The 138,977-nt window shown below is 38.5% G+C and overlaps 8 protein-coding genes across 10 annotated transcripts in view; 2 read left to right on the forward strand and 6 right to left on the reverse strand.

Annotated features, from left to right (window-relative positions):
• The first annotated feature begins 31,259 nt into the window (after positions 1-31,259).
• Positions 31,260-33,550, forward strand: sp9 (sp9 transcription factor). Its single transcript, XM_060877335.1, has 2 exons — positions 31,260-31,419; positions 31,788-33,550. The coding sequence occupies exons 1-2, from the start codon at positions 31,399-31,401 to the stop codon at positions 33,084-33,086; spliced, it is 1,320 nt and encodes a 439-aa protein (XP_060733318.1). The 5' UTR covers positions 31,260-31,398; the 3' UTR covers positions 33,087-33,550.
• A 3,191-nt stretch (positions 33,551-36,741) lies between these two features.
• On the reverse strand, positions 36,742-41,727 carry cir1 (corepressor interacting with RBPJ, CIR1). The gene is made up of 10 exons (XM_060876548.1): positions 41,570-41,727; positions 40,713-40,807; positions 40,485-40,558; positions 40,368-40,381; positions 39,814-39,866; positions 39,674-39,722; positions 39,437-39,560; positions 38,463-38,569; positions 37,976-38,061; positions 36,742-37,767 (listed from the first exon to the last, which is right to left on the reverse strand). The coding sequence occupies exons 1-10, from the start codon at positions 41,639-41,641 to the stop codon at positions 36,924-36,926; spliced, it is 1,518 nt and encodes a 505-aa protein (XP_060732531.1). The 5' UTR covers positions 41,642-41,727; the 3' UTR covers positions 36,742-36,923.
• An 809-nt stretch (positions 41,728-42,536) lies between these two features.
• scrn3 (secernin 3) lies at positions 42,537-49,605 on the forward strand. The gene is made up of 8 exons (XM_060876550.1): positions 42,537-42,823; positions 43,028-43,195; positions 44,224-44,405; positions 44,689-44,888; positions 45,416-45,628; positions 46,106-46,268; positions 47,723-47,903; positions 48,617-49,605. The coding sequence occupies exons 2-8, from the start codon at positions 43,037-43,039 to the stop codon at positions 48,776-48,778; spliced, it is 1,260 nt and encodes a 419-aa protein (XP_060732533.1). The 5' UTR covers positions 42,537-42,823; positions 43,028-43,036; the 3' UTR covers positions 48,779-49,605.
• Positions 49,169-62,137, reverse strand: gpr155a (G protein-coupled receptor 155a). Its single transcript, XM_060876549.1, has 16 exons — positions 61,898-62,137; positions 61,326-61,806; positions 60,206-60,605; positions 58,580-58,748; positions 58,119-58,274; positions 57,302-57,385; positions 56,170-56,290; positions 55,968-56,052; positions 55,444-55,534; positions 54,954-55,155; positions 54,708-54,800; positions 53,120-53,250; positions 51,915-52,010; positions 51,761-51,825; positions 51,529-51,666; positions 49,169-50,797 (listed from the first exon to the last, which is right to left on the reverse strand). Exons 2-16 carry the CDS (start codon positions 61,753-61,755, stop codon positions 50,584-50,586), a joined length of 2,475 nt encoding a protein of 824 aa, XP_060732532.1. The 5' UTR covers positions 61,756-61,806; positions 61,898-62,137; the 3' UTR covers positions 49,169-50,583.
• A 970-nt stretch (positions 62,138-63,107) lies between these two features.
• Positions 63,108-69,511, reverse strand: wipf1a (WAS/WASL interacting protein family, member 1a). 2 transcript variants are annotated; one of them, XM_060876551.1, is made up of 8 exons: positions 69,345-69,511; positions 67,483-67,568; positions 67,195-67,324; positions 66,957-67,088; positions 65,764-66,855; positions 65,511-65,678; positions 63,929-64,024; positions 63,108-63,774 (listed from the first exon to the last, which is right to left on the reverse strand). In XM_060876551.1, the coding sequence occupies exons 2-8, from the start codon at positions 67,531-67,533 to the stop codon at positions 63,722-63,724; spliced, it is 1,722 nt and encodes a 573-aa protein (XP_060732534.1). In that variant the 5' UTR covers positions 67,534-67,568; positions 69,345-69,511; the 3' UTR covers positions 63,108-63,721. The 2 variants fall into 2 exon arrangements, with proteins under 2 accessions (XP_060732534.1, XP_060732535.1); XM_060876552.1 differs by having other exon boundaries at positions 65,764-66,852; positions 69,345-69,509.
• Positions 69,512-70,539: 1,028 nt separating this feature from the next.
• LOC132850228 (acetylcholine receptor subunit alpha-like) lies at positions 70,540-79,132 on the reverse strand. Its single transcript, XM_060876553.1, has 9 exons — positions 78,720-79,132; positions 77,309-77,451; positions 77,091-77,135; positions 76,482-76,591; positions 75,752-75,947; positions 74,912-75,149; positions 73,069-73,292; positions 70,846-71,085; positions 70,540-70,719 (listed from the first exon to the last, which is right to left on the reverse strand). The coding sequence occupies exons 1-9, from the start codon at positions 78,778-78,780 to the stop codon at positions 70,591-70,593; spliced, it is 1,386 nt and encodes a 461-aa protein (XP_060732536.1). The 5' UTR covers positions 78,781-79,132; the 3' UTR covers positions 70,540-70,590.
• Positions 79,133-83,027: 3,895 nt separating this feature from the next.
• On the reverse strand, positions 83,028-120,016 carry chn1 (chimerin 1). Its single transcript, XM_060876555.1, has 13 exons — positions 119,648-120,016; positions 115,755-115,793; positions 114,896-114,951; positions 108,841-108,872; positions 108,644-108,757; positions 104,812-105,100; positions 92,074-92,151; positions 89,977-90,061; positions 86,342-86,515; positions 85,839-85,916; positions 84,927-85,064; positions 84,421-84,526; positions 83,028-84,276 (listed from the first exon to the last, which is right to left on the reverse strand). The coding sequence occupies exons 1-13, from the start codon at positions 119,664-119,666 to the stop codon at positions 84,105-84,107; spliced, it is 1,380 nt and encodes a 459-aa protein (XP_060732538.1). The 5' UTR covers positions 119,667-120,016; the 3' UTR covers positions 83,028-84,104.
• Positions 120,017-126,043: 6,027 nt separating this feature from the next.
• Positions 126,044-138,977, reverse strand: part of atf2 (activating transcription factor 2) — a 24,720-nt gene continuing 11,786 nt past the window's right edge. For both annotated transcript variants that reach the window (XM_060876556.1, XM_060876557.1), the window contains exons 9-12: positions 137,422-137,595; positions 136,706-136,912; positions 132,776-132,881; positions 126,044-128,137 (exon numbers count right to left, since the gene is read on the reverse strand). In XM_060876556.1, the coding sequence (XP_060732539.1) occupies positions 127,929-128,137; positions 132,776-132,881; positions 136,706-136,912; positions 137,422-137,595 (696 nt within the window). In that variant the 3' untranslated portion in view covers positions 126,044-127,928. The remainder of the gene's footprint in view (positions 128,138-132,775; positions 132,882-136,705; positions 136,913-137,421; positions 137,596-138,977) is intronic.

Genomic DNA, 138,977 nt, shown 5'->3' on the forward strand with positions numbered 1-138,977 from the left:
TTGTTCAAACCAGATGAAACAACTTTTAGATTTTTAATAACAATCCAAATATTTAATAGTTCCACATGTGTGTGTGAGAGTGTATGTGTGTGTCTGTGTGTGTATGTGTGTGAGTGTTTGTGTGTGTGTTTATGTGCGTGTGTGTGTGTTTATGTGCGTTTGTGTGTGTGTCCGTGCTTGTGTTTGTGTGTGAGTGTTTGTTTGTGTGTGTGTTCGTGTGTGTGTGAGTGTTTGTGTGTGTTTGTGTGTGTGTGCTTGTGTGCGTGTGAATGTTTGTGTGTCTGTGTGTGTGTGAGTGTGCGTGTGTGAGTGTTTGTGTGTGTGTGCTTGTGTGTGTGTGTGTGTGTGTGAGTGTTTGTGTGTGTGTGCTCATCAACTAGGCTAATTTCAGCATTTTTTTGCCCATGACACAGGTGGCCTCAAGCTCTGCTTTGATCTGCTTAAATGACACGGAGCAGGAGCAAAGGAGCGAGGGAGGAAAAGAAGTAGAAAGACAGGGCAGGAGGGAGGGAAAAGACTGGAGTACAGGTGCTGCTACCTGAACCTGTGTCCTGCCCCTTTGAGTGGCTTTATTGAGAGGAGCAGCTTAATTCCCTAAAGCTCAAGCAGGTAAAGCTCCCACAGGGGCAGTGAGGACAAAGAAAGGCAATGCTGAAGCCTCTAAAGCCTCCATTCTCACACTGAATGCTGACTAGATAGGCTAAATCCCCATCTACACCCTCATAACTCCCTTACATTCCATCTCACAGCTGGACAGAATCAAAATCTCCTCAGCTACAGGAGACTTTATCCACATGGACTCATACTTACAAATTTACAAACGTACAAAGTTTACATGTGTGAATTGTTGTAAATTGAACTGAATATGATTGTGTTGGTGTTATAATTTTAAAGACTTCTTGTCACTCATCTGATGGACTTACTCAAGGCTAGAGACGATTAGGAATACACATTTATTCAGCCAGACTTACAATAATGATACATTCAAAACTAATCTATGACAAGTCACATAACTATATCAATGACAGATATTCTTAATATTTCCCCGCTGTTATCCTTCTGTGGAATCCTTAAATGTTATGCAGTGAACCTAATATCTGTATGATTGATTATCTGAGAACGGTTTCCAAGGAGCTAGTAAGAACTTTCCTCTTTTCAAAAACTCCTGATGTGTTCTGTACTTGAACAAAATGTCTCCAGATTTTATCTTTATTTATTAATTTGTTTTTCTAAATATACTGAGCCATTAACCAGGATCAGCACTAATATTGATGTATTATACTGGAATTGTGTGATTTGTGTGGTGTTTATGTTAATTTGAGTTTGTTGAGCTCAGAATTTAAACTAGATGCTCAGCCATATCGCTGTAAACAGTGACAGTGCTGCAACATGTTAAATCATCACTGCAGCTGATGATCAGCTTGGTGTGACATGACTTTATGACACGTTTCCACTACATCTTCCACTACTGCTGTTCCTTGTTCCCTTCCCTGCCAACATCTTATCTTCTCTAGATGCTATTATTTTGGCATGTATGTGTGCTGGCCACCAACTCATCAGCAAAACTATTCCCTGTTATCTCTTTTTCCCATTTTGCTCTTAAATGAACTCATCTATCCACTGTGTAAAACTGACTCTTGTTTTGCTTTTGCTATATCTCTCTCTCTCTCTTTTTCTCAAATATCAAAATCCTTTCTTGGTTGTGCCAGGTGTATGAGGTGAGTGCTTAAGCCCCCCTGGGTGAGCAGAGGGATGGAGAGATGAGAGGAAGAGGGGATGAGCTGAAGGAGGAGTATAAGCAGGTCTGTAGAGGGCACAGTGGGACTCCTTTCATCCTCCCAGCAGTGAGTGGCTGCAAGGACACAAGAGCAGACTCTTGCTGCACCCTGTGAACACACATACACATGCATGTGCACGCGCGCACACACACACACACACACACACACACACACACACTAACACACACAGACACACAGACACTGTCACACACACTCACACACAAATATTGCAGACATGCCAGCTCTGCCCTGAAAAATGGTTTCTGTTTCTCTCTCTCTCTCCTGTCTCTCTTTATGGCTCATTCAGTCTGCCAGTGTGTCTCTGTTCAGCCATCTCTCTCTCTCTCTCTCTCTCTCTCTCTCTCTCTCTCTCTCTCTCTCACTCGCTCCCACAAGCCTGCATCCTGCATATTTCCTTTACAGTCCAGCAGCTGATCAAGTACCAGAAAGGAGGCTAAAAGAAACTGATGAAGCTCAGAAATACACCTCATTATCTGTGTTATCTGCATAACACACACAGACACACACATGCACAGCTTTTAATCATAAAAGTTCCAGCGCTGCAAGGGATTTTTAAAAAGAGAGCGACCAAAAGACCTTGAAATTAAAGATCAGAAAATACACATGCAACGCACACCTCCACAACACACATTCCTCAAAAGTATATGAGCACATACTCACTTCATAAGAGAAATCCAAAGAAAAAAAAGAGAGAGAAAATGTCTTACAAACGATATACAAAAGCCAAAGTTAATTTCTGGATGCACATAAAGAAAAGAAGAAAACTAAGTTCGCTGTGAGGCTCACTGACCCTGTAACTGACACCTACACAGAACAGAGAGCCCAGATCAGCACTCCTTTATACCCAGTATAAACAACAATCAGTTAAACATCAAAATTAATCTAAATGTTAAGTGGTTGAAAATCAGAGTTGGAATTACAATGGATTCAGATTGTGTTGAAAGAATATAAACTGGACTTTGAAGCCATAGAGTAACACGAATGAAGCAACAGAGTAAAACGATTAGCCTTAAAGCTATTGATTGAGTAACATTACTGCTCATAGCTTTACTTTCATCTTAGTCTCTATCAAAGTTTAAACTTGTCCAGAATTGTTGGAGAACAAAGTAATTCCAAGCTCAATAAAGTATATAAATCCTTCATGGAAGGATTCATTCACAGATATAAGGGTAAGGCACCGTGTTTAAAGAATAAAAAAACAGTGTTAAAAGTTTAAAAGTGTTAAAAGCTCCCGCTGGTGGAATATCTCCTTACAAATCAGAGACAAAACAGATTCTGAAGTTTACAATCTCACCATTGATAAAAAGCAGACAGAGAAATGCTTGGTTGTCTTGAAGGATGAGACTGTGTGCTACTGCACAACTCATTTAAAACCACAGGCCCAAATCTCAATATCTAATCAACTTCATGACTCGGCTGGAAAAATTACAAATCTGAGTCATTTGGGGAAGAGCACGTGGCATCACTCGCTTCAAAATATGTAACAACATGTCACTGCCTGAAAGACAGTTTATGACAGTCCCCTTTCCTACTAAACCCCCAACTTCCATCCCACCCCAACAGTCCCTTCAGTTTTTATTGCCCTTGTTACTGTTACTGATTTTTTAGCTGTTATTATTAATATTCATCCTATTGTTATTATTCTGATCCCTGTTCTTAGTATTTTTGTTGTTAATTAATATTAATATTTTGCTCATTGTTGTCTTGACATCATTGTGTGTTTTATATATAGGAGCCACTCTGAATGGAACTGAACAAGTGCATGGCCGTTCACACACACACACACACACACACACACACACACACACACACACACACACACACACACACACAAATGTATGGTTTAAAATCACACACTGAAGCTTTCCCTGTAAAATGTTGTCCTCTAAATGACCGGAGCCACATTATCATAGCCAGAGTGTGTCTTGTTCACAATTTGTGACAAAAATGAACTGAAAAAAAAGAAATAAAACAATAACCCTCTTAAGAATACCTCTCCCAAAATAATTCTGTACCCAGGGCAACCGTGCTGTCACTCAGCAGAAGTGACTGCAGGAAAGAAAAGAGTCGGGGGTGGCAGGAGGGGGGGTGAGGCAGAGAGAGCAGGAGAGAGGAGGGGAATCATCAAGATGTGACAATTGTGACAAGAGCAGGGAAAGTGTTGCAGCACGCATTTCTCCGTCTCTCGCCCGGCCCCGGTGCTGACAGCTTAATGTGAACCACATGCAATATTTATTCTCATCCACTGTCAGACTGTCGAGTCGTCCGACGGAGTATAAAGAATGTCACTTATTAGAATAAAGGCAGAGGAATGAACGGTAATCAAGGACATGTGTACATCAGGCCTTCCGTCGCCCTCCCAGCCCCTGCTCCAGCGCACAGCTCTCGGTCTGATAACAAGCTTTCAGGAGCGCTATGTGGCGGTGCTAAATTCATTTATTTATCTCATTAGGGCTGGCAGGCTGCAGGACTCAGGCTGTGACATGTGTATTTTATTATAACCCTTATCACCAAGCTAATAAACAAAGCTGCTCACCACAGCGCTGGCGATTGCACGCTATCATTAACCTGACTAAAAACACATGGAATCTCCATATCAAAAACAAGAGGACGGGAATTACGTGATTTTCAGGAAGAGCTCTGCGTTCGGTCATTGACATTTTCCTTTCGGAAAAATGAAAGATTCACCAACAAAAAATGTTTACCCAAAAAACACAAGATATTAAAACATGTCTTTTGCCACTTTTTTAAATCTGATTTAAAGCATTACCTGCTACATTTGTAAAGCTTCATCGGTTTGTTTTCAGAGAATTCTGAATAAAATGTGTCGCCAATACACCTTACAGATAACACCTTACGATGAGAAGTCTACATTTACAGATGAAACAAAAAGAAGTTGATGTGATCTTGTTGACAGGTAGACTCATTAAGAGTTAAAGATTTGAAAGAGATTCTTAACAAAGATCACTGGTGAGGACAAGCATTTAATGGGTTGTATTTGATCCCACTGAATGCCTTTAACCTTTGATCTCTATCTTTGGTGGTAGTGCAGGTAACACACACGAACAACACACTGCATTTATCAGTGTCTCTATCCCACAGACAGAGCATTTCTCAGAACAACAAGAGGGCCTCCAGCACCGTCGCTCATCAAATGAGTCCTGTTTCCAGTATCTTGGGTAAGACAGCAGGTCTGACGCTCTTGGTTAAGATCTCATTACTGATAATGCTGGTACAAATGCTTTCAGATGGACAAAATAAACACACACACAAAAACCTTTGCTTGTTTTTTTTTTTTAAATAGATACCTACTGACAATAGGAAGTCTTTAGGAACAGACATTTATAGAGAGAGAGAGAGAGAGAGAGAGAGAGAGAGAGAGAGAGAGAGAGAGAGAGAGAGAGAGAGAGAGACTTCATTAGCAGCATCTGCTTCTGTTTAAACTCTACAATCTCACTCGGCTCTTTCTCACTCATTACTAAACCTTTAGCTACAGGCTTCCAATAGCTGCTCCAGGAACAGGAACTCTTCTTGTGGAAAAGTCATTTTTTTTGTATTGTTTTAATCAAAATGCCACAGTTCCCTAGAGGTGGAGGCTGAGAGAGACATTCCCTTGCAGAACATTATGGAAACTCAAGCTTTATACATCATTTCAGAATCTCTTTGAAACATCCAAACATTGATCAAATGCCAGCAGCTCCAAAAACATGAATGGAGCCGGTGGTTTTACACTCCATAAAGTGTCACTTTGACTGAACTGTGCCATAATAAATGTAGTTCACTTTATATATTTTTTTTCAGTGTAGTGGTATCCCTTTATTCATCCATCCATCCATTTATCCATCCATCCATCCGTCCATCCATCTCCTACAGTATAACTGATCTATCCTAGTCAGGGTTGCAGTAGATCTGGAGCTTATCCCTGGAACATTGCATGTGAGGTGGGAAAACACCCTGGAACACACACTCAGTCACACCTAGAGGCAGTTTAACTGTAGGACCTAGAAGAAACCCCCACAGACATGTGGTGAACATGCGCAGAATCTCCACACAGATAGTAACCTGAGCTCAGGGTCAAACTCTATGAGGTGTTAGCACTGCCCACTGCACCACGTCACCAGCAGCAGGTCAGCAAACACATTTTCTTTAATGAGGGTCAGATCCTTTTAAAATTAATGGTTCAACATTATATTTAATCAATCACTGTGATCTGATGCCATCAGTGTGTCACTTATACTGTCACTCAGAATTTCAAACTATAAAGTCTAAATAAATAAAGGAAGAAGAAAATCCCTGATTTGTTAAAAATAAGCTGTCTCTCTTTCAGTGTTCATTTACATAAGAATGCTAAGTTTTCTATAGCTACCGACTTCTGTGGTAACACCGGCAATCTCTGTGAACAAACCAATAAAATGTTTTGGCTTAAAAGGTCAAGTGCGGTTGAACATGATTCATTTATTTTCAGCAAGTAAACAAATTTTCTGAACTGAAATGCAGAGCTATCACTTTCTGTTGCTGTCTGAATGGTGACTTATGGAGAGACTTTTCAAAACACACACGTTTGTCCGCTAATGACATAAATGAATTGTTAATGCTACACACACACTGGAAATTTAAGTCAAGAATTTCTTTCTGCTGAGATAATTTTTTTTATTTATAAATTTATAAATAAATAATTTATTATATATATATATATATATATATATATATATATATATATATATATATATATATATATATATATATATAAATCTATCTCAGCAGAAAGAAATTCTTGAGTTAAATTTCCAGTTAAAAATAACAAAAAAATTCTTTGTGGAAAAGTGATGTCCAGCCAAAATGTCCACACCAGCTCAAAATTCCCCACTAAGATAAAAGCATACGTACACACACACACTCACACACTCACACACACACTCACACACACACACACACACACACACACACACACACACACACACACACACACATATAGGAAAAGCACCATACTAAGATGCTTGCTAAGTGGCATTAGCACTCTGGCATTCTGCTAGACTCACTCAGTGCTTTCATGCTTCCTTTCTCTTAAAGGTCAAAACACCTACTCAAGAGGCTACAATTGACTTTAAAGCTTCTAAAATGATTCTTAAAATTTACAATAAGGTCTCTGTTATATTGCATCCATTCTCACTGAATATGATCAATCAAATGGAAATGTCATTACTATAGAAAAATACAAGTTATGCAAATGCTTAAGGTGAATAAATAACTAAATAAATATATTAGAGTGGTTAAGGGAGAGGTGGCTGTGGTGTAATTAACTGGAGAGTGGTGGATTGTGGAAGCCAAAATCAGAGCAGGTCATTTGTATAAGGCCATGCAGTGGGACAAGAGCTCATGGCAGTGTGCACTAGACGCTATTCCCTATCACGCAATGTAAAGGCATGACAAACATGGCCTTAATCATCTTTTACAAGCAGATATGTGCAGGGGCAGCAAGTGGCTGGAGGGGAGAGGGAGAGAGAGAGAGAGAGAGAGAGAGAGAGAGAGAGAGAGAGAGAGAGAGAGAGAGAGAAATTTAAAGACTACCTCTGAAACATCACTTGTCCTGCCAGGCTTTGATCTCCCCACCACAATTACACTAACATCCAAACGAGCATCCAGTCGCCACACCAACAGACTTCAAACATGCACATGTACACATTCTCACACACATGCCCTTTACTGTACTACCACCCCACACACACACACACACACACATGCAAGCAGAGTGTCTCCAGCAGAGAGAATGAGAATGAAAGGCAGCTGTATTGGTTCTGTGATCCCTGCTTTAATGAATTTCTGTATATATACACATACTGTATGTGTGCGTGCGTGTGTGTGTGTCTGTGTGTGTGTGTGTAATTCCTCATTGGAGCAGGGGACCAGTGGGATGTGTTGTGTTGAATTGATGCACTATTGAATGTTTAGAGCTGCAAAACGAGTGGTGAAGGTCTCAATGGCAAACCACTGACTTCGTGTCTGGCCTCACGCTCTGGATCATAAGAAACTGAGATTAGGGAGCATCTTTAACAGGAGAGCATCTTAATCAAAGTAATCATAATATTCATACTCCTTTCTTTACAATGCACATTCAACAAATGAGCAATGTAACAACAAAGCCTGTTGTAAATCATTTTATTTAGACTGTTTTTACCAGATTTATTTTACAACATTTTCCAATAACAATTATTCAGTTATTCACAACTCAATTATAAAAAGGATTAAAGTGTTAAAACTGAGAATATATATATATATATATATATATATATATATATATATATATATATATATATATATATATATATATATAAACCCTCAAGCAAGCTATTGACCAAGAGTCTGAGGAAGGCAAAGACTTCCTCTATCATTTTACTACATGATGCAGGATTCTCTCAGGCATCCAGGAGGTCACATGCCAGATTTATATTGTTATGTCTTCTTCTTTGAGTTGAAGTAGAAAATATGTCACAGCCTACTTTGTGCCCAGTGCAGGACATGTGTAATAATCACACTGATAGTGGTATTAAAGAAGGTCTGTGCTCAACACATAGGAAAAAAATATTAAGGCTTTTTTTCTCAGTCTCAGTCACAAATTTGAGTTGTAACCCAAAGCTAGATACAGTTTTAGACACGACAATAATGTTTCAGGTAAATTCCGAATCCACAGGTTATGATGCTGTGTCACTGTCAGTCCTGTTCACATTAAAGCCTTGAATTGTAATTTATCTTGTTGTTTGCTCTGCATGCTCTTTCGTTATGTCATCATGTCTATTGTGAGAGAGAAAGAGAGAGGCTCAGGCAGTGCTGGCGACGGCCAAATGGCAGCATGGCGTCTGTGAGGCAGACTGCCTCCATTAGTGAGCTTAAGAGCTGCATTTATTGTCCAATTAGAGACAGGCTGATCTACCTGTAATCACCTCGTACAGGTGTGAGCCTTACTCTGCTGCTTCGGCCACGGGAAGCCACTCATTGGCTGTCAGAGCTCAGTGCTTTGATCTCAGCATTGTTCCAGCAAGATTGCCTAAGGCCACTCCGGCTCCGAGACACACTCATGTGCCCTAAATGCTAAAGGAAGAGATTTATTGCCCGTCATACAACTTGAAGCACACAGACTCACAAATATGCACATGCACGCTACATGGAGGAGAAGACTTTTCATTGGTGACTGATCATCTAGCGGTCATGAATCACCTGATTTATGTTGTGCTGGATGACAGAGACAGAGAGGCTCTGAGGAGTGGTGAGAGGAGTCATGCGGAAACAACTTCCTTCGTTTGACATTGCTAACAAGCTGCTCACTTGTAAACAGAAAGAGCAGGGATAGTCACGTCACAATTACAGAGCGGTCTGATAGCACGGGTTTGCTAATAGGAACTTATTCATTTTTCATCATTGTAAAACATTACAAAGAAAAAAATTTAAAACAGTTAAAAAATATATGATATAATAGTAAGTCATCTTGGGAATATTGAAACAGAAAGGCTTCTTATTTTCAGTGCATTGCACACAGAAAACAGAATGAGCTTTGTGTGAGCTGTGAGCTAAGACTGTCTGTTTGACTGTCTAAAGGAAATAATATGATCTCAAATTCAAATATTGAGATAATATTTGTGCCTCCATTCACAGCTATGTATGTTTAAATCACAAGGAATATTTAAGTAAAAATGCATTACTTTATTCTATTTAAATTATATTGAAATACATTTTTGATAAACCCCTGAATATCAGTCGAGATATTGGTGGACATTTGGGACAAAGAGTTCTGAACTCAGTAGCCTCAATGTCTCATAAACTGTATATGTATATTTTGTGTGTGTGTGTGTGTGTGTGTGTGTGTGTGTGTGTGTGTGTGTGTGTGTGTGTGTGTGTGTGTGTGTGTTGGTGACATCGGAATAAACCGGACCATTTACACTAGAAGAACGCCATAAAACCAGGAGACACTGTGGCGGCACATTATTCTGTATGAAGTCATTATTAAAGGAAGTGAAGTCGTTTCCTGCTGGTGATGAGACACAGATGAGCCAATCGCAGGCAGGTATATAGTTATAAGCATCTGATAGACCTGATGCCAGTGGAGTGAAACTCTGGTCAAATCCAACCTTAAACTGTGAACTAAAATGGAAAATGATATGTTTATCTTCAGGTTTCAGGTTCATGTATAATGCTTCTTAAATCGAATCTGTAGCATTTTAATTTGTGTGGTATTTTCTGCTGAATGTGTCCTATACCTGTGAAGAAAAAGAAGACACACTAAGACAACGATGTATCTGTAATGGTAAAATAATTTGCAACAACAAAAAAAAGTGGAAGAATTTCTCACCCATAAAACGTCAAGAATGAGAACCAGTCACGCAGAAACTGTGTAAGAATTTGAAGAGATGCCTTTCTGAGCTGTCAGAAAACTTCAGAAAGGCATTTCCTTTGAGTAATTGGCATTTACCATGTGATTTGAGTTTCCATGTTGACTTCCAGTCTACAAATATTTATTTTGTATGGTCTTTGATATCATAAGAAAATTAGATATTTTAATGAGGAATAGAAAACATGTGGCTACAGAACTATAAAGTACAGAATATTGGGTAGGGATGGCTCAGTGCGGTGAGATGGACTCACTCATAAGGCAACTAAACAAGGGAAACTATAATATGTGGTACAGCTTCAGGCTTTTCGTAGCTCTACTGTAATATAGTGACATTAAGCTAATGAGAACAGTGAGCGAATACATGTATGTACCACCTTATTTTTCAAATGTAAAACTATTTCTGTACATCCATAACTTCATAAATGTCAAATTTATTCATGTTTTAAATAAATGACCTACAGAGGTAAAAACATGAATTAATAACTACATTTCATTTCATAATGATGTGGTATAATGATAGAATGTGAGCAGCAGTACTGATTTTTTATGAGGTGAGATGCCGGGCTCGGGCAGTTTGTGTAAGTAAATCTGTTATGTGTGTTGAGCTACAAACGTTTAGATCTATTACAGACATAGAGAAGAGCTGTTTTCAAAACTGAGGATTTTTCAAACCCTCAACCAAACAGTTCACCCCCCCCCCCACACCCCACCCCCCCTTTGAGGGTCATGCTGGGAGAAAAATCGAAGCCATGCCAAAAGAAAATGTTGTGTCGGCTCTGCAGGAGTGCCTATAAACTCTTCAGATCAGTATCAACACAGATGTCATTAGTTTGCTCAGAAATAATACAGAAAATATTCCTAAAAGCACACCATGCACTTGAGTCTGTGATTTGCAGCACAGAGGCTTTGCTGCAAACTGGAGAATTTGCTTCAAGCAACAATGATATGACAGGACACAGGACCGTGAATAGATATAAGTGAAGATTAAAGGCCTACCTCTGTTTCTGTTCTGCTGGGGACAGTGACGAACAAGTTCCTTTTCATCTGAAGGCCGGTGCTTGATTCTGCACATTATATCCTGTTTGGGATTAGAGGTGAATGAAGAAGCAGCCATTAAAGAAGATGAAACAGAATATAAAAACAGCAGGATCCTGGGTAATTATTTCCTAAATGCACGGCATGCTGATGCAGCGCTGAACAATGCTGCTCACTTGGCTGTATACAACACAGAGGGGCCAGGACCATAACAGGAATGACACACACACACACACACACACACACACACACACACACACACACACACACACACAACAAAATACCAAAATACACGTGTATGCAAACAGCTAATGCATGTGTCTGTGTACATATTTATGCAAGCCCAAGGTGAGAGAGAGAGAGAGAGAGAGAGAGGCAGACACACTTATGCATTATTATGCATACAAAATCAGTTCTATGTTCTATTATAGTTCTACACCTTCAACACGTGTACTAACTCTCTTTAAATGTTAACCTGGTTTGAATAAGAGGCTTTGAATAAAAGGATTAAGGAGAACTGGAAGTTATTGTTAAGGCTTCAGTTCCCCTCTGGTTCTCTGCAGTGTACTGTCAGACAGACTATATGCTACAGTAAGGTATTAATTAGCAGTCCTGTAGAAGCAGGTCTCAGACCTACACAGTGCTGCTCAGAGCTGTTGTGGGTTAAGGCTACAGGCATGAGCTGTGAAAGGATCTGGAAGCAGGAATGGGTGGGAAATAGGGGAGGGAGCCAGTTATAAAATTTGCAATAAAGAAATTGAGCCTATTATTGTTGATGCAGCTCTGCAGAAATTAGCGGAACACATTCTTTTTGTTCCTGTCAACTTAACCTCCCCCTTCGTAAAAAAAAGAGCCCTCCTCCAGCCCCTGAAACAGCCCTCTCCCTCCCTTCTTCCCCTCCTCCATCCTCCCCTTCTTCCCTCAGCCCTTCCCTGCACTTCACAATCCCTTGCTCCTTTTGAAATGAAGAGGAAAGGAAGGCTGCTGCTGCCTCAATTACACAAAGGCTCAGTGATCCCCGGCTGGCTGCATTCACTCTCCCCTCAGCCCTCTCTGCAGGAATTCTAAAAGACTTTTAGCCACGTGGGCCGAACATGGGCCACCCTCTCTCTCTCTCTCTCTCTCTCTCTCTCTCTCTCTCTCTCTCACTCTCTCTCTCTCTCTCTCTCTCACTCACTCTCTTTCCTTGCTCTTTCCGTCTCTCCCTTTTTCACTGCAAACCAAATCCCACTCTGTCTTTTCTATTGCTCTCTCTCTCTCTCTCTCTCTCTCTCTCTCTCTCTCTCTCTCTCTCTCTCTCTCTCTCTCTCTCAGAAAAATTAATCATGTGTGAAATGGAAACAGCAAACTGGCGGTGACACAGGCTGAACCCGTGCCAGGTTGCGCTCATCAGCTAGCCGACACGGTGCAGCACTGCTCCTCTAGGCAGGTGTTAATAAAAGACACACATCTTCTCACACGCATACAGTGATGAACAAACACATAAACCTGCTCACATGCAACTAGGAAGTTGGGAATTCTAAAGGGATTTAAGATGTTTTATTGTTTGGAATGGACTAAGCCTTCACCTCTCAGTGGACAGGAGGTCTAAAACAAGCATTTTCTTGTGGGTTTTCTTTATTTTATTTCTCTCTCTATTTTATCTCTAATGGACTGCCGTGACCAACACAAATAGCCTCTAATTTGACTTTGAATACAGAAGCTTTGTATGGTGCAGTAATTGGACATATTAAAATAAATAGCTGTGAATGCATTATCAGCACATTCAGGTCAATAATTAACGAATCTGCTCATGCCTCATCGCACACAATCAGCTCTGACACTGGGCATGTCATACTTTTCAATCAACCTAACCGAAGCTTTGGTTGATGTAAAACTGTATACACACATAGATCATGCACTAATACATTAATTATAGTTGTGCACATCTGTCCAGTAGGAAAAGTTGCTGAAACATGGCGAAAAAAGTTGCATACACTGAGATCATCATTTATGAACACTCACAAGATTAGTAACTATTGATGGAGCTTCTTAACATTATAGAAAGCTGTGCAAAGCCTATAGAAGAAGTAATGCATAGAGTTTGAAGATTATATAGAGGAAACAGTATGAAAGATGTTCTCTGTTGCAAGCTTTTTCATTTCTTCCTAGATGCCAGTCAGCTGAATGTACTAAATCTCTCTTTCACTCTTTAAGAAATTAATCACTCCTACTCCCCCTTTCCTCCTGAACTGCCTTTGATAGGCTCTTTTCTTCAGCATCTAAAAGAGGCCCTTCCATAGATTTCTATTGGCACCAAGCACATACAACATTCGGCAAGAAGTAATGTAGATCATTTTTATTCATTGCCTCAAATTGTCTGCAATTATGTGCGTCAGTGGCCACCTGCTTGTCCTGAATGGCGTCGGGTCTGGCGGAGTTTGTGTGTGTGTGTGTCTGTGTGTGTGCATGTGTGCGAGTGCTTATGTGTGTGCGTGTGTGTGTGAGGAAGATTACACTAACAGGGGCCATGCAGGGCCCCCAGTCGCAGGTGAAATGGCCTTCTTGTTAGGATAATGAGCGGTCAGGGTTTGCGTGTGCCCGGCCTCAAATGGGGTGGCTGAAAAGCAGGATTAGCTCTCCCAGCCCCCACTCGCACACGCTCACCACTACTGTCTACAAACGGGGTCACAGCAGACGCTGCCCTCAACATGGCCAACACACGACCTAACACTGGCTGGGGTTTTTATCTCTGAATTTAAAGATGTGAGGGACAAACTGGCTGAACACAACACAAACAGACTAAGACGCAGACACACACCTGGAGGAGATTGTACCGCTTCATTACACACACAATGTCTGTGCTACCGTCACAATGACACATACAATTGGGTATAAAAAATACAGCATGCTATAGAGTGCGAGAAATGAAGAATGAAAGAAAGAAAAAAGAATACATCCCAATGGTACATGAGCTGATCTCTGCTGAAGAACATACTAAACATTTACTGTATTAATATCTACCGTGGGATTGTAGGTCAGCCATTGAACAGCCCTTTCCCACAATGCCATGCTGTGTGCTGTGTGGGAGCTGCACTGAGCATATGTAGTGCTATGATTTGAGTATTACTTCAGATGAAAAGCTGCTGGTGGAAACACTTTCATTAGTGCAGCGTGGTGACCCGGGTTCAGCTTCTGATTAAGTATCTCTCTATTAATGAATTCTGCAGCAGGAAACCCCCTGACCCTCCAGTACTTTCGCTTGCTACAGAAACAGAGAGAAATGGGCCAGAGGGAGGAGGAGTGCAGGGAAATGAGGAGAGAAGGAAATATAAACGTCTGTCAGATTAGAATAGTGCATGTTAGCGAAGGTATTTCAGAATGTTATACTTCTAGGTCTCAAAAAATTCCAATCTGTCGTCTCCACACAATCTTTTTAAAGTAACATTTCTAAATATTTTTTTCAATTTTGCTGCAACATTTCAGTTGCAGGAACTTAACACTTATGTTCACTGGATGTCATTTTTAGTATATCTGGAAATGCTGTGTTAGTAGTGTTTGCTGAATGATCTGCTGTATGACTTGCTTCAGTTATTCAGTGTTGTTGAAATGTTATAGTCTAACCTTCTTACAACCTGTTAAATATTTTCTGAACATTGTAATAACCATTCTAATTTGGGCAGTGTCTCTTTAATCAGATTTATTTATTGAAAAAAAATAACAACTAGGTTAAAGTACTTGGGTGTGAACCTCTATGTCAAAACCAATATGTGCCAATAAGTGAATTTCATCACTATTTATTTACTCTTAATGTTTACGTAATATGAACTATTTATAGCATTAATTCTGCCTCTAGCTGTTCTAAAAACAATCCAGTTAACCAGTTTCCTAACTACCTGGAAGAATAAAGCTTTTACAAATGGAGGAATGTAGCTATGGAGCTACAAAAGGAGTTATGTAGCTTTACGCTTTACATATATACTTCTAAGCTGAGTTCTTTGTAAAGCGTGAAGCTATATATGCTAATATTTACATTTCTGTCCTTTACAGAAATAGAGTTACTTTTGGACAAGTTCTTCACCTAGGTACAGACTGTTGACTCATTGGTGACTACATGGGATCGTCTAACAAACTTTAAGTATGTTAAATATTATAATAGATCTTACAAGGATGTTGAAGGAAAATCGCAGAACAGGGCCAATTAATTGGGAACATGATTGTTTACAATGCTTTATAAATGTTTTGCTCAGAAAATTATAATACATCGAGATTATCACAGATTTTGTAAGCTGCAACTATCTTTTTGTGCCTTGCATAAATATAAAACATGATAAATATAATTATATATAAAACAATTACAAGCTAAGATAAGGTCCCTGGTTAAATATGCTCATGATCCATATGATGTTTTCCACAAAGATCTGGAGGATTCATGAGCATAGTGTTTTAAACTGGGATGTTTAGATGCGTTATATAGATGTTTTAAAGTACACATTTATAGAAATAGAAGTGAATAAAAATAGAAGTGAAATGATGTCTAATCACACCCTCCGGTGTCACTCACATGAGAAAGGGTTCCCTTTTGAGTCTATTTCCTTTCAAGGTTTCTTCCTCTTGTCACCTCAGGGAATTTTTCCTTGCCACTTTCTCCCCTGATAAATTTAAACTCATCATTAGGGATAAAATTACTTACTAAATGATCTACCTGGATTTCTGTGAAGCTGCTTTGTGTTAAGCTCCATTTTTAAAAGTGCTATACAAATAAAATAGATACAGATATGATTAATCATAAGGACTTGCAATGTAATTCATACGCAACCTGTAATGTAAAACACAAAGTCACTTAATTGTACCACTTTTATCACCTCTATCTGAATTTTGTACAATAGATTAACTGAGTAAATGGTAAAGTGTCCTAATCAGGGGAGTGATTAGATAATAGAGCTCTTAAACACTTAAGATCTAATTCTCTAGAGCTGTGTGCAAAAGCTACATGTGTTTGCATGTGCAAATAACAAACAGCATGGAAAGAGAGTCTTGTAGGGACTAATGAGTAATGATGGGAATTCTGGTTTCTTTCAGTGAGTCAGATCATTTGTCTCATCTCAGAAATAAGAGCTGACAATTTCTGCTCTCAGATGGCTCACTGTATTTTTTTTCTTAACCAGAAAATTGTTTGTAATATTTTGATCACTGATTGTTCATCTTATAAAAGAAATTGCATTATGAAACCAATAAAAACAAACAGCTCAGATTTACAAAATAGGTTTCCATTGAGGAATTTTGATTAGACTAAGCTCTGCAAGAGTAACAGAGACAGAGACAAAATACAGAGACAGAATATGTGTCGGTCCAGCTTAAAGAGTCAGTGTGTTCTCGAACACTGCATTATGACTAATGAATTAGACAATAGACAAAATTTTGCCTTTGATCTCTTTTCACCTGTAAATCCGCATCAAATGTAGACTTAAGACATCGGCTATCAAATCAACATATCTAATATTGTGCTAATTTTATATATTATTAATAAAGTTAAGATAGACTTTAGAGTAAAATAAAAAAATAATAATGTCAACTAGTAAATTTGCTAATGAAGAGGAACCAGCTTTAATAACACATTATGTTTCACTTATTGCAGATGTTCAGATGAACATTTCAGAGATGAAAGAAATGAGCCAGTATGTATGGCATGTGCTTTTTCCTTCATCACATCTGTTCCTTCCTTTCCTTCTGGCAGTTTAACTGTGACTTCAGGAGAACTTGTTACATACTATATATCAATCATTCATCACAGGAGCCATGATAATGTTAGCAAACAAGTTTCAACAATGTTTCATTGATGATTCATGCTATGGCTATATACCAAACATGACAGAGAATCAGAATAGAGTTGACTTAAACATGTTGAGCCTAAGCTATTTGCAAAAATATATTTGAAATGCATCAAAAACAAAAAAAGGCATAGTGAAATGTGTTGGATGTTGCACTGCATTAAAAAATATAATTTGTTCAAACAAATAATTCAGGATTCCCCCCACAAAAAAGGACTAATCTCTATGGCCCGCTCTTGCCACACACATGCCAACATAATAATCATAATAAAAATAAATAAATAAATAAATAAATAATAATAATAATAATAAGAAGAAGAAGAAGAAGAAGAAGAAGATTATTATTATTATTATTATTATTATTATTATTATTATTATACCATAAAAAATATAACATTTCTATTTGAATTAAAATGATAATTCATGAAACCACAAGCAGCACCCAAGTAGTAAGTCACAGCTTGGAATAAAATTTCTGCACTGCTCAGCTATTTCACATTTCTCAAATCCAAAAACGGACACAAAACATGTAACCTCTTCTCACTTGTGATATCATGAAAAGGATATCACATCTCTGAAAATCATTCAAAAAATGCATACAGTATACAAAACACATACAGCCCACAGCACTGAATTTCATGTCAAAGTGCCCTGTTCCTCATTTATGTCATCCAAGTCTGAGCTGTCTGGAAGGAGCTGTCATCAGGCTCTTGGTTGTCCTGCTGAAATGACGTTATCCAATTATTCGGTGCCTAATCAGCCTGTTTTGGTTGCTCTCGTCTCTCTGAGGTACTCCACAGTATAAACAGTTCACTTACTGCACACAGAAAGGGGCTAATCAAGGGAATTATTGTTTTGCTGCTCCAATTTGCCAGCTACGAGTTCGGCACTGATTGGGATGAAAATGCGCTATTGTGTGCCCTGTTCATGCTTGAACTTCAAGTGAAAATAATGCTATGTGAATCACTCCTGGATGATAAGAGACATATGAATTAAAAAGAATAACACAGAATTCAAGTTGCATTGTACTAATTTTTTTTTTTTTTTTTTTTTTTTTTTTTAACAGTTGAGATATTTGCAAGTAATAATTGAAGCAAAGCTTAAGACGAATGGGACATGTGCAAAGGGAGGAACAACTGAACTGAAACTAGTAGCAACATATTTAAGATTTCATAACGGATACAAACAGGAAATAAACATGAGGCAGGAAGCACATGTCTGAGAACATATCTGTGACACAAACATTCTTGCTCATCCAAGTATAAGCAGGGGGTCCTTTACAGGGATGTAGACAATGATGGAAATACGCCTAGAGCATTAGATCCGATATACAACCAGAACTCCAGCATCTATCCTCTGCAAGTGTGAGAAGAAATGTGTGTGTGGAGTAACTGGAAATAGTTATTATAGTAGATTTTATTACCTGATGTGAGAAATGCTTGAAAAATAAATTTTCATTTTATTTCTACTAATGACGAGACAAACTTTCTCTTTCTTTCCTGGAAAGTACAGTAGATCAGTGATCAGATTGTACCTTCTACCTTTCTAAATGCAGACTTCCTCAATGCATCATAACCAATCACTCCCATGAACAGAAATCCATGAAAGGTGGACTAGAATTCAGTGACTCATTGGAAACATTTACATTTATGGCAAATGCCCTTATCCAGAGCAACTTACTTTTTATTTCAAATGTATATAACTTAGCAATTGAGGGTTCTATTTGCTCAAGGGCACAGCAGTGGCAGCTTGGTGGACCTGGGATTTAAACTTACAACCTTCCAATCAGTACTCCAACACCTTAACCACTAAGCTACCACAATGCAACCATGGAAAAGCATGGACAAGTGTATCAAAGTGCTCTGGTCATACTCAGCTCAGGAAAAACACCTTCTCCAGTCATCTTACCTGTGTGCTCTGCTATAGCTTTAGATACCAAGCAATTTCCACTTTGATTGTCTAGACTGACAAGACATCCACTTAATACATGAATGTGTTCCAGATTTGTAATATCCCCTGTCCAAAACAATCAGGATTAGAATAATAAATAATGAAAATGTATACTCAGAAAAAAAAGTCATAGAGACTTTTAGAGGATTTGTCCTGCACCAAACCAATAAAATAATCTAAGTGGAAGTTTTTAAAGCACCTCTGACATCTGGGACACAAAGATGTGTATGTGTGTGTGTGTGTGTGTGTGTGTGTGTGTGTGTGTGTGTGTGTGTGTGTGTGTGTGTGTGTGAGAGAGAGAGAGAGAGAAACGATGGGATTTAAACATGGATAATATTATGCTCAGACACTGGGAGCTCTATACAAAATGCCACAAGAGGTAGCTGCTGAAAGATTGGGATTGGTAAGAAGTTTCATTGGTACGCACTGTACTACTGGTATTGTTACACAAGAAATAATTATGGCTGGTGTGAATCCAAGTGATAAGTCTGTGAACGTTTTTCATTTAGACCTGCTCATTGGTCTGATGCTGCATCATTTTCTACCAGAGAACTGGACTTACAATACAGGTGGATGGAATCTTGGAGAATTCAGGGATACTGAGGGTTATCTAGAAAGCCTGTGAAAAGCTGTCAGCCTTAGGATGTTTTCACACTTGCACCTTTTTCTGGACGCTAGGCCATTTCGTACCATTTGGCTGTGTTTGGTCAAGTGTGAAAGCTGTTTTTGAATATAGGTGCAGTCCTGGGAACTGAGATTGAAAACTGTGGTCTAGGTTTTGCTTCAAGTGAGCTCAGGTGTGGAACAGACCATGTCTGAATGAGATCTGCTTTCAGGGCCAGGAAGCAAATACCACGGTGGGGAAGTCATGCCTTCTCAATATTTGGAGTAAAGATGGTATTTATACACAATACTCACAAACTCTTAAACCCTTGGAAAATAACACACAGCAGAAGTGACCAGTGAAATATATCTGTGTGAAAGCAAACATGCAGTGGTGATGACCTAATGCTACCAAGTTAAGAATTAATTCTGAGTTTGGACTAAACTTATAGTGTTATAAGGATCTGTTGTGCTGGGAATATATGAAGAATCATTTATGAGTTACCTAATAAAGTTGAATATAATTAACTTTTAAATGTTTTCCTGGTTTCTTTATATATATATATAAATTATTTTAATTAATGTTGATTTAATTCATATATTATTTAGTTGTTCTCTCAGCCAGTGATCTTGTTGGAAGCTTAATAAAACTTCTGGTTGCCACCTTTTTAAAAAAAAAAAAAATATATATATATATATATATATATATATATATATATATATATATATATATATACACCTGTAGAATCTAAGAAATTGTACATGTCTCAAAGTACATTATTGACAAAGACCACTTTACAGATCTAGAATTATCTGGATAGAATACACTTATTAAAATAATATGTGACAAGTCATTCGGATAAGAGGTAGAAAATGAGTGATTGAGTGTGTGAGTGACAGATCATGATGAAACTGCTTGCATCTTCAGCAGCTGACCTGATTTAGTTGAAGCAGCTGTCCTCTAGCTCAATCCATGATGCTCACACAGCACTGTGAACGAATCAAATAGCCATGTCTCCTGATCCAGATTTTTTAATTTCTGTCTTCCAAAGCTCTACCTCATAGCAAACACGTGTGTAACAAATGTTAGCTTTGTTGGTAGGCTGTATGTGACTGTAAGTTGGCTGTAAGTTTTTGGGGAACAATGCGTGGTGTTTGGCTTACTTCCTTTGACAGAGTCTGTGAAAGTTGAGTCAGCTGCTAAGCCATGTACAGTATGTACAGCTATAGATATCTGTTGAAGGTGCTCCGGCTGCCTCCATTAAATGTGCTTAGTGTCCAAACGTCTTCTGTTTTCCTTTATATAAAATTGAAGATCTATTACAATACAAAGACCACAAATATGTATGAATATTGTTTTGTACTATGAAACATGTTCATTTCAAACATGCTTTTTACTAAATTAAGTGCTACAACTGCTCAAAATTTTTAAACTTCAACCATTCTAAGTCATGCACTTTTATCATATATCTTACCAGACATCAGTTACAACATGATAGGACCTTGTATTGTCTTAGGACATACAGAGATAGTAGGCAAAGAGGACACAGGAGCAAAGGGAAAATCCTTTAACAGCAGGACTGAATAGACCTCTGAAAGACCGCTCTTATGAGGCTGCGGCGCCACGGCAAGCCACAAGATAGACTGTAAAAGCAAGTAGGGGAGGTAGGGGGAGCTTCAGAAGTCAAGTCTATCTGGCACTTAACATTTTACTGCTGTGTATTAGTTACTGTATGTTTGGAAATCCCATTAGCAGGTGTGTCTTTTTTGTTTGACCTAACAAAGGCCTTTATTTTTAAAAGAGTCAGCCCGACTGGATCATTTCTAAATGAAAATAGTGCTGCTGGCAAGTGAGTGCAAGTACATACACCCACCTACACACCTTGCTCATGCATTCATGTAGCCTTTTATGCATGTGTGTAAACACACCCAAACACACATTCACAAAGTGATCTTAGGTATGCACATTTTTCTAGATGCAGCAACGTGGACAGACGGTGATACAGATATAATGACTTAAAATAATCTTCTTGATAATTAGATAAATAGATCATTACTGTACTAAGACCTGATCTGCATGAACAGATTATTTAATGGCTTTTAATTCATAATTAATTTGCTTATACTATACTGTATATAGTGTATTGAATGAGAAAATATTAATTATTAAATCTTTCACATTCAATATTTTAAATATCACTCAAATTTTGAGACAAATAATAAAAATAAAACATGCTATTTTGTGGAGAAAAAAACGATAAACAACAAATTTATGACTGATGCATGTTCCTATCTTCTGTTTATGATGGCTAGAAGATCATGTGATCAACATCATTCACTCAAATTACAGTGTTCAGTGGCAGTCGACTTCCTTTGCAAGTATTCACACGTAAAAAAGGAAGAGAACATCTATATCACTAGCATTCCTTGGCTCGTTTTTAAGAGGTTCTACACAAATCCATGGCTGCAATTGCCTTGGCATTCACAGCCATAAAAGCTACTTTATGAGTCTGTCAGAAGAAGCAATTCAGCTGTGTCTTCAGAGCAGGAAAATAATCAGAAAATACACAACTATAGTGGACTGGCTTTGCTTGCACTGTAGTTACAGAAGTATTTAATACTAAAGCTAAAATGAATCAATATCATGCCACTTTGAAAACTCCTGATATAAAGAGAAAATTTATATTGAACTGTGTGTACATCATCCAGCATAATGCTAATCAATAACAAATCTTAACATGTATAACTTAATATTCATAACTTATAACTTATATTGCTGACAGGCAAAAAGAAAGTCATATAAAAATACAAATTAATCTACAAAGATTTCCAAGGTCAATTTCTGAAAAGTGTAATGTAATTAACATGATATTATAAGGGGGATACAGTGGGAATTGGTTATACATTGATAGGGAACATAACCTTTCAAACTATGCAGGCAAAGAATAGCTAGATCAAGACAGGCCTAGATTTCATTAGCTTTGAGAGACAATAATGGTTTTCATTCCTCTTTCATTCAAGCCCACTCTTTCTGTCATTTCTCCCAACCCCATGAGTCTGAGTGGAGTCTGATTGAAAGGAACCATCATATGCACATCACTGTTGCCCCACATCATTCAGAGAACAAACCGTTTTAGAACCTTAACTATAGCAGCAGCACTGATTGCTCAGGCACCGGCAATTTCCTAACCAACCACCACCTGAACAATGATGTGTTCAGCCCTCTTCTCCCCAGCCTTTCAGACAAGGAATCATTTCACAGTTTGGAACGAGATCTCCATAGCAACTCCTCTTTGAGGGGTTTAGAATCACCATCCAGTAATTCTATGATCATCAGCCACAGCCATTCCCAACCGTTCTTTTCAGAGCGGCCACAGAGGAGAAGAGTAAGGGGTGGGGGGGTGGGTAATGTTTGAGGGGGAGGAAGTGCTGAAATTCTACAGTCTATTTCAGGCAATTCATGTACACAGTCTCCATTAGAATTCAAAATATTTCGACCTTCAATCAAGCAGCGTTATGTGAAGCCGCTTCGATCTCCAGTCAAGATGAGCAAATGTTTTAGTCTAATCACCCAGGATGAGTGGAGGCAGACAGAGCCTACTCGATCGGAGGCGAATCAAAATGCTCTTTTTAAACACTGACTGTCTCAACACAAAGCACAAACATGCAGCGTTGGATTCAGACCCCCTCCTCTGTTTCTGTCTGTCTGCAAATGGATCCTAAAATACAGTAGATTTGCTCAGTGACTATAATCACATTTCACATTATGACTGCAGAGAGGGTAAATGCATCATTGTGTACTGTAAATTGGACAGATTTTCTATGCAGTTGTACATCTAACTGACTGTCCAAGGCCTCAGACTGCTCCCTGGCTGACAAAACTCTAAAAGTAACATCTATGTATACATATATACAGTACACAACTGATAGAATAACAATCCTACAGCATACAGTTCCCTCTGAAACTATCTGTTAATTTAACAACTTCTTCATAAAGCATTGGTTTATTATTGCACTCTGGTTGTTTCTTTTGTGCTACTTGACACATTATGCAAGACATGATTCTCTCTACAGTCTCTGGCACCTTGAAGTGTTTCAGAATGAAGCCAAGTGACAATTCACTTAGGTAGTCAAGTTGATGAGCACTCGATGAGACTAAAGTGAAAACTGGGATTACAGCTCGACAACACTTTACATGACACAGCAAAACAGCACTTGTTAACCTTCATTGTAAACCACAATAAATAGTCTTCCCACAATAAAAAGGCAACCAGAGTATTGTTGCAAGCTACACAAAGAAATCTATGGAAACAGACTGTAATCATGCCAGGGATAAAAAAAAATTTATGATAATATTTCAACAGCCACAACACAGAAAAAATGTCGAATCCACCTCTGACCGCTTAGCCGTGCTACACAGTGTAATTCAAGACATTGTGGTTATTCCTCCAACCAATGAGAGACAAGCAGCTCAATACAGCACAGTTTTTTATTTCCATTTCTTGAGTAAACAAGGCAGGATTTGTCTGATTGTCCTGATTGTCCAACAGAATTTCTGCAGCTTTATCTGGGATATGGTGCTGTAAAATAACAACCTTGCTTTGTAAGGCTATGCTATTTTGCAGCCACTATTCCACATGCTTTTTGCTCTGAATAGCCTCAAACAGGTGCTGGTGTCACTAGCTATTAGTGAGTAGGAGGTTTTGGAGGAGCCAAGTATAACAGCAGTGGTTCAATTGATCAACCACATCCAGGCCATGTTGAAATGTGCTGTGCTGGGGCATTTTAGCTGCTGCAGATATTGAGCAAGAATAACAAGATGGGATAAAAAGAAATTGTAAATGTGTACCAGACTGAGGCTATTGGGAATGGAGGAGAGGGTTTAGTCCACTCAGACCAACAGAAAAGCAGGGGAATGGGACAAAGCTGCACTTCTCATCACTGGAATAAAAACAAACAAATTAAGTGACTAGAAGAGAAGAGAATAGAAGAGATTAGCAAAGTAGGATGTAATCGAAGAGAACAAAACTGAATAGAATACTAGAAAAGAACAAAACAAAATAAAATGGAAATGATTAAAATAGAAAAAACAACATAGAATTTAATAGAATAGAAATAACAGAAATTAATAGAACAGCACTTTTCCGCTCCATTGTATTTCATATTTTTGTACTATTCCATTTTTTTGTTCTGTTCTGTTTTTTTGTGAACAGCAGAAAAGAAGAAAACAAAAACAGAAGATAGTAGAGTAGAGTAGAACAGAATAAATGATATGTAAGACCTTCTTTATCAGTATTGTGTACATATGTATCATCATACTGTATCAAATCATCAACACATGCACACAAACACACACACAGGTTCAGTCATTGTTGGGGCATCTATGCAGGAAACTTTCCCCTTCTGCAAGCTCTTAGGACAGAAGCATGCTGAGACATCAGCTTTCAGCATCCTGTCTAATAGTTTTTGGAAGCTTCCACTGAAAGTAAATCCACTGCTTACACAGATTTTTCAGTCATTACATGGTCAAAAAGAAAAACATAATATCTGTAAGAGACTTGCAGGACTGTTGAGAAACCCAAAATTGTGTGACTTCAAACAGCTGAACGTGAAGCTGCAGATCTAGTTCAACTGCTGCCTGGCTTCAATCAGACTGCTGCTCCGCTGGCTGTCTGTGAAAACATGGTCATACAGCCACCTAAAATAACCTGGAGTACTTTACAAAGACATACTGTTTGCTGAGCAACCTCAGTCTTTATTTCTTGTTCTATTAAAAATGATTTGATTATTAATTTATCAGCAATTCTCACTGGTATTAGACCCAGGTGACAAATGTGCTCATACAAGACTATAGATTGCACTGTGCTCTTTAGCATGATAAAGAGAGCTCAAACTCAAAATCAATTAAGGAAAGAATTTTCTGGTTTATGTGACACTGGTTTTACAAACGCATAAAAGCAAAGCCCTATTGTGGCAGGAATTAATGCAATGCCAAAACACACAATTCACATGAGTGTATTTCTTGTTCTTTTGTAACACATGCCACACATTTTGGCAAACATCTGAAGCAAGAAAAAGCGTGCTCCCACTACCATGTAATCAGACAAAATAAAAGAAGTTTTCTGGATGTGGAAACATGTACCATCTGACATCGGATAAAACATTTCTATAATTACAAACAATGATAGAAATGGTTAATGGTTAGGTGGTGGTACAACCACTTATTCTCAGTGGAATCCACTTTAGGAAAACAATGGCAGGTCAAGACAGAGATCTGTAAATTCATGAGGAAAAAAATATCAGTTATATGTCCTTAAAGTGTTTATAATAGAACAAAGGTGGTTTATTTAGATTTCTATTCACTGTATAGCTTCATGATAAGGTAACAAAAACAAGTATTCTGTGGTCACACACAAAACAAGCAAATGGGGAGGGGGGGGGAATCAAATATACCTCTTCTGTGATTTGTTTTTTTTGGGGGGGGTTTGGAGAATCATTCAGCACGTCTGCCTCTACCAGTTCTAGTGCATGTATATTCCTCTAGGGAAAACAATCCCTTCTTGCCTGATCTCTGTGTTACAAACAGCACCATAATGATGGTGTTCACCTGTAGGCAAGGAAAAACATGAAACAAATGCCCATCCATATTCTCCTACAACATATGGAAATGTCAAAAAGGTAGGGAGCCTCATCAAAGTCTGAGAAGACTTCAGGAGCCGCAGATGCCATCTGTCACACAGAGCCAGGAAACTGTTGGAAAATGGCTTCGGACCTGCCGTGACACCCTCATTACTGTGTCCAGCATTAATCCTGGGTAGAAAAGCCCAGAGAACAATGGGAATAAATGCTCGGTATTGTAACCCTGCCTGTTCTGCCTCACTCTCTGAACATTGTACAGCCACTAATCAGAGCTCTTCTCATGTAATGGGAAAGTCAATAGCCGCATACAATCAGTAAACAAATTCTGCTATTTTTAAAAAAAGAGCCCTGGTCTCCATTTTAGAGCTGGCAATTTAAATTATTCTACCGTGTAACACCTTAATTGTGTAAGACAAAGAAGATGTCGAGAGTACAAAGGATCTGGGAGTGGAGCAGGAGCTTCATGTAATTTCTGTGCTGCCATGCACAGATGACATGTGATAAGCATTCTGCTTTGCCAAGAGCTGTTTTGCTGATGCCAAATGACAGTTTGCAGTTAGTGGCCATAATAAGACACAGGCAAACTATTTGTCTTTAACTTACTGCAAATGTCACTGCCTTAATGAAGATAAAAGAAATGCAGTTAGGAGCATATCAAGCACATGCCATATATAATTGTGTTCTTAGATCACTTTATCGGCAGCTAAACAATCGCTTTCGTTTTCAACATTCAAACTGAAATGCTTGGCTTTCAAAGATATTGATCTTTTCAAGTCACACTGTTGATCTGTTTCATTTGAGAATAGAATGTGCTATTGTGTGCTTGCAGACATTAAAATTTTTGTCTGAGGTGTGTTAAATATTGAGCATTTTTGTAAATGTATAAAGAAGTGCTTGTATTACTATATTACTTAGTACACTAGACGTTTTGGACGATAGAAAATAGAAGGAAGCCAATCAGCAGGAATTCAAATTTGTCAAATATCATGTGACACTAAGCTGTGATTCTCAGCAGACTTGTGAAAACTCTTGTTGAGTCACATTGACCAAGTATAAAACACCAGTACTGAAATCAGTAATCTGTTCTCCATGAAGTCAGACGAGGAGCGAGTGTGAAACAGGTAGAATCTCATCCCGACCAGACCTAACAAATACTCATCAACATGACTCATCACTAAACTATAGCGTGACAGAGAGCCTTTACATGTCTCACACACCCTTTAACATGAACTCACAGATTACAAAGATACAAAATGTCAAAATACACAAAATGTCAAGTTACAAATAAACTAGCTCCTTAAAGTTTTTACAAACACTAATGGCATGTAAGCATGCACTTGAAATAATTTTGCCAGGATATGATGGGTATTCAAGATAATACACAAAAAATATTCAACATCTGTTATATTTTGTGTCATTCTTAAAAGAAGTCTTTCTGAATAAATCTTTAAAGATCCTGTCTTATGTAGGAACTTACATAGTAGTGTTCTCTAACATCACAGGTTCCAAGCTGGAACTCTTAATCATCTAATAGACACTTGAAGAGCATTTTTTTCTTAAGCATGTAAAGCATCCAGTGACCAGCATTTGAACAGTATAAATACTTTGGAAATACTGTGTGCAGTCTGGGCTGTGTACGTTATTTTAGGACTAGTTAGTGCGGTACTTTAGACCTTCAAGTAGAGAACCCACTGGAGAGGAGTTAAGGCGCATAATGGACAAATAAAATATATACTCTAACACTGCTTAAAACTTCATGAACTCTAAACAAGCGTATTCTTTATATAAACGGGGTAAAAATCAACACACCTACACGTGTTCACTGGAGATAAACAGTGCGCAAATCCACATTGCAACGCGTAAATCTTGCATTACACCATTTTGTGCAAAAATCTTGCTTACAACACATGTTCAGATACGTGTATTTAATTACTTTAACAATTTTACTTTTACTAGTACCATTTGATGACATAAGGCATTGCGCAGTACTTGAAATAAACTTAGGATAAATGCGCAAATGGTGCATATTTTAACAGAATGTGTCAAATGTTACCCGTTGTGTTAATGCACTAGCAAAGGTGTGAAGCAACAGTTTCTGTTGTTTGTAAACACTAAAGATTTCCCACATTTCCAAACTAGTGATGTAGTGTACACAGATGACGAAATGTATCATCATAGCAATCAGGCGTTTCATTAGAGCTGCGCATCGCAGTGAGGCTACTGTGCGCCAACGCTGACTCAAAACGAACAAGCTCAAATACTTTACGGATTTGATTATTCACAATATAAAATGTTTCTTTTTTAATCGCCATGAAATTAAAAGAATCAGTGCAGATTCGTCACCAATAGGCTATGTAAAAGTGATTGTTCTGGTTCATGTTGTATTTCTCTTGTGCGTTAGGAGCAGGAACAAGCAGGTGGGTGTGAGGTGATGCACTAAAGAACCTGTGGATAACAAGGATTTAAGTTTGCACAGATTAGTTAATTATCCACAAATGCGCTTTTCCTCTTAAGGGTGTGGACACATCACTGCCAGCGGCAAGAGACAAAAAAACCCACCATAGTCTGTGTGAAAACCCCCACCAGCCCGCATCTACACGCACGCAGTAAGCGGAGCTAAAATGATCCAGATCTAGCGCGAGAACGGGACCTTTTGTAAGAGGCCACCTTAACAAACAGGTCCGGATTAATCATTTATCTTTGGCTGCTTAAAGCAGTGACGGATGTGTACCGTCACTCAACCTCACCACAATAGATGTACAACGTTTTGTTCTTGCCAAATAAATCACCCGCATTGTTTAAGGTACATTGATCAGTGTAATGACTTGTAATAGGCTTCTAATTGGCACAGAAATCTGCTCGCCAGGTAGAACAGCTGACGGCTCCGGTGTTTTAAATCATACACCAAACAGTCTTTATAAAAGAAGTATTTAAATATTTAGGTATGAAAAAACACATCTAATAACACACACGACATAATATATATGATATACAAATTCAAAGAAATGCATCAGTGAAAAAAAAAAAAATGCTGTGCATGTTCGCATATTATAATACATTAAATTAGTAGTATTTCATTATTGCCATTTTTATTTAATTTGTAAATAAATAATATAAATATCCCTGGTAACAAAATAGCCTCTGCTTAAATCATATAAAAAGTCTAATTAATCTACAGTATGCTCTGATTGTCCTGTTTAATTAATTACGTGTATACATTTAGATGCAGATAAAATAGATCACTTTCGGATCATAATTAAATAGCATCGCCTTTGTCGAATACAATAATTGCTATATACAATTTACATTCGTTTAGAAAATCTATATAAATATGACTGAATTTATTACAGACAAATAAAACAAATCAACTTTGATATGGAATGCAGGAGAGAAAGTTGTATATGCACAAGACAGGGAGACTTTTCTTACCTGAATCTAAATGTCTTTATTTTTTTTTTTTAACAGAAATTTAATGGTGTTAATTGTTTGCCTGTCAATTTACTATAATTGCAGAAATGAAGTCATTTCCGAGGCTCCGTCATGCGAATTTGAATAAACTTTTTAGATTCCCCTCTCCATAGGAGGGATTTAAAGCGAAGCGCTTTGGAGCAAATTGCAGCCGGGCTGCCTGGCATCGCTCAGCCTTTATAATGGAGCATTATTTGGCAATTTTGAATACTGTAATGCACAGCTTTCGGCGAGGCCATTTTCAAGAAAATTGCTTTAACTTTTAAAAGGATGATGATTCACTCTAAAGCAGGCCATTGTTAAATTATGCCATTATCCTTAAATGTTTTAACAAGTAAAAAAAAAAAAAAACACATTAGTCTGATGCATTGATATTCATATAAAAGACAAAAAAAGAAGCATCGTTGAAACGTAAAAAAAATTATAAGGATGAGGTGAAAATATTCACGTATTAACTTATGTTTGTTTTGAAACAAGGACCATTCCTGAGACATGTGCGTAATAGATATTCTTCTATTTGACGATTATCAATCATTTTAAATCTTTGCTCTTAATTCGTTATAGAAATTCATCTTTTTACTGCCTAAAATTGTAGAAAGCATCAGTGGAAATTATGCTGCGGAAAATAATACTGTGGAAATAAGTCCGCATCCTGAAGGACACGCGCGCGCTGCTTTTCCAAAGGCATTTAAACGGAGCGCTGCTGTGGGCGCACGCGCGCATTTACCCGTACAACCACACACACACAGACACAGACACACACACACACACACACACACACACACACACACACACACACACAACCCATGATCTTTCACACCTGTTGTGAGATTAGTAATTCCCCTCTGATTTGCTTCTCCAGGCTTGTCTTGAGGTGACTGCAAATTACAAAAAAGTGCGATCAGTATTCAAATATTTCAACCCATCTTAAATACTGATCTTTTTTAAAAGAAAAATGTGTATAAACTTAAACTAGGACTACTTATATAGCATTACTATGTAGCCTACGATGCAAGCAAACGTTTGAACGATTTTACGTTTAAGGAGATTCAGTTAAAATTTAAGAAAACAAGAGGTTTGTGCAAATTGTATTATTATTATTATTTTTTAAAATAAATCCATGTAAATCCATGTGTTGTTACTATAAATCTTTACCTGTGACGTAGCCTGTAGGCTGCAGGCTGTCGCAGGCGAATGTCACGAACGGCATTAAAACATAACCAAGACATGCACAAAAAAAACAACAAAATAATAATAAATAATAAATCAATAGCTTACCATAGAGGACCGCAGGCTTATTATACGCCAATATGAGCTCTACTCTATTATAAGTCGAGTGACTGTGCCTTGATGGCCATATAGCCTACATATAAAAAAAAAACCTTTAAAATACCAGATCGCTTGACGCCTGACAGTGGGATCGGTACCTCGGTTATTGATTGACATGCTACTTTAGTATTTCTGTCATGGACACGTCTCTTATTGGCTGAACTCGTCTCGTCGTTTAAGTATCCGCTGCGCAGATTGGTCGAATGTCCCAGGCAGCTGTACTTCAAAGAAGGCGCTCTCTACAACTAGGTAGAGTGTGAAGCCTCAGCCAAGGGACGAGCGACCCGAGTGGAGACCTCAGCAAAACGCGTCTTGTCCGAGTCAAACTGGAGCATAATAACACCGTAGTCCTGAAAAGTTCAGCATAGAAAAATCATTGGTTATGGCTACTTCTATACTTGGGGTAAGTCGGCAGTTTTCTCTGGAAGCTTGTTTATGACCTTTTTTATTGTTACTTTTATTTTCGTTACGCAACACCAAGTTCCCTGTAACTTTATAATGTTTTTGTTGCGTTTCGAATATTAGACAAAACAGACAATTTTTATGAACTGATAAGCTTTTATTTGCAGGTTAAATTAAATATTTAAAAAAAATGTTGATATGCATTTTGAGTTTTTAAAATGTGCATTTTATGTAAGTTAAGTTCTGCAAGTGTCCATGTCAAGCTTTTCACACTTCGGATTTCTTATAACCTTTTCAAAGCAATTATGACTTTTCTTATATATAAATATTATTGCATAGTTAGGAACAAACTTTGCTTGTATTTTCCAGGAAGAGCCGCGGTTCGGAACTACCCCTCTGGCTATGTTGGCTGCGACCTGTAATAAAATTGGCAACACAAGTCCCCTGACCACTTTACCCGACTCCAGCGCGTTTTCCAAAGGGGGATTTCATCCGTGGAAAAGATCTTCGTCCAGTTGCAACTTGGGTTCCAGTTTGCCGGGTTTCAGCGTGGCGACGAGCCGCAGCACCTCTGGACTAACAACCACAACAGGCACGAGCAATAGCGCGTTTTGCCTGGCGTCCACCTCGCCAACTTCATCCGCTTTCTCCACCGAGTACAGCAGCTTGTTTTCCAACTCTGCGAGCGTTACCTCGCAAGAATCCGGACAGTCTGCGTTCATTTCCAAAGTGCACACGTCTGCTGAGACGTTGTACCCTCGAGTGGGCATGGCGCACCCGTACGAGTCGTGGTACAAGTCCGGCTTCCACTCCACGATCTCAGGCGAGGTAGCAAACGGCGCATCCTCGTGGTGGGATGTGCACACAAACCCGGGCTCGTGGCTCGAGGTTCAAAATCCAGCTGGCACACTGCAGGGCTCTCTGCATTCGGGCACGCCGCAGGCCATCCACTCCCAGCTCGGCGGCTACAACCCCGATTTCTCGAGCCTCACACACTCGGCTTTTAGTTCGACTGGCATCAGCCCAACGGCGTCCCACCTACTGTCCACCAGCCAGCACCTGTTGACGCAGGACGGTTTCAAAACCGTCATCCCCACTTACACGGACACTTCAGCGGCTAATGCTATGATATCAGGTGCCAGTTCAGGAATAGGGAGCTCATCTAGATCCTCCAGGAGATACTCGGGCAGGGCGACGTGCGATTGCCCGAACTGCCAGGAGGCGGAAAGGCTCGGGCCTGCCGGTGCCAGTCTCCGCAGAAAAGGACTCCACAGCTGCCACATCCCAGGCTGTGGCAAAGTCTACGGCAAAACATCTCACCTCAAAGCGCACCTCAGATGGCACACTGGAGAAAGGCCATTCGTTTGCAACTGGCTTTTTTGCGGGAAACGCTTCACCAGATCTGATGAGCTTCAGAGGCATCTTCGCACCCACACAGGAGAGAAAAGATTTGCGTGCCCGGTGTGCAACAAGCGATTCATGAGAAGCGACCACCTGAGCAAGCACATCAAAACGCATACGGCTGGAGGAGGGGGCAAAAAAGGCAGCGACAGTGACACCGACACAAGTAACCTGGAGACCCCCAGGTCCGAGTCCCCGGAACTGATTTTGGAGGGTGTAAACCCGAGGGTCACGGTCAAAGAGCAGTCTCCTCATCACGAGTCCTGAGCGACCTGATCCTGTCTACATACAAATGACATTAAAATGCTATCGATACAAAAACTTCTCTCCAAATAAACCCTGGTAGGTTATAAGGACAAAGACACGGGTCAGGAGTTTGATGAACTGTTCTGGTGACACTTTAGGCTTTTTGGACTTAAGGAAAAACAAGTCTTTTATTAGGGCCCATTAATTGGGGAAATGATTATTTAAAAATAGTAAATAAATACATTGATTAGGCCTATTTCACGTTTCAGGTCGATTAATAAAATGTGTTCTGAAAGGCGATATCAAGTTTTGATCAGTGCGCAGGAGAAAGTGACTCCAACTGAACACGGCTGGAAACGAGTTGAGCTAATTGTGTAGATATATTGACAAAATGACATGATATTTTTCCCTGTAAATGTTCCTTATTACTGTTTCGTGGTGGATCCTGAAATTCAGGGAGTTTTCTTTACTTTCGACGCACTTTGTGGATGTCAGTATGTATGTAACACAACTATTTAAAATTCAGTTACTCCTTTCTTTACCTTGCTAAAAAATATATAAATGTTTAATTGTAAAGTCTCGCGTATAAGGCTTTCATTTTGTAATTAAAGGTATTTAAAATCAAAAGCAATTTTGTTGTTGTTTTGATGCACTTGCTTAAGATATTATTATTATTATTATTATTATTATTATTATTATTATTATTATTATTGAGTGAGAAAGAAATACTAAAATGTCTTCAACTGTTACTCGGTTATCTACTGAACGTTATTTGGTGTTTTCAGTAAGAACATGAAATAACGTGTGTACGTCTGTAAACACCATATCCATAACGCACAAATCTTATATTCGCCAGCGCAAATCGACACAGTTTTCCCAGTGGAATAAATCAATAGTTAATGCCCTGGAACAGGAATTTTACGCCCAAATGAAAATCTTGTTAAATAGTATTAATTATGACTTGGAGCACATCGCAGCCCCATGTGTCTTGTATCCGCGATTAGGGATTCGTGTCTTATCAAATATCTAATTAATCTCCGAGACATCATTTGTTCAGCCGCTCTTTATCAGCGCTTTTCCGAGGGGGTTCGGTGACAATAGGGCTCTGAATATTTATTTTAATCGGTCGAATTAACTGCTTACATTTGCATGTCAAACGGAAAACGTCCATTTAAGGGGAGGTTTTGGTGTAAAGCAGCTTTTAGCCTTTATAAGCGCAGCACTTGATTGGTGTTATGGGAACAGTTTTTCCCCTTTTCTGTAGGCCACTTTTAAGAAGGAAAAAAATGGGAAAAGCCAAATGCAAATGGTGATTTTAAAACGCTCTTTTTGCGGTGCAGTCAAATGGTCGCTTGGTGTTATTTGAATATCAGTGGCCGCGTACTGAAAAGGTTCAAGGATGCTCTCTGACTCCTTTGTGTTTATCCAGTGCAGCGTCCGATCTGAAAGAAAGAAGCTGCGGTATAATTAGGCTGCGTCTCAGCCTGGGAACTCGTGAGGGCTCCACGTCTCAGCCAGGAAAAGCGCCTTGTGGGGAGGAAGTTAAATTGACCAGAAGGCAATAGACGAAAATTATTTTCATTTCCTATTGTAGGCTACGCTTAGTAGCTGGACTTGGAAGCAATACTGAATAAAATACACTAAAATAGATCATTCCATTATAAGATAATTTGATATTTTGCAGGGCAAAAACAGGCTAAAATTTATTGAACATCTAATTGTAATTCTATAGTTTCTGTAATAGAGTGTTGCGCTCTATTAGGAACAACAACAAAACTGTGGTCTTGTAAATTATACGAGAAGGGTTTGTTTTATTATAACAAACAGCAGGTGTCTGAATTAAAATTTCGGCCTTTTAAAATGTAATGTCAAACAGCCTATTGCGATTTTATTGCGCACAATCCAAAATATGTGCTGCGGAAATGAGCACTGTTTGGGCGTGAAGGCATTCATAAGCACACTTTACAATTATATGGTCTCATTAAGATTTACAAACGGGAGAGTTTTAGCCGGACGAGAATGAATCATTGAGAGGTGGCGGCTCGCCCGCGGTCCTGGACAGAGAGCGCCGTCACTCAGCGCTTTGTTCCGCTTTAACGGAATGCGCTCTTGCTGAGAAAGAGGCAAAAAGTCAAGCTTTGTTTGCGCACCACAATAAAGACAGATCAAAGAGCCGCGGTCTGTGCGGGATACAAGGATGAGCACCATATCACTGATCAAGGAGCTCACACCGCTGTCCTCACCAAGCCAGGGCCAAAAGCAGCTGTCCATCAAAAGCCAGTATCTTTACAAAATAACATTAATAAAATAATAATAATAATAATAATAATAATAATAATAATAATAATAATAATCACCTTCTAGGTTAAATAGCATCCTGTTTTTCATGAGATTCCTGCACTGGTTCATCCATGCATAAATTGTGCCAAACATAATTCTTTCTGAACAATTGAGAAACAATAAACCTATAACTGTCAGAAAAATTTCTGGGTTTATTTCAATGCAGGTAAATATTCTTGAAAAGTTCACCGGGTCATAGGAAGCATTGCTGATTTGAACGGAACATGTTTTAGTGCTTTCAGGAAAGGTATTTGCACTTGAGGGCTCGAAATGCTGTTTTAAGGAGCTCTAGTGTGGGCTTTCTGATTAAAGTGGAAGAACAATTGTGAATATTGGCCAACTGTATATAACAACTTTAGATGATAAAGGTAAAAATGATTATATGGTAAAACGCTGAAAATGTACCCTTGTAGAGAGCATTTTTCTGAACAACACTGACGACAAGTGCACATCATCATATTGAGAAGCTCTCAGCTTTCTCAGCACTCCACATTTGCTCCACAGTCCACAGGAAAGCAGAGCTGATTTAAAGCGCTGCTCATGTCATTCTGCAACATGAAGGTCAGAAAGTCCAAAACACCTGGAGCTTATGTCAACACAGCACAGTGGAGCAGCTTATTAAATATTTAAGATATTAGTTTGTTCTCTTTTTATATATTTGTTTAAGTTTTTAAAATAAAATTACAAGAGGGTTTTTTTTTTTTTTTAAATATGTTTAAGTGTAGTTTAAGGCTACTTGCTGAAACTTCCCAAAGGAAAATATCTAAAATAAAATTCCTAGTAATATCATGGTTGGTTAATTAACATAAAATGAAAACTAATCAATACACAAAAACATGTGAATGATACCAGTATGTAGCAGGCATGGACTAGGCTACTTGAGAATATTATGGTCATTCATGCAATTTTGCTGGAAATATTTCATAGACTATTATAACTAATGGATAATATTCAATATAGTGAAAGAGCTGCTATTATAAGTAAAGCGGCTCTCTATGAAACTCCTGGGGTTAAATCAATGATTTTAAAGGATAACGTCAATGAATAATAGCTGTAGGAAATTCCCATGCTTCCTTGTAAAAGAACTGCCTAGGCTGAGGGAGAATACACCTTGAGGTTACTGCAAAACAATTCGTGTCTGAACAGACAGACGGATTTTTCCTCATGCTCAAACAATAATAGCAAAACATTGCGAAGTTGCTAAAATACTTAACAAGTATTCACCAGATATTCACAGAATGTGTTCGAGTTATCGACGTTAGTCCTAAAGTATTTTGGCGCCCTCTTCTGGTTAGAAAAAAAGTGTAGTAACAATGAAATGAAAGAAAAGGCTCCATCAGACTGGCATGCATTTTTTACTACAGCAAATACAAACTCTGTAAAGTAAAGACTGATGTTAAAGATTTAAAGTAGTAAAACCATTACAGGTCATTGTATACCCAATACAATTTCATATTAAAAACAAATCCTAATTTACACCAACAGGAAAACATAACTTCAGGGTCTCTGCTTCCTCTTTTATCGTTTCCCATCCCATCGGCTTGGACTTCCATTTCTTTCTTTCCCAACCTTCACGGTTTCTCTACTCCTGTTCACGACTCTTTCCCTACTCCCAGCCCTCACTCTTATTCTTTCCCTACTCCTACTCCTACGCTGCACTCTCTCCTTGCTCCTGTTTCTTCCCTTTCCGCATCGAGTTTGTTCAAAGCTCTCACTCCTCTCTCTCCTCTTTGCCTCCTTCTCTTGTTGTCTATCCCGGCTGTGACTCCTTCCTTTTTCATTCCGTCCTTGCTCATAACTCACACTTCGCTGTCTGGCAATCCTTTCCTTATCAGTTATCCTTTCAGGATCCCAAATCTTCTCTGTCCTTTTCCTTTCTTTACTCAAACTCCTATTTCTCTCACCATCTCTGGTTCTGCTGGTTCCATATTCGCCCTTTTCTCCTTCACCTCTTCTTCTCTCCCGGTCCCTACTCCTCCATTCTCTCTCTTTGTTCTCATTCTGCAGACTTTCTTTTCTTTGCGGTGACCTTCTAGATTTTTCCTGTCGTCTGTTCTGCTCATCTGACTGTGTGTATGCATGTTTGTCTTGGCTATGCTTATGATCAGAACTTTGAAAGTGGTTTCTATTGTAAGGCTCCTGCCTTCCTTCACTCTCAGAACTGTTCTCACTTGAGTCCCTCCTTCTTTTCTTTTTTCCCTTCTTCTCTTTTTTAGATTTGTGTTTTTCAGGTTCAGACTCAGAGCTGGTACTACTGTCCGAGGTGCTGCTGGATGTCATCTTCTGTTTGCGTTTCTTCTTCTTTTTCTCCTTTTTACTCTTCTTCTTTTTGTCCTTTTTCTTTTCTAGCCGATCGAGTTTTCTAAAAATAAAATAACGAAAAATAACTCAAATTGAAAGAAAATTATACAGCTGAATGCAAACTCATTGTCCATATCATGGAAGCAAAAAAGGTTGTAAGCAGGTCTATTATGCTGAACACTCATTCACAGGTACAAGAGGAAGAACAATTTTGTACTTCAGATACATTTCCACAAAGCATAATTGGTTCTATAAATATTTACACGCACCTGAGGAGCTTCTGTTTCTGCTTTGTAGATAAAGATTTCAGAAACTCTACTTCAGGATCATCTTCTTCCTCACTGGCCACAAATCCCTGTAGTAAAAATACAGTAATTAATTATATTAACATTTACACCACCAAGCTTAAGCATGCTAAACACACAGACACACACTTCCAAACTTTCACTTCACGAGTGTACATCAAGAAGCTGCAGCAAAAAATGTGAATGTAAAGGCCAATAAAAATGAGCAGCACAATGTATAAGCTGGAAAATAAGAAATGTTCCTGCTCTCCTGATTTCATATAATTTCAGTAGTTAGTCTCATCAAGCCTGCTCTCTTGACTAAACTTGCTGTGACTAGAATCACAGTGGCGCTGTCTGATAATTGGCCGTTTTGCTGCAATCACACTCTCGCTTCTCCTTGTTCGGGACCGGGCATGGATATCATCGGTCTTATTTGAGCCCGAGGGGGCCGGGGGTACCTGGAGATTACCTGTGCTGGATCACAAACAGTGGCGTTCCTTCCAAGGACACATTTCTTCAGCGCAAACCCACTGTTCCGCATCTCTGCCATTAACTCGGAGGGGTGCATCGACGGGCCTGTTTGCACAAAACACAACATCACGGTACCATTGATGTGGGTGTGCATCCCCCTCAGAGGGGAGCTCAGCAGCAGCTTTGTTAACAGAAAGGGACACCAAATCAACTCACTCGTCCCCTGACTGGGCAAATCACACTGTATTATTCTGCCAAAGCAGTGGTTAGAGCAAATCAGAATACACAATAATTGCATTTTTTCTGGCAGCTCAGGAGGAGGGCCAGTCTGAGAACTGTCACACCGGACCCAGGAGGAGTAAACACATTACTGTACTGCTATACGCTCTGATTACAGTCCTCAGCACACACAACCACTGCTTCCTGCACTGAGAGACATTTAAGAGACTCTGAATTGTGACTGCCCCGAGTAAAAGACTACTGATGATCCTTGACGCAAATTTTGCTTTGACATAAAACAAAATGCTGTGATGTAAACTTTTAACTTATAGTATGCACATACGTGCCTTGCCAAAAATAGTCTAAAGATATAAGTATAGTTGCACAAATTAAACAAAACCCCATACAATGGTCAGTATGCCATAAATGCTTCTCAGCATGGTTAATAGCACAGAAACTCCATCAACATTATATAATGTATTAAACTGTCATCTTCAGGCCCAAAGAATTTTAGCTAATTGAATTTCACTCAAGAATTTAAATTAAAATAATGTAAAAAGTAAAATCAGCAGCAGATTCACAGCAGTTTTTTCAGTTAAGGATGTTTATGTAAAAACATACCGAATTTCTAATAATGTAAAGTATTATATAAAATGCTATATATTACAAATGATTTTTATTGTATTACATTTATGTTGAAAACAAAAATAATAATAAATAAATAAATAAAGAAAGAAAGAAAGAAAGAATTACCTGCTTCATCATTTGCTACAGAGCCAGAGCTGGCGTTGATTCCTGACAGCCCATAGAGAGGACACTCCCTGTCGGTGTTCACATGGCCCCACTTATGACACTTGATACACCGTACATTCCGCACCTACAGAATAAAGATGTATTTACAATGCCTTTATGAATCTAAATGATAATAAAGTACAGTCGTGTACATGTCAAAATAGAGAAGATCTCAAAAATAAAATAAAAAAATCTAACCTGGATCCCAAAAGGCTGATCTCTGATGTTCATGTCATCTTTAGCATACCTAAAGAGTAGGAGGAAGGAGCACAGATGAATGTCACTATTCCTAATATTAGGATAATTCTTGCTCATTTGAACAGAGTAATACTACTTACTTTTCACGAGGAGCAACCTTCTGCCACTCAAACTTATACTCATCTTCACCTTCCTGTGAAGACGATATCAAACATTATAGCGAGATGATATGGATTTGTCATATAGATGATGTGAGAAATCATCTAACAATCAACACATATGATATATTACTCAACTGCTAATACATTTATAACACTAATCAACTAAACATAGTTATGAACGTTATCAGGTTCTTAATTGTGCAGATGCAATTTTGATGACATGGTGTATAGTATAAAAGTGCCTCCTAGTACAGTTTAAATCAGATTTATATGAATGTGCTCATTGCAATACATCAGTTCTTGTTCACACAATTTGTAAATCATAAAAGGAAATAATTTGTTTTGAATGTTTCACGTCACAAAATCTAACTACAAAAATAAAACGTATTATGCGTCATCCATTAAATAACACACTGCTGTTTTTTGTGTCTGTGCTTGCTTTACTATAAGAGCACAACCCCACTGTGTTTAAAGACGTACATAAAGCACAACATCTAAAACATTTGAACAGTTGTTATTAAATGAGTACGTACCTCTTTGGTTTCCTCTTCAAAGATCAGAAATCAATGAAAACAAGGATACAAAAAACAAGGAATAAGATACAAATCTTCATAAAAGCTTCAGCATTTCAATGATCAAGACTGTATTACCTTTGGAGGCACCAGGAGGAGCTTCATACATAAAATTCAGGCCATTTTTCACTCTGTCATCACCCATCAGCAGTCTAAAACAAACATCAGGCTGTATAGATTAAAAACATTACTACAGAAGACAAACACTGCCACCTTCAGGCAACATCAGGTATTTAGGTACATGGGATAATAATTACACAACGGCTTACAATTAGTAGGAAGTTTCAGCTAAATCTATTGACTAACCTGTTGTTGTATGTTTCCTGCTCTTTCACATAAGCCTGCATTAGCTCCTCCTGTTTCTTCTTGTCGAAGGTTATTTTCTGCTCTGCCATCCATACCTAAAAAATATATTACTTTCATTATTGCATAGCAAAGAGGAAAAAAATACCTTACACAAAAGTTCACACAACGGCTAGCCAACACTACACACACACTGAAATCCTCACATCTGGACAGTTTCAGTGAGTCTGTGTCTTCTTTTGGCTCAGATGTCTGTTCATGACTGACAGAAAGGCAGTGGAAGGTCAAGTGCTGTTGATCCTGTTGGGCCCCTGAGAAAGGCCCCTAACCTTCTCTTGTTCCAGAGGCCCTGCATAATTGTTAGATCCTGTGCTATGACTCATAAAAAAGGCATTTCTGCTGGATGGTTTTCCCACCATTCTGTTGTAGGTGGGAATCCCAAATGATCCTGAAATTCTCAAACCCATCATGGACCACAACCATACCAATCAGACAAGTCAGCGAAATCAGTTTTCAACCCCTGCTGATGTTTGTTGTGGTCATTAACTAAAGCTCTTGAGCTTTATCTGCATGATTATATGCACCACACTGCTGTCACATAAATGGTTTTCTGGATAACTGCAAACATAGCTACATAACTTCAGCTCAGGAGAGAAGAAACGTAAAACTATTCGGTGTATAATGAAGCCAAACTGTCCAGTCAGTCGAACAAAACTAAATGTCAGCATGATTAAATGAGAATTCTGTTAAACACATTGGTAACACGCCAATAAGCTCGTCAAGCTAGCGTTAGTAGCATCTGTAGCTAACTAGCTAATTTAGCTAGCTAACTTGTTTGTTTATAAATTGACTTTAGTTACCTTCTTTATGTTGGATTTTGACGCTGGGTGAAAATCCTTCTTGCACATAAAATTAGCAAAAGACTTCCCCATGGTTAAACGAGGATAAAAAAAACACAGAAAGTACTGTTCAAACTACCCGACAACAAGGCCTGTTTACAAATGAAGTATCGTTTGCTGAAGATTCGGCTCTTTGATTTGGCTCCTTTAAATGAACCTTGAGATCCGACTCACACGTACCAGCTGTTTATTTAAAGATGTAGATAACGCTGTTACCGTTGCAGTGTATGTATCTGGAGATACTGTATGCAATTAGATGCAATCAGTTATCCGGTAAATGGAACAGCAGCATTCATATAATGCAAGGACAACAACATTCACATAATGCAAGGATATTTACTGAATGTCTCGGCTCATTGGTGCTTTATTGAATCCGAATCAGAAGTAGCTTTATTGATTACGTATACATGGAATTTGTATTAGTGTCATACGCTTCCAGAACACACAGACAAAAAAAAAAACCAAGATGAAAATTTAAAAGAAAATAAAAAAATAAAAATACACATATGTAAATACAAATAGACAATCAATAAATAGTATGTACAGTCGTGCTATAGATGGTAGAATGGAATATAATAAAATAGAATAGAATGAGATGCAGGGATGTACTAGTATGGCGGTGGTAACAAATAAATATAAGATTATTGCACATTGTTATTGTGGGGAACATTTGGCTGGTTGTCTGGGGTAAGAAACTGTTCTTGTGCCTGATGTGCTGGGATTTGGGGCTCTGTGGTGCTGGAGAGATGATAAAAGCTCAAAAAGTGCATGACTTGGATGTGAGGGATTCAGAGTGATTTTCTGAGCCATCCTCACTCTGGACATATGCGTTAATTAGAATACAGAGTAACATTCATTGAATCATAGTTAGGAAGGAAACGACTCTGAGTCAAATAAACCGACTCACTGAAAAGAACCGGAATTTCTATTTTACTTCCAGGATACGTGTGCGGTAACTTATAGTAATTCGTGAATCGTTTCGCAAATCCCTATTCCAAACACAGAAGCAGATCGAAATCTGTTTATATGCTGGTAGGAAATCCAAATGATTCAGAATCGGATTATTAGCTAACGTCGACTTTCGGGATTACTGAGTGATTGTGTTAGAAAATGTAGTAGTCATTATATAAACGATTCTTCCAAAAGAGCAACGTTTACTCCCTCTTCCACAGTAACTAATTTCTGCACCGTATATTGACACATTATTTGATCCAGGTGAGTGTTTATTTACACGTTATTGACACTTTTCCATCTCATTCTCCGATTTCGTGTCTTGTATAGACATAACTCAGATATTTAGCTAAGATTAATTAAGAGTATACAAGAGCATTGAAGAACTTGAATGAGTGAATAATTCCATGCATGAATATTACTTCACGCGAATAAAACGTCAACTTGAGTCTTGTTGATTTATATCAGACGCGCAGAATGATGACGCCATCCTCCTGCGACACGTTCGTGGCTTTACCTCCATCCTCAGAGGGACAGCGCGTCATCTTTGGCAAGAACTCGGACAGACCCTGTGATGAGGTGCAAGAAGTGGTGTACTTCCCCTCCAAAGACTACGGTCCAGGGGAAAACGTCCAGGTGCCACAATTAATCATTTATTTGATTTCCTAATCACTAATTAATTAATGAATGAATTAACTAAAATACTATTTAATTAATTATAATGATCCATTATTACCAAAGTCCACTATTAAAGATGCCCTGCCACACGTATTTCATTACTTTTGTGGTAATATCTGACGTTTACCATGGACTCTGTAACATTTTTTGTGGAAAAAATGCCTTGGTTACCTTGTTTCAAGCCATTCTAGTGTGGTATAGAAAGCCTGCAGGAAGACCAGTTCTCATGAATATTCAAATGAGCTATGCTGCTTGGCTCCGATTGGCTAACCGCTAGGATATGAGAGCATGACTATTCATTCACCCAGCGCAATAAGTAGCCTAGGCTAGAGGAAATTTGTTTACAGTCACCTTGAATTGCGGCAGAATGGCTTCTTCACAAGCCCGTTGACGTTCAGCCATCCTTGCTGTATAGGAAACTCACTGAGCTACACGAATTCTGGGGGCGCGGTCTCAAGTGGGAGAACTCATGAATAATAATGAGCTCGATCATTTCTACGTCACTCTGAGCAGCTTTTCTAACTGACCTGATTTCTCCGCTTATTTCTTTTATGTGGATAGAACTGACAGGGGAGGTAGCAGTTCGTTTTCACATTCCCGACACAACACAAACACATATGGACCTAACACATATCAAAAAATCCAAGTAAAAACGGTCTTGTGTGGAAGGGCTCCTTTAACTACCATAATAAACATTTAATGCATACATTATTAAGGAAAATATCTCTTTTCAATCGCATAAAGCATAAAGAATGGCATAAAGATAACAATCTTTCATTGATCATTTCACTTTTATTCCATTATAGACCCAAGCAATCACATTGACATCAAAATAAACAATAGTGCAGCATAAAAATATTGTTGAAATTGGTTTAGTGTTACAAGCTTAAAGGCATTATAGGTGATGGGACATTATTGCAAATGAAGGCAGGTTTTTACTGATAAAATTTTGTTTCTCTGTCATCTTTTTATTTACAACTGGACAGTGCACATACATCGATATAGAGCAGGCGGCCCATACTCATGCTGTAGTGTTAAGCAGACCAGCATGGCTCTGGGGAGCTGAAATGGGAGCCAATGAACACCAGGTCTGCATCGGAAATGAGGCTGTGTGGGGGCGAGAAAGCGCTGACACTGAGGAAGCTTTACTGGGCATGGATCTGGTGAGGTAATCATCAGATGTGACATATAAGTGTTTTTATGAGTGTAATATCAAACATACCTGGAGGATTTAAAAGAATACACAGAATAAACAGAACCATAACATAATAATCAGCTGAAGAGTACAGGCATTGGTATACAATCTCAGATGTTTGTATTTATATTCAAATCAAATATTAGACATCCTTTCTGCTTTTTGGCAGTGATCATTTCTTTAAGGTAACCTTTTTTCATTAATTTAACACATGATTCAGTCCACAGCTGATATATGTGGTCTGTTCTGGTTTTAGATTGGCTCTGGAGAGAGCGGACAGTGCGGAGAAGGCTCTGAATGTGATAGTGGAGCTTCTGGAGAAATACGGACAGGGTGGCAACTGTATGGAAGATGAATGCACATTCACATACCATAACAGCTTCCTCATATGTGACCGGAATGAGGCCTGGGTGCTGGAAACCTCCGGGAAATACTGGGCTGCAGAGAGAGTAGAGAGTAAATAAAAATATATTTGTTTATTATTTTAAATGACCAGGTTAGCAGACTTTTCTTTAATATCCAAATTTAAAACTCAGGTATTTTATGCTCTAACAAACCTGACTGAACTCATAAATCAGAAAACAGTAATCTGATGTTCAAATAGGTGGTGTAGTGAGGTTTACTAACAGGCCAAGATTTGTGTTGTTTCTCCTTCAATGTTTTAATTAGTCTCCAAAAATAATCTAATCTACAGCTTACTATATCAAGACAAGGGTTACACTGTATGGCCAAAGGTTTGTGGATGTCCAAACATGACACTCAAATATATAGTTTTTCCCCAGATTATTGGCACAAAGATGTAAGCATAACCTTGTACAAGATGTCCTTGTATTCTGTAACATAAACAGTTTCCTATCACTGGATATAAGGGACTCAAATCTGTTCCGGCATTACAGGCTTGATGGTTTGGTCAAACAGTGTAGAAATGCTACAGAATCTCCTGGCATATTCTAAAAATCTATGTATTGTTTTTTTTTTTCCAGGTGGATATCGTAATATTTCTAATCAGTACTCCATCACTACAAAAATCGACAAGGAGCACCCGAACATGCGGGAGTACGCACAAGAGCAAGGCTGGTGGGACGGCAAAAAGGCATTCAACTTTGCAGAGGTTTACTCCTTTATGAATACAGCACGCATAGAGGCTGCTGGCGGGCGCTTCTGTGAGGGACGCAAACTGCTGGAGAAAAGCAATGGTGATTGATAGGTTAAGTAAGGAATAAAACATGATGGGGTGTAATATTACAGGAAATTGATTAATAATAGACTGGGATCTTATGGTACAGAAATATGTCATTGTTAAAAAAAAATTTAAGAATCAAATGAGCACATTAATATAAACCAGTGATTTACAATACAATAAGCCAGCCTTACAGCCAGGACTACTTCCAGAGCTGCTGTAATAAAAATTGATCAGCACTTACTATCCAATCATCAGCACACATAAGTAATATAAATAATAAATGAATGAATGCACAAGATCTGGATGCCAGCTTCATATCCCGGCTTTAAAGACAAACTAAATGTGATTTACTCTTTTACATTTCAGGACTTTATAAATATTATCAAAAGAAAGAATTGTATATGTGTACTATAGCATAATAGGATTTTATCTACACAGAGTGGATGGGAGTGAATTTTATGTTAATAACTGTAATGTGCCACACTTACAGGCCATATCACAGCTGAAGCCATGATGAATATACTGAGAGATAAAGAGAGTGGTATTAATATGGAAGGCATGTTCATGACAACAGGAAGTATGGTATCTGTGCTGCCTAAGGACCAGTCGCTGCCTGGGGTTCACTATTTCACTGCAACTCCTGACCCAGAAAGGTACACTTATAGCACTGCTGCCTTTATTTGTATTTTGATTTATATGGATTTGTCCTTTTAACCAAACAATGATTTCTGGAATTGATTCAAATAGTAATATTCAATAGCGGCCTTCATGTTTCATGTGATATTTTAAGTTAAAACAACAGATTAGTTATAAGGACAACACTAGGAGCTGGAGACGTCTTTGTCGGTGCTGTTAGTGTTGATTTTTACTTAAATTTACTTACTTAAAAAAAATAGTCTTTAACCAAGTGGCTTTCAAGTGAGTAAGAACACTTCGAAAACATCTAGAAGTATTTTATTTATGAAATATAGTGCATTCAGTTCACTTTTTGCAATTTTGTTATATAGCAGGCCGATTCTACAATTGCTCAAATTTATTTTTTTCTCATTAATCTGCACTCAGTACCCCATAATAAGTGGAAACTAATTCTAAAAATGTGTGCAAATGTATGAACATGGAAAAACTGAAATATCACATGTACATAAGTATTCAGACCCTTAGCAACAATGCTTGATATTTAGCTCAGGTGCCTCCCATTTCTCTTGATCATTACTGAGATGTTTCTACAGCTTGATTGGAGTCTACCTGTAGTAAATTAAATTGATTTAGACATGATTTGGAAAGGCTTGCACCTTTTTATTGAAGGCCTCACAGGGAACACTATTATCCACCTCCACGTTTATGCATTTGTCCAATTAACCAATCATGTGGCAGCAGCACAATGCATAAAATCATGCACATACAGCTCAAGAGCTTCTATTGCTGGAGCCACTTTTATTCAACCATATATATCTGACGCAGTACATAGTGAAATGAAACAAATGTTCCTTCAGGACCACGGTGCTACGTAGAACAACACAGAGCTACAAAAGACAAGACAGAGCTACATAGAACAACACAGAGCTAAGGACTGAAAGTAAACATCTAACATCACATCACATCAAACATCAGAGTGGGGAGTGACATTAACCATGGCATGCTTTTGGTTGCCAGATCTGCTGACTCTTTTCACACACATCTGTAGAGTTTTTGCAGAATATTGTGAAAAACATTAAATGAGTGACATTTCTCTGGGTGGAAACACCTTGTTGATATGAGAGTTCAGATAAAAAAAATGTCAGATTGGGTGGAAGCTGTGTGGAAGGATATAACAACTCAGATATTCACTATGCAGAAAAGCATTTAAGTATTCCCAAAACATCAAACCTTGAGCTGGAGGAGGTACAAAATACAACAACAGACTCAACAAAACAGGACAGTTGAAGACTGGAAAAAGATCAGATGTATCGCTGCTCCATGATTGGATGATTATATAACATCATAAATGTGCAGTGTGCGTCCGTGTTCCTATTAGTGAATGGTGAATGTATACATAAAGATTCTGTACAAACACTTTTTTTAATAACATGACAAACGAATCCAATTTGTTGTTTTTTTTCTTGTTCAGGTCCATTTTCAAACCGTTTATCTTTGTAGCAGACATAAAACCACTGAATCATACATGTTCTCCGTGTTTTGGAGAGGACGATCCAGTGAAGAAGAAACCTCGTTTTCAGACCAAACCCAACCGTAAACACCCCCTATTCATAAAGCATGAGGTGGTGGCTGCTATAATAGACAGCACAAGGGTAAGTTATTACACATAAAAACTTTTCACTATCTGCTATAAACAACTGAGGAAAAATAAGCAAACATATGACAGCACTCCATAAATGCAATTAAGATCAGTTAATGATTGTGTTATAATATTTCTTTGAAAACCATATGGCAGTTGTAGCACACAATGAAACATCCTGCTGTTATACAAATGAACACAAATATGTGAAACAAATAAATGAATAGTACAGTGATACCTCGAGATACAAGTGCATTGACATGCAAATTTTTTGATATACGAGCTGTGATTCGACCAAATTTTTGCCTTGAGATAGGAACAAATTTTTGAGCATCCGAGCCAAAGCCGCCGAACAAAGACCCACAACAACAACGTGTGCTCTGTTTCCCCCGCCTCAGCTTCCCACATCTCACTCGGTTAGTGTAATTGAGATACGAGCAAGGTCACGGAACGAATTAAACTCGTATCTCGAGGTATTACTGTATCTAATTTCAGTAAAGATACAAAACATACATAGGACTATTTTGTGAGTGTAATATTCCCACATTTAAACTGTTGCTTAATGGTTTTTAGTTTGATTTGAAAGATATGATAGCCATTAAATGTAAGAAACCAGAACAAAAGCAAAGAAAATCCAGTTTACTCCGATTCATTGCACCCTGCCCTTACCGGTTGCTTTCTGCATTACTACACAACCAAAGCCTTCTCTCTTCCTTGTTTAAACAGGAGAAAGGTCAGAGGATCATGCAGAACATGCAAGAGCTGGAGAAGCAAAAACTGGCAGAAATGGAGCAATACTTAACAGCAGGTGTGGAGGACTCGACTCTGTTGGTTCATCTCTTCTCAAATACAGTTGAGGAAGAGCTGAGTGTTTACAACAAAGCCTGAAACAGCCCGGAGAGACTCTTAGATCTTATTATAGAAATAAAGCAATTAACTGTTGATGAACAGAAATATAGTTAACTGCACGTAATTCAAATGCACTTAGATTGCACTTTGTTCAGTATATAGCCATTCCTTTGTGTAAAATTGCTCTGGCAATAGCAATATAGCATGATGAGAATTAAATACAGGTATAAATATCTTAAAAAGTGATAGCAGTTTTTCCGTCAGACCTACAGATCAACAACTTACACATACTATATGAGTAATTTTAACAAAAAATTTGTATAGGTAATTTTGCTTTATAGATAAATAGATGAGGTTTAAGTGGTGGTTATGTTGTGGGTTTTTTTTACCCCCGCTATAAATTGCATACATAATTTATACAAAAAAAAGTGCACTTTGAAAAAATGGTTTATTTGATACCCAAATGAAATAGTAAGGCTGTGCAATGTAAGAATAAACAACTGTACCTCTAATAAATAAAGTACCAAAAATAGTCTGTTAACATCAGATACTGCCAGGTTTCAATTAATGCTTAGGTTTTGAGGTGGCTTATATTAAACGGTACACACAAAAAAATACAACAGCCCCATTTCCTCAGGCTTCAGAGGAAACACATCAATTGATCATTACATCCTTAACAGGACATGTACTGCTATGGCACACTCGTACAATGTGTTACATGTATTAGTGATGTTGAATGTCTTTTGAACACTGTAATGGGACAATGTAACTTGACAATGGCAATATAATTGGAATCCTAACCTATGAATCATAAAGAATAATGAATGGTACAAATAAACTTTTCCCCCTGAGTGTTTTTACAGAAACATGTTTTTGTATTGATCTTTGTGGAAGAACTCTAGTGTACTTTATTAGGAGAACCTCCATAGTTATCTAATCAACCAGTCATGTGGCAGCAGAGCAATGCAACACATGCATTGACCTTTATGGTCAAGAGCTTCAGTTAATGTTCACACCAAAAATTGTGGTTGTTAATGCAAGAAAGGCTGTTTTGAGTATTACAGAAACAACTGATGGAATGTTCACACACAACCATCTCGAGTTCACAGAATGGTTCAAAATGCAGAGGTGGACAGGCTACAACAGCAGAGCACCACGTTACGTACTGGACACACTGGAGTGTTTAAGATATTGACAGGAGGTGTCACCTGGTCTTTTTCAAGTCTTGCTAGTAATTTCCTGTCAGCTCAGGCACTTCTGGTCATTCTCTTTTAAATCACTCTCAAACGTTTCAGCCTGTAGCATACAGTATGGATTTGCTTGCCCAACTTTCAAGGATGTTCTGTATGAGATCATCAGTTTCTGAAATATTCACACCAGCCTATCTAGCACAGACAGCCATGTCACAGCAAAGATCACACTTTTTCTCCATTCTGATGTGTGAAAATTAAATGAAGAACTGCATGTTCACAATCTTATGGATGTGCAGTTGTACTGGTGTTCCTATTAAAGTGGTCAGCAATCATATGCTACTAAACATACTTACATTTTCCAAGAAAAATGTCTGTTATGACATTAGAATATCTGTTAGAAGACTTGTAGCAGGACATGCTATATAACATAACATGCTTTATAACATAACATTTCTTTAAGCTGAGGGTCTTACATTTGAACTATTCAGTGCACTGTACCGTAGTACAACTTGACACATTATGTAAATATAGTTCACTTGTCAAAGCAGCACAGAGTTAATTGCTTCCCTTTTCTTCCTGTAAACAAGTCAGTTTACACCAAGTGTAATACACACCAAGCCATAAATCACACTACACAACGTTCATCTTGCTTCAGTGATGGACCACACAGACGTCTGTGAAACAGTAATGCAGGTTGTCATCTTGGAAATCGTAATCATGAGTGATATGGTGAATGACTCCACCTTCCAGCAGGCGGGTGCCATAGAGCAGCGCCTCCCCCTGGTCACTGGCCAATCCAACAGTCTGCAGCCACAGCACCATTTCACTGCCAAGAAATGTGTGCGCTACACTGTGCTCCCCACACCTGCACAGCAACACACACACACATTAAAATAGAATGATTCAAAACAATCTGCTATTCACTGCAAAATGCAGAACAGAAACTCAAAATGAGGAAACAGAATTTGCACCATAGATACAAAATAATAACATGAAAATCCAATGTGTCAGAAAAAAAAACAAAGGTGATTCCTTTGTTACGTGAGGAATAAAAACACTTTGGTGCATGTCAATGCTTTTCTGCTGACTTATCACCCTGAAGACAATTCACTTCTTTCTTGTTTCATTCCTCTTATACAACAGCAATTTGCCAAAGGGCACAGTTCTTGATTTGAGTAAACATCAGATTTTGCAAAATGTTATGGTTATATTTAAGGTCATTTAAATGCCATTTACAAGACAAGTTCTGCTATCACTTGTATAGTATCACGTGTATTTGCACCTTTAAAAATATCCATTCAACCTTATTTGCTTGATCTTTAGGGAAAAAAAACTACACAACTTTTGTTACAATCTCACAGAAACTAACTTCAACAGAGAGACTGTGTATGAAAGTAAATAACATCAGTTTACAGAAAACTGTCTAATCAGATCAACAAGTAGAAATTTTTTGTTGTTATGCAACATTTTATAAGCTGTTATGTTATAGAAAATAAAGCTATAAACAGTCTGACCAATCAGATTTGAGAATTTAACAGTACTAGTAAGAAAGTTGAACAACTTTTGGGAGTTAGCGGTCTCCCAATGAATACCTACCTCTTTTTCTGGACAATATCCTGGGCACATTGTTCTTTATGGTACTTGAGAAACTGACTACAGGTGAGCTTGATCTCCTCAGATACACTAGAAGAACCTTCTGCTTCCTGTCCCTGTGTCTGCATTAGACGTGCTAATCTAAATACATAAAACATAGTACACATAACTAACATAAGCAACACTGAACGTTAAGTGCTATTAAAAGATATCTCACCAATGTGGATATACATACCTCTTTTTAAATGGTATAAGGATTAAATGTTTGTCAAGACCAAAAATGGCAAATGATATAAAACCCTATGGGTGAGAGAGGCTGATTAGGTTAACAGTCAAGTCACTATGGATAGCTAAAATGTTGATGAAAGGCTGAAAGCAGAGATCCTTACCTGGCCAAAGTTGATCACAGCACAGAAGAACTGCAGCTCTAAGTAGAGTCTGCCTGGAACTGGACTGAAGAGCCACCAGAGGTAGCTGGAGATATTCTAACACACACACACAGAGACACCCACACAGAGACAGACACACAGAGACAGACACACAGAGACAGACACACACAGAGACAGACACACACAGAGACAGACACACACAGAGACAGACACACACAGAGACAGACACACACAGAGACAGACACACACAGAGACAGACACACACAGACAGACACACACAGACAGACACACAGACAGACACTGTACTCACATGTGTATTTACATATAAATAAATGGACATGCTACTGATTTAGCATTCAGGATAATCAATAATGAATCAATAATGAATCAGAATAGCCCAAATTTTACACTAGGGCCTGTTATTTCATGTGAGTAATGTCTAATGTTTATTGTACAATACACTTCATAGCACTTGGAACTTTCCAAAAAGAAACAGACTGTTTTCTTCAACATTCCGCTACATTTTTTCCCTACAAAATAAATCAAACAAATCAGCAAGAAACCCCTGAGGTCCCGGTACTTAAATTGAAAATTAAATGAATGTGAAAGTAATTATGAAATTATATCAAAGGTAATGAAATAATTGAAGTTTGGGTTAAAGACTGAAACTTCACCTTTCTCCTAATTAACTTCCTCTAATTTCCCATCTCACTCTTTTTAAATCCACTACATCCAAGTCTCCACCTGACTGTCTATTGCAAAGCAAAAGCTCTACAATAACACAGTTAACCACCATTTAGCTGAATATGTAATTCTCACTCATTTTCTACCGCTTATCCGAACTACCTCGGGTCAAGGCAGGATACACCCTGGACGGAGTGCCAACCCATCGCAGGGCACACACACACACACTCTCATTCACTCACACAATTACACACTACGGACAATTTTCCAGAGATGCCAATCAACCTACCATGCATGTCTTTGGACCGGGGGAGGAAACCGGAGTACCCGGAGGAAACCCCCGAGGCAGGGGGAGAACATGCAAACTCCACACACACAAGGCGGTGGCGGGAATCGAACCCACAACCCTGGAGGTGTGAGGCGATCGTGCTAACTAGTAAGCCACCGTGCCCCCGAAGATGTAATTAATTCTTGCAAAATAATCATTACGTAAGTGCAGCAGAGAGGTCATATATACTTACAGCCAGGAGGCTAACTGTGAGTAGCAGACAGAGGAGAACATGTCTGGCTACCTGTCTGTCAGCAGTCTGCTGCTTCTGTTCCTCTTTTACCAGTAAACAATGAGAGGAGTCACAGCAGCTCCCACAATGACCTGTGAACAGAGTCACATCCATGATGAGGAACAATATCTAGACATGCTTAGTGTCACATTTGTGACATGATATTTTCCAGTGTAAACAGTACAGTATAGTTCTTTTAGAGGACACAACTGATCTGCTTGTTAGCACCATGATCATCATACATAAATACATCTGTAACAACCAAATACAATAGATAACTTTAGTATGTCTGAAATCATTGTTTCTTCAACAGCCTTTTTTATTTTAAGTATATTTTAAAAGTTTTTCTGGCATATAATTTAGAAACAAGAAGTACTGGTGGGGGAAGCCTACTCATCGACGAGGATGTTTGTGTTGGCTTTTCTTTGTTTCTCTCTTAAAGGTCAAGAGCTTGTTATGTTAAAAATACACACAAAAAAAGCCCAACATCCACCATACTAAGACTTTCCCATGGTGGAAAACCTAAAGGATCAGATCCACTTCTGACTTTAAAAATAAATGTTGACACTGGAGACTTCTGAAAGTGTTAAATGTCTTCAATATTCTAAATAGATAATATATGATTTCAATGTTAAAAGATACAAACACACATTTTGGACTACTGTATGTTGATTGGCCTTTTGTCAGATTTCTAGTCAATCCATGGGTGGAAACAAATGTAGGATTAGTTAAAAAAAAAAAGAATAAAAAAAAAATAAAATAAACAAATTCAATCTTATTTAAGCCAATCTTTTAATCATTAAAATAACTTTTTCCCCACTAATCTAATCTAACAGACCTTTAAAGAACACATTTTATTAATATGTTTTATTCTCTTTACTATTAGACTCAGTTCAAAGCATCCTCCCTAGCACGAATGAGCTGTAACTGTAGAGATAATAATATATTAAAATAAGTGCATTAACAACTTCCAAGATGGCGGCGTAGCAGTAGCATGCAGCGGCCACTGTGGATCAAATCGAAGTTCATAGCTCTGTGTTGTTCTATGTAGCTCTGTTTTGTTCTGTGTAGCACTATGAACCTGGAGAAACCTTGTTTCATTTCACCATGTATTGCATCAGCTATATATGGTTGAAATAACAATAAAACTTCCTGGCTTGACTTAAATCGGTAAACATATAAAATATGAAATGGGCTATATTTGTAAGGCTATATGTAAGGCTTTACACAGACACCCGCTGAATGTGCCACTGGGAATAGCCTTATACTGAGGTGAGGAAAAATGGTGTATCGACAAAGCTTTGGAATTTCTCTTCATTGCACTCTTTTGCCTGTTTAGGCAGATATATAAACGTATCTAATTTGACTAAGCTTATCTTAGCTCAGCCAGAGCCAGTGACACAGCTGGAGTTGCATGATGGAACAAACAGCTCCCAAATTCAAAAACATTGCAAAATAAAATAGAAATAACTAACTCTATTAATCAAGTGAAACACACACCACAAAGTCATTTCAAGCCCTGGTAGGAAAACAAGCAGTGATCATTTACCTGGCTGTATAGGTGTTTCCATCACAGTGCTGTTGCAAATATTATTAGATATTGCTTGAATTGAAGAAAGGTTGCACTCACAATTCTGACACCCTGGAAGAAAAAAAAACAACAAATATATAAAGAAGTACTTTTGCAGCGAAACCAGAACGTACATGTAAATTACCAAATGTAAAATATCACCACTTCATCTGCAGTGATTTAGTGATTCAGACTGTTACATGTTAGTAATGGTAAGTGTATTACCTCTCCTAATACCATCCTCTATGTTGATCTGCTGAACATTGCTCTGTATTTGTGCATTGGTGTCAGTCCTGAGGTCCTCTTCAGTGGCATTTAGTGGGCCATGCTCAAGAGTTTGATATTCCTGTGCACCTCTGCTAAGCAGCATGAGGGAGATTCCGGCTACAGCTATACCTACACCCAACACGACCACTGTACATACAACCTACATGCACAAAATGAGAGACAGAGGATTGGGAATTAAAGCTTTTAAAAATGTATTTTTTAATTTGTAAATCAGTTCAAATTTTGTGGGGAGCTTGTAAGAACTTAATGAAATGAATTTTATTTCACTACACTTCAGACAATGAGGAGTCACAGCAGCTCTTGAGATCTGGAATTAGTTTAAGGTAGTTTAAAGAGTATGTTCCAAATTGTGCTAGTGCAAACCTAATACTCTTCTGCCTGTGGAACATTTTTACATCATGGCATTATCTGAGGTGAACTCCTTTACCTGTGCTGGGCCGAAAAAGAAGGCAGAGTCAATAGTGTCTGACATCTTCTCTCCCACCATGAGAAGGATACTTATTGCTACGCCTGGCAGTCTGTAAATGAGAGACATAAAACACTTTATACTGTACATAAGCAGGTTTGCTGCACTTGGAATGGAGCACACAAAACCCAATCATTAAACAAAACACACTGCACCATAGTAAATTACTGGGTTCTTTAATAAAAAGTCTGAACAGGATTGTATGTGCATACATGTGTGTGTGGTGTCTGTGAGTTGTAGTTGCTAAAGCAGTCACTAACAGAAGCACTGTTGCTGTGGTGATTTGTGTTCAGATTAATGTCATGTCTATTTCTAACTGATCGAACAATAGTAAACATAATACAGTTATATACATACATACATAATGCGTTTTAATGATAAACAAGATGTGCTCTTTATGTGTCAATAACAGTCAAACTTGTGTGAACCCTAGTAGTAGCAACTGAAAAGTAAAAAAAACAAACAAAAAAAAACATAAAACTCACCCCCAACCAATTAGCATCAAAACACCAGGCTGTACATTTAGCTCCTCGTCCCTCCTCAGCAGGAAGAGAGAGAGAGCTATCAGACCTTAGAAAACAGAGAAAATTACACACTATTACACACAATGTGAAAATTTTAGACAATGTTATGATAGTGCTTCCTTAAATGAGTATAATGAATATGTGTGCATGATTTTTGTCTCACCTGGCCAAAGGTAAGTGCTGTAGAGTGAGCCGTAGAGTAGAGTAAAGGTCAAAACCTGACCAACAAAGCTATCCTGAACCACCACAAATTTCCAAGCAACCATACCTACACATACCCCCAGCTGCACGTGATCCAAAAACAAACACAAAACCATATAAATATAAGCACTTATGTAAGGGAATAAAACATGATGAAACATGCTGTTACAGGAAAGAACATCCTGGTGCCTCTTATCCCACTAGAATATCATTATGATGCTGACACTCCTTCAGTAAATGCTAAATATACATCTCAACGCAAAACGTCATCATAGTAATGACGGCAAGTGATTTTTAATCAATTTATTGTGAAATATAGAATAATATCTGGAGTTGGGGGTTTGATTTCCACCTCTGTCTTGAGTGAGGTGGACAGTGAGGTGGAGTTACTGCTGACAGTAACAGTATAAAGATTATAAAGTTTATAACAGTAAGAGTATAAAGTTGCAAAAACGACCGGGAGACGTGTCAAAACAAATACGCCAAAATATTGATCAAATATTATATTATGATATTAGATTTTATAAATATTATGGTCTGAAATGGTCACATGACTGCATCACATGACTACAATCGCTTCTTCAGCATTTTCAAATTTATCCACTTTGAACAGCATTTTTAAAAAGCTCCGGTTTCATCACAAAATGCCGTCTCACTGTGAACGGAAGGACAAAACGAAGAGAAAAGTATGCGGTTTTAAACAAAAACAACATCATTGTGGACATAGCCCGTTTATTAGAGAATCAACCAAAATACTTTGGCAAAACAGGTTTGTCAGGTTTTCATTTGAAGGAGATATAAATGTGTAATTTAAAAATGTTGACCTTAAACATGTTTAGAACAAAGTGTAAAAACTAACACTAAAAATTACGCAAAAAAGTGATTTATTTTTTGAATATCTCTGTTCTGACAATTCAGGACAACAAAAACAAAAGCGCTGTAATATGCTTTTAAACCTTAAATCTTTCATAGGCCACCCTTTGAAACAATTTCTATAACATTCTATTTCACCTCATTGTGTCAACTCTACAACTATTTGCAAATAGAGTAGAAGGTCGGATTAAGTAGGTCAGCGTGATTATTTATTGCCTCACCTGAGCCATGAACAGATTGATGGTAAAGATATGAGGACGTCTGCAAAACTTTTTACTCATTACACTGACAGCAATACACCACACCTGCAACACACGCGCACACACACACAGGTTACTCTAATCATCATCTGTACGCATTTATTACACATTGCAAATATTTCAGTTTCTATTTTTTTTTTTTTCTCAGGTCTCATTATATCCTGTTTCAAAAGGATGCAAAACATCACACCAACCCATCAACACGGATGGTCTCGAAACTTGGTTTAAAAGTTTTCTGGTTGTGTGCAGAGTTAAAGACTTTAGAACATAGAATAAAGAGGAAGGAAATGCAGGCCCCCTGTGGTTGAGCACACAAAACCCCCCGGATTAGAAACTCTCTTCACTGCTGCACAGCAAAGCTAGTTTAAATGATCCAAAATTCACAGTCCAAAAGAAACAGTGGGCATTTATATAGATTTATCCATGATTACCTCTAATAATACTATTAGACATGGTTTAACATGACATGGTTTGATGAAGTAGAATAGACAATGTTATTTATTCATTCATTCATTCATTCATCTTCTACCGCTTATCCGAACTACCTCGGGTCACGGGGAGCCTGTGCCTATCTCAGGCGAATGTTATTTATATATCCTATAATTATCATAATTGGTTCATAACATGATTTAATATAATCCTAAACTATTACCCTGTGCTACAGGGCTCAAGACCAAAGCAAGTCAATTTGGCTTGAAAAGAGTTAAAGGAACTAGAAGTAGCAACAAAGAAAGGAAAGGAACAAAAGAAGGAACAGTATGCACTTTGTACTACTCACTAGAGCGACAAGGCTGACGATGCTGATGTTAAAGCTAATGTTCTGTAGCGCTGATTCTAGTAGTTTTGGGTCCATCCAGGGAATAGTCAGCAGCCACGCAGACACGTACATTATAGGAGCAGAGAGGAATGTGCAGATCACCATCCCTGATGTCATCTAAAAAAAATGAGTCCTGAGCATTCAAAAGATGACTGGATACCACCAAAGCACACACAACTAAAGTTATTACTATTATAGACTTGGTATAAGTCAATGTGAAAAAATGGCACCATGACCTAAAGTTCCCCAACCTAATGTATGTCTCCTACCTTCCTAGCCATAAATGCATTACCTGGTCATTTAGTACAGACCAGAGCTTTTATATTTATCTCCACTTTATCCTAAAAGCAGACAGTAATATGAAAAAAGCATGACTCAGCTACACACTTTTGGTCTTGTAAAGCACCAAATGCACCACTTACCACCTGCAGCTCCATGCTGTAGTGACTGGCATAAATGGCCACACTGGGTGCAGTGGGGAAAACGCCATAGAGGAAAGCATAGTTAGACAGACTGCTCTGGTTTTGAGAGCTAATATTCCCTCTGTCCAAAACCTCCACCATACCTCTACAAATCAGCGGCATCACCAGTCTAAGGGCCACACACACACACAATGAAATATCACATTCTTTGTTACATGAAAATCATATATTTCTACAAAACTAATCTGTACACATCCCATATAAAATCTGTATAAATCTATATAAAATCCTTAAAACCACAATCCTCATGGTTATCTGTTGAAAAGTTCAAATACTACAGTGGTCAAGTGATAAGTAAATGTGTATAAATGTGTAATTCTTAATTATTCTGCATAATGTATAACATCTATAACTTATAATCTATAACTTACTTAATACTGTAGACTATTTTAATGTAGATTTACGACATACACTATAATCCTACTTCATTCTCTACACCCAATGTGTGACTACTGTGCAAAACTACTGTAGAATTAAATTAATTAATTAGAAGCATCACAGAGAATTTGTTGATAATGTTTCAATAATTTAAAAAAATATATGAAAAGCTCATCTGACTGTACAAATAATGGGTCAACAGACGTATTACTGACATGAATTTCTCAAATGAAAACATTTAAATAATGCTTGAACTATATAAACATACACTTGGTTTGAAGATTATAATAAATAAAATTGGTTTTGGTTGAAAAATACTCAACAAATCAACCGCTTTAATGTTATTTCTTCATAGGAACTGAGCAATTCAGTACCCTGCAATTTATTAGTCATTGGTTTTGCTGAGCTCTAAATATTAACCTCAGCCTGAATCACAGATCAGTGGGAGTATTACACAGATCCGTAAATTATGCTATGTGGACAGGAACAGGTTTGTATTTCTCATGCAAGCCTCAACTCGCTTAAACCCACTGTTTAGAAATCTCCAAATAAAAAGATTAATAATAATAATTGTAAAGGTGTGTTCACACATACAGCAGCTCACAGCAACAAAGCAACCAGAGGCCATTAATGTCTAATAACAGCTTGTAAGTTACTGAATGTGGGCATGTCCAGCAATATGACTTTTGATAATGTAAATATGGAGCAACATAGTGGAGCAATTTCCAATGAGAATGAAGACAGTAGAGCACATGTGATCTGTAGGAAACACTAGACACTGCTTCTCCTTCTTCTCATATGATGTGATGCACACACACAATGTTGAATGTCATTTACAAATTCTGTCTCTCCAGAATGTTTTATTTTAGCAAAAAGAAAACTGAATTGAAATGCTAGTTGGGCCACTTAATGATAAACACTATTACTATGGCAACTGGTAGTAGGAACTTTGTAGTACAGTGACTGGTGACTCAGCAATAAAATCTCTGTAGGTGTGAACGTAGCATGAGGAATCAAGACACAAACAGGTAATCCATGACAATTAATTATCCTGAGGGTTACACTTATTTGTTTTTGTTTTGTTTTTTTAAAGAGGTTGGAATTGTTATGGGTCCTAGCCAAAACCAAATGACATGTTGGGCATAAAATGTATCAATACCACTAGGCCTAAACACTATATACACTCACAATTTGGCAGTGATGAGCAGTATGAGGGCCACCACAGTAGACCTGGTTAGTTTCTTCAGCTGCCCCACCATGGTCAGACCCAGATAAAACAGCGCTGCTCCTCCAAAAGAGTTGGCCAAACCATCCACAAACTCCTGCATGAAATCTGGGATCTTTGGGCCGATAGCAAAGTGTGCTACAATCCCGATTATCACCATGAAGACAATGGGATTCTTGAGAACGTGAATAAAGACCACACCAACCACATGAAGCTTACTCTGCTGCTGACGCTGGTCGCGTTTCCATTTCTGGACCTCACAAAACGCAAACCCGATAGGATTGAGCACCATGAGTGAGACTGGTGCCACCAGGTAGATATACTGGACATACTCAGGATGGGTGTTTCTGTATAGAGCTTCAACTGTGGAGGAAGTGTTTACACATCAATTAGATTGAGAAGGAAGTAAGAAAACTGAAAATATCATGACATACACATAATGAACTGTAGTTGCATTTTTTTTTTAATCTAAGTGAAAATTACCTTTAAACTGAAGGAATTTTTTAAAAAGTACAGAAACCACATGGCCTTTAAGTCACTGAATACAGACCAATCCAACAAATCAACCAGAAACCAACCACAGGGATTAGCTGGATCTGTATGTTGTAAACACTAACACTCCGGTCAAAACAGCTGTGGAAATCTATGAGTAATAAGGATTTAGTAATATACAGTATAACCTTGGATATAATGTTGGTCTGAAATGCTGATTCAGATTTGATATCTTTTTTTTAGATTTGTGAAAATGTGTGATGTTGATCTTTCATACGAACACAATGCCCACATCATGTCTTTGTGTTTTTACTTTTGTAGGCTTTATGTCTTTTGCATAACTTGGCAAGAACGTGGAAAGCTGGTTTGATTGTTAAAAGGAGTTAAGTCTATTATCAAGATAATATACGAAATAGAAAATTTAAGATTGTGCATACAAAATGAATGAGTCTCACACACGTGAAACATCACGTTTAACCATCAGGTTTTATAAATATGTTTAACTTGTATGAAAGGACCATTTACTTTGCTTTTTAAAATAAAAACCCAACAAAATATGTAGTTCTGATTGGAAAATAAAAAGTGACCTACCTATAGGGTATCCCAAGGCAAAGTCATTACTCTGGGTGGCAAATATGGAGAAAAGTCCAGCTTTGGAGTACCGGCTGTCTTTACTGGCAACCAGTAAGGTCAGTACACAAACAACAAAAAACACAGTCACTTTGGCCACTAAGATGCTCCAAAGAAACGGCCAGATGACATCACCTAAGTCCAGCAGCACCATGTTCTTAAACAGCAGTGCTGGAAGGGCAAATTTAGATACAAAGTTCCCCAGACCTTTGGCCTGGGTGGAGGTGATGATATTGGCCCGTCCAGCAACATAGCCACATAGTATGATACCAAAGCACTCAAGGAGAGCAGGCAAGAGTTTATCGATAGACATGGCAGGATGAGGGACAGATGAGACGTCTTCACCATGTACGTGGTTGGACATGGAGACAGAGTTTGAAAGGACATCCATCCTGTTGGTGATCCAAAGCCTTCAGATGTGGAGCTTAAAGTTTCAGCCAGTCTAAAAATGTAAAACCAGTGTAAAACAAATGTAAAGCCAATTATCCAACAAGACTTTATGTCATTGTTTAAGGACGTTTAGACTTTGTTACCTGGCTGTAGTGAAGTGTTGAACCTTACAAGGTCTCCTGGTCCTGGAACAGCACTGTAGCCCCACATGGAGAGCACAAGGAGATCAAGATACTTTCTGTCCTGTTTAAACCAGTTTCGCCCACGTTGAAAAACCGTTCAAATCCACGTGTTTTTAATGTCAAGAATATTTCCATGTCAGAAGGAAACTTGATACATTTATTATAGGACCGCGCAACTCAGATTGTCAACATATATCCATTTCAGACTGCGCTTGATTATTAGATAGTCATTGGACAAACGTTTTAGCCAATCACAGTTGACGGAAGGCGGGGCTAAGAATAGATACAGAGGAACCTTATTTTGTAGAGGGCTTCAGTAAAAGTCCGTATGATTTTGAACAGAGAAGTTCTTAAAGAGAGTTTTAGTGTAGTTATTAAAATACTGTAATAATGTATACATTGAAATGGTATTTAAAAATAAATAAATAAGTAAATAAATAAAATCTCACTATTTCTAGAACAAAATTGGCTACTAATTAGACTTATGGGCAGAGAGGCACTGAAAAAGGAGGTAATGCCCATTTTCTGTACCAGACACTAGATTATTTTTTGAAATGTTACCGATTTATTAATTAGTAACTAATATTGTTGTTAGAATAGTGACAGCTAGCTAACATCTGCTATTCTTCATCAAAATCTAATCCAATTCCATGCAATTTTATTTGCATAGAGGTTTATGCAATAGACAGTTACACAAAGAGAGCAAGAAATTGGAAAAATAGAGAGTACCCAGGCTCAAAAAATGAACTCTTCTGAGTGATACTGGAATATAATTCTTATACAACCTTATACTCTTATCTGTATACTATTCTGGTACTTTCCCACACCTGCCAGATCATCTGGCCTCATATTGCTATGCAGGTATGGTGATGAGTTCATCTGAATCTGGCAGCCGCAACTCAACCTCGATGAAATTTTTGTGTCATGCAAAAGATCACGAGCAGAGTTTAGAGCAGGGCCACTTCCAGCCTAAATTAAACACTGCGCACAAATTGGTTTCCAAATTTGTGCCCAGGTTCTAATGCTGTGCAAACCAAATGCCATAATTGCCTTGTATTCACTTGGCACAGAATGTTCTGCTATGTATGGTTGTTCTTGATATCACCTAATCCACAGAGTAACCAGACATATGCTTCATTTTAGTTTAATTCACTGCACCACTCAGCCAATGTGTCTTATAAAAAGTGTTTTATTTTAGCCTTCTCAGCAAAAACAATAGAACATAAAACATTATTTCAGCACATTGCACTTCAATGCCTATTAATGTATACACATTACATAATAATGTTTAATATATTTATTTGTGTGTGTGTGTGTGTGTGTGTGCATGTGTGAGTGTGTGTGTCTGTCTATGCATGTGTGTGTGTGTCTGTGTGTCTGTGTGTGCGTGTGTCTGTGTGTGTGTGTGTGTGTGTGTGTGTGTGTGTGCATGTGTGAGTGTGTGTGTGTGTGTGCATGTGTGAGTGTGTGTGTCTGTCTATGCGTGTGTGTGTGTGTCTGTGTGTCTGTGTGTGTGTGTGTCTGTGTGTGTGTGTGTGTGTGTGTGCATGTGTGAGTGTGTGTGTGTCTGTGTATGCGTGTGTGTCTGTGTGTCTGTGTGTGTGTGTGTGTGTGTGTGTGTGTGTGCATGTGTGTGTGTGTGAAGGAGAGAGAGAGAGAGGGAGAGAGAGTCACACTCTTACATGCATGTGGATTTAAAAAAAACTCAGCCACTTTCTGAAAAGTACTTTGAGGCTGTGCTTAAGAAATGAATAGTAATACAGCAGCGGCATGATTGATTTTTGTTTATCTGGGTATTGGAGGCAATGGAGGAGCTCCTCTTTCCCTTGGTAATGATCCTGCAGAAAATACATAGTAATAGATTTTAAATATATGTAAAGATTTTAATGGAATGACCACATTTATTGTTATTTATTGTTATTTATTATTATTACTATAATAATAACAGAGAAAACAAAATGTGGCAAAAACTGTTAAATCAAACATTCTTACCAGACTTGCTGGGGTATGTCTTAGTGCTGGGAATGTAAGGATCAGGTGGGGGCAGCTCAGAAATTGCATGGAAGGAAAACCTCATCTCCCATTCATCTAAAAAAAAAAAAAAAAAAAAAAAGAACCTTGTGGGTTTAATATCAGGACCAAATTTCTCCAAATCATTATACAACCTTTTATCAGCTATTCTGACAAACATTTAACAGTTGAGAGCATCTTAACCAGCTGTATTACAGTCTGGTACAGGGATTGCTCTGTCATGGACTGTAAAGCATTACAGAGGGTGCTGATAACCGCCCAGCTCATTATAAAGACCCCACTTCCTGCCATTAAGGATCACCAAGGACACCTTTCATTCATCCCATAAACTGTTTACACTCCTACCCTCTGGGAAGAGGTTCAGGTACTTGCACTTCAAGACCAGCAGGTTAAGGAACAGCTTTTACCCCAGCGGTCTCCTTACTGAACTCTTCAACTAACTATCCCCCCACTTACTATTTTGTTGCATATATATTTATTTAAAAAAAAAATTTAACAATGTTTTAGACTCATGGTATCTTAAGTATGTAACCTAGTGAACCAGAGTTAATGTATTCAATGATAGAGACTTAAGCACTTCTGTATGTCGCTCTGGATAAGGGCGTCTGCCAAATGTTGGAATTGTAAATGTAAATGTACAATTGCCCATTCAAATTGTTGAACCCCTCAGAACTGCTGCAATATATCACTATATCTAATCTAATCTAATCTATCTAATCTAAAACCCATGTGTCAACAGTGCTAACAACAAAGCGATGGCAAGGCTGAAGCTTTTACATTTAGCAAAACCCACATCTAATAATCACAATGACACCAGATCAGTTAATTAAGTAATTTTTGCTCTTTACAAAAATAAAACATGCAGCCAAACTGCTCTTTGCAGATAAAACAGTTGACCCCAAATATAATCTCAACAGAGATTATTAATCCACTCGTTTGGGGTTGTTTTGCTTTTTAAAGTGTAATATTTTTTTTTGTATGTTTTTTGTTCAAAAAAAAAAGAAGGAAGCATTAAGTCATTTATAAGATTGAAGCCAAACTTTGTCTATAATTAAATGTTATGATGCTGTATTTTGCTACAATCAATCCAATGGACAAGTTAAAAATAAAGACATGTAGTACTGTGTTTCTTTTAGCCACTTGACTGCTAAGAAAATAGTTTATGAACCCAGATATGAGGTATATCTTAATTATTGTTTTTCCAGACCGATTTTAGGTGTGTCGTGCTTTTTATAACCACAAAAAAGAGTTGTAAAGGGAAAATGTGCATTTTAAGTCAGAATGTGGTTAAATACTGTATGTGGGGACATAATAAAGAGTAATCCTGACCACACAGTATTTACCTAATGGTGCCTAGCACTTTAAAAGGAGCTTAATGAGTCTGCAGACAACTGACTCAGACTTAGCATACTTATGGTTCATCTTTTAGGCCATTTCTAACTTAAAAAAAAATCATGTGGCTTAATAAATGGGACCTACTATGCTATTTAGTGGTTAAACTTCTATACCTTTAAACTTCCTAAAAGGGTGAAAAAATCCATACTTGTGCTGTTTTGAGGTGAGCTCTGGTAGCCGTTGCCCATGGAAGCCACAGGCTTATCCGGTGGAGGAAGAGGTCTGCCAGCTCCTCTAGTACCACTAGGGTGATTAGGAGGAGGTACAGGTGGAGGACCTCCTCTGCTGTCCCCTGGAGGTGGAGGTGGAAGAGGATCTATAACAAGAGATCCAAATTGTCATATCTTGTCAAACATTAGAAGAAAAAAAAAATTTGTACATAAATTTGACCAAGGTCATACTAGATCGTATAGATGGGGATCTTCCTGCTTGTGGGGGTCTTGAACTGGGTGGAGGTGGTGGTGGGGCAGACCCCCCAGTTCGTGGGACAGGTGGTGGGTTACTGAAAGAATTTCTTTTAGGAGCTGTACTGGTTGGCTCCTTTGCTGGTGTAGGGGGTAGTGGTGGCAGATCTCCTCTTCCTGAAGGGAGTGGTGGTGGGGCACCACCCACAGATCTTTGTCCTGGTTTATTTCCTGAGGGGGGTGGTGGTGGTAGTGAAGACCCGTCACCAGAAAATGACTTTCTACTTCCTCCTACAGATGGTGGTGGAGGGGGGAAATCATCTGACATAGAAGCAGGTGTAGGAAATGGAGGATGGCTACTAGGGGGAACTGGAGGTAATGATTGCCTATGCCCACCTGTGGATGGTGGAGGAGGGGGGAAATCATCAGAGCTGCCTGCGGAATAGTGTGGCCGGTTACTAGAGGGAACAGGAGGTGGTGGTAATGATGACCTGTTTCCTCCTGCAGGTGGCGGTGGAGGGGGAAAATCATCTGACCTTGCTGTGGAAAACTGTGGCCGGGCACCTGCGGGAACAGGAGGTGGTGGTAGTGATGACCTGTTTCCTCCTCCCATTGGTGGCGGAGGGGGAAAATCATCTGAGCTGGTTGTGGAAAAATGAGGCCGGGCACCTGAGGGAACAGGAGGTGGAGGTAACGTGGACCTGTTTCCTCCAACCGTTGGTGGTGGAGGGGGAAAATCATTTGAGGATCCAGAAGAAAATGCGTTAAAAGATGGACGGGCGCTAGATGGAACAGGTGGCGGTGGGAAAGATGTTTGATTGCCAGGGGGAGCCGGATTTACAGGAATGCTGGGGCGCCGACCTGGTTGTACTGGTGGTGTTGAAGGGGAGCTTGGGAATCGGCCTCCTGGTAAAGATGGAGGACCACCAGTATGTGAACTACGTGGAGAGGCAGATGAAGGGGAAGGCACAGGTGGAGTACTGCCCCTGCTCATGTTTGTTCGCCCAGGACTGTCAGGAAAACGAGGAGGAGCTCCTCCACTTGGTGCTGGCAATCTCCCACCAGTGGGTGGCATAGGTGGCCTGGCTGCTTGGAGACATAAATGTGAAGAACTTAAACACTAGACAGATACATATTATATACAACACATTAATAGTATTCATTTTTTTAAAAGTTGTAATGCTAATTACCAGGGCCACCTCCTGCAGATTTTAGTCTTGGCATCCCACCCTGAAACAGTCCCCCAAGTCCACCTGGTGCTCCACCTCCTAAACCACCACCACCACCACCACCACCACCACCTCCACCTCCACCTTTGGGCTCTGTAAAACAGTTTTATTATTGTTTGCTTTTAATATACTTGTAATATATACATTATTTATAGTTAAAGTATAGTAGCAGAAATGTGATGAAATTTGAGGTACTTACTATCGATTACTGGACCACTGCGGTCATTGGTGACAGTTTTTTTTAGGCGGGCGCCTTTGGAGATATCTGTGAGTAAAGCATTTCTTCCGTGTTGCTCAGATCTGGACAGGTTTGGTTTTTCAGTATTTGCCTGTTTTTTTTTTTTAAACAATAGATAAACCATTAAATCAGTTAATAATAAAGCCCCCACTAGGTGGCAGTCTACAATAGAAAATGCTTGATGCTATTCTTCCTGAGAGAGATTAATAAATTGTTTGTAGTAAGATAGAAAACTGTGATGTTTCGTACCGAAGCAAAGGTTGGAGGCGGGGGAGCTGGTGGGGGTGGAGGAACAGGCATATTCTGTCCGGTCTGCTCACTCACTCAAGCTGTAGCTGAACACACAAACACACACACACACACACACACACACACACACACACACACACACACACACAATACACCAACACAGGAAAAAAAGTTGTTAATACCAGATTGGACAAGTGTCTTTTAACACCACTACCCCTATTCACACTTACTAAATAACCAACTCATTTTACTCTCCATCACACGCTCAAAGACAGATTGTACATTCCTCTGTTTCCTGTAAATGACACATGCTCACAAAGTGTGAATTCAAGCATTCAGCTAAGTAACTATAAAAATGTATTTAAAACAAGATCACATTCATGATTCATTAGAAAGTTTTTGAGAGTTAGGCTGGTTACGCATAATCCAACATACTTTTTGAATAAATAGGCCTGTTCCACAACAGACTTAAAATAGGGGCAATATCCTGGTTGTATTCCATGCTCGTGTGTGGGACAGCTACTTTATACCATGTGATACAAACTCTGGTTTCTGTGATATTGTTGCATCAATACTGACATAAGCTATGGTCATTTGATTTTTATTGAACATGGAAAGATGTGCACATTCTCTCTTTTCTACAATGGAAACTGACTGAAGCCAGCTGACAGTAGCTTAAGGCCTGCAGAACCTGCAAATGTCACCTCAATCAACCTCAATCAAAGTGGTAACCCTCTTTCACATTTTAGATTTATATTTTGATTGATGATGGTATATAATGTATAACTAAATAGTGATGCATTAATTCTTAATTTATTTATATTTTATAGTTATAATACAATCTTAGCAGAATTACGACCCTGTGTCAGCCCAATCTGTACACTTTGCTGAACAGAGTTGACAGCAACTTCCTGACACATAAGCTACTTATGAGAAACTCTAATACAGGCCTCTTCATTTCCTTTGCAGTTAGAGTTTCAGCCACAGACCAAATTTGTGAATTTGAGAATGTAATAAACAATAGCATTTCAATACGGCTCTAAAAATGAGACTGAACGAAGAGACCTATATGTATTTTGATATTTTTGGACACCTTTTAAAAATATATTTAGATTCAGTTGTTTATTCTGACGTGAACATTATTGCACTAAAAGTTACTTAACTGTAAGAAGAAAGACAGGAACTTGCTGGTTTGGAAAAGGTAAAAAAAAAAGTGGAACCAAAACAGTCACAAGACAAATGGGATATGTTTCTAACAAAGAAAAAGAACACAAACCCTTAAAAGGCTTTTATTCTTGAAAACATAATGATAAAAAATAGTTTACCATTGGATTGAAACATGACTAAAAATGTTATGTGATTTACTGTGTGAGTTTGAAATGTACAGGTGTTCAATGTGAATGCAAAAAAAATAGGTCAAGACCAATGTCTTTTTTGCAACTTTCTCATTAAAGCTGTCAGAATATCACAGGCTTTAAGTAATATACACATGATACCTTGAAGAAACAGTAAAATATAATAGCAATATAATTCTGCTGACAATTTAATCCACCTCTAAACTAAAGCTTTTTGTGTAGAATTTATGAGTGAAATATACATGTAGATTTGTGAAATTCTACACAGTTTCTACAATTTCAACTCACTTATACTTCTTCAAAATGCTTTAGTTTTCTAGGAAAAGTAATTTACATTGTGAGCAATTTTTACAATGGAAAAGAGATGAACAGACGATATGGTTAACCTGTAACAACCACCCTTCTTCTTCAGTAGCTTTGTGAAAATTCATGTTTCCTCCTCTGAGTTTCCTCTGCAGCAGAGTCCAACAAACAATGCAAGAACCTTCACATGAAAAAAACACCAACCTTTGACAGCAGGGATGCCTCACTAGATTCCAAAGCTTCCCTTTCCTTCCTGCTCTTCCTAGAGTTTCCCCTCAATCTATTTGAGGAGAAGATGGGCTTAACCGTGGTTGAAGTCAGAAGTCAGAGAGAAGTATCACTGTTGTGCACACTGTTCTATTGCACTTCCTGTCTCTGATGCAGCCGACCAATCAGTAATTGTTTTTAGCTTCTAAGTGTGTGTGCGCGTGTGTGTGTGTGTGTGTGTCTTTCACACAAAGAGTGGGGCATGCAAACGATCTCTACCACAGCAGACATGTTTCCTTATCTCTTCATTCTGTATGAACTTTCTCAATTGTGTGAACTTTAAAGTAGCAGGTGAACTCAGTACACTGACAGAAAGAAGAACAAAGAGAGAAATACTGTATAGCAACAGATATGAAGATGCCAAAAATATAAACCTTGCTAAAAAATGCCTAAGCACCTGGATTTATAGGGGGAAAATCATTTCATTGCATTATGCTGCTATCTTCAGCAACACTCTAGTATTGATTTGAAACTGATGAGGTTTTATTAAATTTGGTGCAGAAAATGTGTACTATGTGTAAAATGGGTATGCAAGGTCAGATTTTGTGAATATTAGCTTTCCAGGTGCCAAGGAATAAATATAATTTATGTGAGAGATGCTTTGCTTTTCAATCCAAACTGAAGGAAAGGAAAGTGAATTGAACAAGATGTCTTCCGCTTTCAGTAAGGCCTTTTGTAATGAGTAAGTCTGCCCCTGTTTACTTCATAATGAGGAAAAAGTAAAATGACTCAGATGCCGTATGAGGAAGGAGCACTAGCAAGTTTTAAATTAGGACATATGTGAAGAGGAATTGAGATACGATCATTTAAATATTGCAAAGAGCTTCTGATTAAAGTCTACACTGAACCAGAAAGAAAGAAAGAAAGAAAGAAAGAAAGAAAGAAAGAAAGAAAGAACTGAAATAAAAAAAACCTTGCAAAACGAAGAACATTTAAGACCAAAGTATATATACTTTTATTCATACCAAAATAGTAGTTTTTTCTAGCTATTACCAACAGTGAACAGAAATCAGCCTATTGCTTTTGTGAGTTTAATGTGCATGACAAGCTTGTAATAAAATAAAATTATATATATATATATATATATATATATATATATATATATATATATATATATAATCATTAGGCCACATAGTTTCATTTTGCCTTAAATTAAAATGATTCATGTAATATCATAACCATGTTACAAAAGACTGAGCTCAATGAGTCTCCCGGCAAAGACAGCCAATGTTCCGATTACACATACTGCCATGAACACACAGAGCAAAATGTGGTCCAGAACCATTGCAACAAACTTCCACTCATCACAGGCCTAGTGAGAGAGAGAGAGAGAGAGAGAGAGAGAGAGAGAGAGAGAGAGAGAGAGAGAGAGAGAGTGTTAAAGAATTATAATGAATCACAATAACATTGAACACTTTATCACATTTTATGGTCTTACATTGTTGGACTCCTCATCTGACTTCATGGTCTCTGCGATGTACTTCACTCCTTCTATAGCATTGCGGACATCTGGGTTTTTAGTTATGGGCGACTGGAAAGGCACCGCAGTGGGCATGGGCTTCCCTGAGATATCCGAGATATCCAGGTCAGGGCTGAAAATGTTTTTAGTATGTTTTTCTGCACTGGGCCTCTTCATAGCGGAGAAGAACATATAATTGGGGATGGTCTCAATAAAAATCTAGAGTCGGCAGAAGAACAACAAGTAAAACAAATGTAAATTAAGCAAGGAGTGAATAATACATTTGGTTTAATACATTGTGTTTTAATATATCATGAGGAGATGCCACCTACATGTGGTCTTTGAGGACAACAACCTTCTACACAATTGTTGGACTGTATATTTATAATCACACCCTTCAGTGTCACCCAAATTAAGATGGGTTCTGTTTTGAGTCTGGTTCCTCAAAAGGTTTCTTCCTTCAGTGTGGCTATAGTTTCCATCATATATATCTATTTTTTTTTCATTCATGTCATAGACACACACACATATACATACAATTTAAAAATATTAACTTAAAATACTATTCATCCCTAATGAGCAAGCCAGTGGTGACGGCGGCAAGGAAAAACTCCATGAGATGATATGAGGAAGAAATCTTGAGCGAAACCAGACTCAGAAGGAAACCCATCCTCATTTGGGTGACACTGGACAGTAAATAATGTAAATGTAAATAATGTCATTTCTACAACAGTTTATAATAGTTTGCAACCGAGAGCTCCTTAGGAACTAATGTGTCATTGTGCAAACTGACCCATTTCAGTTCAGACCTGATTGCTGATGAACCATCATGACTAGTTCTACCCTCTTCTTTAAAAGCCTCCCTGTGTTCTGTATTCAAAGGCATTTCATTTGTATTTTACACAGATGGATATTTTATTAAACTCCTAATGTTTTTTTTATCTCACCCACCATGCAATTGCTAACTTACTAGTTAAGAGCTTTTTTCTCTCTGCAGATCAACCTTTCTCCACATTTCTCTTTATTTGACTGAGAGGGTGACAGCACAGGCTCATGCAAATTGTCTAATATGTCAGGAAATATATTTATTGCTTGATAGTTTGTTGTTTTTTTTTATACAAGAATGACATACTGTACATTTTGAAACACTAGATGGTAGCACTGGGTAACAACAGCTCTATAAGATAAACATGAACAAACCTAAAATTGAACCAATAATCATTGTAGCATTGTAATTATTATCTAATATTTATTGAATACATTTTCTTTTTCTTTTTAATATCTTAAAAATAAATTGCAGAGGAAAAGAGTGACCCTAGAAGATCTAAGCAATTTTAATCCCTCTAAATTATGTTCATATTCGATAATTGCTGTTGTGCCAATGTGATATTATGAAACATTTACATTTTTTATAGGTTTAAAAGACAAATTTGTCATTTTTGTTTCTATATAACTTTCTGTATTCTGTGTTCATAGGCATTACATTTGTATTCTACATGGAAAGACACTTTAATAATCGTAAAAAGTTTTTTGTTTCTTTTTTCATTTTTTTTTAATTCAACCTTGTGTGTGTGTCTGTGTGTGTGTGTGTGTGTGTGTGTGTGTGTGTGTGTGTGTGTGTGTGTGTGTGAATGTTAATGTAAATTTAATTTAATGTTGTTATCTAAGCTTTACCTTTTTCAAAGCTATTTAATGTATTCTTGAGCATTATGGTTATGTTTTGTGTCCAATCCTTAATGTCTTAAAACATGTCAGCCTTTAAATTTAGATATAAAATTCATTATGGCTCAAAATTATATTACTGTAAACATTTAAATAATGTCCCTAATATTTATAATAGTTGTACTGAATGACATCAGTGAATTTATTTCACACTGACAGAGATGCCTGGCTGCTTGTCCCTTAAAGAACCTTTTGCTCCATAATTCCTTCATTGTTGCTTTGTCACGGACAATATTAGCTAATGATTCATGATAAAATAGCTCTTCTCAAACCTCACTCCTAAAAATCTTTTTCTCTCACCTTTTTTTTTAAGAGTGTAGCTACAGTGAATGCAGGTCAGGATAGCAGCGCTATTGATAGACTCTGGTATTCATTTCAGTCTCTTATGTACAGGATTATACATGTAATACATTAAAGTTGTAAATTGCAGCACAAAGAGAAGTCAAATTAACACACAAATTTATATTCTGGTGAACCCACCTTGCGAACCCAGTTTGGCATGGTGTGTGTGCTTGGTGAGCGGTGGTGTGTGTTGATTACAATGACGGTGATGATGATGGAAGCAATGACGAAGATCATAGTGAAGAGGATGTATTTTGCAATGAGAGGGACTGCGCTTGAGGTAGAAGGAATGAGCTCCACAATCACCAGTAAGAACACAGTCAGGGACAACAGGACAGAGATACTGAGGGTCATCTTCTCACCTACACACACACATATACACATTAATCATTTGCTGCCTTGAACGGACCGTTTTCACCACTTGTGGTGTCATGTCAGATAGAGAAACACAGCTATTCAGCTCAGCATATTTGTCAGCTGTTTTGATCATCGCTATTAGCAACAGAGTGGCTATCAGCCAGACTAAATATATACAAAAGGCTTGTAAACTCCTGTGGTGCCTCACAGTGGTCTATTTATAATCTTTTAATGTGTTTGCACAATATATGAAGCCTCAGAAGGTCAGAGTGAAGGCCAGGGGACAGTTGGCAGTGCTATATATATATATATATATATATATATATATGTATACATTTATGCAGGAGGCCTTGGGGGTTTCCTCTGGGTCATCCAGTTTCCTCCCCCGGTCCAAAGACATGCATGGTAGGTTGATTGGCATCTCTGGAAAATTGTCCGTAGTGTGTGAGTGCGTGAGTGAATGAGAGTGTGTGTGTATGTGCCCTGCGATGGTTTGGCACTCCGTCCAGACTGTATCCTGCCTTGATGCCCAGTGACGTCTGAGATAGGCACAGGCTCCCCGTGACCCGAGAATAGTTCAGATAAGCGGTAGAAAATGAGTGAGTGAGTGAGTGAATTTTAACTATGGACATTGTTTCCTGGTTTTGAACTTTTGCTTTTGATTTGATTGCCCTGCGTTATCCTGACATGTGACACCTGCATGTTTGTCTGCTGATTTGAATTGTTAATAATATATTCTTTGTGCCATGCTAGTTGGTTTAAAACCCTCTTCAAATCTCAGCTCATTATTCAGTTATGCATTTTAACTTTTATGAATTATTAAATGACTGCAGGGAAACTAATAGGAAAGGTGCACAGTTATAAATATTGAGGAAGTGTGCAGGAGCCAATGAGTCTTGGGAGTTCAGTAAGGGGTTCATTTCAGCGCTGGTCAGCTCTTTAGGATTCTCCAAGCATGAGCTATTACATAGAAAGGACTGTGCGCTGATTATGGAGATTGCACTATTGCCTTTATCACGGTCCATTGAGCAAGGAGACTGCTACTTAAGCTGATGAATCAACACTGACACAACGTGTGTGTGTGTGTGTGTGTGTGTGTGTGTGTGTGTGTGTGTGTGCATGTGTGTTTTTGCGTGTGTGTTGTGCCCTTTTGGTGACTTCAAAGTCACTGAAACACTTATTTATTTCACTAATTAGGAACAGATCAAACATAAACCCAAATAAACATGCATAACCATACAACCTTGTGCAAAAAAACATGACAAATGGAGCAGCAAAAAAAATTAGGATCACTCCACCGATTATTATCTCAGGTTTTATCTGATGATCCACCAAATTAAGAGACCTTATCTCACTCAGGCATCTAGCCAAGCACTTCCTGAAATCATGAGACTAAGAGTGATGTGTGAGGTATAAAACATTAGAGTCAGACTGAAAGACATGAGACACAAAGCACACACACACATCTTATATATACATCAGTCACAGACATCAGATGCTGGCTGTTTTTTCAATCACACATGCAATTAAATTCTATCAGTCAACCATGTATTCATCCAAACACCTGTCCCTGTTCTGTTTACTTTTTCATCCAGCCAACAATGTGTTAGATGCAAGATCATACCTGAGTCTGTGGGCAGGTAGAAGACCAGGCCAGTCAGGAAAGAGAAGAGGACGCACGGGATGATCACATTGACGATGAAGTAGAGCGGCAGTCTCAGCAAGAGGAAGTGGTAGGTGATATCCAGGTATGGAGTGTCTTGACAACAGGCATAGTAAACCCAGTGCTTCCAGCTCCTGTAGTCTTTCATCACCCACTCACCACTCTCCATAAAGTTACTCAGGTCTGGCCGATCGCTGTCCTGAGAGACAGAGAAAACAATCGATCATATTAGAGGCTCCGCAGATGAAGTAATTCAATTTATGTGTCAGTGAACTGACAGGGTGTAAAAGTTGATCAACTGAGATATAATTAAGGTTGACTAAGCTGAAGTTTTGATCAATAAAATAAATTGTCTTTATAATTCAGAACAAGTCTATTAGATCACAATTATTATACAATAGAATACACACTTTAAAGACTGGACTTTACAACAGATAAAATCAGCTATTGTACAAAATCTGTATTTCTATGTATTTTATATGATTCCAGTAAATGTCTGTATATAGTGTTGACTTAGTACATAATAAGTCACAGAAATTGCTATTAAAGTATTACAAGCAATTTTTCTTTTAAAATCTTTTATTTTCTCCAATATCTTCATTTTCCTTCCTATTTTATTTTTTATATTTATTTATATATATTTATTAAATTTATATTGCCTAAAGTTTTACATGTGCAAATTCAAGCCACCCCAGCTCCACCCCAAGAACACTGAGATATTTCCTCCTTTTACTGCTTTGCATTTACACTAAAATAAATGAACCAACGGAATGAGCTGCACATATGAGGTGATATTATTACAGGGTTGATGGCGACAAGATTTCCATCGAATGTCCATGTTCCGAGTTTCATGCTGCAGTTCTGCAAGTCAAAGGGGAAGTGAAGCACAATGATCTCACAGTAGCTCTTAAAGATGGCGGGCGGGTTCCAGGTGATCATTCCTGTATATTCTAGCAGAACTTTTGTCTCATGTACGATGGCAAAGTCACCATCAGCACTATACAAAAAAAGAGTGAAAAAAAAACCTTAAATTTTAAGTTCTAGTAATAATTTAGAGACAGAAAGCTACACAATGAAGTACACCAAGCAAGATCCAACATGTGTTTCTAAGACCATTACTGGGAAATACAAGATTGAAAGAAAGAGAAAAGGTGAAAAGGAGAAGTGAATCAAAACAGAAGAGGATATGGTGTGCACTGAGCCATCATGTGCCAGGCAACCAGCACTGCAATTAGCACAGGTCCCACACATGCATGTTTGTGTGTGTGTGTGTTTGTGAGTGTGTAGTATAAAGCTATACAAACTACCCTGAAACAGGGCTTATGTTAAATATTGCAGTTGTCTAGATTTAGTCTGATGCTACATGTGAGTTTGATCCTTCATAGCAACCCAATACAGTACACAGGCTGCATCCAAACACATCCACAAATCTACACCAGAGCAATAATCACAGCACTTACGCTGTCTGCTCATTTTCCATAAATGTGTTGAAATATAGAAGACTAAAATAAAAGCAGATCTAATGTCATACTTGTTATAGAGAACGAGGTCAGGCCTCCAGATGTCAGTGCATGGAATTCGGATCTTTTTTATTCCTCCATATTCCTCTGGGTTCCACTGCAGATTCACATCTTTCCATTGCTAAAGGAAAGAGAGAGGACTGACTAGTCACCAAGAAACACACACAATCCTTCAAGATAATTACTATTTTACTAAGATTTTTTTTTTTAGAATATTAATATTTCTATTAGCGGGGGCACGGTGGCTTAGTGGTTAGCACGTTCGCCTCACACCTCCAGGGTCGGGGTTCGATTCCCGCCTCCACCTTGTGTGTGTGGAGTTTGCATGTTCTCCCCGTGCCTCGGGGGTTTCCTCCGGGTACTCCAGTTTCCTCCCCCGGTCCAAAGACATGCATGGTAGGTTGATTGGCACCTCTGGAAAATTGTCCCTAGTGTGTGATTGTGTGAGTGAATGAGTGTGTGTGTGCCCTGCGATGGGTTGGCACTCCGTCCAGGGTGTATCCTGCCTTGATGCCCAATGACGCCTGAGATAGGCACAGGCTCCCCGTGACCCGAGGTAGTTCGGATAAGCGGTAGAAGATGAATGAATGAATGAAATGATTCGAATCAGACCACGTTACCTGTTTCAGACGTACGTTGGTTGTGACAATTTGGTTGACCTCATCCTGTCAGAAAAAAGTCAGGATCGTTACTGTTTATTTCCATAAATCAGCTTGAAAAGCAGGTTTACAGACTGGACCAGCTATTGAATATTTTAAATTTGATCATGTCATGAGAAATAATGAAATAATATAAGAAATTGGAGTAATTGTTTAATTGTGATGACAATGAATCATACCACACTAATAAGCTGGATTAGTTGCAGTCCTACGGTGACCACCACAGCATCTTTAAAGTGACTGACAGGCCTGACCACTTTATTATACCCGGTGAAGAGTTTTTTCACTAGACGGGTCTCGTCTTCTGTGCAGCACACTAGACCTGCTCGACACAAAACACACAGACACTATGTAAGCCCTGTCAGACCCAGTTCAATTAGAAACAGCATCTATTAATGATGTTTATCAGTTTGAACAGGTGTCTAAATCAGTGAATCGACACTATTTCATGATTTTGGCACCCACTTAGCTGTAAACATGTTTTGTGACCTAATAAAAGTGCTAGAAAAAATAAAACTGCAAGTGATTTATTTAAAGAAATATTACCGGATAGGATTTAGCCAGTGCTCATCTGATCCCTGTAAACACAGTGATATGGAAGAAGAGGTGGAGTTTTACGTTATAATGGATAACATTCTGGCAGCCTGATTTCTCACACGGCTGGCGATGAGCCCAAAACAAACGTGTGAATATTCAGACAGGGCTCGAGTTCCCGGAAGAGCTCTATGTGTTTCCACTGGTATCTCATGTCAGCAAGTCCCAACCTTAATATTCCATTCATATTTTTTATTGTAATTTTCTGAGTAGTTTAGAGACAAGTTGCAGTGTGTAATTGAAATATATTTACATAATGCAATTATTTCAATTATTTCAATCAAAATGAGTTACATTAATTATTATGCGCAAATAATTTAATTATAATTATCTGCCTGTCATTTGATCAAGAGCTGTGTTCATTCATACAAATCAGTCACAACAATCTGTAGACCTCCAGAAGGGCAGTAAAGAAAGTCATTAAGTGTCACTTGCACATCTGAAGCTGTCACTCAAACAAATGTTATGCAGGCTAAAAACAGAGTGATATTCTAGCTCTCATACTGCAAACGGACATTACAGCTCTTCTTTCACCTCTGAGTTTATAATGTCTTACAGGATAAATACTATGGCTCTGTTTTACTCAATTAATTAATACATGTAATTATATTACGTAATAAGTAATTTATGTAATATAATGACATATAAAATAGTAAAATATATAATAACTTTGGTTAAGGATTATTGTAGAAGTTAATATCTATAAATAGATCCTCAGATAAAGCTTGCGTAATAAGTCTACATCCTCAATTACTGTATGTGACAAAATGTTTAGACCACAAATTCCTATTTCTCTCTTGTTATCTTGTCACACATTATGCGTTTTGATGCATTTTGTTCAATCTCATTAGTACACAGATTACATTTTTGCAATCACTGATAAAAATGACTAAATATAAATACAACCATGCGTGTACATGATTTACATTTCAGAGTGTTTCATATTTATTTCAAATTGAAATGAAATTACAGATAAACTAAAATGCCAGACTGTACCTGTAGAGACACAGAGGAGCAGAGCAACCAAATGAAGCCACTTCATGTCACTGGTGTTCATGTAAAAATATAAAAGCTGCTTTATCTCGCTTCAAAAGAAAGAACAAGAAAACCAGTTTGCTTTGTTCAAGCCTCCTTTTTACTTATCCGGTGTGGATGGTTTGATATTCAAGTCCAGTGCCTGTCTCTCTGTCTCTCCTGGTTTCTCACTGAGCTCTCTGCTTTGCTTAATGCTACTGCAGGGTCAAACCCATCTGCTGTGCAGCACATGAAACCAGAGACAAATACCTCTAATCCGTCTCTTTGGTGTAACTCACATGTAGCACATTCCCTGATCAGCATTAAATTTAAAACCAATGACAGGTGAAGAGAATAACATCGATTATCTTGTTACAGTGGCAGTGGCAGCTGTCAAGCCTTGGGATATATTAAGCAGGATGTAAACAATCAGGTCTCAAGGTTGATATGCTCTAAGCAGAAACATGGGCATGTGTAAGGAGCATGTGTGTCTTTGACAAGGTCCACATTGTGATGGCTAGACGACTGGGATTCTCAGAGTATCTCCAAAACTGTGGGTTTATGAGGTGTTCCTGCTATGCAGCAATCAGTGTAACGAAGGACAACCAGTGAACCGGTGGCACGATCACAGACACCTAAGGCTCATTTATGCGCTTGAGGAGTGAAGGCTAATAGGTCTGGAAAAGCTACGTTTAATTGAGCTCTTTTAAAGTAGATTAGTAAAACTAAACTAATACAACAAAGCTAAGATTTAGAAACAGCTGCTGTTGGATAAAATAATTTGACTTATGGGACTTTGTGAAAAGATACAGAATGCAAGGTTTAGTGTTTGTATCTTTTCTCAAGACTTAAATCAGAATTGATCTAAAGTCATTCAACATTAATTATAAATTTGTCAAAACAAAAGAATTGATCTAGTTAAGCATCTATTACTTCAGGTCTCAGATTTTTTCAGCTGTTTTAATACAACTTAAAGCTGAGAATTTTTGAGCATTTTTAGAAATTCACACTAGAGCCACAAGTTCCAGTCAGCATGGGGTTATTATATTAGATCATGCCCTATTCTATCATTTTCACAAGCTGCTGCTGAGAGGCCACAGCTTTGGATTTGACTTTTCCAGATGACTGAGCTTGACATCGCTGTCCCTTTTCTCGAATTCTCACCTGCATCATCCGCAAATTTAATGCCCCATCCCTTCTAGCACACTCTATCTACTCAGTTTCGGAAGCTTTCCAAGCAGACACACATTTGGTATCTCAGGTGTGATTGGCTGAATTTAATCACTAGCTCCTTCAGAATAGCCGCTGCCCTTTCTGATCCTCAGCCCCTGTCCTGACACAACCTTCCATTCTACAGACAGGAATAATTTCCCCACACAGAGACCCCCTCCATGCTCCAGCAGACTCCATTTCCCCCTGTCTCCCTCCCCCTTCACTGCTTTACTCACAGCCCTGAATCATTCATCTTATTTAGAGACAGAGTGGCAGATCTGGCAACTGCAGAATTAAGAGAGATCAGTATCCCACACACCCACTGCCCTACCCACACACACACACACACACACACACACACACACACACTCTGCCACCTGAATCTCAGTCCCACATGTGTCGCTCCTGGCAGGATTAAATCCGTTCGCCCTTGACAGAGGAGGTGGAGGAGGAGGAGGACAGCGATATTCTGAATCTCTAGCCATGCTGAGAGTGTGCAGCCAGCATGACTAAACACTCGTCCAGTCACACTGAGCCCAATCCAGCCCGAAGTCCCTGTCCCGGTCCAAACACAGACACACTTTGGCTGATGTTTCACAACTGATTTCTGCTTTTCTTTGCTAGTTCGAGCACCAGCACAGACTTTCTGCCTCACTCAGACTGTCGAGAATGACATTCTTATACAGCTAAATTAATTATTTCCTCCACAACACCACAAGTCATCTAAGAGATTAGAGATACCTACCGTGTTGCGTCTTGGACGCGGAAATCACATTTTAACAAAATTACACAGAATTTTCATCCTACCTCAAGTTCCTCATGGCCATGTAAAACCAATTAGAGTTCTATATAATTACAGTGTAATATTTCCCCTGTGATGAGAAAAGACGGAATCCCCATTTCCTTAAAACTCACTTACAAGGAAAGTTTATGCAATGCATTTATTACTGTAAAATGCCTTTATGGGTTCTTCAGTCAAAGGTATTTGTTGATTAAATGCTAAATCTGTATAATTTGGTCTTTCAGACTGGCTTCCCATCTAGCGTGTATTCCCAAGATAGACTCTTCTACCACCACTGCATATTTATTGAAGATGATGATTATTCCAGCATTGGAAAGACTAGCTTATGTAGGCAAGACTTCCATGTCTTATCAAAGACCTTTGTTTTTAATGTTGTCATTTTGAATGTGTATTTTATTGACAGATTTTTACAAAGGAGGGTTTTAAGTGAATTGGTATTCGGTTCCTTTTCGATTAGGAAGAAAAATGCTGTGATTGTGTGTTAATAAATAATTTAAGAAACCGGAGCATTTGAGGTCAAGAACGCATTATGCAAGGCTCTTTTAGTGCTTCAACTCTTGATTCTTTCAGTCCACATTAGCATTCAGGCAGGTCAGTGCACATAGAAACTCCATATGTATTCCACACAGAAAGGTCAGCTACACTAGCCATAACACACAGCATTCCAATTCATTAGTGTGAAAAGGCAGCGTAGCCCCGTAATTAATATGGTGTGTTATTAGATGTATGTGGATGAGTGTTCAATCACCGTGGTATTAACACAGCGGCGGTCTGGATGAAATGGGCTTTTAGCTTTGTCGCCCTGATATATTAACACAGATGGATTACTGATGCACAATAACAATAAATCATTCTCTCAAAAATGAGACTGCTGTGATTTTCTTTCCCCCATAAGCTTCAGCCTTCACTCAGGAGTCAATGGAGTGCAGCAAAATCTCCAGGGGGCATATTAACACAGAGCGAGGAGGAAAGTGGAAAATCAAAAATAATGTCAGTGGCTGTCGAGGAGCTGAACATAGGTATTGCATTATGACTGAAATTTAATTATTATTCTGACATTATTTGTTTTGATTCCTTTCTATAGCAGTGGATAAAAAAAAAATCGACCGCTACACACACACACACACACACACACACACACACACACGGATCAGGAAAATTATTTGCACACTATAGTTCTACATTGTATACAGTCTACAATATTCTCATAACATTTCTCCCTATAGATTAAATTTTAATGTTTATTATATGTCTATTGAATTTCAGTCAGTTTTCATTGTGTGAGTATGGTCTTAGTTCTTGGTTGCTTCTGTTTGTTGTTGCACTGTGGGATGAGTAACTAAGGAAAATCATTTCACATGCATGTAATATGTTTGACTTTTATAGAATCTGAATATCATCTGTATGAGATTAGGTTTGACAGACAATCTGTGAGTAAACTTGTTAATTCAGAAACAATCAGAGAGAAAATTACATCGGTATCAGACCCAGATTTTTCAGAATCAGATTTTTCAGGGAGAAAATAACAGCACCGGTATCAGACCCTGTAGAGTGACAGAAAGAGTAAACAGACATGGAGCTGACAATAAGGGAACAGGTCAGGGCTCGTAATGCTTCATGGATTTGTAAAAACCTAGCGCTGCTTTTATGGGTAACGGACAGAACAATGTCCAACAATTTACTGATATTTTATAGAAAGTCTTAAACATGGAAAAAAATGAATAAATGTCATCTTCCTGACCCAGAATCACAATAATCACAATCAGGTCACACAGTGTGGTACCAATGATAAGGGATTTCTTTAGGAATATCCACACTCAGCAAAATATGCATTCTAATAGCTGAGAAGCAAGAAAACACTGAGTTAGTGTGAAAAGTCATTACAGTATTTTGGATGCTGCAGGCAGGGCAACTCATCAGTAGTAATTAAAAATGAAACGCGTGAATCCTCCCTCGTGTGGTTTGCATATGCATCCAGTGACAGCAGTGATTTGGGGGATGGAAGCTGCCCGAGGTGTTGTTGCATCTATGCTAATCAGCGTGATTGACGCCAGGCCGGAGGGCTTACAGGATCAAGGCACAGAGATCATCAGATGTCACTATAAACATGCAAACATTATACATATTCTCAAGACCTTTCATCAAGGTCACCATTTCAGATTATTAATTATGGCCTTTGAATTGATCACCCCATAAAAAAAATCACCCCATACAATATCATACCATATTCTATTAAATCTGTATATTACATGCAAAAAAAATATCCAAGCTCCATATTTCTAAAAGTGACGTTTAATAAATTAATCCATGAGCAAATCAAATACAAAAACATTACAACCAAAAAACACCAGCCAGTTCTGTTCTGAGTGCAAGAGATCTGTGTAAAGGACAGACGTCTATGATAGACACTGATTAGTAAATGGATTGTATTGTCCTTCATCAGTAGAGCTGAAGAGGTACTGCATTAAAAAGGCAGATTATAGGCAGAGACAGAAGAAAGAAAAGAAAGAAAGAAAAAAAATAATTCAACAGTGACACTTTACTTGAAAAGTTATTGAGGACTGTTGGTAACATGACACTCATGAGATACTCAGTACAAATTTAAAACTAAAACACCGGGCATACAGAAAACCATATAAACAACTCAGCAAAAACAAAATGAAATCTGTTGAAGTTAAGAGTAAACCCAAGAAAGCTGGAATTCACCACATTAATGCATGCTGTTACTGCCACTACACCTGTTAACTATAAAGCCTACAATGAGTTTACAGTAGTTTCTTGTTTATGACTTAATGTCTTCTAAAGCAGCTTTTACTTTAAGCTTTTCAAGTAAAGTGTCATCAAAATTCACTGGGAAATATCACATTTACAGTTTCTCACAAAACACAAAACCCGTTTGGCAAGTAGGAACTAATGTACACACATGGGACAAATAAAAGTACAGTCACAACGCATCAGATTTCACGAGTTCTTCACATGCTGCAGAAGAAGGCTAAGGTTAGCCTTTATTCCTCAGTAACCCTTAAACCGTCACAAAATAAACAAATGCTGGCTCTGAAGAGTCTCACAATTCAGTTAGCTTAACCCCCGACAAAAATGGGGAGGAAGACATGCAAATTTAAGGTACATAATCCACGCCCATTAAACGAGAAAAAAATAGAGCGTTAAACAATTAGAGCTCATCCACAAGATGTGGAAAGAATGGACTATTATACAATGGTCCTTCATATTCAGGTTCAAGTCTTCGCACAAAAAGAAACGCAGCATGAGCTGCAGTCCATTATTTAAAAAAACAAAACAAAACAAAAAAAAAAACCCTGATCCTTCATATAGGAGGTGACATGATGGACAGGTTAGAAGAGGATGTCTTCGTTCTTTATGAGAGACTCTACCACCTGCCTCTGGTAACGAATGTCGTTTAGTGCTGTCATGGCATCGAGGTCTGGAGCGCGCATCAGAGTGGGACCAAACACAATCCCTAAATTCTCTGCGTTCATCAGGTTATCCTTCTCGTTCTGGGTCACCCTATAAACACACACATACACACACATATAGTGTGTCAGAATTACTGGCTGCAGCAAGAAAAAACGTTTCTAATTATATTATCCTCAATGTCACTTTGGTAAAGATGATGGCAGGAAAATGAAACACAATGTCTTTGTTCCTCACCTTTTTAAATGACCCATCAGATACCTCAGAGTTTCACAGTGAGCAGGAGGCAGTTGCTTTAGGGCCTCGTGAAGCGCCTCGAGACGCTCGTCTGGGTCTGTCAGCTCTAAGACCACAAACAAAACACGAGTTCTATTACACATTAATACTGGAAGTAAAAAAAAAAATAGATACATAGATGCATACAGACAGAAATAAAACCGAACAAGCTTTCTATGCCACGGATAGTTACTGTATTAATGAGGCTGACTGGGAGACGTGCTATTATACTTATACTATATATAATGTTTTCTAGCCTCTATTTTTCTATACTCGACCCAATAGATAAAATCCAATCAAATGTAAATTGTTTGCTGAAAAAAAAAGGATGAGAAAATTGAGGTTATACAGAAATGCAACTCAGCAGATCTCCATTCATCCACAACAATGTCAATGAGGAATGACTGAGTTATCACTGTTGTGTGTGTGTGTGTGTGTGAGAGAGAGAGAGAGAAACAAAGACTTACTGGCAGCCTCGATGAAGCGTGGATATGCATCGTATGTGATAACAGGAATGGGCAATTCCCTGAAGTAGAGCTTAAGAGCACCGGTGATGATGTTAATATCTTCATACGTGTTCACTGAGATGTCTGCCTTCTCCCCATCTACACACAAAACAGGAAAGAGACTGAGCAATGATGCATGCTTCATCAAGGGGTCACTGTAGAAAAAGTGCTTTTCCACAAATATGGCCGGGGAGATAAGAGGATGCCAAGCACCATGGAGGATATTTGTCATGCATAGATGTGGGTGAAGTCACATGATCCTGGCAGCACAGGTCTGGACAGCACAAGTGTGTGGTAGCTGGATTTCCAGACTTTCTGCCACTTCATTTCTGGCCTCACATCACAATTCTAGATGCCAAGCTGACAGTGCTAGGGGTTATAACCTGCTTAATTTCATATCTTCCTAAACCAATTCTCACTCACATTCCCTCACCAATCCCCCATTCAAATCTCACCTCAAAAGCCTTTCCTCATTTCCTCTCTCTCTCTCTTTCCCTCACTCTGTAGAGGCTAAACAGTCTCTGACATTGTCCATTTGTCCTGCATGTGGGTATCTAATCGGCAGAACTGAGGCCTCCTGAGGACTTACTGCTTCTTTGCAGATGGAGCATAATCCTCACGCAAATGTGCAGCTTTTCACATTAAACAGTGTTCCCACTGTTAGACAAAGCGTGACCTAAAAACACTGCACTGGGAACACACGTGGGTGTTTAACACTTAGCAGGATTATACGCAGGGAGCTTTGCACAGGCATGCAGCGGATTTCATTTACAATTACTGTATTTCATCAGAACTAAATGCAACGCTGAGGACTTCTGAAATGGACGTTTGCGTTGTTTGGAAAACGTTCAGTGTGCACAAAGGGAAACATACCTCTGTCGAAGGACAACTTGACATCTTCAATTAAATCACTGAAGCCAGACACTCTGTAAAGACCTTCTGACTTCAGACCTAAAACAGAAATGAGTTTACTGTAAAGGCCCTATTTGGAAAATCATTAGCGATCTCATTCACATCAGACAAAAATTGGACATTATTTAACATATGCTGTGTCTAATGGAGCAGTCATTTTGAAGTGTAAACCAAAGCCACTCAAACAATTATCCATCTGTTTAATGACATTCATTAATACAGCATGCTGCTAAACTGTCACCGGTAAGAAATAAAAGGCAATTTTATTAAATTTTTGAAGGCAATACAAATGAAAAGCCTCCATTCTATGACATGTACAGATATGTTATATTAGTGATATTAGTGTCATGACGCTGGTAAATGTATAAGAATAAAACAAACTGGTCTTTCACAAGAGTTTTAAACAAACAAACACAGATCCACTGTTAATCAGAAGCATGGCTGACTATAAAGGTGAAGTTTACCTCGTGATTCGATCTCCCGTATGCACATATCCACCACCATGGGTCGTTTGGAATTATGGGCTTTTACCAGAGTGGTCAGATCACAGCTGTACACTTTCTTCACATGTTTCAGGTCTGGTTTACAGTCGTTGGGAACCATCTTGGAGCACTGCTTATGAACGTTCAAGCCACAGTCTGCAACAAATTAAAAATAATAATTATTAAACAGTAATAATCCACTGAAATAAACCAAACCCACCTCAAATACTTCTAACATTTTCTTGAGAACAGTCTTGAGCACACTTCTTAATCTGTGCAAATGAAAAATTTCAGCCCTGACCAAATTTTCAGCAGCACATGCTGAGTTAGAAGAAGTGCACAGCAGTTTGAGACTAATACCTTTATTGATTGCCTGTAGCCTTTACCTAGAGCAGATTGAGTTAATTTTTCAACCAAGTGTGCTGAGGTTGTGCAAATCAATATGTGTCCAAACTGTCAATGAGCCCTGATCGCTGATGTCATCACTTTTGGATCGGTTCCTTTGCTGTCGGTGTCACCAAGGAGGAACCTGCTAGGTCTACAAACGACATCTGATAAAAATACATGAGCTACTTCACCCATTTATGGGACATAATACCAGAAAATCTGATTAAGGGTTGAGGACAGGTGTGTAGTAGAGAACAGAGAAGCACCCCAGGAAAATGCTTCTTAGTTTCAAAAGAACATAGTGAAAAAAATAACTATTACACCAGCACATCTTAAACTTCAACCAATGCATCACTCACTGGGGTTATTTTTTTAATGCTAAATTGTCCACATATCCTGTAGAGCTCAGTGCTGCAGGTATGAGGCATTCCCTACACCCCAAAATGCAGACAGCACGAAGGCAAAATATAGGCAAATGACTTCATTAATATATAATGCATGGCTCCCATAACAGGCCAGCTGCTCTAGAGCAGGTACCATGTGGCCAGAAAAAAGAAGATAAAGAAGAGCTGAGTGAAGTGTAAGCCAGAGAAGTGGCGTGTTTGGAGCTAGGGGCAGACGCTCAACTGCTGCTGCTTTGTGTTCGGGGAGAATTAGGGAATTAAAGCGAGGTTGAAAACAATATGGCCTGAAGGATGAGAAGAGGGAAATGAAGAGAAAGAAAGAGAAAGAGAGAGAGAGAGAGAGAGAGAGAGAGAGAGAAGTGCACCGATAGCCTTCGTCCCTGCACACACAAATAATCAAGCAGGCACATATTCACTGTGCTGCAGGCTACACTAGACCTCATTTCCAGCTCAAAATGGCACAGAATCTCAAAGCACTATACTGCATTCGGTCTGTCTGTCTGTCTCAAATTTTAGGGGCCAGCTTTTAGGTTTGCACACAAACACCCACAATTTCTTTTATCAGTATGAGTTAATATGATGATCCCGGCATGATAAATAGCAGGCAGTATGTGCTCTGTTCATTCAGCACGGAACACCAGAAGAAGTGAAAAGCACATTAGTGAGAGGTTGCTGAAATCCTGCTCGCCATGGCCACGGCTCATTCATCTACTAGACACCAATAACGTGATTACACCGACCCCTTTCATTTACTGACTGAACAGCAACAATCATTAAATCCAATCTCCTGCTGGATGCCGTCTTTCTAAACTGACTAAAGCTGGAGAAAACAATTTTCCCCATTACTTGCTATAATTACATTTAGCATTATCGTACAGCTTTATTCTAAATAAAAGTACTGAATATGGCAATAGTGATACCAATTGAAAAGACTCGACCTTAAAGATTGAAAATGGCCCCTCGAGCATTACTGCCTTCATTTAAATTCATTGATGGAGAAATGTAATTACTGTATGAAAGAGAGAGAAGGATCTCTTAAGAGCGGGAGACAGACGCAGTAATAGAGGGCACCGGTTAATAGATTCGCTTTATCCTCTAAGGTCTGCTGATCCCGTGTTCAGAATACTAGTGCTAGATGACCCTCAAGCCCTCAGGTGGGGGCTGACGACACAGATAGGCTCTTAACCTGAGTGCGCGCGTGCACAGACACACAAAAATGAATTAGAGTATGTGTGTTTGTTTATAAGTGAATGAAATCCTGCGCGCCAAACTCCAGGACACTGTGTGCTCTCTCAATACACCACAAGACATCCTGAAGCCAATTTTTTGTCTGAAATATTAGCTTTAACACCTGTCTACTTATCTTAATATGGGAGGTGTCCTCTTCTGGACCAGAAATATTTGCCAGAATCCTTGCTCTACTTATTACACACAGACAGTCAACAGACATTTAATTTATTTTGTCGCTAAGAGGACTGTGAGACTGTCACAGAGTTCCCCATATTGGGTTATGGGGACTGAATATCAAAGTGTGTCTCCCCGGGCTCTCAGCCCTGCACTTCGTTATGAAGATATGCCAGCTTTGTTTTGCACTCTGCCATGATGGAATGGGTTTCTGCAGAAGGAGGGAGACTGTAGCCTGATGAAGCAATGTGGCACAACACGCATAGACACAGGGGTCGGCATGCTGGCACATGGCCAGCCCCCTCAATCCACCCCCCTACCACACACCCACACCCACACCCACACACACACAGAGAGAGAGAGAGAGAGAGAGAGAGAGAGAGAGAGAGAGAGAAAGAGGAGGAGCATATGGGAATGCAAATTTCAACATCAAATGTGACTTTGCTGTCCTAGTTTCCAGTAGCATCACTAATAAAAAAAGAGAACAGAAAATATGTACAGAGAGAGAGAGAGAGAGAGAGAGAGAGAGAGAGAGAGAGAGAGAATGAGAGAGAGAGAGAGAGAGAGAGAGAGAGAGAGAGCAAGAGAGGAAAAAAATAGGATCTCAAAAAAAAGGCTTTGAACTGGCTGCTTTCAAATCTGATTCATGAATTATTCATAACACCAGACCCAGAAAACATGTATGTATCTCACTTTGTTCTATAAATAAAACATTAAAAATAAAACACACATTAACCTACGTATTTCCACTAACTGACCAACACCTGAAATACAGAATCAACATACTTTAAGTGAGGAAAACAGGAAGGTATTAACAATTGGATAGGCCAACAGCAGATCCAGTTTTTTGTATGACAACAGACAAAACTGTAAAGTCAGATAATCCATATGAAAGAAACAAAATCCACACTGCATTCATACATAACAGGAACAACCTGAGAGTCTTGAGTCGTCAGTATGAGACATTAATCAGTTTGTTATTCCTCTCATCCCTGACACACAGATCTACACACAACACACTGTGCTTTAGTAACATGAACAACAACTACATCTACTGGTGGGTAAACACTGCATCCGCTGACTGAGGAGAAAAGCTTCACTTAGGTTTCATAGCACATGAACATAATATATATAATTTCCTACTTCACTGGTTAAATTGTATTTTTAGGCAGAATTGTTTAGGCACAACTATATCTCAGGTATATAACTGGATTTTAATTTTTTTAATGAATTCCAACACTGATTATTGTGCTTTTAACTCCAATGTTGTTTGTTTCATCACAACATCTTTTAACTGTAGCGTTGTTGTTAAAATTGCAGACAATAGTGTACACTGAAACTGGAAATATGCAATATGCAACTGTCAATATAGAAAATAGGAAAACCTTTAGAAATGGTGTGTGTGTGTTCATGTGTATTCACCTGCACATTTGACCCCCTGAGCAATAAGCCCCCACATAAAGTTGGCACAGTACTCGCACCAGTGTGGCCCTCTGAACGTGTGTACCTACAGGGCAAAAAGAGACAAAGCAAGGTGTTAAAACACCCTGAAGTGCGTGTACACACACACACACACACAAACAAACACACACACGCACACACACACACACACAAACATACCTCCTTTGAGCTTTAAGATGATGTACACAGACACACAGATCTTTTGCTCTTTAGAATGACACACACAGGCCGACCCACAGACAAATAGTCACACAGACAGGCGTACACACACACCCACACACACACACACACACACACAGCCCCACAGACACACAGAGCCCCTTGATCATTAGGATGACGCACTCACACAGACATGCAGACAGACATGCAGACAGACACGCAGACGCACACAGACACACATAGACACACGCACAGAAACACACACACTGAGCCCCTTGCTTTTTAGGATGGCAAACTCGTCTCCAACAGCAGAATTGGGGGATTATCTGTGATCTGGGTATGAAGGCTGCTACAGCTATGCCAAATCTGATGGCCTTTTCAATCCACTCAGACAATTAATCAGTAGATCAGTACACAGCGGGACAGAAGGATGTGTACAGAAGAAAGAGGACAGAACAAAGGGAGGCAGAGAGAATAACAGAAAGAGGGGCTGTGGGTGAGCGAGTGTGTCGTTGGACCATGTACTGTAGGAATGGCTGTCTGAGACAGAAACAGAGCTATCAAAGCTCTCATTCCCCGCTGCCCCAGGTAACAGCTCATCCAATCAGGAGGCCTCGTGCTTGCTCTCTAGGGATCATGATCAGGGGACTGGCCACTGCAAATGAAGCCTGGGCTCCATGAACGCTGAGCAGTGTCCTACAACTGAACTGCTGCTTTTATACACACATCAGGAGAGATGGAAATGCAAAAAACTTAACATGTCAACTTTAAAGCAATAATTTTTCTGGGCCTATCTGACATAACATGTTATTAATAAAAGTTTTAATACTGAAATATTTGTGTTACATTCATGTAGCAAAGAAATGCTGGTCTGTGTAATTTATTGAGCTTTTGCCAGCCAAAGCAGCATGAGTGTGTGAATGATGCTCTTAGACTGAGGAGATAAGAAGCAGACACGCAGAGGAAAAAAAAAACAAGAATCAGCAATTTCAGAGCTGGTGTGATATCACAGCCTCTAGAGTCAATTTACACACGGCACACACTGTACGGTGGGGAAAAAATAAAGTGGCATAAACACTTCCGCATGACGAGAGAGAGAGGGAGAGAGAGAGAGAGAGAGAGAGAGAGAGAGAGTGAGAGAGAGAGAGAGAGAGAGAGAGAGAGAGAGAGAGAGAGAAGGTAAGGGAGAGAGAGAGAGAGAGAGAGAGAGAGAAGGTAAGGGAGAGAGAGGGGATAACAAGAAAAAAATGAGAGACGGAGACAGAAATGGAGGAAAAGAAAGAGATAAAGGAAAGGTAAGAGGGAGAGAGAGAGAGAAGGAGAGAAACAGAGAGAGAAATAGGGACAGCACTACTACAGAGAAAGTGCACACAATAAGAGAAAGAAAGAGGCAAACAGGAAGAAAAAAGATAGATATAAAGGATATATAGATATAAAGGAGATAGGAAATAAATGAGGTGGACAGTAAAGGAGGCCACTTCTGCTGACTGAAGCCTAATGGGAATACACCTCTCTGCTCATGATGCCTATCAATCCTTAATCTTTCCATCTGTCACCCTGAAGCAAAGGGGTCTCTCTCTCTCTCTCTCTCTCTCACACACACACACACACAGACACACACACACACACACATAAACAAACAAGACTTCAAATATCTGCACAAAAGTGGTTCAGGCTTTCTTTACGTGTGACAATAACGGCAGCATATATATAACCTGTATTTTATAATGATCAAATTGTAAGATGGTAAATTCTAGTCATATTGTGAACCAAACCAAAGCAAAAAAAAAAAACCCAAAAAAAGAGTAATAAGGAATAAATGAATGAACATCTTCAGTACATTCACACATGCAATAGGAACAGTAACTCACGATAGCAGAGAAACCAAGAAGCTCTTACCTTAAAGTTGTGGACTTTCTCATACTTGGGGACGCGGTCGTTGTCCTTCAGCGTGGCCCGGCGCACCAGCGAGCTGAGCTGTGAATAAGCAAACAGTTTGAGAGGCTGCCAGAGGGTAGCTGGAGGTTTCTGAGGACGCATCCTCATGGCCAGCGCTGCTGCGAGCAGCTCTTGCTCCTTCCCTTCCTGCTTGGTCTTGTGCACTAGGGACTTCTCAGCCTTACTGAGAGTGTAGGACTCCCGTGACGGCATACTCTACACGTTCGCTAAAGGACTTTACACAAGGACAACGAGAGAGAAAAAAATAAAGCCCCTGACGCTCAAAGGAATCTAGTCACACTGAGAAAGTCCTGCATTGCTGTACTGAAACTTCGGAGTGCTGAACATAATCAAAACAAGCCTCTTCCCTAAGAGCTCAACTCCGATAGTGGGAAAAGTGTCCTTAAACCAAGAGCTTCAAGTCCTGAACAGGGAACAGAAAAGAATTTAAGTGTGATAGTGTGTGTATGTGTGTAGCTCTTCAGTCGGTCTGTCTAAGCATCTATATGCAGATGAGATGAGTGGTTGAGTTAATCCTCTCCTCTCTGCGAGCAGCAGATATCCTCTCTGGAACACTGCCTCAGAGAGAGAGAGAGAGAGAGAGAGAGGGGGGGAGAGAGAGAGAGAGAGCGAGGGGAGGTGGGAGTGGAGGAGAGAAGTGGGGGAGGGATTCAGCGACAGTGGCACTGATTACACAGCTTAAATCCACCAATCAGAGCAGAGCAGGCCAGGATTTTATCATCGCCATCACTCTGCCCCCTCCTGCTCACCCCGTTCACCAGAGCTGTGCGTAAGCGAGTGTGTGGGAGGAGAGAGCGACAGTAGCAGGCACAGAAGTGTGGAGGAACCGGAGAACAAGCGTGGGCTCGTAACGGCCTGTATGAGTCATCCATCACCTCTGAGCTAAGCGATAACACTTTTCAGAATCACATGGTCATTTCCAAGCACAGTAACACTAAATTATTAGCTTTTTCTTTTTTTTTTTTTAAAAATAATAAAAAACCTCAAGTGGCCCAATTAGAAAAAGTAGTAACATTTTTCACAGAAATAAAATAAAATGAGCAAATTTTCAACGTACAATGCTGACATGCACAGAGAATTTTTTTCAATTAAAAAAAAATGTATTATTTTTTATTGAATTTGAAACCCAAGACAATAGCATCACAAAACTGAGCAGACAAACAGAACTATAGAATAAGTGCCTTACAAAATGATTCAAACAATTGCAAATAAAGCTTGTCCAAAGCATCCACCCATCTCAGAGGACAATCTGCAACGAATTTCCTTCTGAATCCTCCCAGGCCTTACAGGGACGCTAGTGTGATGTGCTTATTCGGTGTAATTAAATCGGCTTCAGCACAATACAGCACCTGTCACACAGCTTCCTGGCTTCCAGCACTAAACCCAATTACAGTGTTCAGTTAATGAGAGGCGGTGCTTTGCTCTCCAATACACACCATTCACAAACACGCACACACAAAAAAAGAAAATCTGTAATAAACTAGAAAAAATGCATAGTTAGAGTAATTAACATAAATAAAAAGCATTTCATTATAGTAATCAATGTAACCATAATCGGTGTAAGCATTACAGCTGTGATAAAAGACAATTAAATAATTTTGTGTATTTGCATTACGACAATTAACTACATTCACAGATATTGTGAAGCTTCAGCTCTTTATGCATCGCTATATTCCCCTCCAAATATCAGGGTATGGCCTAAACTGAAAAGTTTATTTTGTTTTGTAATTTAAACCCTAATACTGTGCCCTCAGGAGCAGTGGAAAAATCAGTCGAACCTTAACTACATCACTGGGATTTTTTATTTCTTTTTAATCCATTGTTTTTGCTGCAAAGTGCCAATTATATTTTCCAATATATTTATCTGGTTATTCATTATTTCCCAAAATGTAAACAAACTAGTAGTAAAGCCTAATTTAAACCATTATGGCCCAGTTACAAGAAAGAATAAAGAAATATAAGGCAAGACTTCATGTTCATAAGCATTTACATTTATGGCGTTTGGCAGATGCCCTTTTCCAGATCGACTTACATTTAACTCATTTATACAAGTGAGCAGTTAAGGGTTTGAGGGCCTTGCTCAAGAGCTGAGCAGCTGAAAGTGAACTCTATTTCGTGCTACAGAGTGAACGACACTTGCGTCTATGTGTGACACATGACGGATTTCATCTGATGTCCAGGAGAATGCTGCATTCTGCTGCTCGCGAATAGTGTTTCATGTTGTGGAAACTAATGATGTCGTCACTGGATAATCACATGCACGATAATGCTACTTTACTTCCTGAACACGTGTTGACCCGAGTATAAGTTGTGTTCACATTCAGGGGGAATCATGGCACAGTTCCAGTGTAAGTGAACACGCACCACCTCCTACAGGTAGTCTCAGGTTCAGTCCCCATGGGTTTCACATTAAGATACCAATCTTTCCTGCAAAGCATGCTTTGTTTCTGACTAAACTGCAACCATGAATAGCCGCTATAAAACCTTCCACTTGTGTGATTGTTTTGTTTGGGACCCAGTCCTGAAACAACACCTCTAGTATCAACCATGTGAACCATGTGGCTTTCTAACCAGACAAATTCTAGTGATGATCTCTACATTTTAACCAAAGATTTGATCAAACAGCTTAAAGCTGGTGAACAAAAACATTGGCAATACCTTTACCTGACTGAGCAGGTCTATAAGAGAGGGCCTGGTTTCTTGCTGAGACTTTGAACACAGTATGCGAAGATCGACATCACCTAGATTCTGGTGCACGAGCACAAGCGCCACCTTCTCTGTCATTTCCCATTTTTCTTCCTCCGTGACATTTTCTCTTATCCTTGTATGATTATGGATTTTCTTCAACTTGACCTCCTCCTTGGTCTGAAGTTGAAAGGAAGTGTGAGTGCACACACACACACACACACACACACACACACACACACACACCTCAGTGTGGCTCCCTCTAATCAATACCAGAAGAGTTCACTAAAGCTAGCCTCTTCCAGTTCGGAGCCCAAATTGTGGTTAGGATAAGAGAGGACTTCCTGCCTGCTGCTTTCCAGATCAATGAGCCGAACGTCGGCCGACTGGCTGTAACTGCTGAAGCCGAGATGAAAGGCTACGAGTGCAGGACTCCAGTGGAGCCGCTGCTGCTGTATACCAGGGGACAAGCTCACCCAGCAAGAGAAACCTGCACCGTGCGGCTCTGCACAGCAGCCCTGCGCGTTTCATACTCGCCTCCCCTCACGCTGCTGCTGTGTTAGTGTAATAGTACCGCCCGCTGCGTGTTCAGGCACTTTGGAGTTTAATAGCGCTGCCTGCTGCTCAGTGCAGTGCTGGCGCCTGGTTCTCAGAATGGGGCCGCTTATAGTCGCTCAGCTAATTGACACTGATTGATCTGCGCATTTGTCAAACAGTGTCCGGACCCAAACGGCAGTCGTAAACTGGATGGAGGCAAAGTGCTCCATTTTCAGCCCTTACTAAAACAGAGAGAAAGCACAAGTCCATCTGGCTGTGTAATTATTCATTTGTCTGTTGACTTTAAACACCTGATGGTTCAACAGAAGTCTGAAGCTTTTACAAGCATGTAACCTGAATACTTATTAGCTGCACCAGAAGGGCACAGATCTACCATAATACCATCATGATGAGGGCTGAATTGTACGCAAATAAAAGCAACATCACCTATATAAAGTTCTGCAAACAAAATTGACCTGACAATTCAAGCGACTAAGAAAAGTTTCTCTTCCGAGATCCGAACACCTTCATTAAATTTGAGATTTAATGAAGGAGAGAGAGAAAACAAGAATGAGGGGAGAAGGAGCTAAACTTCTGAGTAGGCAAGTGTGTTGTTATGTAAGATGCACTGCTGATCTTTATAGTCTCTAAAGTAGTCTCTATCGGAGTGGCATGGCTTCCTCTCCTCTGCTCATGATTTTATACATACACAAACACAAAGCTCTCAGTGCCTTCTTTCACATGCATAGAGAAAAAAAAAGCCAAGTGGCTCAAAATTAAATGTCTTATTGTTCAGGTTTATTCACTTTACTTAACCTGCCTTTGTAATTTGTCATCATAACATATGATCTGTCATTACTGAAAAGGAAAGAACCAGGATTTTGATTCTGCATAGACTCGCTCTGCATGTCAGTTTACTTTTATTAGCTTTTAGATTGTACAGCTGAGGTACAGGCTGAACCCACATGCATATCTTCATCATTATCCTCCTCCTCAAATTCACAGCTGAACACTGAGAAGACGAGCTGAGAACAGTGCGGAGGAACATGGAGAAACTGTTACTATAGCAGCGCTCTATATAACGAAGAAAGCCTGAAGCTTGCGATTATGTAAGACACTCACAAAGAAGTAAAGAGAACAGCAAGAAGACTGAAAGCTAGAAAAAAAATGCCATAGGATGATGCATTAAAATGAAGTCCAAAGTAAGCAAGTATAACTTTGCTTCTATTGATTATCTGATCCAGTCAGTGCAGGTGAGGAGCCAAAAGAAAATCTATTTTGTTCCTAAATCAGCTATAATATTACTATATGATTTCAATACCAATGATTTTAGCCATCACCTTAAAAGGTTTGTACCAAATAATATACCGTCCTTGTACAAGTAATTAAAAAAAGAATCAAAAGAGAAGCATAATTACCTGTATCATTATTCTACAGGATGTGTTGTCTTCTTTATCGATCTCTCTTTATTTTAGCTATAATAAATGCATTATCTGGGAAATGTATTTGAAAATAAAACATCTAGCTGTTTTTTCTTTTCTTTTTTATTTTACTTACATGGCAAGAACATAAAGGGAAACATAGACATTTTTTTTGGCCTGATAAATAGATTATCAGCTTCTGTCTGGAGCTTGGGCAATGATAAATGAGGTGTGACTATCACATATTGAGCACACACACACACACACACACACACACACACCAAGGTCACACACTCTGTACATGATACATGAGCTAATACGCACAAATAATTACTTCATATCATGGAATACACTAGAAATCCATTAGAGATTGAGTGTGTGCCTGCGTATGCTAGTGTGTGTGTGTGTGTGTGTGTGTGTTTGTCTGCTCTCTCCACAGGTTAAGGTAAATAATGGCTCGGCTCTGTGTATGAATATTTCATGATGTATTCTGCAGCTTTTTCTGTGTTCAGCTGGGTGAACACACTACATTGTGATGTATTAATATATTTCAGTTAGCATTCATTTGTATAACAAGTAACATTTGTTTGTATGAATGTGTATTATTCTGCTTTTGCGTTGTGGAATTGTGGTATCTGGTATCTTCACATCAATATCAGAGTAACAAAAGATAATCCAGTCTTTCTTATCCTAATCTGGAGCACAGAGATGTCACAGTGAGGAATTTGTCTACAGGTTCCACATTTTTAACCTAATCATTTGGGGATATTATAAAACCTCAGGAAAGTTTAATAACTGGAAGCCTTTGTATTGTATGGCTCTGATGTGACAAATCTCCATAAAAACAGAGATTTCGCTCATGTGTGCCTGAGCCTTAAACCTTATAAACCTTTTGTAGTCAGATATTTTCAATTCCGTATGTAATTTAGCATAGATCCATAGTCCATTAACGAGTTTGAGGGGAAACTAGTTTTTGGATCTGCTTGTAGAAATACATGTGACGTAAACAAATGCGGTAGGATGACTTTATGCCTTCCTTGTTGTTAACAGTTATGAAAAAATATCTGATGCACAGTTTTACTATGTAGATTTACAGAAAATGTTTGTTATACCTGACGATTATGTCTGTGTGTTTCTCCTTTAATTCCAAGTTATGCTCTGTGCTGAATCTAATTCATCTTTCCTTCAAAAACACTTACATATTTTCTTTTAATTCATGTTTATATCATTTGATCAATCTTATATACACATCATTTTATTCTGACCTGACTGAGGTTGTGCTTTAATCTCGTGTTCATCTCATTCCAAACTCATTTTCATGTCATCAGAATAACTGGAAAATGGAACCAACTATGGATGTTGAGCGTCTCCGTCATCTCTGTAGTTCATTAGTCAGAGCGCTGATCAGGGACTTGTAAACTTTATCTGATGTCTCTCTTTCAATCGCAAGTCCACTGGAACATTTGCTCCGTAAAGAAAATCCCACAATGCACTGAATAGACAGGGAGCGTCGATGGTCACTATGTTCACTGACAGGAATTGATATCATATATTCTGAAGCCCCCAGATGAAAATTGTGGATAAACTCATCCAAATTTGTCTACAAATGGAAGCTGCTTAAATAATTTTTCATGAGTGATGTTAACTCTATTTGATCTTCAACATAAAGTTTGTTTGGGTCTAATGACTTTTAAGCGATTAAAATAAAATCCACTAGCTAGAAATGTCAAAGGAAACAACAGAACAATCAAAGTATTTCTCATAACATACTTCAACATAAAAAATAAAGTCTGAAAGATGTCGGACCTTCCTGTTGTTGCTAAGTGCCAGTGGTGATGTTTTAGATTGCGAGTATGTAGTTATGATGATGGTAACTGAGTCATCAGTGTTGCGATGTGAGTCCTTTTCCACTGTCCAAACTTATGTACATGATATACTGGTACACGACTTAGAGAGCTAGTGAGCGGACAGACACACACTTTGTGTTTATGCTGGAAAGCTTAATGCAGCACAGAACAGTTTACTCTTCCCTTCCTCTAATTCACTGCAGAAGCCAGGGTCAACCACCACCCCTGAGTTTCAGCCTGTGTCTCTGATCGATGTTATGCAAACCAGCCGCATTCTTCGGTTTGCCGCATGATGAGAGAGCAACAACTAAATAAACACACAAGCACGGCAAACTTTCTTACATTCAGGCAGAGCTGCAGCACTGCAGTGAAACTCCAAACTGCAAGCAGTAAACAAACCTGAAATAACTGACCTGAAAGATCAACATCATTGAAAAGCGAGCTTAAAGGAGATGAAAGCAGAAGTAATCGCATGGGCCAATTACGATAATTCTATTTAAGCAGCAGCTAAAGTTATACATAATGAGACTGTGTGCAGTGTAGTATTTCGGCTATTAGTGTAAACAGGCGCAGAGAAAAAGCAAAGACACTAGGCGATCGTCAAAAAAGGAAGAGGAAAAGAGGAAAAAATCTCATTCATTTTTAGTTCAGATCATCTATACGGTAAAAGGGATAAATGTAACATCATGTTATGTTATTAGAGTAATGATCTGAGTCACTTTACAGCTCCAGTCTCCCTGTCATGAGGGACAGAAGATGTTTTAGTAAAGTAGGCATCACTGTGTTTATTATAGTGTTCATTTACTGTTCATTACTGCAGCCGGAGGTGGATATATACCGTAGAAGTCTTATCAAAGCACTCAAAACCATCTGAAGGCTTTAGAGTGACTCATATGATGACGAAAAGCAACAAACATTGTGCGCGCACTGAATGTGCGTGGGTCGAATGGTTTTTGCTGGAAGGAGATGAGTTTCCATAGGAACAGCTCTTGTGTGCTTCCGGAGTGTAGGATCAGTGATTATCCTGTTTGCTGTAACGGGCTTTGCGGAATTCTTTAAAAAGAAACAGTCTCACACACTTAAAAAGCACCACTAGCTTCCTCAATTATTCATCCTGCTAACACCCACACAGATTTGATACACATAAAACTCTAAACAATCTTACAACCCAGAAAATCCTCCCAATTAACCGTCATACTGCACACGCTTTATAGCGATATATGATGCGGAACTTACTGCTTAGGTTTATTCACAACAGAAGAGAATCAACTCAAGAATCTGTGTCAAACATGTCTTTTTCTCCTCCTTTCCTTCTTCTTGTGCTATTAAGAATTTATGTCTTCTGTATGTTCTGTTTAAATGATGTCGGAGGTTGATGTAGGAGCACAGAGAGAGAATTCCACTGTATTGTGTAACGCTGATTCGTTTCCCTGACAAACTCTTGCCTTTTGTCTGTTTGAATCAAACCCTGGTGCGTTTTCGCCCTCAGAACAGGTGTTTCGTCTGGTACATGTTGAGCGCTGTGTTACAGGCAGCATTTTTTACTTTTCTGTAGATGTGAGCTACTAAACTGTCCCCGCGAGTGAGCCAAAGGATGAGCTTGTACAGGACAATGCTGGACTGATTGTATGTATTTATCAACTGTGGCCATCAGATTCTGTTTTATTTTGTGCACTAAACAAATGTCCTCAAATGAGATAGCAACAACAAAAACAAGAACAAGATGAAGCTGAATGGCACGTCGAGTTCTCTGTGCCAGTTGTCTCCTTAGCCGTCTAATAAAATACATTCTGCTATTAATATATTATAGGAAAAAAAGATTTTTAAGGTATACAATCTAACGATTTCATTTATGCGTATTGTGCACTGAATGTCTAATATGCATTTTGATTCAGTCAATAATAATAAATAATGTAAGAATTATTAAGATAGCACTTTAAGCAACTGAAATAAAGATAGCTCTTAAATCCTGAAAAATGAACACACAGCTCACAAAGCAAAGTAAAGACACAAGCTTCAAGGCTCAGCCACATGAACAATGCTCAGCAAGAACAATCAATTCAGTGAAAATCTCTGGAAGCAAAGAGCCTGTTAATGTTTAAACAGAGCATTCAGAAAAGCTCCAACTAAAAAAAAAAAAAAGCTATCATACTGCATCACCTGATTTTTCCTGACCTGATTTTTTACTAAAAAAACCTCCCTTTTTTCCCCTGGCCCTACTCAGCGTCTGGGAGAATGTGCTTTTTATAAGATAGTGCGTAGATGAACACATGACTAGACACTGCTTTTTGTCTGCTAATGAGTCTTAGGTCTATGAGCTGAAAAGAAAAAAAAAAAACTGTGAAATCCAAAGCAATTTCATTTGCACGGACATCGAGGCAACTTGTCATGTAACAGTGCAGTGATTCCACATGCTTTGTGTTTCTGCACTATTTCTGAAGACAGATACCTCTCACTAATACTCTTTTAATCTCTTCTCTAAAGAATATGGGTTTGCTTATATACAGACTTACGCATCTATCAGGGCTCGTACTGAAAACTCCAGGACTTCACAAGAATTGTCATTTAACAATTAATTTATTTCTTCTTTTTTTAAATTGAAAAAATTGTTCATTTTAAATTTTAAACAGAGGGAACGATGCTCAATATTTCTGACATTGTTTCCAGCCATTCTGGAGAAAATGAGCATTTCCCAGGCATTGCTGCATCTTCACCATAACGTCAGTATCCTTCAGGTGAGTTACTGGAACTGTCTGTCAAAGTGAGTGAGAGAATAGCAGGAGGAAGAGGAGCTGGAGGAAGAGACAGAGGAGGCACTGCAGCACTGTGGCATATTTTGAGTGAACGGATTGTATTTGTGTTCTGTCAAAAAAAAAAACACTTTTTCATATAAAATTATGTAGCAATTTTGGATTTATTTTACTTTTTAAAATGTAAGCACTTACAGTATGAAGCACCACTATAAAAATGAGTCTTTGCTAATGAGGTGTAAAGGAAAACCCCCTTAGTGTTATCATGCAACCATGTACTTAAATAAAGCCTGTAATTCTTAGAATTATTTACATTTTAAATGTAACATCCATGACAAATGTTAAAATGTAGAGCAAGGGAAAGCTCTGATGTCCGGGGCCAATTTCACGTAGCAAATCTAATTCAACCCCAAACTGTGACGAGCTAATCAAATGTATTAATCAAGAGTAATGAAAATTAGCTGGGAAAAACAGTACCCAAAATCCTCCGCTGATGAAGCACATCAAGATTCTACAGTCAAATCTTCAGCTGTGAGCACTGGTGTCATTGTATTTCTTAATACATATAATATATGTTATTGGAATCTGGCTTTCCTTTTTTTTCTTGGACATGCTGTTATAGAATGCTGAGTTTCCTTTTCTTGATTTGGCAGACATGTTTATTTACAGCTAGGTACAGTTAGCACTGAGCAGCACAAGTTTACGGACCTTGGGGCTGTGGTAGCTTTGTGGCTAAACTGTTGGATTACTGATTTGAGGTCCACCAAGCAAGGCCCTTGAAACTCAATTGCTCAGTTTTATAAAATGAGATAAAAATGTAATTGGCTCTGGTTAGGGGCGTCAAATGTCATAAATGTAAACCTCGCTCAAGGACTCAACGGTGACTGTTTGGTGTCAGTTCCTGATGCACAAAAACAGCAAATTATTCAAATGAATTCCTGCTGAAGGCTGAACTCCTCGGCTGATGTGAACACAGTAGTGTACACTAGCAGAGTTATATTTAAAGTAGATGGAAGACAAAACATTGGCCAAAAAAGAAAATTCCACAGAAATTTGTTTGCCAATATCTGGCCCAATATCTACTGTAATAATCCGAACATCACACAGCTGATGTTACCAAGACAAGTCCGAGACCCTCGGACTTCCTGGTAAGGAGATAACACCGCTTTATTAAAAGCAAACCTACAGAGACACAAAGCAATTTACACTACAGTCTAGGACACCACGCACACTCAGCACATCATGTAATACATTTTTATTAACTTTCTTTGCACCAGATATACACAGACATTTCTATCTGCGTTGTCCCTCACTGTGTCTAAGATTCTGTTGACAGGTCTTTGTAGAATCAGAAAAGAAAGGCAGAATCTAAAATATCTGAAGGATGAAGGAAACAGCTCAAATTATAATGTTCCAAAAGGCAAAACAGTAATTAAGACATTGTAGCTTGAGCAGATTCCCTTCTCATGATTAGATTCTGAACCTACCTAATAATTCAGACTAAGAGTTCGAATGATGACTGTGCGTAATTAGTGCATGTTTAAAATAGGGCTAATTTGCTTTGTAGCAAGCTGTTTAATTGTGCTTTTGAGGCGTCTGCGTGTTGAGCAGGGTGACGCAGCTGCACTGTGGTGTCTCACAGCTTTTCTCACATCATGATGAGCTCTAACTAATCAGCACGGCCCACTGAGAGCTATGAGAAATGGTGTGTTTCGCTTTTTTATGTTTTTAAACAAGTTATTAATGCCACTGTAAACTTTAGCGTTCCATATTCTATCAAATTGTACAGAGCGTTTATTTCAATGACTTGCTGCAGAAATCAAACACATAATAACTGAAATCAGCAATTTCAACATATTTACCTTCAGCTACAGCTGCTGAACCAACAGATTCCTCCATGTCTTCTTCCTGACACACAACCTGACAGGACAATAAGAACTAAAAGAAAATTCCCCACTCGTAACTACGACTTTGTGTTGGTGTTTGTGAAAGTTCGAGTCATGAATACGATCTTTCCGACGTGACTCGAACGTACCGTTCCATTAACACCATGTCAGAGTGTGATGGCAAAGTTGCGAATGTAAGTGTAAGAGATATTAATTTCACAGTTCTTCTAATTTCTTTTACACTTACAGTAAACCTCCTAGTTGTTTTCCAGCTAAGAAGCTTTCTTATTGTTTAATTGTATGGAAAGAATGAACACAATCCAGAGTCAAATGGAGTTTTTCCTTTTCATCAGAAGAAATATTCCAGAGTCAACAGTTGAGTCACTGACAAGTGTGGGAAACGTCACCATCGTCATCTGGCACAAAAGAGGATGTGAGGAAGCAGTTCATGGGAAACACACACTCGCGCGACAGATGTAAACACACCATGCCATTCCGCTAAGCAGGGACGGCTCACGGTGTGTGTGTCATAGTGAAACATTGAGACAGAAGCCCAGACTGAAACATGTAAACAACTCCATACTCCAGCAGACGTCTACACGGCTCATAAGCTTCAAGCTGAATGTGTCAAGACAACAGTGAGACAAATCCTCACCGATGTCCTGCAGATAAATGACATTTCCAGGCAAGATCAACAAATAATTCATTTGATTTGAGAGAAGTGTAGTGCACAAGACCATTAGCATGATGATATAATAATCACATCTGCACAGTAAACACTAAACACAAGCACTGTACATCAGCATCTTCAATGAACCCTCTTAATGATGGATCCCTAATGTATTACTACCTCATGAAGAAGGGTTCATTTTCTGAAGAAGAACATGGAATATATATATACATACTTTAACTTTTATAACAAATGCTGAAGAACGCAGCTTGTTTGGATTCATTTTGCGTGTTTTTAGGGACTGTTTGAATATTGTGACTCATCAAAACACCCACACAAGTGCTCATTAGTAACAGCTGAGGATGGACAAAGTGGTCACAGTACACAACAAAACACTAGTTTGTTTGTTTGAGGTATCATCTGCGTTATCAGCTTTGCAAAGGCCAATATCGTGATGGACAATTATGTTTACTGTGACCTTATCTGAATGTTAGAATCACTTCAACATTGTTTACTCCCCCTGAGAGAATAACACACCAGCTGCATCGTGTTTGGTACTTAGACACATTTTGGCACTGGCTGCTGATGAAGGTTAAAAGGAAGAGCTCCGCTACAGGGGGGATAAATCAGCCGTCAGTGCCTTCTGGAAACGCAAGCAAACTGATATTCAGATATTAACAGTATACTTTATGTTATGTGAGCTACCACTTTTGTTTAGTCTATTCAGTTAGGCTAAGTTTCAGATTTGTTCTCACTTTGTTCCCACAGTCAGGAACTGGTACTCTCGGTCACATGTTTAAAAATTCCCATGTTCTTTTAAAACAGTAGTTTTGTTTAGCAGTCTTTACTATAATCTACACAGTATAGATGTGAAAGACTTACCCTCTCCTCCAGGCCACTTTCCTCGCTGGGTGGCTCCTTCCAGTCAGGTGTATCTGTGCTGACGGGTGCAGGTTTCTTCAGTGCTGGCTCACGATTCAACGTGGTGTATCCCACGTGCTCATAAATGGGGTTAATAGTCATCTTAGAGATGTACTCAGCTGCTTTGGTCTCGATGTAAAGCGTGATCAGGCCATCTGTGACCAAGTCGTGGATCGACTCGAACCGTTTCTCTCCCACAAAGTGCTTGCCATCGTAATAGAGGCGGAAGTTGCGGGTCTGGTTCCCGAAGCTGATTGAGGGAGATGGAAAAGAACAGGAGGAAAAAAAATAAGTGCTGGTGGAAAAACCAATATGAGGGTAAGAGAGTTAATGATCAGGTGAAAAACAAGAGTATAATTGCAAGGGGGAAATGATTTCTCACTGACAGCTAGAAATATGACCAGCTAGTGAATCTGAGAGCTTTATCACACACATACACGCATGCACACACACACGCATGCACACACACACACACCCACACACACACACCCACACCCACAGACACACACCCCACACCATGCTAGCCTGGTCATCTTTCAGAACTAAATCACTTAGTGTTTGGACAGAGGAGCTGCTTCTTAGATCAATAAGTAGATTAGTAGCAGTCAGCCATTTTTTCAGCAACGCACAACAGGCAAAAAATCTAAGCCACAACACACACGAGAAACTTCACACGTGCATGCAAAGCTTTTCTTTTCTATTCTCTTCCAGTAGTGATTGATCTGAACATCTTAACATCAACTGAAGTTAATGGTATCCTCTCTCAATGCACTGATATTAGCAGAAGGGCGGAACAGTATTTACTTCCCTAAAGATAAATTATACATCAGCCAAATTTAACACGCAGTCAATGTCATTACGTGAAACTGATCAGGTAATTAAATATTGATGAGGCAAAATCAAGAGTGTACGCATCATTAGAGCAACAGAACAAAATTGGAGCATACAGTTAAGTAACATGTTACAAGGATTTAATAATCTCTTTATACACTGTGATTTAATCTGTTAATTAAACCACTACAACGCCAACCACTAATAAAATGCATTTTGCTTCGGAACAATAAACTATGCATGTATGTTCAGCAGAAATGTGCAGCGGATGATGTACAACAATGGAATAAGTTAGAAATAAAACAACAATGTAACAGCAAACATTTCTACTAGAAGCCTATTATAAATCAGATCATGTTACATTACTGATACCAACAATGTCACAATATCACTGTGATGTTAAATCCAGTACAACACAAAATGACTGGAGTTTTACAGATACATGAATGTGTTATTAGGTGCTAATTTTACGTTAAACAAAGCTCTACATAATACAGTGTCCGGTGATCTAAAGTGATGTGGCTGCTTCTGGTTACTGGCTGCGTTTCCTGTGTGAGTGCAGTTATAGTCCCAGCGAGAGGGATATCTGACGCACACAGGAATAAAGGACTGCAGGGACTTCGGTCAAAATAGTTCTACGCTATATCTTGTTTCCTGCTTCCTATGTGGAGTAAAGCGATACTCCATTAACTCCACAGACAAACTGAAGCTAATGCAATTATCTGATTAGGATCTAATGCCATAACACGTTAATAAAACTTATTAAAGCTTTGGCACATGTTTAGATTTTTCTGGGATATTTTAGGATTTTTTTGTCACTTCAGTTATGTTTTAGAGAAATATTTAATGGTTTATTGCATCTCTATGATGGGGCACATCCCAGGGGACAAACTGGGTAGGCTTCTTGCTACATTTTCTCTTCTTATCAGTAATAGGAGAAAGTATTTCCGATGCTGGTTTCTAGTGCAAATCAATTTTGCAAGCGAGCTTTTACATCCATGTATATATACAATAACAATAACACAAAGAACTGATCTGGCTGGACCCCTTAAGGTGGAGAAACAGAAATATACACAGAAATCAAACACAGACCTAAACACACTGAGTGTTCACAGAGCACATTAAGCGGCTAAAGCATTCCTTAAGCAGACCCTTTGCCTAATCCTGTTAATGCCAAACTGGACAACTGTAACCCTTTCATCATGGAGACGTCATCTGTAACCAGAGCGAGTGAAATCTGCAAATTTGCGCCAACACTTTGACGATATCTCAGCTCAAATTAAAAAGGCTAATCCTCTTTATTTGGCATGCCATTAAATCCTAGAAAATTCTCCTGTTTTAGGCAAAGCAAAATAAACCTTGGAATAATGAGATGGAGTTCAATCATATTCGTACATGTAAAGAAGTGCCTCACATCTCCACAGTACATCCTTCACTATGACCCACTGCACAACACGCCACTAAACACTAAACACGCCACTGCACAAAGACGCCACTAAATAAGCATTTACTGACCGGGACTTCAAGAGATATATGAGTGATTAAAAAGAAAACCCTTAATTTTTTTATATATTTTGTATGTTTTTTTTTTTTTATATTAAGAACCAACAGCTACAAAAGTTCTCATTTCTACTTAGAGTGAAAACTCATTTTCTGTGTACATCACTCCTATTTCCTCCTTTACAGCTAACTTAAAAACTAAATGGATCAACAGAGCATGTCTCTTGTTGGCTTTTGGTTTAATCAAATCTTTTAAAATGAGCTATAACGTCATTTATCTGTCCTCTTCTTAAAAAACTTTCAAGCTATTATTAGGAGATCATTTTAGGTCAAATTAAGAGTCTGTTTTCAGTCACTGGTATGACCATTAGATGTCAACGAGTGCCCTGTGTTATGTAAAGAACAGCTATCGATCAAAAGCTGATCTTCACAACACATGTCCTTGGAAGTGGATCATCACTAACAAGGCTGGAAAGGTTTTAAAACCATCTATAAGCATTTAGAATTTAATTTGTTTTCCCAATCTTCCTCGCACCACTGTATTAGAGAGAGGTTAGGAAACAAACCATGGGCATGAGTTTTCCTGTTGACATTTGGCTAAATTAGATTAGCTCCATAAATTTCTGGTTATAATAGAATTTATGCTACTTCTGGTACATATGGAAGCATGAGCTAGATCATAATTATCTGCAGTGCAGCCGCTCACATGCAGCTGCAAATTCTCATTCTCATCTTGTTCAGGCTTGTGAGAGAACAGCATTTGATCTGTATATTTTGATTTGGCACAGGTTTTATGCCGGATGCCCTTCCGGACGCAACCTTCTTATTTTATCTTTGCTTTTGACCGAAACTGACATTTAACCCACACTGCCTGGACCGTGACAGTGAAAGTGCAGTATCCTGATGCTGGACTACAAGGGAACAGACCAATGTCATGATACTCTGCTGAAATAGTGTTCAAAATTTGTTCAAAATTATAAGGAGTTCCGGTTTTGCTTATGCTTGGGTCAAAACAGAATGAGTGATTTAGTTTCAGTTTCAAAACAGATGTCTGATTCTGACTGGTACCGTCATAGGCTGGATGTCACATTTACCAAATATGTGTAGAAGAAAATGGCAAAAAAAAATTTAAATGTACTGTTTACCACAAGAGGCTAATTATGAAAATAACAGCTAACTGCATACATGAAACCTTTGTCACAATATTGTGGTTCAGAATGTGGAACCTAAGGCATAGCAGCATCCCGGGATTTAACACAGTACACAGGACAGAATTAGATGGCTGGGATTACAGGAACACTTTCCCCTCAGGATCGCAGCTAGGAAGCTTTAAATAGGTTTGAATCATTCAAAAAGAAGTTATTGAAATGAAAAGAGGAGAAGCGGTTAGAAAAACAAGAATGAACATGAAACTTAAAATGGTATAAATAAAGAACATTTATATTTAAAGCAGATCACACACCGTAAGGCTAGGGTGTAAGTGCCAGGTTGTCTCTGGCTCTCTCTGATGAGGTAACTTCCTTCTGCCACACTCAGCAGCTGATCTGCTTCCTCTCTGGAGATCATGCCGTGGTACCTGAGCGAAAAAGACGCATCCATAACCATGTCTAATGACGACACACTGATATCAAATCTAAAAATAATGGCACTGAAACTCACTCTCGCCCGTAGTATTTGGGCCTGTTTTCAACCTGCAATACAAGAAGAAAGACAAGTGAAAGAAAAATACAGAGAGAAAAAAAATTGTTTCTCAAGGGCTGTTTTCACATCTGCCACAATGTATACTATGTACTGGGCTCTTTGGATTCTGCACCTATAACAAAACTATTGGCACAGGAGGTTTCCCGATTCTATCAAACTCTAAAAACAAAAATGGTTTGTAGAAATAAGCGATTTTAGTGCACAGTATAAGCTATAGCTGGAAAGCACCAGAACATCACAGTGGGATGATTTATAATGTATGATGGGTATCCACAGTGCAAGGATCTGTTGCAAATGGGTTATTACAATCACATATTAGCATAATAAACCCACAAACAGCACGTCCAGCTGTTTAACCTTGAAGCGACTGTGAGACAGCAATCATCACAAAAGATACGAAAATGGAGCTCATGCAGATTACGATGATATTGGTTTGTGTGCAGACGCATCAACTTCCATTTCTGTCTTCACGCCACGCTTGGCCTTCCCTCTCTACGAAGACGCACACGTTTAGTTTGTCTTATAAGCGATGGAATAGCAATAGTGTACAGAAAATAAAAAAGACAAAATATAGAAAGTAGAGTAGTGGTGTTATTTTGTGTGGCAGCTTTACAGTGCTCCAGGGAAATTCAGCTAAACATGGTATCAATTCATCCAGACCAAACAACGGGCTGCACGTAATCTATAAGCTGTGTGCGTCTTCAGTAGCATAACCTGTTCAGCTTCATATAATGAAATCCACAGAGCTGGGGAAAGCTAAGTGTAATATACTGACGAGATGAGACAACATGTCACTGAATAAATGAGCCTGGGATTGCCCAATTCTGTCCTTTATTATAAGGAAAATAAGAAGGAGGAGGGGAGTTAATGAGAGAATCACAAATGCTTAAGAAAGCATCATGTAGAAACAGGATGAAACTATGTGGGCAGGCATACAGAGGGGATGCAGTGGCAGAAGGGAGTATGTGTGTGTGTGTGTGTGTGTGTGTGGGCTAGCAGATTTGCATTCTGGAAAAATCTAAAGTAAGTATCAATATCGCAAACTTGAACATGTATGCTTCAATTCATTATGCTGTCTTTGGTGTTTTTGAAATGCAGAGCAATTTAAGATAGAACGAAACCGAAATGTTATGAATATGCCACTGAATCATTATTAAGATAAAATGTAGAATCAGACATGGAAAGAACTGTATGGAAGCAAACAAACTGCTCTAAGTACAGACTGCGTTTGTGAACAAAAATCTGCTCTATACACATAGGAATGGAGGAGAACTCAAGCCTGAAGGTTTCATTAAAATGGGTCAGACAGTGATGACTCACTCAAGGGGAGAACTGAATCTGTCACTGCTATTAAATAAAACCGGGGAAGACATTATGAATAAACAAATCATCTTGCATCCACCTAAACAGATTGTAATCTGATTTAACCACTGTATGCTGGTGGTACAAAAGCAGTGCGGTACTAACCCGAATGCTTAGTGGACCATGAGATGAGCTCAGCACAGCCCATAGTGCTGATTAAAACCGAACAAACCCACTGGATTACATCACAAGGACAGAGAGTCCCAGAACAGCGAAGCCTGATGTGCTGCAATGTCGATGTTCTATCCGTTCAAAAACTAATCTCAGCTGCAGAGCACAAAGAGCCTTAGACACTTCCTATACTATCCACAGCATAATCAATCAGACAGATGCAGACTGATACTTAAAGTCTGCTCCATAAGTGTTTGGACGGTGAAGTTAAATGACGCAATTAAGATATGAATGGAGTGTAGACTTTGAACTTTATTTCAAGGAAATGCAAGAAGAGGAATTAAAGCCATTTTTTCAGTCCTTCCATTTTCTCAGGCTCAAAAGTAACTGAACAAACTGACAATTATAAATATAAGAATTAATGAAATTATTCTTATATAACTATAAGTATTAAGTCCAGTCCTTTGCCAGGTCTTTACTGCAGCTTCCTTCAGTTCCTGTTTGTTTGAGGGTCTTTCTGCCTTCAGTTTTGTCTGTAAAAAGTGAAAACCCTGCTCAGTTAGGTTGAGGTCAAGTGACTGTCTCAGCCATTAAAGAATATTTTTTGTATTTGCCTTAAGAAGCTCTTGGGATGCTTTTGTGGTATTGTTCAAGGTCATTGTCCACACTGCGAAGAGCCGTCTTTTCATCCTATTTTGCAGCAATCGACTGAAACTGAGCAAAAAATAAATCTCTGCACAATTCAGAATTCACCCTGCTACTTCTGTCATTAATAAACATCAGTGAACCATCTCTACTGGTGTCTATACATGTCATAACGCTGCCTCCAACATGTTTGACAGATGACGTGGTGTGCTTTGTACCATGAGCATTTCCATTCCTTCTCCATACTCTTCTCTTATTATCATTTTGGTACGAGTTCATATTGGTTTCATCTGTCCAAAGAATTTTGTTCCAGTCCTAGCCAGATATTTTACACAAAATCTAAGCCGGCACTTGCATTTTGAGGTAAAACCTCTATAATTTACATTCAGGATGGTGTCGAAAGACTTCGTCATTGTGGATTGTAAACTTTGACAATAATGCACCTACCTCCCTAAGAGACTTCTCCCTAAGAGAAAAATAATTGTGATCATCGACTTCACTTGTGTCAACACCTCTTTTGGCCTTGTGTTCAATTCGCATCAACAAAAAACAAATGCAAATTCAACAACTGAAATCAACTACAGACCTTTTATCTCCTTAATCATGAAATAACAAGGAAATAGGCCACAGCTCGCCAAGAAGCTGCCCATCAGTCAACTGTTCAATTACTTTTGAGTCTGTGAATACGGGGGATTTTGTAAATAGGACATTATGTACCATTATGCAATATTTTTGTTTCTAACATGAAGTCTACACTTTAACCAAATATTAACTGCTTAATTTCAAATCCATTGTGGTGGTGTATAGAAAGCAGTGTTATGAAAATTGTGCCATTGTCCAAATAGACCCGACTCTATACCAGCAGGAAAAAACACAAAATGTAGCTTGTGCTAATGTCAGCACATTTGAACTAGAGCTCTGTTTCATGGGATGCAGGGATAAACAACTAGCTCAGTGTAAGCAGGAGTAAATTAGAGATCTTATAGATTATAGAAGGTCATGGGATCAGAAAATGCGATCAGAAAATCCTTATCAATAACAATAACACAGTAACAAATAAAGGGCCTCTCTCTCTCTCTCTCTCTCTCTCTCTCTCTCTCTCTCACACACACACACACACAGTTAATTCAGTACATTAGCATATTAACAAAAACTTCCCAATGTGAATCAGGTTTATCGGCGAAAAGTACACACTGAGGAGCAATGCTGTAAACATCCTGAATGTACTAGCCTCTTTGTTGTTTTTTCCTTTTTTTGTCATCCTTCACATGAACACTTTTCTGATATCAAAATATGCATGCCCACTTGTCACAGCATTAGTATGTGGTTATACACTGTAATAACAACAACAGAGAAATAGATGAAACTTCACACTAATATGAAGAAGCAATCCAATCAGGATCGATTCAAGTCTGTAGCCTTACACCCTGCCTGCAGCTGTGATATCATGGATATCAGCACTAATTACAGCTCATAATCAAGTCAACTTTAGTACTTAAGGATTTGGACAAATGATAATCCGAAGCAGCAGAGTCACTCGCAGTGAAAAACAGAGAACAGCAGTCATGCTGATCTACATGACCTTCAGTGGCCAAAGAAGCTGACATCAAGATGATTTTCTACATAAATTTGGTTTAGATGCTTACACAGGATGTCTGTCACACCGATGTGATCCATTCACTTATTACTGGACTGTCCCTTATCCTGCACTAAACTTTTTGGTACCAGGAATCCCTTAAACTATTAAATTAACGTTAATTTCAGGTCATCATTGATTTTTTTTCCCCCCAGCTATTCAAATGCAATCACATGTGAGCTATTTGCATATATTGTCTAGTTACGGAATCCAGAAGGGTTTTTATTCAAGTTTGTTCAAGTGACCAGACAGACTAATAAGATTTCCATAATAAATATAATATAATACTATAATAATGATGTGGAAAAGAAAAACACCTCTCACAGACCTGTCTTGGAGAACCTTGTTATTTCTCCATATTCTGCAAACACATTTATTTGCTCCACAACAATTTATTCTATTGCTATACTAATTGTAAAACCGTTTCAAACAGATTTAAACATTTTACAATTCACTCCATTCCAGTGAGCAATATCAGCATGGTGCCATTCTGCTCACTTACCTAACAACTCAAATGCCGCCAACACCCCCCATCCCCATCCAATGAGTACCAGAATCTGTTTAGCGAGTCCTTTAGGCTGGTACTGTTAAATATATGCAGATCCACAAGGCAGATCATGCATGACAAATGGGGCTCAGTCACTGGATACAGTAATGAAAATAAACTCAACAGTAATAGCAGCCAATTCCTCTAAAATTGACAGCAAATATTGCTTTAGTAGCCTTAAAGAGTGCCTTTGAAAATGTTTGCATAATAACCCATTTGAGAAACGTGGGAGAGACAGTGGATGGTGTGTAATGCTTTGAAAACATTGTGTAAGGGTGCTCGGCTCCTGTTGAGGGTTTGCTCGGGGAAACTGGAGCTGTATTAGCATATTCTGAAAGAGATGTAAATCAGGGATTTTGGGACTCTGTTTGTGAGGCTGCACAGGGTTAAATCTCTTGCCACATACGCACAATGCCTCTGCCCAGGGGAAAATGTGCTTTTCAATAGCTGGCTTTGATGTACGAGCCTACAGCGCCAAAAAAATACTCCCAAAATGTAAACTTAATGACCTCTGGAAGAAGAAACACACAAACACGTGAGGACACAGTTTGCATCAACATGTTTGCATGTTAATCCATGAATAATTGTGTAGCCATACTGCTGAGATGGAGGTCTGGGTGCTGTGTGTGTATGTCTGTGTGTGTGTGTGTGTGTGTGTGTGTGTGGGGGGGGGGGGGGGGGGGGGGGGGGGGGGGGGGGGGGGGTGGGGGGGGGAGAGAGAGAGAGAGAGAGAGAGAGAGAGAGAGAGAGAGAGAGAGAGAGAGAGAGAGAGAGAGAGAGAGAGTGTAGGTGAATTATAATAAAAAGAGGCAAACACATCACTCAGCAGCTCAATCTCGCCCTTTGTTTTAAACCATCTTTTCTTTTTTGATAAATCACACAACTAACCATTGTGGCTTATTTATTTATCACAGTATCTGTTTTCTGTTTATCTCACATTATAAGCGAGGAGGAACTTAAATGATAACTATAACAGCCATTAAAAAAGAGGAGCATAATATGCTTGATTGCAGCTCTTTAATAAGGACCTCACGTTAAAGATTTTGTACAATATTTAAACATGTGAGCAAATAAAAACATAAATTACGACATGTTCTGGTATGAACTGTACCTGAAAGAATATCAACTAGTACAACTTCTTTCTAAACCCATTACTAACTGCGGCACTTCCAGCTATCTAATCCAGCCTACAGCCGCTCTCAGACACTATAATGATAATACAGATGAATAATTCAAAAGCATTACCCTCTCTTCCTCTAATTAACACTCCTATCCGCACGACTAATCTGCTTCTGCTGGATGGATGGGAACAGGGAGTGAGTCTGCGTTCTGGGTGAAACACTGAGTATGAGCGATATTTCCAGTAACACACTGTTTATATTATAGCTAGACTCAGGGGAAAAAACAGTCTAGACTTTCCCGCAATTAAAAAGAGAATGAGTAATCCGATAGCAACCACTGGCCTACTTTTGAATAATCTCATGGATTTGAACTGGTCTAATCAAATGTAATGAAATTAAAAATAGAACCATCCGTGAAGGGTAATGAAGCGTCTCTGGACAAGTGTGGGGAAAAACGTTAAGAATATGAACATGTATCAGGACATGGAGGGGATACAGCTTACTTTTTTTATTTGATTTTAAATAAATGAATGAAATATTAGTGTAAAGGTCTGAAGCCTTGTAAAAAATCTGGTCTGGTTTATCTCTCACCTCACAGGTGCATGTGACTCTCCGAGGATGTGGCGCCTCCTGCTGGAGCTGATACACTAAAACAACAACAGAGCAATCACACAGAGTCCGATACACACAGCAACACTTCTAGTATTCAGTCCACATGCACTGATGAAATAACGATGACTACATATTATATTTCATACAAATCATATTAAGTAATTCCTTGGTGTTGAAGTAAATAATACATCTAAAAAATCTTAACATGAAACCGTAAAAATATCAAAGCTCATACGATCAAACAATACAGTATTTAACAGCTTAGCATTTCAGTTTGTGTTGAAGTAATACAAATGTAAAAAATATTCATTATTATTCTCTGTGGTGTTAATAAATATGTGCACCGTTTCAGATACAGGACAAAAGTCTCATACACATGTAAAGAAACACTATACAAAGAGATACAAAGATGTGAAAAATAATTAATTTTAACATTATCTACAAAAAAAATATAATGTACTGAGCAGAAAACTGTGACAGTCAATATTTGTCGGAACAAAGAGAACATTGAATGGAGTTGCACTTGTACTTAAATAAATAAATCTTTGTGCAGTTTTATTTTACTTGGAGATTTGAAAGCCTTCTCTATGTTTTTTTTTTTGTCTAAAAGTTGGTCCATGACATCTTCTGTCTTATGTGTTATTCAAAACGTAGATATATTTAGCAATGTTCAATGTTTATAGACAGTTAATACTAAGAAATAAAGATAGTGTGTGTGCTGCATATCTGTCATCAGTCATCTCTAATTCTGCCCTAAATCTGTCTCTACTTACTTAAAACAGAAAAACCACGTTACTGTTCATCAGAGGTGAATGTGTATATAAAAAGCTTTACTCACAGTAAGACTTCCACACTGGTGGTCTATATTCATCGTTATCTGTCAAAGAGAAATTCATTCACAGCAGTGTTAGAGAATGGTGAGAACACATGGGCCTGTCAGACAGCCCAAGCAGAGTGAGCTATAAAAAATAAACAAATATAAAAATAGAGCTATAAAAATATTTCTGTAATATAAATACTGTATATATGAAAAAAAAATAAATTATATATATATATATATATATATATATATATATATATATATGTATATATATATATATATATATATTTATTTATTTAAAAAAAAATATATATATATTTATTTAGAAAAAAAATAAATTATATATATATATATATATATATATATATATATATATATATATATATATATATATATATATATATATATATATATATTTTTTTACTTTGTAAAGTAGAATTTTTTTCGGATTAAAAGCTAACTTTATCCTGAATGAGCACAAAGCAACAAAAAAATTCTTCCATTAGAGCTCATTAGTTAAGAAAGTGCGCCCTCTAGTGGAGCGAATATTGGACACGTGCTCATTGTTCTTACTATTTTTTTGTGTGGATGTTTTTTTTTTAAACATTTTATTTATTTAGTAATAAAAAGCCTTCGACTTTCTCTAAATAGATTATGATCTGTGTACAAGAATGAGTAAACAAACACCTAAGGTATTCAACACCATCTGCTCTGAACTCAAGGCATTGTAGGGGAAAAAAATCAACTACATTATCTACAATGTATTGGCAGGAAGAGAAATACAACAGCTCAGTTCCTTATTCTACCTTTATTCGTGTACACATCGATCCAGTTTTAAAGCAGGAAAGATTCAGCAAATATTTTGATAAACATATGAAAAACTACACAGAGTAGTAAGTTCACCCAAATGCAAATTAAGATTAATTATATTAATCATTTAATAGTAAAAAGAATTAACTGATCCTAATTGATCTTGGAAATATTATTTAAAACACTAAGAACAATATATAGCCTTATTTCACTTAATAAAAGGCATAAAAAACATTTCTGATGAAGTACTCATGGTAAAAGTGTTGAAGTCCTGAGGCTGGGGATGTGCTGGGGATATGTATGTGGTTTGACTCCTCACTACCTTGCTGAGCTTTTAGCCCCCTACACACCTGTGCGTGCTCTCCGCTCTTCGGAAACTGGCCTTTTAATTGTCCCACATACCCGTTTAAAATCTATGGGTGATAGGGCATTTTCTTCTGTAGCTCCAAGACTCTGGAATTCCTTGCCTATTTGGATTAGGCAAGCAGAATCCCTTAGTCTCTTTAAATCCTCCCTTAAAGCTTATTTCTTTAGGGTAGCTTTTACTTGAAATTGATTTTTTTAACTTATTTGTTTTGATAGCATGTTCTTATTTGGTGTGTTTTTTATATCTTACTTTTTTAACGTATTATTTGCATAATTGTATGCTTCCTTTTTCTTCTGTGAAGCGCTTTGAGATGCTACTTTTAAAGGCGCTATAGAAAATAAAGTTTATTATTATTATTATTATTATTATTATTACTATGTTACCACCAAGAGGTCACTAAGCACCGAAGATCCCAGCTAGCAAGTTTGTTTTTAACTTCTTCATCAAACAGTTAAAAGGAATCAGAAGACGTTTTGAGCTACAAAGAAAGGGTGGAGCTGCTGTTCTTCAGCTTCAGCAGAGATCAATGAAACGTCTTTGATTTTCTACATTAAAACAACACAAAAATACGACATGCTTATTACACAGCAAATAAAGGTCCGGCTAACGTGTGGAAAACAGGATAAAATACAAAAGAGGAAAGTATACAATTCATTTAAACAGCTTTCTCAATTATCAGTTTGTACCTTAGAGCAGCTAACACTTTGTAGTTAGTGAACATCTAAAAGAACCCAAACTCAATGATAAGCAGGCTTTATAGGGCATTTACTGCAGCTGCCTCTACCTCCCACCCCACTGGATGTACAGTATATCTCTTTTATTATATGTGCAATATATATCTTAATATACATTTAAATAATCAAGGCATTTCACTTTTGTATACAATATTGTATATTCTTTTTTACAGTGTACTCTTTATTTATTCATAATCTGACACATTTTTATTCTAAATTTTGTTTAAATGCCCTTATTGAAGTAAGAGAGTTGCCGAACTAAATGTCATTGTATTGTATACAATGACAATACATACCTTACTGTATTTTGATAAAATTTTTTGTATATCAAACAACACACATGCACAAAGCTGGTTAACCTAAATGTTTTATATCCTCGAGGAAGAAAAACTCAGAGATGGCAAGAGGAAGAAACTTGGAAAGGATCCAGACTCAAAAGGGAAACCATCCTAAACTACGAAACATCATATAGTGGGATTATAAATCATTACCATTTTACAACTGTATACTGTAAAGACAAACTGTATTGAAAGGATGTACAAATATATCAGGATTAAATCTGGGATAAACACAGTAGACACTTGATTACTCTTAGGTACAAATAGCTTCTGTTTTATAAAGACTGTGTTCAGGAATGATTATCCTGAAAAATCACTTTATACAGTTTGCTTCTCATAAACAATATTTAATGCAGGATGAAGATGTACAACAAAGAGGCCTGCAACAGTAGTTCAATATGCATTCAACAGGTTGTGAGTTTAATAAAGATACCTGCTGGTGTTTCACAAGCTTACTGAAGAGCCTCAGGCAGATAAAAACCTCTCAGCATAATCATTCACTGAACAATGCATCTCCGGAGGAAAGAGGTTTTAGACAATATATCACAAGGACTCCCAAATGCCTGGCCCTTCTTCACTACACCACAAGACACACACACACACTCTCGCGCACACACACACACACACTCACACGCACACTCACACTGTAAGAGAAAGGGAATTTCCTGAGAGGTGACAATTTCCTCTGTCTTTTATTTACAACAAGTCCAAATTGCAAACTCTCCAATTCTAAGTGACCCTGTTAAGTTTTTAATTATCAAAAGCATAACAACCAAACTATTTCTTTCCTATCCACTTCTATAAACAGATGTCCATGAGCCAAGAGCTCTAAAATATTAGAATAAACTTGAACCAAAGCTCCTATCATGTTCACAGATTTTGCATGATAAATATTTGAACGCAGCACAAAAGCTCAGGATGGTCCAACATTTAGAAACGTCCAACCATTAAGTCTGGAGGAGGAAGGAAGACACTGTGGCTCCAGACAATGTTGTGGAGACGTCGTTTCATGCCAAATTAGGATGTGTCCCTCCATTATTGAGCTCCTCCTATGATTCAGCATTTAATATTGACAGAAAATGGCTGCTCCTTTATCCAGAGATAAGAGCTGCACTGAAGCAAGCTTCCTCTCCATGAATAATCATTGTGCCAACAAGTGTCTCTGCTAGTCAGGTTTCATACATTATTGTATTACTTTGTCCCTCTCAAGTACTGAAGTAAGTGCTGTAACTTATACTTGCAGAAAGAAATGAGTTATTCATATAAGCCTTGAAGACAAGTATAGCATGACAACATCAGCTGTTCCTTCAGTCCAACAAAACAGCTGAACTGGAGACAAATTCCCTGGGAGAAGAAACTGAATGAACCTATTGTGCTTTTAAACTCTCAACCAATAGTCAGTACATCCCCTAAACACCTGTAGGAAACAATAACTAGAAGAATATGATATAAATAAAGAGCATATTGTAAGCTAAAAACGAGTTGAACCTGTTGGTTGTTACTAGGAGCCTGTTAGCTTCACATGGTCTATTGTTGATTAGCAACGGCCAAAATCCTACACACACCCCACGGGACTGCTGTGTTTGGATAAAATACACTCTTAATCATTCGTTTTCTCTACGATATTAAAGTATAAAAGCATTAACGGGTGGTGTAACTTACCGAAAACAAGGATAGCCATGTTATTGGTGTTAAATCCAGTGGACAAAAAGCTCTGCACTGCAGCGACAAGTTCTCTCTCTCTCTCTCTCTCTCTCTCTCTCTCTCTCTCTAAACCTCTCACTACCCTTGATGCTTTGACGCCAATGTTCCTTTTCCCCTTCACAGGCTATGCAGAGCTAAACTTTAAACCCCACTGATTATTATCTATCCTCATCAACTTAGTGCCACTCTCTAGTTTAAACGCTCGCAGATCCACACGACCGCTACAACCCAGAACTGGTTTGCTGGCTGTGAGCTCCGACTCACTCTGAATCCCTCTACTGAAGCCGCCATGTTGTTAGACCACGTGACCCAAAGCTCAGCCTGTCCTCTGGGACTGCAGCCTCTTCATGGCGCGTTACCATGGAGACGCACTGCCTCAGCACGATGAGGTCACGGTCATGATGCTGCATTTGGTGTCTGGATGATAAACAAGTTATAAAACCTGTTGAGCAAGGTGACACAAGCAAATGGGTGGTTCTGGGACTGCCTTGTGTCCTTGTGGTTTAATGAAAGGAGCTAAAGACAAAGATTTTTGTTCAAGCCACATGTATGTATATACTGTATTTGGCAGAACCCTGAATACAACTGAGCAGCTAGGCACTGCTAGGATTTAAACATTTAGCCTATCCTCTGGAAGGGACCTGGGCACCAGGCAGGGTATGATCATACTCATTTTAGAAATGATAATAATAATAATAATACGAATGCTAATAATACAACGCATGTCTTAACACTGGGGGAGCAAACCAGAGTGCCTGGATGAAACCCCTAAAGCACCAGAAGGTGTAGGGCGTAGACGGGATCCATGCCCCAACCCTGCGGTTGTGAGGCAAACATGCTAACCACTAAGCAACCCTGACCATAACTACTCCCTAACCTGCCATTAGCTAATCATATGAGTTTGTGACGTTTGCATACTTCAATAGATTTAGCTTAGTGACAACAAACAAATGTTGCTGAGGTGTGTGTGTGTGTGTCTTCTAGCATTAATCCTTTAAACATCCCAGTGTTTTTGGTGCATGTAGGTCAGCTCAGGAAAAAAAAACAACAACAACCAGACTTCTGTAACAGATTGTGACTGATGTTTCTGACATAATACAAAAACAAGATCTGAATTACATGGTAAAGTATTGGCTATTCTTTTAGGTATTGTACATATTTTAGATCACTCTGGAGTAATGCAGGTATACCTGGATACACTTACAGGTAATACAGGTATACTTAGATACACTTACAGGTAATACAGGTATACTTAGATACACTTACAGGTAATACAGGTATACTTAGATACACTTACAGGTAATACAGGTATACTTAGATACACTTACAGGTAATACAGGTATACTTAGATACACTTACAGGTAATACAGGTATACTTAGATACACTTACAGGTAATACAGGTATACTTAGATACACTTACAGGTAATACAGGTATACTTAAATACACTTACAGGTAATACAGATATACTTAAATACACTTACAGGTAATACAGGTATACTTAGATACACTTACAGGTAATACAGGTATACTTAAATACACTTACAGGTAATACAGATATACTTAAATACACTTACAGGTAATACAGGTATACTTAGATACACTTACAGGTAATACAGGTATACTTAGATACACTTACAGGTAATACAGGTATACTTAGATACACATAGTTTTATTTTATGTTACTGTCAACCCCTGAACCCCACAGGCAGTGACACTATCTACCCATTCAAATTTAAGTTTTATTTACATGATAATAATTTATTTACATTTACAACTATAGGCAGTATTACATATATTGAAATGCTTTTCAACTGTCCATGCCATAAAAATAGAATAAAAATAAAATCACTGCCCCTAAATTCACTGGTCATATGAAGGAACCATAGTGCCTGTAAGTCTGCTGTGCTATCTCAAGTACAGCTTCAGTCAAATGTCCAACTCCAAACCCAGCACTCTTCTCAATATTGTGATTTTAGTGTTATTCTTCTTGAATGGTTGTATTGTAATTAGTATAATGTAACTTTTCGTAGTGATTATTGGTCTGGTCTTTATCAGCAATAATTTGATTATTGCAGCAAAGATGTTGACAGGAACAAATTAGTGTTGGGTCCATGGTGAGCTTAGCGTTTGTGCTGACCCATTAGTTCCTAGAGCTCTCTTAGAGCTCTAGGTTGCCTTTTATTATAAACCTTTGTAGAAATTTCATTATTTACATTTACATTATTTACTATCCCGTGTCACCCAAATGAGGATGAGTTTCCTTCTGAGTCTGGTTCCTCTCAAGGTTTCTTCCTCATATCATCTCAGGGAGTTTTTCATAGATGTATAGTATTTTAAAATTTAAATTAATATTAAATTAATTATAAATTTTAAATATATGTATTCATTCATTTATTTTTATTCTTATTTTTCTGCTTCTTTTATTACAGTATATTTATTTCCTTTTTCTCTTTTGTTTCTATACTTCTCTAATGCTGCTTTGAGACCATGTGAATTGTTAAAAGCGTTATACAAATAAACTGAATTGAAATTGAATTGAATTATTAACTGTTTTCATTGTGTATCTAGTAAACAGGATTTAGTGATAAATTAAATCAATGTGTTGAAAATACAATTATTCTTCCTTTTCTTTATGTTATTATTAATATAATTACTCCTACTATTCCCCAATCCAAACATTTCTCTCCAGCAACCTTCCGTATTTGCTTTTCCCCACCACATGGACATCCTGCACTGACAGAAACATAATCGAGTGTGCACGCTAAAAGGAAGTTTAGACAATAGCAGCCCAACAGCCTGCGTGCGTTTAGACTGCTACAAGAAGACTCTCTCTAGAACATAATTCTGGTGAATGCTCATTTCCCTTTTTAACAATACAGTACAGGAGGCCAGAGTGGCAGTGAAAGCCTTCTGTCAAATGTGATTCAAATGATGTCATTCCTTGGATGCATTCCTGGAAGCATTTTATTGTATAACATTTTGTTACGGTTAAGGTTCCACATTGAAATTTGTATCTCTTTATGCACTGCCTTTACATGGATAAATTATAGGTTAAAGTAATGGTGTGCTTTTGATGAAACAGAGTAAGCAATATGTAGATTTGCTGTATTCATGCATGCAAGATGTAGATTTGATGCATTCAGAGGATCAGTTGCTTTATGTAGATTTCATACTAAACTGCTTATTGTAGCAGCAGAACAATCCTTCTTCAGCCATGCATTAAAGGGTGAATTCCTATTGTTTTCCAGGATTAAGGATTAAATCTAAAACTTTGCTTCAAGTAGGAATGCCTGGTGCTCTAGATGTTCTAGACAACAACTGTAAAGTTTAGGTTTTACATCAAAAGTATTTTGTATTAAGTATTAAACCAAGCAATTAATAAAAAGTATTAAACCAAGCAATTATCTACAGACAATAAAATGGCAATCTTTGCCGGTGTGTCTGACAGAGTATATTGCATAAATCTGATATTGACTAATTTCAGACAGATTTATATATGAAATCTCAAAACATCTCAGAACAAGTCCATCTATTCTCCAGAGGCCTGCTAATTTAAGTGGTCTGAATTTGCATTCACATTCCGTCAGGACATTTAATAATGGAACATTTTATCATCACACCAATTTACAAGGATTTATGTTTGAGGTTTCAAGCCAACGACTCAAAGAGAGCCAAATATAATATAATAAAATAGCACCTAGCCCTCGGCAATCACAGTCACCTCCAGCTCTGTGCTCTTACACTGGATTGCACTGGATGCAGAACCTCGCACGATCAGTTCAAGGAAGGAAACATAGTGCCTGTAAGTCTGCTGTGCTATCTCAAGTACAGCTTCAGTCGACTCCAAACCTAGAACTCTTCTCAATATTGTGATTTTTATTGTTATTCTTCTTGAATGTTTGTATTGTAATTAGTATAATGTAACTTTTCACATTTCACATTACACAGTGAAGTAAAATGACGTATCTCCAGGTTCCTGGTGCTACATAAAGACACAGAGCTATTTAAGACAACACGGCCACTATAATAATTTTCATTCCTCTGTTATTTGTCTTGTGTAAACAATCTTTTGTCTAAATTCAAAGAATTGTGTTTAAGGGCTATGAGAAATAGTGGTTTTGTCTTTAAGCTTTAGCAGACTCTCAAAGCTGATTTTTTCTGCATTCAGAGAGCTATAAAAACCAAGGGCCCTAAAACTGAATTGAAATAAAGATATTTTAAACACAAATCATTTCAGTCTAAAATCTTGAGAACCTCTGAGAATTCATGTCGGTGACAACACCGTTTCAGCCTGTCCCATGTTGTGGCTGAACAACAACAGGCGATTTTACTGAAATCTACAGGTGTTCAGTTCCAACACTCAGTTCCACTCGTTGGACTTGAGAGGCGATGTGTGGAAATGTGACTGTAGATTACTGATCCTGGAGAGGTGGCTGGAGTCAGAGAGAGTTTCATATCACAGTGAGGTGCTCTCACCCAGAAACTCTGAAAGGTCAGTACCTCCATGCTATCAGCAGTCCAGTGATCCATGGTGCTGACAAGCAGTGCAGCAGAGCGCAGAGCCATGTTCAATCAAAGCCAACCCACTCAGGCAATGGCTCACGGGCCACCAGACAAACCTCCCATCATGGTGACAGATACCACGCTCAGAGAAGGGTGAGCAGGAACGCTCCACAGCTTATGATCAAGCATACAGAGAAAGGAAACGCTTAGAAGGTAATGTTATACCCGAACCAGCCACCAGTGGTAGTCTTGTCTCTTTAGAAATATGAAACCCCAGCTGCACTAGTTGCTAGATGTTCTAACCCAATCGGACAAACTGCCAAGAAAGAAGGAAAGATCAGTGATGCATGCTCTTACATCCAGATGGTCATTCTCTGTTCTCTCTGTGACAGTCACTTCCAGCGCTGTGCACTTACACTGGAGTCAGACAGAAAGCCACAGGCATGAGCTTGTACTTTAGAGTCATTTACAAAACTTCCTACACTTTGTGTACTCTACAAAATGTGTGATCAATTTATTTAGATATCATGGCCAAACAGGAAGAGATGTCCAGCTAATTTGTTGTCAATCACCACAGCAGATCCACGCATTAGATTTTGGCGCAGGTTTTTCACCGCTACCTGCCACATTCCTCCCTGAGAGTTACACCTGCCTGGGAGGCGAGCCTGGGCTCCGGGGGTGAGACCACAGGATCCTGCTGCTGGACCACCAGGGGACCCTGGATATCCAGCTGACTATTAGTATACAGACTGTTCATTCTTTCTGGCTGGTCTGGTCCTATTCACTCACATTTGCCATGGTCTGTGGACGAATTGCCCTGTCTGATCAGAAATCACAAACCAATACCTTTAATATTTTATGTATTAGCTTGCCATAACATTTTCTACAATAAAACTGCAGAAATATTCAAGAAATGATAGACGTCAGGCCTGATACATGATCACAATCCTCTGCTTATTCTGAACCATAACAGAATAATCCACAAACTGCATCCTGCCAGTGATACAAGACTCTCAGAGCTTTTCAAATATTCTGTGGCCATAATAAAAATAATCATGACATGTTGGTTGTGTTGTTGCTAAATACATTATAGTTATAAATATAAGAAAAACAATAGTATGATGTTGATTTTAAAAGCACTTTTCATAAATCACTAATTAATCTGTAATTAATTGTTTAAATGTATAATATAATTCATAATGTATATATACAATACAAATCATGGAAAATCACGAAAAAGTACATTTAGTACTTTTTACATTTAGAAGGAATAACAATAGGCAAGAAAAATAAATGTTTTTATGGCTATGCACCAAAAAAAAGCCTTTAATGTCGTTTAATCGCCTCCCAAGCAAAAGATCTGAACACTAGATTTCCTCAAAAAGATGTTTTGACAAGATCCAGTGCACAGCTAACCTGATGACGAGGACATGAAATGTCAGCAAACTTTAATAGCTAACTGGTTGGTTGATAATTAAATGTGTTTAAACACGAATATTCGAATCCTAGAAAGTCAACACTGGAAATATTTGCTACCATGTGAACAAACACACTGTAACAGAATATTCGTCAGTCACTATATTAGAAATAGTTATATTACTATATATTAAACTATAACAGTAATATCTACATACACTCTTGTTGAATTATTTACTAACTGACAGTAACAAGAGAGTTAAGATGCACAAATTATTTCCAGGTGCTTCAGATCCCAACCGTATTGTTTCCAGGTTTCGCCAGAAGATGGCAGACTAGACCAAAACAAACTGTTAGAAAAATCCAACAAAACTAAGCTTGACAGGTGATAAACATATCATCTAACAAGTTAAAAAAAATCACACTCCTGGAATAGATTTAAAGAGATATTAAAAGATTTATTACAACATTGTATTAATTTATGTAACTTTATACATAACTTTCACGAAAATGACAAGTTTACTGCCAACACAATAATAGTAACATCCTTATCTTCCGCAGCATGGCTAAAGTTTAACAAACAGCAGAAAGTAAACCTGCCATCTCCTGAATGAGAAAAGTTTAACATGTTCTACAGCAATAATCCAACTAAGACATGATTAAAATACCAGTCTAATTCTCTCGGAGAATCAGTCCCTCATGCAAGTAAGCACAGAACAGTGACCAGACTAAATTTTTAACCTGTAAAACAAAACCATTGTTAAATAGATGGCATGTACCTGTAGAAAAAAGTAATGCATCAATAAAACTACATAGTAGTAAGCCAATATATCTTAAGAGAAGGCAATCTGAGCCTAACTGACGATACTAGGAGTTACTCTTACTCAACTGCAATTAAAGAATTTTACTTAAATAAAGTACATTTAATTTGAACCATTGTCCTTATTTTCAGAAATGATCTCCTGATTATAATATTAATCATTCAAAAGTCATATTATTATAATTATTCTTTACTTTAGCGTTTGGAGGGAATAAACTATTCCAAGTGTTTCCTTTTTTTTTTTTAAAGAACATTTTCACTATTCTTATGAAATGAAAGGTTGTAAGACCTAAGAACAGAAAGAATGCACAAAATCTCTGCAGATATCATATACAATGTTATCAACATGAATGCAATTTACAGTGTTTCCTAGAATGCAGTATCTGACAATCAACTGAATTGAATTAATAACAGTAAAAGTCGTATTTTATCTAACAGTGTTTTGTAAAGTAGAACACGATGGATTCAAAATCTGTCCCTTTGACAGCAAGTGGCAAGGAACATAAAATCGTTTAATAAATTAAAAAAAAAAAAAAAAGCCTCCCACTCCATCCACATTATGTACATGAAAGCCTCTGTGATCTGAGAACACAATCTACTTTTATACGGCCGTCTGCCTGTATTCATCAGTTACAAATCAATATCTGTAACTAATACATTTTTTTTAAAAATGGCACGGCTAAAATCAACATCAAAGACACGTCTGTATGGTGAAATATGCTCTACAGTCCTACAGTTACCCAACTGGAACAAACTACTCATGGAATGTTGATCAAAGCTTTGCTCTTAAAAGACATGATTCTAAACCAGATATCCTTAAGACTTGCTTTTACAGGCCTAAGATTACTTTAAACATTCTGCCCACATCATAGCGCTTGTGGACGAAGCCAATAACTCACTCACAAAGGAAAAAAAGTGTTTAAACTGCGCTCGATCGTCGAAGATTTGAAATAATGCATGTATTCAAATCTAGGCGTAGAAGTTGCCAGACCTGTCTGTATCAACAGTCAAACACTACATAAAAAAGTAAACAACCTGTCTCTCCTCATGTGCAAAATGGAAAAGGCGTAAAGAAATAAACGTGGCTGCTCCGTCTCTCCGTAGGCCTGCAGTAGTGCTGGAGAAACTCAATTTCCTGTTATGTCGAGCCAGGACACACTTTGGCATTTGACTCTTATATAAAACACACAGAGCCAGTCAATACTACAGAGTTCCAATGTCACATAACTCATAATCATGTACATGTAATAAATAAACATGGATACTAAAGAGAAGGAACAAAACAAAACAAAACAATCAGACATTCGGTACAATCTTGCTCATGGTTTGTAAAGTGCCATCTATTTGCATCTTTACTACATTTTGTTCAAATGTGTTTGATGGCAAATTAAGTAAACGTGATGATGAGCATTCTCCAGACTGAAGAAACGTGAGGGATGTTTTTCAACATCACGTCAACATGGCTGCCAGGAATAAAAGTAACCACAGAGAATCTCGATCAGCTCTTAGTGGGCTGGGTGTGAGTGGCCGGGGCCGTGCTGGACTCCTCCCCCTCTGTGCTCTGGTCTGTGGTTGGCCCAGTGGCAGAGCCGGATGCTGTAGACGAGCTCACGCCATTGGATGTGCTGACAGAACTGTGCTGGATGGCCTCGTTATGAGGGCTGCCAGGGACGGACATCTCCTCACTGCTGTCCTCCTTATCGAGCACTGAAACAGAAAAGTAGCACAAAGTAAAACAAAACAACCTGAGAACACTACAGTAACACAAAATAGTCTTTAAAGGGAAGATGCTTATAATCAGTTATACCGTATATTGCAATATTTGCTATTACTTTACATGAATGCTATTTTCAGTATTATTTAACATTAACAAACAATAAAGTTCATTAACAAACTCTAAGTTAACACACACAGTCGTAACAGATGTTTGTTTAAATTCACCTGAAATCCACCTGCATAAAAAAAGCATGTTAGGACATCATTATAACTTCCTGAAGTCTGATTTTAAACGGTGAAATCAAACTATTTCAACCTTAATGCTGACTTTTTTTCTCTGCTCATTACATGTTGTTCTTTGGGAATTTCATTTTACCCAATGACGGGATAAACAATGTTTGATAAACGTGTAGATTATTTGGATTTTATTTAAAAAAAAAAAAACTGACAGTAATTTTGGGTAATGTTGATGTCAGGTGATGTAACATGCAGTAAACACTAATAAGCCTTTGCTTTTTTCCCCTGAAATAATATGTTGAGTTTTATAAGGAAATGAGCAGCTAAGTGTTACTGAGCATCTTGCAGAACCAGACACAGATCTTCTGGAGACTCTGCGTGACTGTTGACTTGTCTGACTTGCTGCTTCTTTTTTTTTTGTGCGCGCACGCGTGCATAATCCAGCAGCCTTAGGTATTATTTTTTTGTCTGAAAAGTGATCTTTTACTAAAATAATGCTTTCTTTCCTGACAAATATACATTTTTCTATACCGTTATTTTTTGGGGAACGTAATGTATGGATCTTTAAAATGTTTTTTTACTGACTCGATAATGCAGAATTCATAAAATCTATAAGATCTATATCAATTTACATGCACAATAGGATGCTTCAGATTTTTGTAGCTTACTCAAAATGTTTAGGGGAAAAAAAACAGTTGATTTAACTTAAAAAAAAAAAAATCAGAAATTTTGCAATATCATTAAATATAACAAAACAACATTTTGCACTGGACACGATGACAGTAAAACGTTGTACTTGGCCTGGACTACATTTCAGTCGTTGTCATTCCCGATGCTTTCTCGTCTGGCTCTACTGAATAGAACATAAATTTAAAACTCAACACATTTTCCTTAGCAGAGAGTGCAAAGAAGCACTGTATAACAGTGCAGATATTCTCAGGATGCTGGGACCACTGAGAGGTTCAGCTCATAGACCATGGCATGCCATCAGTAATGTTTCATTATGAAGGATAAGCAATGCTTGGCTGTATAGAGGAGCATCATACAGCTATGACTCAAAGTGGAGACTCAGCCGCTCTGGCCAGGCGTCCCTGAGGACTCGATTGGCCGTGCTGTCCTTGGAAGCAAAAGACTGCAGTGTCTCCAGTATTGTTATGGGAACAGCTAACAAGCAGGAGTCTGCATGTTCACATTAAAAAAATACATGCTTTGCATTGTCTTCCAAGAGCTTAGACAAGCTTATGGCTTGTCATCTGAAAACTGTTAGCCCCATTTACAAGAGAAAAAGTGTTTACCGTTTACCTGACACCAGACTGGTGTTAATACTACGCAAGGAGAAAAGGATCAGTGTTACATAGACAGAAATAAACATTATAAAAACAAACAAAATTCCAGCAAAAGTGCCTGAAACCATAACACAAAAAACCTCCCTCACATAATATGAACATTCTCCAGAGGCCATGGTACTGTTTCTGCAATTTTTAGATAAAACTTTAATAAATGTAACACTGCAATGCCACAGTTCTGACCCTGTGAACACAGCATGCAAAACAAGCTAGCATCTATTCACTCGATTTGACGCGTAATTGCTATTAAACTCAGTTTCTGAGCCTGATCCATGCTTTGCATTTTATTATTCCCCGTGCTTGCTTTGTAACCTTTAATTAAAGTTACAATGTCATTTTAAACCAACATCATAAGGGTGTATTATAGGCAGTGGCGTGTGGCTGAGCCCTCGCACCCCTCCCAGCGTTCTCATTTGTTTCTTGCTACCTTGCCAACTACTGCAGCGACAGATGATTACAGCACCTGATTTTAATGATGCTCACACTGGAGAGAGGCAGAGACTCGCAGTCCAAATGCCACCAGCTGCTCCACAATCGCAATGAATTAATTGGATCCTGATGAGGGAGGAGAGGAAAAAAACTCTATCTGTCTCGTAAAGAAATGCAGACTACTATGATAATTAATACAGCTAATGATGCAAAAGTCCGCTGAAATGGCACTTGATAATTAACATAGGGGGTTGTTATCTCGCGTGTGTGTGTGTGCGCTTCTTATTTAGTCTGTTAAGTCATGCAGGTTTAAAAAAAAAAACAAAAAACTCACAGCATTGTGTGAGACCAGGTTCTTATCAAGTGATGTAGCAAAACTTGCTACCTGAAGGCCATGAACACTCCTGACAGCTCTGAATAAGGTCGCACTCAGTGAAAATTGACGAGACCAAGCATTTTGTACTCTGCATATTCAAGCTCCTGTAATTACTCCTAATGCCTTTATACAGAAGAGCACAGGGTGAGATATATTATCATATGCAGCACTTCTGGTTCCTCAAACTGCCTATCTCTCTCCCTCGCTTTCTCTCTCGCATTTGTTTCTGATCATCTAATCGGTACGAGCAGATGGGTTATGCGCATTGCCGAGCCAAGGCATGGCCTGCCATGTTTGCAGGGCAGCCTGGGTAATTCCCCCACACCTGCCACTGTGGAGCCATGATCAATAGTGTTAACAGTCAGAAATGCGGAAGCATGTGGACCTCACAGGCCTGGCAACTAACGCTGAACCAAAGAGATTGACCTGGCCAGCTACATATCCATAATTCAGCTCAGTTAATATATTAACCACAGAAAGTGCTCTTTCATTACACTAGAGAACTTCCAGACAGCAGATATGACCATCTGCTGTAGCAATGCCAGCAATAAATATCGGAGAACCTCATCTAGTTGTTTACTAAAATAAAAAGACAAAGTGATATTACAAACCTCCATCTTATTTCAGCATGCTTCTAATATATGACCCCTCATACTGCACTCCACCACAAACACGAGTGAAGGATGGTCTCATCCAGTACCACAGCCCTCACTCTGCTCCCCCGAACGCACCAACCAGACACCGGCAAATGAGTTCACTCCCTGACAACCTCATCCTGCCCGACCACCGTTGCTCCAATAATATGCAGGAGATGTGTCAGTGCTGCTGCTTTAACAATGCCGTTGGATAATGAACGGCGTGGCAGTGAGGTGGCGTGTCTGCAGCAGGACAGCCGTGGTGCTATAATACACTCATTTCAGCTGCAATCATGGTCAATACGTCTTCTGTGGCTCTCTCGTTGAGCTCTGGAGACAGACACGGGGAGTCTTTATGCTCTCAATCTCTCTCAAAACACACACATAAACGATCTAGCAGTAATTTTGTTAACAAAAAAAAAAAAAAAAGTTGAGGAAGTGCTGTAACCGAGGACCCGGCAGAAAACGCTTACACAAAGGCAACCATCAAGTTCTGGTTCTTGCAGCGAGCCTGAGGATCGGCCGCTAGCAGCAGCCTCCCACAAACGCTCCTTCATTCCGCTGACAACAGCAAATTGATATGAAGTGGCTGCATATGGGAGACAAGCTACAGATCTGCTCATCTCATAAGATGTCATTAGAGCATAACGGCTAAAGATGTGCCAGAATCACATCTGCCCCTCTGTCTGAGAAACACTCATTTACCTTTAAAGTGAACGAGGTAGCAGTTTGAAAGGAGAAAGACTGCTAACAACATTGCTAATTAAAAAAACAAAAACAAACAAACAAAAAAAAAAAAAAAAAAAAAAAAAAAAAATACAACCTATGATTTATATACAAAGAAAATCATTAAAAAAAACCTGAGAAGCTAAGCGTGAATCTGTGTGTTTGGTATGAAGGATCTTTTCAAAGTCAAAGTCATTTCATATCTTAGTCTCCATATTTCGTCACAATTACGCCAAAGAATGAAAAATGAAAGCAGAATATGAGGGTTCTAACAGCCTGTTAAGCAAGCTTGGCTACTGCAGGGCATACTGATGCTCCAAAAACAGGAGGAGATTGAAGAAGAAAACATAATGACATCATGGGGCAATTTTCCACTTTTCCACACGTGTTCATGTTAAACACAACATTCTGCTGGGATCATATTAAAGTGCTAATAATTTTAAATGAAATCATTCTCAAAAAATCCACAATTACATTTATGCGAAGGCTCTGAGCAACAACATGGCCTCTGAGGAAAACTGCATTGGTGCATTGGACTTTGGTTTTATTCATCAGGATTTGATTGGATTATGAAAAGTGGGCTCTTTCTACATGCATGCATTTGTTGACTTTTTTCTATCTCAGAAACCTTAGCAAAAGTTAAAGCATGCTTAGAGGCTGGGAAAAGTCACTGAACTTTAGCCAAAGATCTAAAATCATTAATATTGTTAAATCATGTACAATCTGAAGAAAATTAGCTAACAAGGAAGAAAGGTCATGATTTGATTTGTGGCTTTGGAGTTACACTGTGATGCAGCTTTGATTTTAGTTTGTTCTGTCATAAGGAAGTCGAGTACTCGTGTCTAAACTGGAGTGCTCTGCTAAACCTCACATTACTCACAGTGGAAGCCGGACTTCTTCTGCATAAGCGTCACTGGGCAGTCCTTATGAGCAAGCAGGAGCTGCTTCAGCTGGGCCACTTCGTTCCGTAACACAGTCACCTCGTTCTGCAGAGACAGAAAACGAGATACACGCATCCAGATGAGATCACAGTCATGTTAGGACAGGAACAAATAAGCTTTACGTTATTCAGGAACATGTCAGAGTACATATCCATTCTCAGCTGAGGTGATGTCTGGATCTGATCGGTAGAGCTCATGTGAATAGAAACAACAATAGCAACAACAGACCTCAATAACAAAATGGCACAATGACACTAGAGAAAAAACACCCACAACAGTTATAATGACAATATGGTAGAAATGAGAACAGATGCGGATAAGGGTGGGAGTCTGTGGGTGTATTTTTTAGTTTAATCGGGTACAGAAACTCGCTTCTAAAAACAGTTATTTTCAACCATGTTTAAAGAAAAAGAAATTATGAGAGAATTAATGTGTCCGTTTTCTTTTACAACACCATATTAACAAATAAAAGTGTATTATGTGTCTCTCTGTCTCTCTCCCTCTCCCTCTCTCTCTCTCCCTCCCTATATGGCCTCCGTTGGCTTGAATTTGTCCATTTTCTTCCAAGATAAACTTCTTAGGATCCTCTGTGTCTGTAGAATTTACTATCTAAGGGTTTAAACCACAAAAGTTGAGCAACAATGATCTCCAAAACATCTTTATCCCAAGTTTCAACATGATCACTGCTGGAAAACATGCTTACTTGTGTAAACTACAGAATTTTGATGTTCAAACAAAGTGAATTATTGTGCCATTACCCTCAAAAAAGGAAAGTAGAGAAGATAAGATGAGGGAAAGACAGAAGGAGAGAGTGCTATCCCCTCCGTCAGCAGAACTCCACACCCCATTCTGCCAAGATTTACTCTCCTCTTACTGCTCCCATGGGACGCCGTGCTGCGCGTGTCAAAGATGGGCCCGTTTAACAGTGAAGGTGACTTTAAGGGGATTTAGAGGAACGTGGGCATGAGAGAGGGGCCAGACTGCGACATGGCAGATTTAAGTGCTTTCTCCTATCCTCTAAAACATGGCTGCCGCTTTAATCTATTCGGGTAAAAAGCGTCCAATTTACTTGATTCCATCTGTTAGGACTTGGCGGTGTTGGCAAGGCAAGGCTGTAGAGGAACAGATTTAAACACAGCTGGTGGAGCTGTGGATCTCCTCACCAAGCGCACAGCAACATCCCATTACGACCAGCACAGCGGCTCTTGCACTCGTACCGTAGTCTTCTACTCTATCTAACCCTCTCTCCTTTCTGACCATAAAAACAATGATGGATCCATGTAACCCCTTTACAGAACACAATTCTACTGGCAATATGAGAGCACTGTAGGCCTCAAGCAGATAATTACAAACTAAACATAGGCACACATGTCTTTGACAGGAACTGAACACAGTTATTAGGGTAAAGGGAGAAATTCCAAAAGTACAATTGAACAGAAAGCACAACAGCAAACATGCCACTGTTCAGCAAGGGACAAAGCACTTTAGGAGCCAAATCACCAACCTGAAAAGCTGTGAGTGCAGGAATTTCAGTGCTTTCCCAGTATCATATATGTCTTTACAGATCATCCCAGTATTACTAATGAATTCGAAACCTCCACGCACCATTTATTGTGTGGTAATAATATTTGTGGAGCCTCAAAGGTGGTCTAACACGCAGATCCGGTGCAGCATGTTGGCCGGCTGGCGCCAACATCTCGTTAAAAAGCCCGTTAAGGATGATGTCAAAGTAATCGTACATCATTAAGGGCTCTTTGCTGATCAGCAAAACCAATGGGACAGACAGAGAACATTACAACACTCTAATGGCACTGATTAACATACTGCATAAAACGCTCCACTCTAATGGTCTACATTTTTATTCCAGTATGAAGCTCTGCTCTGCTCTCTGGAGTTACTGGTATGTTTTAATATACTTCCTTCCTTCCCTGCTCCCCCTTCCCTGCTCCCCCTTATCCGCTTGTGTTCATTTAACCCTAAGCAGAGTTACAACAATCTCATCAGCACCCCCCGCCTGTCTCTCCATCACAAATTAATCACTCTCGTTTTCTCCTCCTCCTCTCTCCCCTCTTGGAGCCCCCACCCCTTAATGGACAAACAGGACAGACAGCACGCAAATAAACAGCGGCACATCTCATTAAATTGTCTGGAACACGTCGCCTCATAGCCTAGCGTGTCCCTATCAGCAGAGACAACAGTTACATGAACTGTTTCGAACTTGTCAGGAGCGAATCCTAATTGCCTGCCGCAAAATGGCGGTTCAAAGAGACGGGTTTCCCTGGGAGAGTTCCAGGGCCAGCTCTTAAACGTGCAGACAGAAGAGACGACACGCTTGTGTGCCGATGACATCTGGAGGAAATGTCTTTATTGACAGCAATGTATCAATGCAGGATGCTTAGACACACACACACATACTCACGTGTGCACACATTCACCATAGCTGTCAGAACAAAACACTTCTTAATCACCATTAATGATTTCATCACTATGTCAGGGAAGTAAAAGCATTTAATCAGGGTAGGAACATAACATTATAAACACACACACACACACACTACTTTATCTTTGTTTACTGGACATTCTATTGACATGATTATTAATAATCAATAAAAAACATTAATGATATGATGTTATATTTGTTATATGTTATATTTAAAAAAATCATCAAGAGATCAGATCCTTTAACAAATGATTAGAATTGGAACTGGGTAAATAGTTTTTTTTGGAACTGTTTACATGCATGTATTCACTGTTTTTTATTGTATTTATACCATAATACATAATTATTATTAATAATAATAATAATAATAATAATAATAATTTAATTATAGTTCATATTTATTACATTTAGAATGCAAGCGATTTTTGTGTGAGAGTTTAAATGAGGTGATTCAGGAAAAATAGAACAAGAAAGAGAAAAAATAAACAATACGGAATGAAAGAAAAAATACAAGAACAATACTAAAACAATAAAGCAATAAAAGACAGGGATTGGTATCAGCTGGTCCTCAAGGTATGAGGAAAAAAGTGCTATATTTTTTAGAAAGATTACATTAAAATGGTCGTTATTTTTTTCCCTCTTAATCCTGTTCAAAATCTATCTATCTATCTATCTATCTATCTATCTATCTATCTATCTATCTATCTATCTATCTAATATACATTATGAACAAAAAACTGCTAATGTCAATAAATCAATAAAAAGATTTATTACCAGACTTCTTATCCAATGTACAGCATTGTATCCAAATAAAAGCATTGGAACATTTGCACAAATACCTATTTGGTCTTGACGGTATTTATATATTCATTTTTATTTCAGACATAAAAATATGTCAGACACAAAAGGGAAATGTGCATACTGGAGTCATATGATACCTTACTGGTCCACTGAATCCATCTATAAGCACATGGTTACGTATAGCCATGTGGTAACCATGTCATTATCAGCAGAATGCGTTTTTCAGGAGCCAGTGCTCAGTTTTCATATCACAGTACCAGTGGAATTAAAATATAATCTTGAGGAAATGGAGATTAAGTTTTTTTAAATTCGAACTCGTACCTTAAATATAATTAGCTATTTTAGACTAGACATGGGAATATTAATAAAACAGATTGTATAAGATATATATTTTTTTGTTTCCTTAATATTAATAATGTTAAATAAACCATTTTTATGTAGAAAATTAATTTGTAATCATGCAAAACAAACAGGACAGGTACTAAAGAGAAACAGTTTCTGATGTACATTTTATTTATGGATTATTCTTGGTCCTTTCTGTTTTATTTTACTTTACTAATCTGAAACATCTCTTGACTTCTCTATTGTCTGGCTGTACCACTGTGAGTGTAATGTGTTGAAGGTGTACCTGCAGCTGTCCGTTCATTGAGCTCAGGTCTTCTGCTTTTTTCTCCAGACTCTGTACCCACACTTTCCTTTTCTGTCTGCAGCGTGAGGCCGCTGCTCTGTTTCTCTCCAGAAACTTTCGTCTTTTCTCGTCGGGGTCTTCGTTGGTTGACCGGCGGCGCCGCCCACCTGTACTGGGTGTGTGCTGAGCGGGCGTGGCTGGTGATGCCTATAAACACACACCAATACGCACAAATGAACCACAATGACATGCACGAGTATAAATAACTTTTTAAAAAACTTGTATAGCACTTTTCAACTCCAATAGTTTAAAATGTAGACAAATACAGATTAAGTTTCTACTACAATATGTAAAACCACCAACAAAAAATTTAATTCATTTCTAATTTGTCTTGCTAGCACTGCTTGCCCATTTTTTAATAAAATAAAACCAAACATTATGCTGCAAGGAGAATAAAGTTTGGTAGAAAACACTAGTTTGTTGTTCAAATGCTCAATTGAATGTTAAATTAATATTTAAATAATGGTTCCTTTTCAAAACGTCTTCCTAAAATTGTCTCAGGGACTTTTTCCTCACCGCTTTCACCTCTGAATTGCTCATGTCAATTGTTAAAAGCAGCAAACAAATAAAATTTAAAGACTTCGGTAAAACAGGTTTTGGTGACAGGTTCCTGTCTCCCAGAGACCCAAGTATTAACATGTAAAACTACTACACACAGGTGTTTCTGTGGTTGACGTTGCTGGTTGTTGTAGGGATTGTGGACATGTCTCCTCAGCTGGTGGTGGGACTGGTGGTGGGACTGGGGGCGAAGTCTCGCTGGCGGCGCGACATTGCTCCGTGTCTCCGTTCGTTACCTGAGGAAGCTGCTGACTGAGAGCTGCCTTCAGCTTCTGCATAGAGCCAGGGTCAGATAACAAGGGAAATAGAAGAGTCAGAAACGGTCCATCTTAAGTCACAATATCATGAGAAATAAATTCACTCAAACTCATTTAAACTGCATCAATCCCCTTTGGAGATTGAACGTGTCAGTGAGCTTCTCTACCAAGAATCATTTTGATTTCATCGGTTGAAATAAAGCTTCTTTGTGTCGTATCTGTTCAGAGATTTCTTAGCATTTATATTTCTTACTTTCTGAAAAGAAATATATATATAAAGGGCTATTTAAAAAAACAAAACAAATTATGTATTTCAATTACATGTGAATTCTTCCAAATAAAATAAAAGTTTTATTTCTTTTCATTTGAAATAATTCATGCTTGAATAATATGAAACATATGAAACCAAATTTTTCTTGGTCACTTGGACCCTTGTGAAATTGAATCCATGATTCTTATATTTATGAATAAAACAACTCCACATAGAATTACTGCAGCGCTCATACACGTAAAAAACAGTTTTGCTTTCTTCTGCTTTCAGACAGATAAAACTGTGTTCAGTACAAGACCCTGGATTCGTGCTACTGTGCAAGAATGACTTGTGGTCAGACGTCTAATTAAGCCGCATGCTCAAATGCAACTGGATAACTTATTCGGTTATCTACCTCCTCCAGCAGTACAGCAAATTATAGAAGAAGCAAAACGCTCATCTTTCTACTGTCTGTATAAGCGTTTGTTCTCTTTTAGCAAAACTGCTGCTCCAGCAGCCCCTCTCATAAGTCAGAGAGCTAAACCGCATTAGAGAGAGGCAGGTACAGGAGATTAGAGTAATTAACTTCCAGAGAAAGCGGGAGGCAAGGATTAAAACAACATATTCATCACCACTAAAAACAGATGCTTCCCTGCATCCTGTTCCAGAGGAGTAATAGCTGTCGTAGCTAATTTCCTATTCCCTCGAGACGGACGTGATTCTCTCCTGTCAGGGAAATCTTTCTCTCCCGGGCGAGCCGTAGCTCGTATAGCATAGCGACCTCAGCGCTCAACACCCCTTTCCTAACTCTGCCTCCCACTGAGCCTGTCACATTCCCCACAGCTGCCTAACAATAATGTCAACTCTCACACGCTGAATGACATCCAGACACACCGCTTGAAGCATCCAGCCATATTGCATCGCGTCCGTCTTCATATGGCCATTCTCTGGCAACGTGCGATATATATCACAGATATAAAGCGTTGTACTATATACATCACTGATCTAAAGTATCTCTCTGGAAAAAAAAGAAGATGGGGGAAGCAACAATGGTGCAAAAAACAAGTCAAAGGCATCAGGTAACAAATGCACCCACAGCAGGTGAACAAGGCAACTGAGGGCTAAGAGAGAGAAGAGAGATTCATTA

This window comes from Tachysurus vachellii, chromosome 8, assembly GCF_030014155.1.
Source record: "Tachysurus vachellii isolate PV-2020 chromosome 8, HZAU_Pvac_v1, whole genome shotgun sequence".
In the NCBI taxonomy this organism is placed as follows: domain Eukaryota; kingdom Metazoa; phylum Chordata; class Actinopteri; order Siluriformes; family Bagridae; genus Tachysurus; species Tachysurus vachellii.

Bases quoted from the DNA above. Each gene is read 5' to 3' on its own strand.
- sp9 (XM_060877335.1), top strand. From the start codon at position 31,399: ATGGCTACTTCTATACTTGGG. The intron at 31,420-31,787 runs GTAAGTCGGCAG...TGTATTTTCCAG, and splicing joins TGGCTACTTCTATACTTGGG to GAAGAGCCGCGGTTCGGAAC.
- cir1 (XM_060876548.1), bottom strand. From the start codon at position 41,641: ATGGGGAAGTCTTTTGCTAATTTTATGTGCAAGAAGGATTTTCACCCA. The intron at 40,559-40,712 runs GTTAGTCAATAG...TGTTTGTTTTAG, and splicing joins CAGGAAACATACAACAACAG to ACTGCTGATGGGTGATGACA. The intron at 38,062-38,462 runs GTAATCTCCAGG...TTTTTACTACAG, and splicing joins CTGTTTGTGATCCAGCACAG to GGATTTGTGGCCAGTGAGGA.
- scrn3 (XM_060876550.1), top strand. From the start codon at position 43,037: ATGATGACGCCATCCTCCTGCGACACGTTCGTGGCTTTACCTCCATCC. The intron at 45,629-46,105 runs GTGATTGATAGG...CCACACTTACAG, and splicing joins ACTGCTGGAGAAAAGCAATG to GCCATATCACAGCTGAAGCC. The intron at 46,269-47,722 runs GTACACTTATAG...TTTCTTGTTCAG, and splicing joins GCAACTCCTGACCCAGAAAG to GTCCATTTTCAAACCGTTTA.
- gpr155a (XM_060876549.1), bottom strand. From the start codon at position 61,755: ATGGATGTCCTTTCAAACTCTGTCTCCATGTCCAACCACGTACATGGT. The intron at 58,749-60,205 runs GTGAGTGTATAT...TGTGGCCCTTAG, and splicing joins CTGCTCATCACTGCCAAATT to ACTGGTGATGCCGCTGATTT. The intron at 58,275-58,579 runs GTAAGTGGTGCA...CATTTTTTTTAG, and splicing joins ACAGCATGGAGCTGCAGGTG to ATGACATCAGGGATGGTGAT.
- wipf1a (XM_060876551.1), bottom strand. From the start codon at position 67,533: ATGCCTGTTCCTCCACCCCCACCAGCTCCCCCGCCTCCAACCTTTGCT. The intron at 65,679-65,763 runs GTATGACCTTGG...CTCTTGTTATAG, and splicing joins ATCCCCATCTATACGATCTA to ATCCTCTTCCACCTCCACCT. The intron at 64,025-65,510 runs GTATGGATTTTT...TTTTTTTTTTAG, and splicing joins CTCACCTCAAAACAGCACAA to ATGAATGGGAGATGAGGTTT.
- LOC132850228 (XM_060876553.1), bottom strand. From the start codon at position 78,780: ATGAACACCAGTGACATGAAGTGGCTTCATTTGGTTGCTCTGCTCCTC. The intron at 71,086-73,068 runs GTGGGTTCACCA...TGCCGACTCTAG, and splicing joins TGCCAAACTGGGTTCGCAAG to ATTTTTATTGAGACCATCCC. The intron at 70,720-70,845 runs GTAAGACCATAA...CTCTCTCACTAG, and splicing joins CAGATGAGGAGTCCAACAAT to GCCTGTGATGAGTGGAAGTT.
- chn1 (XM_060876555.1), bottom strand. The intron at 108,873-114,895 runs GTGAGAGATAAA...CTTGTATTGCAG, and splicing joins GAGTCACATGCACCTGTGAG to GTTGAAAACAGGCCCAAATA. The intron at 84,277-84,420 runs GTGAGGAACAAA...GTGTGTTTATAG, and splicing joins CTGATGGGTCATTTAAAAAG to GGTGACCCAGAACGAGAAGG.